Source organism: Dermacentor andersoni, chromosome 7 (assembly GCF_023375885.2).
Source record: "Dermacentor andersoni chromosome 7, qqDerAnde1_hic_scaffold, whole genome shotgun sequence".
Taxonomy (NCBI): Eukaryota; Metazoa; Arthropoda; class Arachnida; order Ixodida; family Ixodidae; genus Dermacentor; species Dermacentor andersoni.
Window position 1 is genome coordinate 42817616 of NC_092820.1, and position 144179 is coordinate 42961794.

The 144179-nt window shown below is 46.3% G+C and overlaps 1 protein-coding gene across 1 annotated transcript; it reads right to left on the reverse strand.

The window, feature by feature from the left end:
* Positions 1 to 2459: 2459 nt before the first annotated feature.
* On the reverse strand, positions 2460 to 98828 carry LOC126535294 (4-pyridoxate dehydrogenase-like). The gene is made up of 11 exons (XM_050182182.3): positions 98605 to 98828; positions 94788 to 94990; positions 70008 to 70197; positions 32023 to 32154; positions 30653 to 30780; positions 25012 to 25179; positions 24300 to 24444; positions 18870 to 19027; positions 16939 to 17116; positions 15092 to 15308; positions 2460 to 3236 (listed from the first exon to the last, which is right to left on the reverse strand). Exons 1-11 carry the CDS (start codon positions 98753 to 98755, stop codon positions 3101 to 3103), a joined length of 1806 nt encoding a protein of 601 aa, XP_050038139.1. The 5' UTR covers positions 98756 to 98828; the 3' UTR covers positions 2460 to 3100.
* Between the last annotated feature and the right edge of the window lie 45351 nt (positions 98829 to 144179).

Genomic DNA, 144179 nt, shown 5'->3' on the forward strand with positions numbered 1-144179 from the left:
TGAGGACATCGTCCTGAACAGTGCTCATGAATTTTATAGCCAAATATGTTCAGGCTGTTAAACAGCGCTAATGTGCAACAACAGAAAACGCTGTTCACGCTCCTGTCAGCTTTCTGTTTTATTTTTAAAGTGTTTTTTATTTGCGTCGTCTTAGGACAGTATTTGGCTTCCATGGAGCAGGGCACATAGTGGCCTGCTTCCTCTATATGAAACTGCATTGCATGTCGCAATGTATATTAAGTCGCACTGCATTGCAATGCGATATCTCTTTTCAAATGCTTTGAATGAACGATATCAGCACTCTTTCTGGATTTACTGGCTACATAAGCGCAAATACTTTATTTTATAAACTGTATGAAGCGTACTTTTTAACTATGCAGGACTCCCTGACGAAATTATCGTGATGTTCTATGTCAAATCATGTCAAGTCAAGTTTATTTCCAACAACACCGAGTTGGAGGTCCTTAGGCGAAAAGATGTCACAGACATCTTGTAAGTGTCCAAGGACCCATTAAACAGCAGCAGGCAGTTAGCAAAAATAATCGCCTGAAACTCTGTACAAGCATGTGGCAAAATTTAGACATGAGAAAGAATTCGGGCAACGCAACCCTTTTAGTGTACAATATAACCGCACATAATACACGTGTCACAGAATCTTTATGAACACTTGCGCAAAGACAACAAAAATAATTTTACACATAAAATGTAGTATCCATCAAGACAACAAAAGAAAGATTTTGGTGTTGGAGCGGTTCCTTCACGTTTAAAAGCAAAGTTCGCACATGCATCTTGAGTTTACATTAAGGCAGTTCGAAATTCATGCAAGTTAATAATTTCTTGAGTATTGCTGGTATGTGGTATTGAAAAAGACATTCTCGGTAGCTTGTCCGGGAAAAAGGAAATGGTATAGATCGATTTCCGAGAGTGTATAGCGGGCGCTGTCAAATGAATGCTGATAAAGCTTGTCTGTCTTTGTATGAAGCAGGAAGAAAGAGGGTTAACCGAGGGGCTCAATTTTTATTAGTCATATCAGAAGTTATATTAGTCATATCATATCAGTATTTGTTGGATCCTTTTGTATGCAGCAGTCATTTATATGTGTAAAGATGGCTTGCTCTAGTAAAAACGTGATTTACACACAGCTGACGAGTACGTAGTTCGCGAGGGTGTCCATAAAAATTTTTAAGTATTTTAAGAACCCTTTTCTTCAGTACCTCGAGTATGTTTAGGTTTTGAGCAGACGTTTCCGCCCATACCAGCGCGCAGTAAGACAAACAAGAATAGAAGTGGGCGTAATATATAGCCTTGATTAGCCATAATAGTACTAGATTTGATAACCTGTACAGGTTATCATATACCATATACCCATTTTGCAATGGGTAAATGGTTCACCTGGAATATGCCAAGCACAAGCAGCATAGCGTTAGAACGTGCGTCCTTTCGCAATAAAACAAGGACCATAATGCTATTTCTTTGTCACCTGCGTGGCAGACGAAGCCAACTTTCTCGTCTGCATCCCAGGCCTGCAAGCTTGAGCGCACGTCAAAGAAAAGCCGATGGTGGCACAAAAAATTCAAAAATAATTTTCCGCATTTAAAAAATCCCACTTTTCTGTAACTCCTCACGCGAATAGCAGATATGTAGAGCTATCTAATGATATATCACACACTTCTTAAAGCCGAACACCAAAGCTACCTTATTTTACTTTGAGCACGAAGCTTTTTGCAAAACGTTGGAATATCAGTTCTTTTTTTGTTCAGGCGACCTGCTGAACCTTCAAAGCGTGAAATATTTTTCGCCTATACTATGTCATCCTAGCTACCATTCTGTGTTTAATTTGTGGCTTCTGGGTTTTTCTGCGTTCGGAGAAAAAAATTCAAACCTTGCAATTTTACTGGCGTTTGCCAGTGCCAAAAGCACTCTGGCAGTGTTAAATTCTTGGAATATTGGCTATTTTGGCAGTCACCTCACCTCATTACCTGCCGTGCACGCAATCTGAACTTCAGGGTCATACAAAGCGCCTTTAAAAAAACATTCTCATTGGTGCATTCTGGCTCTGCTGGGCAAGAACAATAATTCTCGCCAATATTCTAGACATATTTTGAGAATAAAAATAAATGGGGATAATCAGTTCCTGAACAAACATCTGTTCATTTTTCCAAGCATACCTGTGTCGGTCGAAAAGAACGATGGTTGAATTGGCGTGGCTTGGCCCAAATGGCACAATATGCAAGGAGTAGCACACACTTAACGTGGATCCGATGGCCTACTAGATTACCATTCCCTTCGATCTCGAGGCAAATAGCGTAGTATAGTATTCTATACACCGTAGTTCTTATATACAGGCTCATGAGGAGTAAAAATCTCGAGCAAGCCCAGACCACATGCCGAATCAAGCATGCTCACGCTGTAACGACGCGCTCCAGCGAGAGGGCGCCACTGAAGTTTCTCGAGGCTAATACATTTATGCGCTTTTTTTATTCCTCCAAGCACAACCTTGTGGTGGTCAATCAGTTTTCACAAACAGTCGTCCACTCGTATCACAGGGGCAATCACAAGTCCAGAGAAATATGAAGGCAAGAAAAGCAAATGCAAATTATCTGTTCTAGCTTGTTCAACAGCCTTTTTAATTTAAGCTGTGCTCTAAATTAACGTGAAACTTGATTTCCCTAAATATCAGAAGTGAAAGTCAAAGAAATGTAAGTAACAGAAACGACAACTTTGCTGTCAGTGTGAGTCAAATAAAAAACGAGGGAGTTCATCAAGCTTACCGTAAATTTGTGCCTCATAGTTTGAAAATAAACTTGTGGTTTCCCGCACTAAGCATGGCGTGGGTTTTCACTTGGCATCGTTATTTTTTGTATACTTAGGAGTTATGCTGAATATCAAGTCAATCGGCTCTTTTTTTCTTTTCCTTCGAGAGACCTTGTAATCATTGGAAGACCAAAACTTTTGAAGGATTCAAATTACTGTCTTGAGGTAGCACAGTGGGAGGGGGAGGGGAATTCAGCGATCAGCTTTGACGAGGCAGCGTGACCTTTGACGCCGGGTGTTTTTACCACGCTCACGGTGGTGTACTGGACGTTTTTAAGAGCTTGATTTATGGATTGTCCTCGCGAATGATGTCTGCGGCTTTTTCCGCAATCATGTACACTGCTGCATTAAGGTTTGCTGACACTATGTCAGGCATCACAGACGCGTCCACCACTCGCAGTCGCTTCACACCTCCACGAACCCTGCGGGAAAAAACATTAAAAACACGTGAGGAAAAACCCAAGTCTCAGGCTGTGCTAATTGATCACTCATTGGAACAGATAATGAGCGCGAGGCAAATACTAAAAAGAAAGAAAGAACAGCACTCATCCTGTCGTTTCTTTGTGCATCACCATTCGCCCATGCTGTTATTAGCTTTACGGAAGGATAAAACAAGAGGAAGGAAGAAAAAGATCGCGAGACGCTGGCTGCTGCGTGTTGTTGCTGGTCCGCCATCTTTAACTACACTGACTCTGCTTGTGTGTATACTGTAAGTACAGTCTTTCTATACTCCCAACATCCCCGTAACATATTGGTAGTAGGTGCTGGGTACTACACCCGGCAACGGAGATCCGCAGTGGACGTCGCATCGCTGTCCCCACCATGAATGACGGTGAGCGCGCGGGATCAACGTCGTTGCCCCCTCCAACGTCACCGTCGCCAGCTACATCGCTGTCTCCTTCGGTTGTGGTTGTGCAAACTAAGGATCCTGGAACTTTCTGCCGGACCGATGGCGTCGACATTGAAACGTGGGTAGCTGTGTACGAACGTGTGAGTGGAATCAATAGATGGGACCCTACAATTATGCTAGCTAACATGTTCTACCTAAGGAGTACGGCAAAGGTGTCGCACGAAAACCACGAAGAGGAGCTAATCAGCTGGGACGAATGCAAAAAAAAAAAAGTTGACAGAGTTGTTTGGCAAACCAGCCGGCCGTAGAATTGCCGCCAGACTTCCCAATACCGCCGCAACGTCGACGTGTGAAGATCAACCTGCACAACAGCACGCGTCGCCATCTGAGGACCTGGTGCGAATTGTTCGACGTGCACTGGATGCGATAGCGTCGTCCGCTTTCTGTTCACTGTAGCCCTGACGCTAACCCTTTTTCAGTTCCCCTCGTACAAGCCATCGCTCGCAAGGAACTTGAAAACATTAGTTTACATTCTGTCTGTGCTGTCGCCTACCACAGAGTCAACGAACGCCCTTCTACTATTTTGGCTCCGCCTCGATGCTTCTCTCCGCGTTATCGTATCCCGACTGAGCAGAGAACTGCGGACGACCAGTCGATATGTTTCACCTGTTGCCGCACCTGGGCCGCATACTCACGCAGCTCGTGGCCCTCAACACCTCGCACGCCGACTAAGCTCAGCGTTTCGATGGCGATGCTCGCAATGTTTTGCCCACCGCCGAGTCTAACAGCGCCGGCAAATCTGCTAGGAATACGTGGTACAACCGCTGACCATCGCCGCGCGGGCACCAATCTCGCTCACCGCAAACACGTCGTCTATCTTTCCGTTCTCCGCAGCCACGTCGCCTTGTGTCCCCTGTGGCTTTTGGCCACACCCTTTCGGAAAACTAAGAAATGCAGCCCTCGGAGGTGATGCTGCATTACCTACTACTGCAGCAAATCTGTGTCCTCAAAGAGAAATGTAATTGGCATTAAAATAGACGTTGTAGCTGTCCAAGCACTTGTCGACATTGGAGCCCACATATATGTGATGAGTGCTAGCCTACGTAGATGTTAAAAGAAAGTCCTCACCCCAGAAGCTGCCCGAGTGCTTCGTGTGGCCGACGGTGCCGTGCTGGTTGTTCTTGGAATGCGTACTGCGCGTTTAAGTATAGCCGGTCGGCCTGCTTCTGTTCCCTTTGCTGTGATTGACGACTACCCTCACGACGTTATCTTTCGATTGGGCTCGTTATCCGATCATTCTGCTCCCATCGACTGCGCAACCGGCATTCTTCAGGTAGAACTCTGATATCAAAGCTCTCTGCAAATAAAATTGACTCCGTAACCCTATCATGGATTCATAATTTCCTTTCTAATCGCGAACAGTTCACTGTTGCTAACTTTCCATCTGCCCTGTTTGACGTCACTTCCTGTGTAACTCAAAGCAGTGTACTCGAACCTCTTCTCTGTTTAATTTACATAAACGACTTCCGGAAGAATATATCCTCTTCTGTACGATTTTTTGCTGATGACTGCACTGTATACCATTCGATTAACCGTTCCGCTGACCACGCGGCACTCCAAAATTATCTTGCACACATCAGTTATTAGTGTGCTACGTGGCTCATGTCCCTAAACGCGTCTAAGTGGAAAGTAGTTTCCTTTTCTCAAAAAACTGTTAACTCCCACTTTTCTTATCATTTGGATTCTAACACACTTGATCACATCACAAAATATAAGTACTTAGGAGTGCTCCTTACGCACAATCTTTCATGGACTAATCACATCACCTCCATTTCACCTAACGCCTCCGGATCATTAGAATTTCTGCGCGGCAACCTTGGAACTGCGCCTTCACCACTAAGAAAACTAGCTTACATAACTATTGTACGGCCACAAATTGAGTACGCCTCTTGTATATGCTCTGCTCATCAAAAATACCTCATCAAACTCCTGGAGAGCATCCAGAATAGAGCGAGCCGTTTCATTTCAAAAAATTATAGTAATCAGTCAAGTATAACCCAAATAAAAGTCGATCTTTCGTTGGAACCGCACTCGCCGTGATATTGCACTTCTACTATTATATCATAGATTCATTCATACAGTTGGCCTAACCTTATCAAACCTTTAAAAAAAGCATCCTCGACGTCACAAAGACTCAACATTAACTTCAGCTACGTCCGAATTTATGTCAACACACACGCTTTTAATTTTTTAGCTTTGCTCTGTGCGGTCCGTTTATGGAACGCTCTACCAGATAACATAGCGTGCCAATCTAAAAACAGTGCATTTCGCAATCTTCTAATCGATCAATATGCCGTTCCAACCGTCTAACACGTCTTGCCTTCTTCTGATTTCTTTCCTGCATTCTTCTACAAGTCAATAAAAGAATTTCACTGATCCAAATTTTTACTATACTTGCTACTGTATAATGCAAAAACGTTTATAATGTTATTATGATACTATGTGTTTGTATTTGCCTTTTATTGTTATTGCCCTACATATTGTATTTGCGCATGTTGTAATAATTTTCCATGTTCCGTGAATATTCCATTCATTATACTGATCTTCCTTTTTTCCCGATTCCATACACATATGTTACCCTATCCCCCCCCCCCCCCCCCCCTAACATATTGCATTCTCGAAGACTTGTAAGGTACATGTAAGGTAGTTATTTATTTTAATGATTAATTAACTGCCTCGATTCGCCGATGCTCCGAGCACCGCGCCACCACACTTGTGCTCGCTTCATGATGCGCGTCTGTCACCCGAGGCAGTTACTTACGTCACTTTGACCAGAGGTTCCTGACGGTGAATATGTGCTTCGCCCCATCGTCAACCTGCTTCTAAACAGGTGCGTTGCTGTTCAGCATATGCTGGTCACGGTTACTAATGACGACGTCGTTCTACCGCTTCTGGATTTCAACCAGTGGCTTCTAGTGATTCGGCCGGCATGTTCTTGGCCAGCGTTTCTAATAGTTCCGAATTTGACATTGAGAGTGTGAATGCCGAGAATGGTTTATTAGCGCCAATTGCATCTGACAGCTCTTGTTCCTTAACGGGTGACTTCGCGAAAATGATTGCACTGACCTAATCTCTGCACAGGCCACGGACATACGTCTCCTGCTCGAATCGTACAGTGACATCTTTGATTTCGGCGACAGACCTTTAGGCCAAGCATCTGTTGTTAACCACCGTATAAAACTGGAGACACGAATCCTATTTTCGGCGTCCCCATAGTGTATCGCATGCTGAACGTAGAGTTATCAGCCAGAAGTGAACGAAATGCTGCGCAAAGGGGTCAACGAACCATAAGCCAGTGCTACGGCTTCGCCTCTCGTTCTTGTGAAAAAAAAAAAAAAAGATGGTACCCGGTGTTTTTGCGTCGATTATCGCCACTTAAACAAGATCACGCAAAAAGACGTCTACCCACTACTACGCGTTGATGACGCCTTGAACTTTCTGCACGGAGCTAAATACTTCTCGTACATCGATCTTCGATCCAGCCGCTAGAAGATTTCAGTTTATGAAATGGACCGCGAGAAGATGGCCTTCATCACGCCGGATGGCTCATATCAGTTCAAAGTCATGTCATTTCGCCTATGCAATGCTCCTGCTATATGTGAACGTATGATGGACTCTTTTCTGCGTGGCGACAAAAGGACCACCTGTCTCTGTTACCTTGATGACGTTATCGTTTTTTTTCTCCCACGCTCGGCAGCCACCTTACCGACTTGCTGCCATGCTCGCGGTCTTCCGAAAAGCTGGCCTCCAACTTAACTCCACGATGTGTCAATTCGGGCACCGTCATATTACCGTGTTGGGATACCTCGTTGACACATCCAGTGCCCAACCAGATCCGGAAAAAGTTCGTGGAGTACGCAGTTTCCCTGTGCCACGTGCTGCTTCTGACGTGCGCTGCTTCGTCGGCCTGTGTTCTTACTTTCGCCGTTTTGTCAAAAACTTCGCCAACGTTCCTCGGCCTTTGACGGATTTTTTAAAGAACATCCCATTCTCAAGGGGCCCGGAGGAAACTCATGCGTTCGCCGCTCTCGTCGGATTTGTAACCACCCTTCCATACTTGTCCACTTTGATCCATCTGCACCGAGTGAAGTCTACGCCTACGCAAGCGCTCATGGCATCGGCGCTGTTCTCGCCCAACAACAGAATGGTACCCAGTGCGTCATAGCTTAAGCCAGCTGCCTGCTGTCACCTGCTGAGAGAAAGTAATCCATCACCAAGTGGGAGTGCTTGGCTTTATGTGGGCTGTCGCCAAGTTCCGGCCATATTTGTACGGCCGCACTTTTTCGGTCGTTACAGACAACCACGTACGCTGCTGGCTGCCATCCCTCCGGGACCCCACAGGACGGCTTGGTCGCTGGGCTTTGCGGCTCCAGTAATTTTCATTTACTGTCAATTACAAGACTGGACGCCTCCACAAGGACTCTGACTGCCTGTCTCGTCACCCCGTGGATCCCCCTGATCCTTCTGCGCACGATCCGGTGACCTGCGTGATGGCTTTTACTGACATGACCGACATGCGCGCTGAACAATAACGTGACGAATCCTTACAGTCCATCATCGTCGGAATGCAACCTGGCAGCACCGACGACACGTGCTGCATGTTCGTGCTGCATGACGGCATCCTCTGTCGCCGCAATATCAACCTTGAGGTCCATTAATTCCTCCTTGTCCTTCCTCGTCATCTGCGATCCGTCGTTCTCGAACAGCTTCACGATGCACCGACGGCGAGACACCTCGGAATTTTGCGGACATACGACCGCGTACGACGCCGGTTCTTCTGCCCGGGTTTCTACCGCACCGTGCGTCCTTGTGTCGCAACTTGCGAATTGTGTCAGCGCCCGGAAAAACCTCCCCTGTGACTTGTCGGACGACTCCATCCAATTGAAGTTCCGTCTGAACCGTTCTTCAGCGTAGGTCTTGACCAGCTTGGCCCTTTTCCGACGACGACTAGAGGGAATAAGTGGATCGCCGTCCCTACTGAGTACGCGACTGGCCACGCATTCACAAAGGCATTGCAGACTAGTTGCGCAACAGACGTCACCGATTTTCTCCTCCACGACGTCATTCTCCACCACGGTGCACTTCGACAGTGACTTAGAGACCGTGGCCACTGGTTCTTGCCTCAAGTTGTTGACGACATCCTCCGCTCTTGTGTCTCTGAGCACAAGCTGTCCACCGCCTACCACCCACAAACGGACGTTCTTAAGGAACGTCTAAACTGGACACTCACAGAGATGCTGTCGATGTACGTCTCCAACACTCACCGCGACGGGGACGCCACGCTGACCTTCGTGACATTCGAGTATAACTCGTCCCGACATGACACCGCGGGATATTCATCCTTTTATGTTTTGTAGGGTCGCAACCCGACATTGCCGTTTGACACCATCCTCCCTTCTGTGCCACGTGTCGCAACTGAGTACGTTCGTGAAGCTATCGATCGCGTTCACATGGCGCGTCAAGTGGCCCGATCTCGATTCTTAGACTCGCAACATATGCAAAAAGAGCGTTATGACCGGTGCCATCGCGATGTTAAGTTAGCCCCAAGTGCTTGGGTGCTCCTCTGGCTACCATGTCATCGGGTCGGCCTCTCCCAGAAGCTTTTCGCTGGCTACACAGGGCCTTATGAAGTCCTACGACAAGTTAACGACGTCAATTATGAGATTTCGCCGTTACAGTTTGGTCCATCCTCAAGTCCGACGCCTGTTGACATCGTGCACGCTTCGCGGATGAAGCCATACATCGCTGGCCATTCTTCGTCTACCATGCACCGAGACCGCGCTTCTGCACCTGAGTGTCCTATTACCGAAGGATGAAGGAAGAGGAAGGAAGAAGATCGCGAGATGCGGGCTGCTGTGGTGTTGTTGCTGGTTGTTGCTGTTACTATGCTGCTCTGCTTATGCATATATTGTAAATACAGTCTTTCTATACTCCCAACATGTGCGTAACAATATATTAGTATAGGCCATGACGGTACCGCTATGTTGGTCGGTGTTATGGCATAAGTCGGACGGAGAGAGGGAGAGAGAAGTTTAATGATACGAAATTCAGAGAGGTCGGCCTGAGGTATATTTCTCTAGCCAGCTACTCGGCGTTGGGGGAAGGGGAAGAGGGAAAGAAAGAGGAAAGAAAGAGGCGCATGATGGGTGGCGATGACGAGTGAAGGAGGATGTAAAACACATGGCAAGCAATTTGGCATGCTCAAAGCCTACACTCCAGGCCCTTACTTTTTAAAAAGTTCAGTAACGTCTGCATGGCCTTGAAACTCAATCGGGCGTCTGGCTATGGGTCTCAAATAACGTCTTCCGACAGCGGTGGGCTGTCGATACGCGTAAGCTCATTGTTCACCTTTTAACGCTTTTCCACGTACTTAGGACAGTCACAAAGCACATGACCTGCGTTCACATTGCGCAACTCACAGTCTGAAGACTCAGTGCGCCGCAGGAGGTGCAAGTATCCGCGCGTAAACGCTACCCCCATCCTTAGTGTGTGCAGAAGACTGGCACAGCTGCGTGGAATTTTCGGTGGTAGCCTAAATTTCATGGTAGGGTGCAGTCTCTGGAGTCATCTGTGCCGATTATCCGGATTGTCCCAGTGCTTTTCTGTCGATTTTCGGATGACACTGGAGAGGAGGCAGTTGGCGCCTGCTCTTGAAAAAGGAATTGCAAGCAGTTACTCTGGTTCTTCGAGTGCTTTCTTCGCTTCGGCATAGGCCAGTTCGTTGCCGTGTATACCGCGGTGACTGGGAATCCACTGAAATGTGTTGTGGTCGCCGTTTTCTTGCACCAAAGTGTGAGAGCTCGGCAGTTTGAAGAGCCAACACTCAGTAAGCGCTTTCTTTCAACACCACTCTAAGTTGTTGCAGAGCCGATTTTGCGTCACTGAAGACTCTCCATACTTGAGGAGGCTGTCGCGATATGTATTGAACGGCCTCTCTGATTGTCATTAGTTCCATAGAAGTTGTGGTTGTCTTGTGAGACAGACGAAACCGTCAAGTGACTTGATACGCAGGCACGACGAAAGCCGCACCGGACGCATACGACGAGACTGATCCGTCTGTATACACATTCACCGAGGAGCCCTCGGGTAATGGCCATAATACGGGTACGCCTATACCTACCGTCAACCCCAGACATTTAACACTTGAATATATGTCGAAATCAGTTATTAGCTATCGGAATGCACTATCAACAGCCGCGCATCAAAGACAATTCTTCAGGTGGTAGACGTCCCAAATTGGTAAACCACAAAGAAATTTAGGCCGGGTCGGGAGTGTAAACATGTCACCGTGGTTCGAGTTTTCTACATTAAAAACTACTGTGTATTTAATATGAAATTTCATGTGCTGAACAAAATGCTCGAGAACCTAATTTTGTGGAGTTTTTTTTTTTTTTTTTTCGCCGCCGCCATGTATGTCTTGTATTTGTTTTCCAAATTTTAACAAGTGCCGGTTTAAATGTAGCCTTTCTCGGGGACTAATAAGAGGATGGCCATATTAGTTGACTTTTCCGCGTAATATGTCTCTCTCTACCAGTGGTTTCGGCAGCCACAGGCAAGCCAAAGAACATCGCTCGTAGTTGATATTTATTTTTGGACAAAAGAATAAGCAGATCCTTTATTATTTTACTTTTGTGTAATTGTAATGCTTAGCACTATAGACTAAAATCTTCGCCATAATCTGGTCAGTACTTCTCTCTAAAGAGCACAGAAAATTCTGGAAACTTGAATACGTAATTAAAACAATTACCGCAGAACTCATTCCATGATGGCTGTGGATGATAGTCCGATTAGCATTCCACCAATGTATCGAGGCACCGTATTTCTGATGTTATATTTATTTAATATCTTCAGTGGTTATTTCTATACTTTCGTCGCTTCAGCTACATGCCACATACTTCGGTATCGCGCGATTTGCTGCAGCGCTAGCTCACCAAGGTCGCCAATGAGCATGCCAGCATGACGAAAACTGTATGATGCCAACGCAGTGACAAGAATGGAGCGATAAAGACGGAATCACATCGAAAATAGAACAAAGGCGGTGTGATGGAGGCAACGTGACGACGATGGCATGACAACTGTATGAGAAAATGTGATGACGACTTGTCAAAAAACAATTGCGTGACAATGGCTGTATAGCTTGTGGTGTTCGCGGATTCAAGAAAGCGGCGAACGATAAGAAGGCTGCGTAGTACTTTACGGGGCGGACGCTAGAATGCTGTCCGGCTGCGATCATGCAGCTGCTCACTTTTTGTAGAGCCCTTGCTGACGTCACTTGGCGTGTTGCTTATCACGCCGGTAATAAAACTGCGGCGGCTCGTATCATAACTAAGCCTGTATCCGGATGATGGCAAGAGGAGAGTTCGATGACGACAAAGCTGAAGTGGCGACGATGGTTCGACCATTACGGCATGAAGATAATGGTACGACAACGCATGTATGATAGTGACTGTTTAACGACGACGGCATGGCAACGATAACATGACAACTGCGGAACAATCACGCTTGAATGACGGCAGCATAGCACGTTAGAATGGTGAAGAACGATTGACGTCGATATAATAACAAAAGTGGCATCACAATGACGGCCTGATGACAATGAGATGAGGTTACTGAAGTGATGGCGATGGTGAAACGACAGTGAGATAACAATCGTGTGAGGTCGAATGCGCGACGATGAGGTCATGGCGAGAGTCAGCTGACGAAATTAGAATGCGACGATGGAACAATCACGACGGCGTCACGGCAAAGGTGCTATAACGAATGCGTGACGAGAACTGTATGACAAATATACAACGACGACGACGGCAGGAAAACGATATGGAGACTGCGGGATGAGGCCGAGTGCATTATCACAATGGCAAGAAGACGAGTGAATCTTGAAGCATGTATGAAGACGATGGCGTGACGACTGCTTATAACTAGAGTCAGATGGCGGATCTGGAGTAACCACGTTCAAATAGCCACGGCGGTATCGTGACGGCGATGCTACAACAAGTATATGACGACTGTACGACGACAATGGCGTGACGATGGCAGCATGACGAGGGTCGCGAGACGAAGCTGGAATGACAACGAGGCAACAACCACGACGGCACAACGACCATGACGACATACCTAGTCGCCCAAGCTATTAGGCAACAAGGACCACTGAGTCGGCGTGTAGGCGTGACGATGACGACAGAACGACCATAACGGAAGCACGACCACAAGCACAACCCTAGTGGCCCAAGGTAGCTGCCAACTTGAGCCCGTAAGAGCACAGACAGACAGACAGACAGACAGACAGACAGACAGACAGACAGACAGACAGACAGACAGACAGACAGACAGACAGACAGACAGACAGACAGACAGACAGACAGACAGACAGACAGACAGACAGACAGACAGACAGACAGACAGACAGACAGACAGACAGACAGACAGACAGACAGACAGACAGACAGACAGACAGACAGACAGACAGACAGACAGACAGACAGACAGACAGACAGACAGACAGACAGACAGACAGACAGACAGACAGACAGACAGACAGACAGACAGACAGACAGACAGACAGACAGACAGACAGACAGACAGACAGACAGACAGACAGACAGACAGACAGACAGACAGACAGACAGACAGACAGACAGACAGACAGACAGACAGACAGACAGACAGACAGACAGACAGACAGACAGACAGACAGACAGACAGACAGACAGACAGACAGACAGACAGACAGACAGACAGACAGACAGACAGACAGACAGACAGACAGACAGACAGACAGACAGACAGACAGACAGACAGACAGACAGACAGACAGACAGACAGACAGACAGACAGACAGACAGACAGACAGACAGACAGACAGACAGACAGACAGACAGACAGACAGACAGACAGACAGACAGACAGACAGACAGACAGACAGACAGACAGACAGACAGACAGACAGACAGACAGACAGACAGACAGACAGACAGACAGACAGACAGACAGACAGACAGACAGACAGACAGACAGACAGACAGACAGACAGACAGACAGACAGACAGACAGACAGACAGACAGACAGACAGACAGACAGACAGACAGACAGACAGACAGACAGACAGACAGATAGATAGATAGATAGATAGATAGATAGATAGATAGATAGATAGATAGATTCAAAACAGCTACAATAGGCAAATACTGCTAATAGCACTACAATCAGTTTTGTGTTTTCGCCTTGACAGCTAGGGTTAAAAAGGTGCAAGCAAAATTTGCACAATTTTTTGCTTTCTTTCAATCATTCACAAGGGCTTTCTTTAGGTTTGTTTTTCTTTACATCGATACAACCACAGCAAAGTATTGTGGCGCAAAAAAGAACGGCCACGTAAAAACACACATCCAATGCAGGTGCAATACGTCTGCGCTGTCGATGTGCGTTTATTTGGACTTAATTTGTTATGTCATAATGCCTATAACGGTATGTATAGCAACTAGCTCAAGCAAAAGCTCCTGCATCACTAATCTGCCTGTTAACCCTGCCTGTACGAGGCAGGTGAAACGCATCCCGCACAAAACGCCCGGTTTTATGTCACTTGCATTCAGGATAATATCCTGTGCTGCCGTTAGACCACTGCCCACTTCACATGCGTTTTGGCATGTTAGGATAGGCAACGTAGAGAAATAGAAGGATAAACTTGAGCGAATATTAACGAGCTTACCAAACAAACGAAGTACGCGACGGAACGCCATTACTGAAGAAATTTGCACTGACAACAAAGAATGAATGTGCTGAATAAATTTTTGCTGCTTATTAGCGAAGAGCGACATACACTGACCAAAATACCTTAGAAGGTATGTAAAGAGGAGCCACATCTTTTTACATGCCAGGGAGCTTGGCTCTTGATGCTAATGTTAAATGGATTAAAGCGCTCGTTTACATTGGAAGCTGCACTGCCTTTATCCTGAGGCGGTGTATAATATTGTGGAGCTACAAAAAAATACATATATCAATTTACAGTACCATTACTCATAAGCAATAAATAATCAGTGATAGCAAAATAGGGACCATGCTGAATAAACCTCGACAACGTTTCATAGAACACTGAGCCTATAACGAAATAGCCATGTCGTGTAAACACACGACATGGCACACGACAGTGACCCTTAGGTATTCTTGTCCCACGCGTGTAAGCTAAGCAGAGCAGCACTTTGCTTATAGTTCTTAGAATCATAGCTGAACCAGGATGATCACAAGTATTAAAAGGTAATAATATGCTGCGGAACCAGCGTAAAATCACTTCTTACGCGCACATTCTCAGCGTGTGCCGCAATTCCCAGAGACGCGCCTGACCCGCGAATTGCTGCACATGGTCGCGCACTAACCTGAGACGGGGATCGACGACGGCATTGGGACCCGAGCCCATCGGATTGGTGCAGCACTGGTGCCACCCGGTGTGCGACAGGTGCCTCGCCATGCATTTCAGGTAGTCCCTGCTCCACGTGGTGTAACTTTTGCACGGCGGGAAGGGGATGCCCCAAAGCTTCGTGCCCAGATCGGCGAAGGGCTTTGTGCTCAGGATTCGTATGCACTGGAGCATTGCTGAAATTGGTAAGCCAGATCAGCTCTTCGACAACACTCTGCAGCAAAAAAAATTTTACAGCCGACATATCGCAAGTAAGCAGCTTCATGATACAGTTCCGCAAACACTACCAGTCCACGTTCTTTTGAGATGCTCATTTCTCTACTCCCCACCAGGTGGCATATTAGCTATAATGCATTCTTTATAACAGTAGTACACATATGTAGTGTGCGAAGATGCCCTTGAGCCGTAATACCAATGTGAGGTGCGATGCACACATAAACTCGGTTAAGTGGCAGCGGTGAGCAGAAGAATATTGCCACAAATATTCAAATATTCACGGAATTCACCACATACATCTTCAGCCGAACCCTTTTAACGAAGATAGGCAAAAAATTTGAGTGTTCGGGAAATCAAGCAGCCAAAATGCACATGATAAAAATAAAACTGAAAAAGAAATATATGAAACGTTAGCATGCAATGTAAAACTTAATTTCACAAAATGCTTCTTAGTATATTCGTGCCATGGTTCAAACTTTAAGCTAACCTTTAATTTTATGCCTAACTAAACAAAAACTCGTTATTCTCCGGCAAATATACAGATCTTCGCAATAAAAATATTTACCTTCTGCGCAATTTCTCTACTATGCCCTATGTCCACAAGGCTCGGTGCTAACAAAGGATACGGGCAGTTGTTTCTGATGCTTCTATGCATCAGCATGACTGCTTAAAAATTAAGCAATTACAAGATTGAACCTGATCGGGAAAGCGTTCTTAGTTTAGCAGTGTAATCAAAGAATTAGATAAATGAATTTGCTCTTTAATTGAGTATAACTGGCCCTTAAATAAAGAAGTTGAGGCCGAAAGGCGGGCGCACTGCAGTGACTGAAATGCCTACGGAGTGTGCTGAACTAAATTAGACCTTCATTATCAAAAACAGTTTCCAAAACAATAAACTGACCCAGTTTATGCGTTTTACATTATAAGCCTTGCAGCAAAAGGTTGATATAATGCTCAGTGCACATATGCTGTCGTGCTGGCAGTCTGAAGTAGCAAATTCTTCTCAGCACAAGAGAGCGTACTTGGGAGCATCGTTAACGATGACTTAAGAATTTCTTAATCATTTTAAATTTCGGGTGATTTTGTTTCTACTAAACAATTGATTTGCATGGTTTAATTTATAATTTTCACTTCACAAATATTGGCAGGCGACTAACCTGCAGAAAGTACGGTTTTGACTGTGTTGCCACACAAATTAGGTAACATATCAGAAAGATTATTTACTCATTAGAAAGTGTACACATCACTAACGAGCCGTAACATGCATTACATATAACTAAAATCCGATATCCTTAGTACACTCTAGCGAAGCTAGAAGTCAACCTCCCAAAGCGCTAATCATATGGTTAAAAATCAGTACACAGTTGGTTTTCACTTCAAGTTCCATGAAACAGAAGCGTTCGTTAAGTGAAAATGGTCAAATGACTTTTTTTCTCAATAGTTCTGACAAATTTTCCACGTTGTGGAATTAGAGAAGTCAGTCATTCACGCTCTGAATGTCTCATAGTAAATTACAGAAAATATCGCCAGTGTTAGTTCCAAGAAAAAAATGCATCACAGGTATTGTAAAGAAATCCCAAGAGCACCCACCTTCAGCGGCGATTTCGATGTCGGCTGGGTGCGAGTAGTACCGAGGGTCAAGAATTGGAGGATCGCGGTAGTTATTGCTGCGCAGCTTTATAACACCTCGGCTCTTGAGACGGTTAAGGAGAGGAGCCAGCTGAAAAGCATTACGCCCACGGTACGGCTTGTAGTATTCGTCATATATCTACGAAGATAAGAAAAAAAATGCGGGTTAGCGATAACGCTTTCTGAGTGGCACAATATATGCAACTCTTAGTAAGACATCAAAAGATGTGGACAATACGAAAAGCGTAAGAATCGATAGCAGAGAGGCGCATTTTCAGCCACCGATAATAAGACACCATTTATGCCGAACTACAAGTGTGCTTTTGTCAGGAGAGACTGATTGCCACGTACATCTAAATTGATTGGCTAGGAACACATGCAAGCGACTTTCGTGAAGCAGACACATCCCGTTGCCGAGGCAGTCTCTATCGGCCTCTTCAATCATTAAAGAATAATGGCCATTAGTTTTCACGTCGTTGCTCTCTTCTCGATATGCACGGACGAGATATTTTAGGCCACGTCGTAAAATTTTGCTTCTGAGCATGACTGCATTTTCACTAAGCTAGATACGATATATTGGAGGCCGTAGTAAGCATCGCCATTTGTTGTGCAATTCATTAATAGCTATTTGGAACGCTAAACTTAAGCTATTAAGCTATTAATAGCTATTTGGAACGCTAAGCTTAAGGCTTTCCCAGCCATAACATTTCCAGCAATGATATGTGTTTCATGATCTTACTTGCGTGTGCTACGAGATTCCTGTTTACTACCCATTCACATGGCGTCTTTCCAAATCCATTCTTACCTTATTCGAATACCCTCTTGCTTATTCAAACAAGGTCGTGAGTTTACGTTTCTGTCACACAGACTTTGAGCGCTATGAGTTTGCCGCTGAACAATGGATGTATCATGCTGTGCGGCTTGTTACTTCTATCTTCATATTATTTCATGAAAGCCTATTGTTCAGAACACTACGTACGAGCTAAGAGTTCTTTGGAGTACTCTTTACGGGTGCATTTGTCAGTACACAATGTATAAAACTTCAAGGCATCTGTAAAAAAACCAATGCAGATTTCCAGTCCTTCTGCCCCAGCGTCTGCAGCGGATGCTTATTATCTGCTACGGCTGTGTCCATAAACAAATGTCGCATGAAAGAAAGCGCTCAGAGGTGAATGAATACGGATAAGCCAGCCCACAGAGTACGAATGGTTCACCACGTATGGACAAAAAGTTCCACAGTCTATTTGTGCTGTTTTTGGCATATTATGTCATTTGATTACTACAATTGGGCAAGCATTTATAGTCACCTTCATTTCTTGTTGCGCTTAGTATCATTACATTGACATTTTATTTAAGCACGAAGAAGATAAAAGCAACAAATTAGCACAATGGCTAGAGCATCCAGTTCAATATTAACCATTGCCGAAATACTGAAGCTTTCATTTCAAGTGGCAGCAGTTAGCAGAGCCTTTTCTTTCAGTTCCTCATAAGCCGAACATGAAGCTCAGCATAAGGTTGCCTTACTATGACACGATGTAACAATATCGCACTGACAGACGCTGACAATACAACGATTTGCGAACGCGGACGGATGAGCACGGCGAACGCAGTTTTAGGCCAATAACCACTTTCTCAATACGAAAAGAAATGCTAATCGAGCAGTACACCTCTATTATAGCTGATAGTCATGAAGCACCCGTTAAGAATATCCTCTGTCCTGCAGTGCCCACTGATTGTGAACAAGCTTCACGGTTATCAGTGCTAATCGTACCACCCGCTGCGTCCTCACTTTTCCCAAAGTTTGCTCGAGAGATTTAGCTCACACTTTCATTCGTTTTGCCCCCAGAGCCCGCGCGACGCAAGTAAGGCACCACAAGAAGTCAGGCACTTACTTCCCGGCGGAGTCCCAAGTCCAACAAGAAGCGCTCAGCCTCAATGTTCGCAGCGGAAACGCTGTTCAAGACGACCTCAATGTCCGGGTAGTCGTAGGGGGCAAACGATGTGTTCACGAATCCAACAGCCTCCATAGCCGCAGGGAGTGTTAGAGCACCTGCACTTTACAATATGCGTTAGACGCGCTAAAGAGAACGCCAGCAATGCACATCGACACGCATACTTGTTTATCCTTATCCGGTGATGGCATTTCGACGACTAACAAACGTTAAAGATGATCACTGAGCACGAGACGTGCCTATATGTATCGGCAGTTTCTCGAATGGTATTGATGGTTCTCTCTGTTCCCTATGTTGTCGCCGAGCATTGTGTTGTAGCACTACTGGCCTCAACGCGATCGCCTTAGGAAAGAAGACGAGGCCAGGCAATTCAACGAGCGGCGCGGGAGCTTAGTCGGCTGGGAACCTAGGAAATAAAGGTTAATTTAATTTACTTTGAGCTCGAGGGGTGGAATAACGTCTCCTCTTTCTCTCATGTGCTCTAAAATTGGTGACCACGGGCTCCTGGATTCAGGCGCAACTTGTGCCTTAAAGCCCCTGATAAAAACTTGTGCCTAGTAATAACGCACCACACATATAGGAATAACAGCCATGCCGAACACCGGCAGCGAGCGCCAGCAAGCCGCGATTAGCCTGGAGGCCGCTGAGCCCTCTTATACCGCTGCGGTTGTTTCGAGCGTCGTCCACCTGCTGGAATTTCGGAAGCGGAGCCCAACGGCGTGGTTCACCCAAGCAGAGGCCCGCTTCGAGCTCGCTGATAACGTCACATACCCGCAAGTACCTCCTTGCGGTCGAGGCGCTTCCTGCGGCCGACCTTCTTTCGTTCGCGCACACCCTCCCCCCGTCGCCTTATGATGCAATCGAGCCCGCTCTACTAGATCGCACAGCTACGCTGGAGCGCTCACGAATACAATCGCTACTACTCTCATTCGAACAGCTTGGCAATCAGCGCCGATGCCAGTTACTGCGCCGAATGCTTAACCTTCTCGCACCCATGCACTTCCACTAAGGTCAACGCCCTCGTACTTGAGTTATTGAGGCGAAGCTTTCTTTGCATTACTCGTGTCGGCGTCGATGTTGCCGCAAAAAATCCCAAGCCTCGCGAAAGTAAAACTTTTTGTCAGGCTGCGTGTTCGAACCACCGACCTCCCGGTAGCGAGACCAAAACGCTAACCGATTCTGCCACTGTCGGTGCATCGTAAGCGCCCTTTAAAGCGGGATTTTACATGCATGAAGAACTAGACGCAGCGCAAGACGCTAACTAATCCCAGGCGTCCCTTCAGGACATAGTAGAGAAAGGGTGTGATCATAGAGAAACATACTAATGCTATGGTGTTATCGAGTGTTCGTGCGCCCAGCGCTTGCCGTTACCCGCCAGTTCCGGCCCCTAGCTGCCAGGAGAACATATCGCAAAAGTGAATAATGCATTGCTTGTCGCGATTGCGAAGTAAACAATGCAAGGGGGAGGAAGGCTGCCGCTGCGCTAATTGTTTGTTATAGGAGAGGTAATAAAAACATATGAAAAGCACTTAAAACCAAACTTCAACCAAATTTTCGACCGCCTAAAGAAGCCTAGCTTCAGATAGTGTAGATGTAAAGCAATCTCTAATCAATATTAAACGCTATAATTTGAAGTAAACGCCTCGCAATAAGCTCACATCAATATAATATTTTTGGTATATAAACTAAAGGAGAGCGGCTCCACGGCATGATATTAGAGAGTAGGCGCCACCTGCGCCCATCGAAAGTCACCGAGTTGGTTTGCTGAGATCGGCGTCATAATTGCTATGCACCGTATGCACGCGTTGTCGGCTTGGGTGTCAAGCGCACTAACAAGAAAACTGCACGATTAGCAGGCCTAAAGCTTTGCCAAGGTTGCTTGAATAGTACGTATAATTCATCTATAACAAATTTATTCACAGGGAAGTTTTGTTGCTGTTAGTCTTTAAGGTACGAGTGTTATTCATTGCATTGAAATGGTTGCAGGTTTTGAATTTCGCGCTTTGCACGTTCAAAGCCCCACTCACACAACTTGTTTAGGACTATCCAAAGTGTGAAGTTTATGCGTGGAAGAAGATGATAAAGCACCGTTGCTTTGGTTGTTCTCATTTCAATGCTCTGCATGTCCCTACCCCCTCCCCCTTCACACACACTCAAACTCGACAAAAATAAAGAACTGCGCCTTTAAGGAAAGATTACATCCTGGTCCCAGCCAAAGTCACTCTGTGTTGTTTTATAGTTGCTTACGTGTATTCTGCGCGAAAATGGACTACAAGTAGCGATGCCGCCTTGAAGTTGAAGCACCGGTTCACAAGGACATCATTTTTCTGAACGCCTACTCGGATTTAGCTAACATTTATTGGTAAAGACAAATTCCAGAGAAGCATTCTTTCGAAATTTCCCCAAACCACCATAGCCCAAACCTGAGAGAATACATTGAAATGCGTGCCGTCACTATAACGTCCTATCACTCAAAGAAGGGCGTGAAATTGCAGCAAAGGATGTATCTGCCCTTACTTTAAACAGTAATAATCAAGCTTCTTTATGAAAGATGAATGCGAATATTGTTTTGGAAGAATGGTTTGCCAGGCTAAACTATTTTAGCGTCTCTTTATTCCGTTCTACGATTCCGAAGCGACCGTCATGTGGATCAACATAGTTAAGCTACATTGCCACAAAGTCATTCGACACGAGCCAAGAAGGTCTGTGAGGGAATTACGAGCACGCGCAATCGCGAGAGGCGCGCATTATTCAACCTCCCCCCCCCTTCATCCATTTCTCTTGCCGCGCGCCTGTAGCACCCCAACAGCCAGAAGGAGTGACGCGGTTGATTCATCTCTGACAGAATAGAAAACTTTCTCCGAAAGAGATTTTGTCGTACGACAAAAAGTTCTGGCAGAAGACATCCGACGATTCCGACGCTCACACGCCAGGCACCCGTGGCACTCCATCGTCTGCCCATGCCTATGCAGGCCTGCGTTGATGCTCCAATACCGTGATTAGTCACCGAACCTAACCCATGACACAAGTGACACGGGTGAGAGCATTCATAGAGCTCCAACTGCTATGAAGGTGTCCTGGTCTATCCACCACGCGAAAAAATTGCCTTGCGTGGCTACACAGCTCTGTCGTTTGTATGGAACGAAACTACTATACCCTTCGACGAAAGACAACCGGCAGCTTTCGCATCTGAGCGGGGTCCTTCCGAAGTGAGGCTACCCTACGGATGAGAGAGGCCTACGGGCGACATCTACGAAGCCCTTTTATGCGAAGCATATTACTAGAGCTCAACCCAGCTCCTCAGGCGCGGCGGTGTCGCCTTCAATGACTTTTAGTGACCCCATGCCATACCACGGGACGCCGTGACGTCACGACAGAGGAGAAACGGGGCTCCAACTCGCGCCGTCGCCTTCAAGGCTGACCACGTGACACCATGACGTCACGACAGAGGAGAAACGGGGCTCCAACTCGCGCCGTCGCTCGCGGCGTCGCGGCGGTATATAAGCAGCTGCGCTTGTTTCTAGGTGGCTTTGGCTCAACTCTTGCAAGATGGGCTGGGTGGGAATCGAACCAGGGTTTCCGGAGTGTGAGACGGAGACGCTACCACTGAGCCACGAGTACGATGCTTCAAAGCGGTACAAAAGCGCCTCTAGTGAATGCGGTGTTGCCTTAGAAACGAACTGTTTCTAAGGCTCAGGCGTGCGTCGCTTGCTCAGGCGCACATTTCGTTGCCGCGCCGAACACTGCGTTGCTCGACGCTCACCGCGTCCAATGCGGGGCGCGTAGTCGCTGCATTCTTTCTCTATGGTCGCTGTGCCGTAGCCCATTGTCTTACACCCCTTGGCGGGTCGACGGGAACGCTGTCGCGTTCCACTCTTGAAGGCGAAGCAGAGTAACGCATGAGTTGTTTCTTCGTCTAGCCGAACCAAATATAGCCAAGCAACAGCAGTTCACCAGGCTAAACAGTGGTTCAACAACTAAAATAAAGGCTAGTATGCTTCGCATCCTGGGCTTAACCTTAGCTAAGCCACAGCCATTTTTTGGCATGGCCGACGACACTACGGGGCATGACTGGTGGGGAGAAACGCTTGCACATGTTCTTTGTGATCGCCCTCTATATTTGTGCGGTGACGATGGCTCGTGAGTGCGCTAGCTCGCGTTTATCGCAGACCATGGTCAGAACACACCACTTTGTAGAGGCGACATTATAGGCCACCATAGCAGACAGCAAATTAGGAAAATAGCTACTCTTTGAACGCAGCAATGTCGCACAGACGTCTTTAGCCACAATTGGTGTTTATTATGTTGAACACCATGATGTGCTGCGATTGTGACTGGCTACGATTGTGTGAAAGGATGGCCAGTTGTTGGGCGAGTTGGCACGGTAGCATATTTTTGGTTTGTAGCCCGAAGGGACACAGACGAAGACTATAGGAAGGCAGGAGGAGCGCTAACTCTCGACTAATTCTTTATTGAATCCATCAGCATATATATAAGTGGTTGAAAAAACCGTAGCAGACCAACATGACATGGTCTAAAGACTACTTGTTAACAGATAAGCATATAAGAAGTTAGGAAAGCAAAAAGAAACAATATAGGGCACTACTTGAGACTTGCGCACGTGCCCAGAGATATTGAAATTATGTAACAGTAATGTTGATGCCAGGCTAAAACAAATCTCTCCAAATATTTTAATGGGAAATGCCTCAATTAATTCGCGTGTAGTTTGGCATTTTGTCTTGAAAGGACTTCTCTGCCCTCAAACAAAGGTTTCCAACCGACAGTAGAAAAATGCGACGCTAGATGTGAAATATTAGGGTTGTTAAGTGATCGTTTATGTTCTTTTAGCCTGATATTGAGGCACCTGCCACTGTGTTCAATATTCGCCTACCCACACATGAGTGGCATCTGATAAACAATACCATTGGTACAAGGTAAAACAAAAGGGGACACAAGCCTAACGCCGCAATATTTTTTTCTTCTTCAGCCCGCCTGCTCAAGTTTCCTATGAATGATATTACACATCAGTGGCAATTTGCCGGGGGCCGTCAGCGCTCGTCTTGTCTTCTTCTAGTCTTCGTCTGTGTTCCTTCGCACTACAAACCAAGAATACGTGATTGTGTACCTGTGCTCTGGGTGTCTCTCAATTTACTTCTTCTGATACATCTCATTTCGCCGCCCCTCAATATAGCTTAGCAAATCTGTTTTCCTGTTCGGGATAACCTATCCGCAGCCTTGCTTATTTATTTACTTTCTCTCTTCTATGTATGACCACAATCAGAATTTTCGGTATTGGCTGGTGAAAGGTCCTGCAAGCAAGATGCCGTGCTAAAGGATCGCTATACTATTGAATCGCCATCCTGACGCTACCTGTTTTTGTGCGAGCGTACTCTCTCACTACTTCCATGTCTTGTGGCTTCAGTCCGGCGTCGACGTGCATCGTGGCAGCCATTCCACCCATGAACAAGTGGTCCTGGAGATTCTCGCCTACTGGAAGGTCCGCAACCACCGGAATCTGAAATTCAGTAGAGCATGGCTGCTGGAAGCGGAAGAACAACAGCACACAAATCCAGGATGCTTCGAATAACACGCTGTTCTGCAACACACAAAAAAATGACGCGGGAAAGGACTTCCCAACTAGACATAACCATATAGAAGGGATATATGGCTCTGAAGATAAAATTAAATTCTGGTCTTTTACGTGCCAAAACCAGGATACGATTACGAAGCGCGCCGTAGTGGGGGACTACGAATAAATTTTCACCCCCTCGGGTTCTTTAACGTACACCCAATGCCCAGTGCACGGGCCTTTTTGCATTTCGCCTCCTTCAGAAAGCCGCCACCGTGGAATGGCTCTGTAACATTTTGCCACAAGCGCCGTGATGTGACAAGCAGAAAGACCTTCATGCATGCACATTTTCGCATTCCGCCCGCGTTGAAATGTGGCAGCCGCGGCTTGGATTTTATCCTGTGACATTATGCTCAGAAGCAGAGAGCCATGTGATTGATCCACGGCTTCGTGTCAGAGCAATTGTGAAGGTTGCAACAAATGTTTCGTCATGCGGAAAGAATACAAGCTTACGCCGAGCTTTTCGAGATCTCTCGCGGGTCCTACTCCAGAAAGGAGGAGGAGCTGAGTTGAGCCGATGACGCCTGCCGACAGAATCACCTCCCGCCTTGCTCGTGCTTTTCGTAGGATGCCACCCTTCACGAAGTGGACTCCGACAGCTCTCTTGTTCTGGAAAATAACCTAAATAATAAGCAAAAGAACGTAAGTATAAGTGTTGGCGATGAGCGTCCCTTGTTGAATAAAAAGAAGGAGAAATGAATAAACGTGACCAGCTTTTGATGGGGTGCTTGTACAAAGCGTATTTATTTGGCAAATGAGCAAGTAAAACTGCAAGCTGTTGCGGCTGGCTTTCCGGTTGGCATGGGTCGCTATTGAATATTCAGCCATTTATTTAGTGATTCAGCTCAATAGCCATTCATTCGCTGACCCCGAGCAATGCAATGCCAGGAAACGCCGGTAAAAACGTTGAATTCGAGTTGAGCTTAAGAGGACGCTTTAGCTCGGGCTCAACCCCGATGCCGCTTATTCGAACACTTGTAAAACGCAGAATTGCTTTTCTGAAGAAAAAATCCCTGGACCAATTATGATGAATTTTTTTCTTCATTTGAGATATAGAGAAAAAGTCTAGGGACATGCTGAGCAAAAATTTTGATTCTTTGATTAATTTTTGCAATCACTCTTTAATGTGCTTATAAAGAATGGGAGCAAGAAACTTGCATATTCGTACTTCTACATCAAAAACAGGTATCACCATTCTGTAAAATGCATCTCTTAGAGCAATTTGTTACAGCAATTTGAGCATCTGTCAGAGCAACGTTTTCAAGGGTTTGCAACGCTTGCAAAGTCATACTCACATGAAAAATGTATAAGGTACACTAGTTTAGAATACACAAGTATTATCCGCTTTATATGTACGATTAGGTGCAATTTACAGAATTGTTATATAATTTTTATCGGTGAGTTATACACTTGTGAACTTGATAGTTTCGTCCTGACAATTAGGGACGTTTTTATCAATTTTTATAAACAAATAGACAGCCTAAATACAAAGATCTGCTTCCAAAAGTCCCTAGATTCTTACTTTCTTTTTACATACAGGATACCTCAGCCAATTTGGTGTCGTAGATGCCGAGAAAAACGATTTCTCATTTTCCATGCATTTAGATAGAAGCCTCCGAGCTAAAGTTTCCTAGCTCTCCAGACGATGTTTTTAATTTGGGGGAGGGGGGTTCTTATCTACATACACAGGAAAGCAGAAATCGTTAAGATCGTTTTTTCTCGCCTAGCACTGCGCTAAATTTGACTAGGTATGCTGCATTTAAAGAAAAGAAGGGCAAAATATTTATATACAGGTATATAAAAGATTCAATTTAATATAAGGTTAGGCAGCGCACTCTTTCCACGACGCATCAACCACCAGTTATCGGCACTCTTTCCGTATCAACCTCAAGACACCGCGCTGTTGTGGGCCGGTTGCGCAAGATAAAGCACAAGCTGTGCTACTAATTCCTGTAGAGCCTGATTCAGGACGCTGCTTCTTGATGCGGACGGACGGTTAGTCAAGTGATTTTTAATTTTACAGGGGCATCATTTATCACCCGAAAAGCAAAAGAAATCCAAGGTTCTCCAGTAAGGCGAAGCATCGATTGCGATAAAAAATTAGTGGACCGCTACCCCAAGCCAGGATAGTAGTTCTATTGGCAGTATAAACTTAACAATCATTAACAAGCATGTTGCGAAGTGCACACAAGCAAAGATGAACCAATCTAGCTCGATGACCGCGGAAACTCGCTGTCAGAGCACTAGCGTGAGGAAACGCGGTAGCAGCAGCCAGCGAAGTAACATTCGTGCTGTCTATCGCTTCAACGAAAGGTTAGCGCAGACAGCACACAGCGCGCACAAAACTACGAGCCGTCGACGCACCTTAGACTCTACCCCCAACCCCCTGCTTGTGCCTGGCAACGTTGGGTGCCTCGAGTACGACGGGAGACTGCGCGCTTCCTGCCCCCTTTCGTCTCTTTCAAATTGAGCAGCGATCGTCGGCTTCCCTCACACGCTTTCACTGGCACATGCAGCGTAGGGCGTGCGGCGACGATGTCATACGCCTCGGACTTCATATGAAACTTCATGAGGACGTCGACGGCGGAAGTGCGCTTCGAGTGTTTACATAGTTGCTATCGCAATGAAATGGCAAAACTCACTTTCGCCAGAACTTCGCCAGCTTTAAAGGGGCCCTTTACTACCCCTTGGGCTTGGTGGAATAACATAGTCAGCGCGTAGCATACGCTGCTGTGAACATCTCAGCCAAGTTTTGCTGCCGTACGCTGTGCGTAGAGCTCGCAAGCGGATCGCGAAATCACCTTTCGCTCAAACGCTCTCTTTTCTACAGAAGGCCCTGTGTTCACTCTCTTCTACACGCAGTATTTCGTCCTTCCCTTAGATGGCTGCAATTGGCCCATGGCTGACATCAAGCTGCGGTCGGCTACATGACGTAGATACCGCTGCTGCCGCGAGCTGGCGCCACGACTCCACTGGCTAAGCGCACTGTGGCTCGCTGACGACAACCGCGTTTGGCGCGTCGCAGGCCCCAAAGGCGGATGTCGTGGCGTCTACGTTAACATCCAAAATGAAATATGAACTGCGCGGCACGGTGACATTTAGAAGGCGGAGCGTTGTGGGCACGCCCCTCTGCACCGTCGCTTTCTCACTGTAAGGCATTGAAGAAGGAACGGGAGCACAGCGGACGCTGTGTTTGCTTGCCAATAACTCCACTTCTGCTGAACGCATTCAAGAACTTTTTGCGGCAAAGTATTTCTGAAATAGACTATTTTACCTTGAAATGTCTTTCTCCATTCTGGTAAAAAGTGGTTCAGAGCGCTTTTAATTCCCTTTCAATTTTCTTCAAGTCCTTATTTTCACGGCACGGCATTCAGAGCAGTAACTCAAAGAATAACTAAATGCAATTAAGCTTTAGACTCAATGGCATCAACAAAAAATTATGCGTGTCTACTCTATTTCACTGTCAACGACATTAACTTGGTGATCTTTGGGTAGAATGGCCCTTCTATTTTAGAAATACGGTGCATGATAGCTGGGAAACCCTGTACATGGCTCCTAAATGCGCCACTAATATGCGAGTGGAACATTTTTATAACCCTCGCAAACAATGTAACAAATCTGTAAAATATATCACTTACTATATCAAATTTGCCAGCTTTAGATGTTCCCAGGGATGCAGTTTGCCGAACTTCAATATGTATCCCTGTTGTAGAGCTGCAGATTTGTAAACTTCGTGCATGTTATTTTTCAGCTTGCCTATTATCATCAAATTTAGTAAAGCATCCCCGCTCTAAATCAAGATGCGGCTTCAGCAATCACTACAATTTAACTTTGCCTTTCAAATGCGACATATTTCATTAAAATTGGCTAAGGGGTATCTCAGACGAACATTTCTGCGTTTTACATACGTTTTATTAGGCAGAATAGCAGTCAGTCCCGATTTCTTAAGAGGAATTTAAGGTGTACCTAAATCTAAGTACACGGGTGTTTTCGTATTTCGCCCCCATCGAAATGCGGCCGCCGTGGTCGCCCGCGACCTCATGCTTAGAGGCCGAACGCCATAGCCACTAAGCAACCACGGCGAGTTACAATAGGATTGCCGATATTCCAGTTTATGTTAGGAGAAAATTTTTGAACTGGTGAGGTCAAGTGTTAAGTATGGCAGGTAACCGGTGGCCGATTAGAGTTACGGAATTGATGTCAACGGAATTGATGTCAACGGAATAGAAGTGCTCGAGGACAGCAGAAAGTTAGGTAGGCTGATGAAAATAGGAAATTTTCAAGTGCAAGTACGAATCATTTATTGCAGGACAGGGGTAATTGAAAATCGCTGGGAGGGGCGTTTGCCCCGCATTGGACATATGAATAGGCTGATGACGATGAGGATGACGGTGAGGACGATGCCGTAGATAATTTCTATAAAATGACTTACTTAAAATTTATTTATGGGGTTTTGCGTGCCAAAACCACTTTCTGATTATGAGGCACGCCGTAGTGGAGGAGGAGGAGGAGGAAAGAACCTTATTGTGTGCCCTGCGAGTTGGTGGGGAGGGCCAAAGGCCCCGCCTAGGTGACGGCCAGGAGTTCTTGGGTCCTGGCGGCATCCTCGGCCCGCTGGACGGCCCATAGTTGATCATCGAGGGCGGGGCTGAGCAGCGCGGCTTCCCAGCGCGTGCGAAGGCTGCTGCTAGAGGCCGCGTTTTCTTTATTGTTATTTATCCCTCGGCGTTCCCATATCATATGCTCCCGAGTGGCTCTGGATTCACATGTTTTGCATTTGTCCGTAGGATATACATCCGGATATATTATGTGCGAGAGCGCAGGATTCGGATACGTCCTTGTTTGTGAATGCCGCCATGCGACAGACTGCTTTTTTGTCAATTTTGCGTGAGGTCGCGGGAATATGCGCCTCTGTAACCTATAATGTTTCGTAATGTCATTATATGTTGTCATTCTGTCCTCCCACTCCCACTCATTTACCGCACCGTCACGTCCGGAGGGGGTCGGGGCGTCACTTGCGACTGCGGCTCGGTCCGTAAGCCCTCGAGCCGCGTCGTGTGCCGCCTCGTTGTTGCCGTCCTCCGCGAGGGTGTGAGCTGGTGTACAGGTGATGTATATCTTTCTTTTGTAATTTTGGCCTCCTGCAAGAAGAATTCGTAGTGCCTCCGGGGAGATTCGGCCGTTGGCAAAGTTTCTTATTGCCGTCTGAGAGTCGCTGACTATCACGGTTGCGTTAGTCTGAGCTGCTGCGAGTGCTATGGCTACTTCTTCAACTATCTCGTTACTTGTGGTGCGTATCGTCGCGCACGTCTTTCACCGTTTCTCCCTATCGATTACGGCTGCCGTAAACCCCCGTCTGCGACTGTATCGAGCCGCGTCTACGAACACTGCGTCCTTGTCGCTGCCGAATTTCTTCTGTATTTGCTTCGCTCTGTTCTTTCTTCTGTCCTTATTGTGTTCTGGGTGCATGTTCTTTGGTAAGGGAGGTATTACCAATCTTTCCTTCGTATCTCTCGGGATGTCCACCTTGACACCATGCTGTGTGTGGTAACGTATGTCTAATCTCTCTAGGATGTGTCTGCCTGCTCTAGTCTTAGAGAGGCGTTCATATTGTGCCGTACGTTGCGCTTCAATGAGCTCGTCTATAGTGTTGTGTAGGCCTAATTGCAGCAACTTGTCCGTGCTGGTGCTGATCGGTAGTCCTATGGCTAGTTTGTATATTTTCCGAATGAGGCATTCTACTCCGGAAATTTAGACCACCTGAGGTTCTTTAACGTGCACCTAAATCTAAGTACACTGGTGTTTTCGCATTTCGCCCCCATCGAAATGCGGCCGCCGTGGCCGGGATTCCATCCCGCGACCTCCTGAATAGCAGCCCAACACCATACCCACTAAGCAACCACAGCGAGTATATATATAAAATGATCATTTTTAAGTCCACGAATGCAAACGTCAGTCTCTCTTCTATTAGAAAGTGGTCGCTCACTGCGTTAGAATACCAGACATTGGTCTTTAAGTGCTAGGAGCGCTGTTTCAAGAATATTTTCCGATCGATGTGTAGATGAACAATTTTGCGTCTGAGAAAAAATCTCACTTTAGTGGCCCGACTTTGGAGGAACAAATGCAAGTTCTTGGAGCGCTTCTTGTAGATTGGTCTGATGTAGCTCTTGGCGGCACTGAAACGTCTTCCTTCGAAACTTGTAGTTTGAGTGCGTGAGAAACCTGCAGAGTGAAAATACCAAGACAAAGTCATAAATATGTATTTCAAATTTTTATTCCAACGCTGTATCAACCTCTGAATTTTTCCCAATGCTGTGCAACAGAAAGCAAATAAAGCAGACATTCGCTTTCTAACGTTTCCCGTTTTTGGTCAGTGTGAATAGCGCGTGGTCTTCCAGTGTATAACTTCAAGTAATCATACGCCATCTGATAATAAATACGTCTTTTAGAGCGCTGCTCTTAGGCGTTCGTTCCTGCGTTTAGCGTCCGCGGCCTCCCTTGCCGTAACTGAACGAACGAGCACAGCGAAGGATGAAAAAGCGAACGCGGAGCGCAGCAGGAAATGAAAGGCTGTGATAGCTAAAGGAGCGCAAGGAAGTTTTGTAATTTCACCAGTCCTCGAAGCAAAGCCGGGCAGTAATGTCGTCATGTTATTTTTTAAGAGACTTTAGGCTAGCAACAGTTTCAAAATATTTGTGACCGACCTGCGCGACCAGATATCCGGGCTATCCCCCTACATATGTCACACAGTAGGTGAAGGAGATCTTTTGGGAAAAACGCAGACACATCGTGTTCTACGGTTTGGTGATGCAGTATGATTTAGAAGTAGTGTTTGTCTCTGTAAACCAAACACGAAGATAAGCCTTCAGCACTTTTTAAACCGCCTGTAGTTTCGCAATTATGAAAATCGCCATAAAGCCCATTTACATACCGATTATATCAAACTTCTTCAGTAATTAATTACACAGTGGGGCTCATCGTAAAATAAAATTTTCATCTCTTCAAGTTGTCTAACTGTTACTGCGACATTGTGGTACCTGCCAAAACCAGGTTTTATTGGTGCAGCTGGAATGACCGCTATTATGTTTTATATAGGGCTGTAGAGGCTACACAAGTTTTCACGGCGAAGTTTGACTACAGCACAGAAATATAAAGTACGGAAGTGCTTGACTGTCTATATCGGCCTCGGCGACCGCAATTCGCTGCGCACAAAATGCTAGAACACCTGTGTACTTACATTTACATGCCCGTTAAAGAACTCGAGGTGGTCAAGATTATTCCGGAATCCTCCACTATAGCGTGCCTCATAATCAGATGTTGGTTTTGGCATGTAAAGCCCCATAAGTTATTTTCAATTTTTAAATCAAGGACTCAATAAAGCTTTTTGTTTTCCTTACTGGGGTGTTACGCGAAAGCCTGCCATGTGCGTGTCACAACCAAGCGCGCAGATGGTGTTGTGCTTACCTGCCTGCTCCGGGCCGTTGTAGTCGATCAAGTTATAGCCGAGTACTCGCCCCGCTTCCAGGAAAGTGGAAACAAGTTGTGTCTGCGTGACGGTAAATGTTACCGGCACTTTCCCGCTGTTCCCCCGATATCCTGAAAAGGTGAAGGTGTCAGCATCATTATAGACCCCCTAGTTTAAGGCAAATGCCGCAAGCTAACTTTGAAAAGCACACTGGCGTTCCCGTAAGCAATAATCATTTAATATTTGTGTTCGGCAGGTTCACGGCCCGAAAATTTATTGCAGTAATTTGGTGTTCTTTTCGGTACTTTCCAAATGAACACAATATCAGCAGCCATGAGATCAAAATACTTGCGCTAAATTCAGTGGGCTACAAGAAAAATTACGATCCCATTCTTGAATAGCAATTCGTCATGCTGCTTGCTCATCTGATCTATTACGATAGTAAACCCCGTATTCAGAAATCCATCTTAACTTGAAGCCCTTGCTTGACTTGATAGAAACGACGCCTGATGCGAACGCGCCCAAGACGCTCATCGCGTTTCCTTTGGTGCGCTCACGACAGGTGTCATTTAAGTCAAGCGTGGGCTTGAAGTTACGATGCATTTCTGAATATGGGGCTAAGTGTCACCTTCACTGGGGACAAACAGAAGTGTTGTGCGCTTAACAAGGCACACGCACGCATTCTCGTAGCACTAAAGTTCGTGCTCTAGACATTGCCGGACTTTCTTATCCAGTTCGGCGCAAAACTGGACCTAATGATGCTTCTGCTTGCTGCGACTTTCATGAAGCGCAGCACTGGATTAGGGGAGGGGGGGGGGGGGGCTAAGGCGGCCGCAGCCCAAGGCCTCACCTCGGACAGTAGGAGAAGGGAGCCCATTTATTCTAACCTGCTTAGTATATGGAACCATGGGCATCGGAACTTCGAGCTACGTGTATGAAGCGAGAAAACCAGAACGAGCAGACGGGGCCCCCCGCCTAATCTAACAGCATGCGTTTAGCCTGATCATTTGGGGAGAGCTTGTCGAGCTGCTCAAACAGGAATCCCCCGCCACCCCGGTGGGGCCCTCTTTCTTACGAATCGAGGTGCGTTTGCTTAAAAGAGTTTTCGTGGTTTCCTCTCAGTCCGTCTCTGCAGTGCTGTCTGGAGAGGAGGGGCAAGGGGGAAACACCTCAAACATGTAATGTGGGATGAGGACCCAAATCTCCCTAGCACCTCGTCACCACCGCGCCACTCTTCACCTCTCAAATAGTTCCGCCGCTTTCCTTCTCATAGAAAGGATGTGCTGCAATACCCAACAATGCCTCCCATTCGACTTTTCTTTACCGTGATGGTAATTTGGGCGGGGCAGGATGAGTCCGATAGCAGATGATGATGAGTCTGATGGCAGAGTCTAGGCAGGAAAGGAAAGAAGACGTCACACGTGATTTTGTCCGCGTGCCGTGGGGCATGGAATGTTCACTGTTCGGGCTAGGGTTGTGGGAGAGTGAAAGGAGAAGTTGGAGAGCTGGACACAAAGGCCTGTCTGCAGGGCCCATTCCTCCCTAGTGGCTGCGCACCGTCGCGCGCGCTCGACGCAAAAAGTAGGTCACACTGGCCGCCAAAACTTTTCAGAAAGAAGTAGAAAAAGATGACGAGAGGCGACGGAGGAAGCGCAACTTCGCCCGCGCTAGGAGTCGCCCTCTCCCTTTCGTTCTTGCGCTCGGCGTCGACGGGGCGAAAGAAAATTGAGAACCTCCCAGAACAGACGATTGCTCCTAACCAATAGGAAGACGAGACCGGAACGGGAGGAGGAGTGAGTTTGTACGGAGAAGGAGGGAATTTGTACAATGAACTCCATGCGTATGTGAAAGCCTGCTTTGGCGCTAGAAAGAGAGACGCGGCGCGCGTCTATAAAAGGACGTTGATCGCGGGCTGCCATTCCGCCCCGAGTCGCCGGTTAAGCTTGCATAAGCCCGCCCGCTGAGGAGCTCCCGGGGGACGCACCACTCTCGGCTAGCCACGGACCATCCAGGCAGCGTGTGCCAGTCATCGCGACGGCCACCGTTGGACACCTGCGGTCGCGTCGGACTGATGAAGTGCCCGGTGAACGATTAGCATCCATCCATGCGAAAATGTTCGGTCGGAAGCATCAAAGTGGTGCCTCTAAACAAAAGGCAAAGTTAGGAAGAGAAGAGCGTGGAAAGAAGCTACCAAAGATTACAAAGTACCTACTGAATGCACCTTCCCCGTAGCAATATGATCGCTCTACCCAGAGTCCATATCATACGCCCAATAGTACCGACTGTGCTTCTACGGAGGACTTGCGAACTCCATCACCACGGTTTCCTGGCAAGAAGCAAGGTTGGACTCCTCTTGGGTGTCTGGATCCTGTGAAAACGGTGCCAACCTCGGTCGTCCATATTTCTGAGCAACGGACGCCAGCCGAGCCCTGTCCTCTTCATGAGTCAGCAACGTCTATGCTACTCGGCCTGGCCCCTGCAATAGAGCTCCAAGTGTCCGGTCCGCCACGCCCGATTTCCTGCTCATCAACAGGTGCCAAACCTCCCCGATGAGCCACCTTCTACTGACGAGACCAGGAAACAACACTCCAAGAACCGACTCACTTGTTTCCTGTTAGTTTGGCTTCAAATAATCATGTTCCTGCCCACACAGTGTGCCTCGAGGGGACGAATGAGACGGCTTCTCGTTGCGGCAACAGAGAAGCACAGACACCCCTGAAGAAAGAGGTACGTTGAGAGATTCTCTGAAATGACGCAATTTCGCCACGAGTCACAGCACACACACTCACTACGTGGTCTTGGGAGGCGAGATTCTCCGAACTATACCGGGGAAGCCAACTGGCGACCCTCGACAAGGCCCGGCGAGCCGCGATCGCCAGTGGAGCCCTGTCGGAGGGAACCACCCAGGAATAAAGTGCGCAACGATTTCAGCAATAATAAAGTACCTCCTCCTCCTCCTCCTCCTCCTCCTCCTCCTCCTCCTCCTCCTCCTCCTCCTCCGAAGTGTCCCTGCTAAGTGGCCGGACGTTATTAGTGACAGCTTTCGGAGTGTATTTCTTGAGAAAGGGCCATTGTATATTCAAAATCGAGCAGAAAATTTTCCGCGTTCCGAAAATCAATACAAAACTCAGAAACGCTATATGTCACCTCATCTTTTCGTGCGAAAGGCTGCAAACGCGAAGGCGTACCAGCAACACTGGTTAATGTACTCAGAGTCCAAAGGTTCCGTTTACTGTTTCATGTGCAAACAATTTTCGATTTCAAGCAACCCCAGTGCTTTCACCACGCACGGTTATCTGATTGGAAAAGGGCAGAAGAAAAGTTTTGCGCACATGAAAATAGCGTCGAGCACCGGAACTACGTGACAGCATGGCTCGCCCGCTCTAAATCGAGCAGCTCCATTGACAAGGAGCTGGTTAAGCATGCTGTAACTGAGACCGCTCACTGGACAGAGGTGTTGAAGCGCGTAGTCGCTGTAGTTAAATTTCTAGCTGAGCGCAACCTAGCGTTTAGGGATAGTGAGGAGATTTTTGGTTCACCGAGAAATGGCAATTATATGGGATTTGTTGAGGCCATTGCCAAGTTTGATCCCTTTCTAGAGGAGCACATCAAATGCTACGGGAACAAAGGAAAAGGTCACCCATCGTATCTGTGAAATACCATTTGTGATGAATTTATCGAGCACATGGCAAAGGCTGTCAAGGAACGTCTCGTTGACGAAGTGAAACGCGCAAAATACTTCTCTTTAATTGTTGATTCGACTGCAGACCTTACTCACGTTGATCAGCTGTCGGTTATTTACGATACTATTTAAATGGGAAAGTGTACGAACGCTTTCTTCGATTTGTTCCAATTGAATCGCATACCGGCTTGTACCTTTTCGATACCGTGATGTCCCTTTTGTCGACCAAGGCATCTCGATTGATGATTGCAGGGGCCAAGCTTATGATAATGCGAGTAATATGTCAGGAAAATACAAAGGACTGCAAGCTCAAATCAAACACCTGAACGAATTGGTAGTCTACGTCCCGTGTGCTGGTCATTCACTGAACTTAGTTGGCGCGTGCAGCGTTGACAGTTGCCTTGAGGCAGTCAAATTTTTTATTGTAATTCAGAGACTGTATAGGTTCTTTGCTGCCTCACCTAAGCGATGGAGGTATCTTTTGAACAGCATGGGCGGAACCGGCCAGCAGCTTATTTTGAAAAGTCTCTCTGAGATCAGGTGGTCAAGACACGCTGAATCGTGTAAGGCCATTCTGAAAACTTTCAATGCAGTCTTGTGCTGCCTTGAAGCTATATCAAAGAACGAGGAAGAAAGCGGTGACACTAGGAACGAAGCGCACTCTCTCTTCCAGAAAATGGCAAAACTAGAGACTGCATTCATGGCGATTTTCTGGAGTGAAATCTTGGAGCGCTTTGACAAAACGAGCGTAGCACTTCAGAAACCAGGGCTAGACATTTCAACTGCTGTAGACGTTCTGAGCTCTCTAGAAGGCGTTGTTAATTCTTTGCGACCTCTCTTTGATACCTTCGATGAGAGAGCACGCACGCTAAGTACCAATTAATGTTATCAGGATGAGGCCAAACGCATCGTTTTGAGTAAGCACCCGGACGGTAACAGCGATAGTGCACTACAAGGTAGAAAAAAGTTTATCGTAGAGACCTACAATGTTGTACTTGACAGTCTAGGCTCTGCTTTGCGAGCGCGAAAGGATGCCTACACTGAACTCTGCGAAAGGTTCGGAGTCTTACAATTGCTGACAGAAGTTGGGAGCGAGGCCTCTCTGGCACATCAGGCTGAAAAGTTGGTGAAAACCTACAAAAGTGATTTGGAGCCAGCATTTTCCGCTGAAATCGTTCAGTTTGCGAAATTTCTGCACAACTCTGTGTGCCAGGACACGAGTCCCCTGGGAATATTGAAGTTGCTGCACGAAAGAAAGCTAATTGATTTGTTTCCGGACCTTTCTATTGATTTGCGAATGTGCTTAAGCATGCCCATGGCAAACTGTGAGACCGAACGATCGTTTTCCAAGTTGTAGCTGATAAAAAATCGACTTCGTTCGAGACTCCTTGACGACAAGCTGAACTCGCTTGCTATCATGTCCATTGAAAGTGACCTCCTCCGCGATCTATCCTTCGAACGGACTCTATTTATATTGGCCAAAGCGAAGGCGCCCAAAGATGCCATTTTAGAAAAGGACTGTTTGCGCTACACATGGATAGTTCCAGTAAGTTCGTCGTGTCGCCTCCCAGCCTCCACGTTGCCAATGAAATGCTGAGCAGTGTAATTCAATATATGCAAATCTTCGTTGTTCGTCTCTTGTTTGTTCTTCTTGTGATATTTAGCGTGCTTATAAAGAACTGTATTTTTGTTGTTTTTGATAGTGCAACGTTTATTTGGTGTCGTCCTTGCTTGTCTTACCTTTAACGAAAATATTTTCAAATAATGTTTTGTAATTACAGTTGGTAATTTTCATCTGTATTATAGTGCATTTTTATGGTGTTTGTATTGCCTTAAGTACTGTATGTATCTATTGCATATTTATAGAGTAACGTGTATAATGATAACTGCAGGCTGATGCATGAATTTTAATAAACAATGTTTTGGATACAACCATGCGTCTCATCAACGGATTAAGCTTAGTGATGCAAACAGAGCCTAGCTTCGGAAGGATCCACATCTGAGCTGTGTTGTCTTTTCTACGTTCTTGTTCGTCTTGAGTGCTTTTTTTTAAGCCTTGCTTTTGCTGAAAACTGAATGCAGATTAATCACAAAGTGAACATATGTGTTGGTGTTTACAACAACGCGGGTTTCAAGGTAGTTTTATTCTTTTCCATATAATAATAACAATAATAATAATCCCGTTGATCGCACTTCGTTCTTTTTAATTTGGTGGAATTAAAACGAAACATGGCATATTTCCAGTAGCGTAGCAGGCAACAGGGGGGGCGGGGGGGGGGGGGGGGTTAGTATAGGGAAAGGGTGCCCGTGCGCATTAGTCCAGGGCCCCCATTTTTCTTAATCCGGCCCTGATGAAGCGTAACGTCGCTCAGCACAGGTTTCGTGTTGTTGTTTTTATTTCAGAACAATGACGCATACAGAGCCACGTATGCTAACAAACTCAAGTATACGTTCATGGGTGCACCAGAATTGGAGTATGCAGCGCGATCATAACTGGAAGTGTGAGCATAGCGATGGTAGTTGCATGCTACACAATGTTTAAAGGGACACTAAAAGCAAATAGTAAGTCGACGTCGAAAGTTTAAATACCATTCCAAAAACCTCGTAGTGCTTGTTTCGTGCCACGAATACACTTATTTTACGAGAAAATTGCATCTGAAGGGTCCGAGTACCTCTTTCGAAATTCAAATCTTCCACCACCCAACCAGGGGAATGGTGACGTTGCATACGCCATCACCCCCCTTTGCATCCATCGGTGACTAAAACGGCGCCCGAGAGAGGGTGGTACCGAGCCAAGGCAGAGCGGTGGATTCGCCGCTGCAGCTGCTTTTTGGCCAAGTGGCGTAGACCATTCGGGCATCCCGCGACACCACATGGAAGTTGAATTTTCTGATACTGGGAGTTCGCGCGAGTTTCGCGAGCCAGCAAAACCAGCGCAGCCCTACGTGATAACAAAACTACTGAAACCCGAAAGGGTGAGCGGAGCAGAGTTGAGCGAAAATGAAACCTTTCGACCACCCGCGTCGTTGTGAAGGGTAATTTCAATTAGTTCTTTTTCGAAAAATGATCTACAACCACACAAGTAGCATTTTATTTCAACATAATACAATACGAGTTTGTTTTTTGCAACTAGTAGTTCAGTACTAGTGACGGAATTTAACTGAGCAGTGCTTTCGTCATCGACCAAGTGTTTGAATGTCCCGAGGGAGTCTCTAATCATGTCCTGCATTTCGCTCGATTGCTCGATTATTAAGGCTTTGTTTGCGTTAATATTGACGCCTTAGAGATTCTCGGGCACTAATCTATCACTTTAGCTTGACATGGTAATTGCCTTTAGTGTCCCTTTAACAGACGACGAAGGATGAGGAAGAAGAGTGACAAAAAAATCACCGCCCAGGAACTGAGCACAAACGGTTAACCAGCGAAGCTGGAACGTGCGGCCCCGGTGTTTATCATTCAGTTAATCCCGATGGTTCATTAAACAACGGCTTGGTAGGCTGCCGGAGCATCAGTTCGCCGTTGCTGCTTGCGCTCAGCTGCACGAGCTCCAGCATCAGCACCACACGGACGAACTCGTTCCCGGTTCTTCTCGCGGCGTTGTTGATTAAAAGCTGCCTACTCCTGAGGAGTACGTATGACGCATAGCCTACCCATATCGGAGCCGGAAATGAACTGCTGCGCGCGCGCTCGGCTGCGACGGAGTAGGACGACGTTACTACTGGCGCAGCCAATCGCGCGCCTCTCTTTCTCTTTTCATTGTCAGCATGGAGTTGTACCGGAGTGGTTTTCGGCGTACAGGCGACAGACGGAGGGACGGACAGACGAATCGGCTATCAATATACAGCTTCACTGTAACAATACACACAGACAAGCACAGCAGAAAAGCAGCAGCACGCCAGCTATAAATATTTCGGAGACTCAGACCTGAACCTTGCGGAGTTACCCGAAGTATCTTAACAGCGCACAATGCCAAAGCAGAACACCACCACAATCCGTATTAACCAAAACAGACTTTACGCTAGATGGCTTCGTAAGAACAAATGTCAATTGATCGCAACATCGGCCGTAAGATTTGCTAAAATGGTGTGTTTGTGACTCGCCAACGTGTTCTCTGGACAGCGTTACAGAGGATTTTAAATATGTTGCTGTACGCTGTACGCTGCAACTTTCGACGAGTCATGTATAAATAGCCGACGCGCGTGATCCGCAGATCAGACTTCGACAATCGAGGCACGTGCCCGTCACTATCTTTCTGATTGTAAATTGTCTCGGAGGGGTGGGGAGTACAGGTTCGCCCAATAAAGAGTTGGTTTGTGACTGGCCATTGTGGCACAGACTATTTGTTCAGCGTCACGACGGCCGTGCTGCTCCAGTATAGAGTGACTTGTGTCTCGAGCTCTGACTTTCTAGGCACATGGACAAGCGCCGCCTCGGCATTGCGTGCAAGGAAGACGCTCCTATATTTTTTCTAAAAGCTACAGGAATACACAGTACAGCGTGAATCGCTTTGCGGGTACATACGTGCCTTTGTGTCAGTTTTCTGCCTTATGTTTTTTTATAATTACTGCGGCATCAGTTAACTTATTTCCGAGCATCTGGCGAAGTGCACAAGGCTGCCAGGCACGCCAAAATTTGCAGCTGCTCACTTAAGTCACCATTTATTCCTTAAATATGTGACCTCAGCTCAACAAGTGTTCCGGTGGCATATTTTGTCAGTAGTTACGCCTCATAACAGACCAGTACTTGTTGCTGGCTTTGCAATATAACATAGTTTTCTTTTCACGCTGACCGCAATGAGCATATAGGGCTTAGTGGTTAAGCATATATATCGCAGGCCATTAGACAACAAAGGCTGTGCCTTACCTCAATGCTTTTAAAGACTAGAGCATTTTAACGCTGACCGCACATGCGCCAATACCCATTGATTCCTTAATGCCTGCGAAACTAGGTCTCCAAGTATTACAGGATCTAAGTGAGGCGCCGTAGTGTAAGCTATGCGATGGCAGAAACAAATTTCCGCAAATAATTTTTGGGAAAATAGTCAGAAATCGGCAAGTATAGTCACCATGGCGCAATTCCTGAACTCCCAGTGAAAATGTACAGTAGCGCCTATTGGCAGGCACCTTCTTACAGCTTACTCTTAGAGGTGCAGACTATGTATTAACCTGGTAATTAATACTCACGGAAATTACATAGTACATGCCATGCAGCAAAACACTAACAACAGATATTTGTGCTTTTACAAACAGTTCAGTTTATTTCACATTTAATCTGTGAGCACAATTATTTCTCTAATATATGAACAAAATCACATAATATTCTACACAGAGCTCGCACAGAAATGTTTCGGGGCTGAAATCGTCAAAAACCAAGACTAGAAGTGCTATATAGTCATATAAGCACAGGCAATGGGGGGGGGGGGGGGGGAGAGCAGCCGGCTCTGATGTGCGACCCAGCTAGACAATATCCGTCAAGGGCGTCGCCGGCAACAACTTCAGTTTTTACAAATAGACACTGCCACTTCAAAAATTACTGCCCAACTAATCTTACGATGTCTACCCATATTTATGTGGTTAGCATTCGAGCCATGCAATGTCACATATTTCTGAAGACATATATTTAACATGTGTAGCTGTCATTGTGAGATGTCGTTGCTTCGCCTATGAAAGCGCCATACTCCGATATCATTACTCTTTGCTATGGCACCCGCTGACCAAGCTCACCGATGAACATGGCGGCATGAAGACGGCTGTTTGACGCCAACGCAGTGATGACGATGTAATTACATCAATGCGACGACAATGGCGGTATAATGACGTCAGCATAACGACGATGACCTCATGACGACGGTATGAGGACAGCCTGAATACGAAGCTTTAATGACGACGATGGAACCGCCGCGATCGCATCACAAAGATGGTATGACAACAAATGCATGACGACGACGAGGCAATAACAACGGTGGCATGGCGGCGGTATGACGAGAATGGGTTTACAACGAGTAAATAAAGACAATGGCGTGATATCGTTTGTACGAAAACCCACCCCTTATGTAGTGCCCCCTCGGGGGTCTTTAAGGAAACAAAAATGAACGAATAAATCAATAAAAATGGTGTGACGACGACTGCATCACAAGCACGTGTGACGACGAAAGCTTGACGACGACGAGGTCACGAGAGTCAGATAACAAAGATGGAGTGACGATGATGGAACGACCACGGCGGCATCACGCAGTAGGTTTGACAACAAATGCATGATAGCAGCTGTATGGCGACGAAGCAATGACGACGATGACATGCCACTGGTGGCACAGTCACGACTGAATGGCAGAAGCTTATTAATGATAGCATGGCGAATAAGTATGGACGTCAACATCACGAGGAAGGTGGCATAACGACGATGGCAATACGACTATAGGGTAATGTTACTGATGTGATGACGATGGTTAAACGACAGCCTAAGGCGACGACATGACGACAGTGGTATGACGATGGCAGTGGCATGACGACGACTGTGTGACGACGATGCCACGAAGAGAGCCGCATGACGTCAACGGCACGACATAAAATGCATAACAACGACCCAATAATCGCGATGCCGTGACAACGGTTTGACTACAAGTGTATAACGACGATGGCGTGACGATGACTTTATCGCGACGATGACATGACGAAGACGGTATGACGAGAGCCAAATGACGAAGCTGAAATTACGATGATGGAATGACTACGATGACATCGCGACGGCGGTGTGACAGCGAATATATGACGGCTCCTTGACGGCGATAACGCGACAACAATGGCATTACATTGGCCGGATGACAAGGCTGAAATAGCGACAATGCAACACCGCGGCGGCATCACGAGGGCAATGTGACAACGATTACTTAACGACTGTTTGCCGACGATGGCGGGATGGCGACGGTAACACGAGAGTTTAATGGCACAGCTGTAGTAACTACGATGCAACAGCCGTGACGGCGTCAAGACCGTGATATTACACCGAATGCCTGCCGACTGGTTGACGATGATGGCGTGACGACGACGGCATGACCAACGTCGAATGACACAGCTAGAATGACGACGAACCAACAAACATGATGACGTCACGACCACGAGCACTTACATAGTGGCCCAAGCTGGTGGTATTCACGCTTATCACGTTTCACGTTGATTGTGTTTGGGCTGCTGAGCACAAGGTCCCGGTATCGAATCTCAGCCACGGCGGCCGCATTTAGATGGGAGCGAAATGCGAAAACACTTGTGTACCTAGATTTATGTGCACGTTCAAGAACCCCATGTTGCCCAATTTCTGGAGTCTCTCACTACGGCGTGCCTCATAAGCAGATCGTGGTCTACGCACGTGGAACCCCATAATCTATTTTTTTTTAACGTGAGCCACTAGGCCCTCGTAAGAGGACAGACGGACGGACGGACGGACGGACGGACGGACGGACGGACGGACGGACGGACGGACGGACGGACCGACGGATGGACGGACAGACGGATGGACGGACAGACGGACGGACTGAAGTAGGCAAATAATGCTAATCCCGTTAAAACTCAATGTTAACATACTCACACGCTTGAAGTAATGTGTCCACCCTCAGCACCTATCAAAGATGCCTGCGCGACTGTTGCAGCGCGAGAAAATTAGCACATGTACCGGCTTGGTCAAACGCTGACCTGATTAATACACGAATGACTACATATTAGTCATCCCTTGTCAGTTTGTGTAACACTAATCCTTAGTTCGCTAAATCTTACATCTACTTTATTTCAATATTGTATTTTTGCAGTGATTAAGAATTGCTCTTTCATCGCAGTTTAAATTACTTATGCAACTTTTCAGAGGAGGCGTTTTCATATTGCTGCGTCTTATTAGATTCGTCGGACGATTCGACCACTGTTAACCAGATGTAGGAGTTCTCGGACGATCTCGCCGCTGCCACCATTTGAAGGAGTTGAAGGTCGTAGAGAGGAACTTGTGAGGAACAAGGGGAACAGGGTTTATTTACATTATTTACAGTTTAAACAAGACATACAGCGACAGTCTAGCGTGGCTCCCAAATGGGGCCCGCAAGACGAAGCATACGACAATCAAACACACAGCTCACGAGTACATTTCGAGCACAGAGCACGACCACGAGCACACACTAGCAGCCGACAACAGCCGCTTATAACCTCTCCTTTCGACGTCATCGTTCTACGTCATCGTAGAAAGTCCTCGTGGTCGCCTTTGAGGGAAGGGAGTAGGGGTTTTACACACACACATGCCGCACATGTTTCAGTGCTCTCTCCGAGGCCAGGCGACCTTTGCAGCGAAGTCGTCGTGGTTTCTATTGTCCCGCGTCCCCGTAGTCAGGTGGTCACGCCCGACCCCAGCCAGTGCCTCCAAATTCCAGAGCGGACCTCACACAGCGGCCTCCGCCGCTGCACATTGTCTGGTGTCTCGAAAAGTGCATGGTGAATTAACGCCGCCGTAGTCAAGTCCTCCAAAGGACGTTCACGGTTGGTTAGCGCTGTCCTCGCTGGTTCTCTGAAGGGCGCCACCACCCCGGATCGATCGACGCACCTGCAGCGGGCTGAAATAGCTGCAGGCCGATCCTAACAGTCTGCAGTGCGGCAACAAGCCCGACAAGAAGATATCAGCATTGAAAGGAAACACAGCGAACAAAGTAACTATAGCGGGGTAATATACAGCCCGTTCTCTTCCAATGAGATTCCGCATGATTACCGTTCAAGCCTCCTTAAGAACTTGCGAATCTCTGTCAGAAAAGTACGCATTATCAAAATGCGCGCCGCTTATCACCCAAGGCAGCAAAGGAGTACGTCGGCCCCGCGACAGCTTCGAGAGAGGGTGAGAGTGCGTACGCCACGGACAACCGATACGATCAACGGAGATTAGCAACTTGTACGAGAAGTTTACAGTCTCGAAAGAGAGAGGGTATGTACAGAAAAACGCCCTCAGTCCTCGACACACGGCGAGCAAAGGAGAGGAGGATGACAGCCCTAGCGTACGCCCACGGATAGGTCACCATCCTCTTTGAATTCGTCCCAGTGGTCGCGGCCATAAATGCGAGAACTGCCTAGAAAAGGCTCAGGCTTGTTTCTGGCGGAGCACGACTCCGCCAGAAAGTTCCAGAGATGCCAGCGGAGACGATAAAAGCGACGTGCGGGAATCTGAGATCATACCGCGCCAGTGAAAAGATGTGACGCGTAGGCCGACCGTCAAAGAAAGGGATTCCCCCAACCAGTCAATCTTCAGGATCCTCGGGCGTCTGCATTTCCAGAGCTCCCTTCTTCGAGACTTGCCTCGAGTTATACCGAGGACATCTGGTTCAAGACCAGCACGGATGAATGCGAGTGGATACTTGTTACTCCTATTCATTCTGTACTGTACATTTCGAACTCTTAATGCTTGTCGTTAGTTATTTTCCAGAGTTTTAACACCCATCTTTATTGGATTGTGATGTGTCTAGCCGAAGTGTGCATGCCTGTACCTAACCGCATTATTTGAAAAATACATTTTGTTGAGTTTTGACAACTTTGTGCTCTGACTCGGTCTTTCGACCACAACCCGCGCTCGCAGGTGTACCTGAAGGCCTCCTATTATTTGTCCCAGCTTTCGTGGGGTTATCTTGGGAAGCTGATAAGTCGGCTTTGGGGTCCGGTCCGCCGTTCGCGCCTCGTTCGCGAGGTGTGTGACAATCACCTCTACGATGTGCAGGGTCGTCCACTCTTGGGGTGAACACGGCTCAGGGTGGCCGCACTCCGCGTAGAGCGAGTGCGTCGTCCGGTGCAGCCTCACCTCGAAGCGAAGCGGCGCCGGCGCACAGGGACCCAGGCGCGGTGCTTAGCGTCTTCTGCGACAGCGCGCGAGCGCGCCGCTGCTGCTTTGTTGTGACGTACACCTCACTAAACTCAGGCGACCGAGCGCCCGACATGGCGTGGAGTGAAAGCGCGCTTCATTCAGTCCAGCATTTTCCGACTGGTCTTGTCTACAGCTTGCGAACAGCCTGCTTCGGCAATATGCATCAACAGAAACAAGCTTCTCAGCACGTAAACGTCTTACCCGTTATTATTATTTTTATGGCGCGCTATTTATTAGCCAGGGGCCATTTTATTTTACTGCCGCAGCTGTTGGTGCAATGGGTCGGGAGAAACCAAAGTGGTGCAGTTTTCATGATTGGGGTCATGACGTGATGCGATTAGCGCGCCGTTTCGCGCATCTCTTCATGCTATAACGAATTTGGATAATGAATTCAACAAAATGAACAGCCGCCATAAATTTCTTCGAAAATTAATGAGCGATTGTTCAATCGTGCGTACATATTTCATCATGTTTGTCATCGATTCTAAAGAGGAGGCGTTTTCATATTGCCACGTCTGACTCCGTCGCGATGTTTGTAATCAATTCTACCATTAAGAATGCTTTAAAGACAGTACTTCCGCAAACCTACCGTCAGCAACTAAGGGGTTACATCAACTTCTCTGCGGCTCACTTACTGCCATCTTAATGTCGCTCGTAGGTTTTCGTAGATTGCTTTGGGTGATGGAGGAAACTGCTCTCTCCGGCATAGGAACTGATTTGGAAGTAATATTATGCTCCATTTTGATACTTCTAGATCCAATAAACATACAACTCATGTTTGTTGTCATACTTTATGTAAGATCGCCGTAGCAGTGCCGCTCTTTTGGCGCAACTTATTTAGAGTGATCATCGGTGAACTCTTTGATAACATTGAAAAGCTGGTGTAAAATAGTTGGCGCATATATTCTTTCGTTCTTGTGTGTGTTTATGTCCCTGGGGCAGTGCACGCACCATTCGAACGCTGCGTGAACTGGCTTCAAGTATACAAACAAAAACTTCACGCTACTTATTTTAAATAAGCTTATCAATTTATCAAAGATTTGATCGATGCTTTTTCTAAACGAGAATGCGAACTACTCCCAAATCTATTGCTATGCCGGAGAGAGCAGTTTCCTACATCACCTAAAGCCATCCACGAGCAACAACAAGCGACACTGACATGGCAATAATAGGGGCACGGTGCAAGGGCTACCACTGCTTAGTTCCTGGAGGTAGATTAGTCGAAGTACTTTCTTTTTAGGGCTTCATAATGGTAGAAACAATGACAATCATGATGAAATATGTACGCACGATTGAACAATCGCTCATTAATTTACGAAGAAATTTATGGCGGGTGTTGTTCATTTTGTTGAGTTCCTTATCCAAATTCGTTACAGCATCAAGAGATGCGCGAAACGACGCGCTAATCGCATCACGTCATGACCCCAATCATGAAAAAGTGCGCCACTTGGGTTTCTCCCGACCCATCGAACCAACAGCTGCGGCAGTAAAATAAGATGGCCCCAGGTAAATAAATAGCGCGCCATAAAAATAATAATAACGGGTAAGATGTTTACGTGCTGAGAAGCTTGCTTCTGTTCGTGCATGTTGCCCAAGCAGCCTGTTCGCAAGCTGTAGACAAGACGAGCCGGAAAATGGTCCATTGAGTGAAGCGCGCTTTTCCTCCACGCCATGTCGGGCGCTCGGTCGCCTGAGTTTAGTGAGGTATGCGTCACAACAAAGCAAGAGTGGCACGCTCGCATGCTGTCGCAGAAGACGCTAAGCACCCCGCTTGGGTCCCTGTGCGCCGGCGCCGCTTCGCTTCGAGGTGAGGCTGCACCGGACGACGCACTCGCTCTCCGCGGAGTGCGGCCACACTGAGCCGTGTTCACCCCAAGAGTGGACGACCCTGTGTACAATATGCATTTATTTGTGAACCAAATCCATTTTCTTTTAGAACACATGGCCAAGGTTGCATACCCCACGAGTGGTATTTGTGCAGGCACAATTATCACGTCTAAATATTATGGAAATAATTCATTCGATAGGTCCACGTTGTCACTCAAAGTTGAATTTCCAGACATTTTTCCCAATACCGCTATATTTCTCGTCACAAACACATTTGAATGCTCTTTCACAAGAGTATTTGGCTAATTTACCAATAAACTCAATAGGGAATGATGCTTCGTCGTGTGAAGAGAAGGCAGGCGTGGGAATCTACTCTGACCATCTTTCGAATGGTGTTTTTCACTTTGCCTGCCACATTAAACATTAATTTTTCAGGCCGAACTGCTGGCAGCAGTTCTTGCTTTTTGAAAGCCAGCCCTCTATGCTACAAGATTTGTTGTCGTTACAGATTCCCTTTCTGTTTGCAGCGTGCTTAACGCCTCTGCAAATTCGGCCCCCTCGAAGACATTTCTGCTTTAGTTTCGCCCCACTTGTGTTTTAAATTTTATACAGGCCGTTTTCTTTGACTGAAGACAGAAAAAGTTTCTCATTCGAAAAATGTACTAACGGTATGCTTCTAAATTAATATTGGAACCGACAATGGGGCCCTAATAGACAATTCAAAGTATCATTCATGAGGCTGCGTTGCCGTATTCGACCCCTTAATTTTTGCTTGCACAGACGTGGTCTGGTGGTATCTTCTTTGTGCAACCTCTGTAAGGCGCAGGAATACATCGATCACATTTTGCTATCGTGTCGGTAGTTTTCTATTCAACGAAAACAACGTTTGTATATTCCGCTTCGTAATCTAGGGCTGCCTTTATGCAGTGCTGTTTTACTATCACTTGGAACATTGGTATTAGGATACAGCGACAGGAACGTTTGCCGAGTTATTTACCAAAGCCGCTGGGACCCAAACAGATTACCTTGTTATTATTTCCCATTTTCCATGATTGACTGACTTCTCATTCAATGATTTAAGAATACGAAACTTCAAATGGAAAAACACAAACTCAGAATAACAATGTTATTATTATAATTTTTGAAAATTTAAGTCAGTCATTCTTCACATCTATCTCTTATTTAGATATTTTTAACATTAAGTTTACCTGCCTATGCAAGGCTGACTACCTTATTATACACTATTGTATTTCATTTATTATCGGTTTCTTTCTTTTTTACCATTATTCATATACGTTCTCCTGCTTTTCATCACATTAGCCTCGGTTTGTGGCCTATCCCCCACAGTAGGTTTGTGTCATTAAATGAGGCATCACCATCATCAATTCATTCTTGTTGATGTTCCTAGTGGCTAGTGCTTTTGTCCCACGAGTTTCGGAGGCCGCGCCATTGGTGAAGGAGGTGGGTACCATGACCTGATTCTCGAGAATCCTACTAGGATGTGCACACGCAGTCCAGAAAATCAACCTCACATCGTTACTCCGGTTCACGGATTCAGCCGCCGCCTGCTAGGCCTGAGCCCCAAATTCACCACCGTTCAAGCTCGGACCAGCGTAGAAATTCCTACATCGGCGAATCTCCCCCCTTCACAGATGGAGACAAGCCTTCCACAGGTGACTTTTCAAAATCCTCATGTTCTGTACATCTTTCGTGGCGATGCATTTGACGACTTTAGTGAGGGACTTGAGCATTATGACAGGCTTGCTAAAGTCAACGACTCGAGCGCAAAACAAAAGCTTGCAGGCGCTTATTTCGCACTAGAAGACAGCGCTCTCACGTGCTTTCAGAACCTGTAAGCGTGTAAAAGGTGTTTACTTTAGTGCGCCCATTGTATTTACAAAAGCGCTGTGAATTGCAATTGTGGCGACAAAAATTGTCCAATTCAGCGTATTGTAACCTGCTTCAAGCAGAATGGCTTGTGCCTGCTGCAAGCAGACACAGACGGCGGCTGTAATATTTTGCCTAAACGTACTTTTAAAGAAAAAGCGGCCGTTGCCGTTAACAAGAATTTCGCCCCCCAGAAAAGTCCGGACATCCCGCGTGAGGAAAGGTTTTCTTCGTTTTTGCCAAGACAGCAACCTAAAGAACCTGCATGAAAACATAGGAAAAAGCAAAAGTGACTCGCTCGCTGTGTTCTTTAGTGCAAAACGCACAAACCGGATACCCCTTTAAGGACCATTGTTAGTGAACGTGGGACTTAGCAACTCGAGGTTAGCCAATTTTTGTTGAATTGCCTCAAGCAACTCAAAGTCTATGATCCTTCTCTAGTTACTAACTCCGACGATATCGTCAGTTCTTTTTTTTTTTTTCGTGTCAACCACAACATTGGTTTTGGCTTTTCTGTGGATATAGAACAATTATTTTACTGTATTCCGCATCGCTATTTGTATTTTGCCATCACAGCACGCATCGATGCACGTGGTGAACCAGTATTTCAAAACGCAATTGTTCTACCCTCTGACAATTTTTTGGCCTTATTGGAATGATATATTTCAAAAGTACTTTTATTCTTTTTGACAGCCAACTATACTTACAAAATAAGGGCATCTGTATTATTGGTTCGTACCTAGCGCCTCTGCTATGGGACCTATTTCTTTCTGAAATGGACATAACCCTTGATAAGTATTTAATAACACGCATGTGATAAAGTTTTTAGATATATAGACGATTTTTCATTCTTTTGGACAAACAGTGTTCTTCAACTAACAATGATGACATCAGCACGGTTTTAAGCCTTTCTAAATTTCACGGCAATGGCTTATCTTTTACCCACTAGATTTCGGTTGACAACGTGCTGCAGTTTTCAGATTTAAATTTGACGTTTTTAAAACAACATGTTTTACAACAACACCCCGCGCTTTTTGAAAAGGAGCTATTACCATACGATTCCGCCCACTCGAAAATTATAAAACGAGCGATTGCAGCAACATGCCTGGGGTCTGCGCTTAAGAAATCGTGTGATGATAGGATCAAGTTAGTTTTGACGATCAGGTTGAGTGGCTTTTAAAAGCCGGCTACCCTCGCTTGGTGTTGATGTGAGTGCTTTGCTCCAGAAACTGAAAGGCAGCAAAAATCCTAAGGAGGGCGTTGATGTCGAGTGTAACGCTCAAAAAAAGGCACAAGTGGCCCCGTACCTTCACAGGTTTAGCCACAACCTCAAGAAAGCGGCGAACAAGTATGGAGTACCTGTGCTTTTCTCCGCCCTGAACAATCTGGCGTGTCTCTGCCCCCGAATCACGGATGGCGCTACGAACGGCTGTAGAGTACAGCACGGTAAGCGCCACGTGCATTGCTCCACTGGAGTAGCTTATCTGATTCCTCTCAGCTGAGCAAGTGCTACATTGGACATAACTGGGCACTGCGTCAACCACCGAATGAGAGAGCAGGCAAATATTTTTAACATACGATTGCGCACTTGTATGCGCATTGCAGGTCTTGTCTCGACTGTCAAGCACTGTTTTTAATGTCAGGATCCTAGGCAGAAGCAAGAACAAAACCGCACGTGGACCGTTAGAGGCCTACCACATCCAAACCACTGGTCTAGCTTTAGTGAGTCAAACCTCTGTTGCGCTTTATGACTCGAAATTGGAATAGCTAAGAATTTAAGAAACAGTGATAACAATTCCTACGGCTGACTGGCTTTCCTTGCATGTTTTATGCGTTTGCGCATGTGTATGTTTGTGTATATATAGGATGCTCTGCTCTCGGAATTAGCAGTTGTAAGCGTAGAGCCCGTCTTTCCTTTCCTTTTGCATCCCTCTGTTTTCTTTTTTTTTTTGAATTTTTGTGCTAAAATGCATCATGTAAAGCATCATGTTAGCTGCCCAAAGTAGGCATTCCATTGTGGCCAACATGCCTTACCTTACGTTTTTTTTTTTTTCATCTCAGTGCCCCCGCCCCACAAACGAAAAAAAGAAAAAGAAACTATTGCGGCGCAGTGAATTGTCGCATGGTGAAAGTTCGATTTTGCTACTCCTTCTTCTTTTGCGGCAAGTAATGGGCCACGGGACGCTTCAGTTGCCGGATACTCTTATTACATTATTGTTGTAGCAATTAAATGGACACTCCGGGCGCATTCCTGCCGTCGAAGTCGCTCTCATGTTCTGTACAATGTCGAAGGGCGATAACATCGTGACCGCGCGCCGCATGCTGTATGTGCGAGTGGAAGCGTAGTGGAGGAGGGAGGGGGGGGGGGGGGCATGGGTGAGCCAACGATGGTGGTTTAATCTATTTGCGCAAGGGAGAAAAGCGGGGAGGAAGCGCGCCGCCTTCCGTCGCGAGCGATACATCTGTAATCTGTGATTGCGTAACGGGTTTATTTGCCTTCTATGACGCATTATATACAGTGACTGTTTCTTAGACATGTAGATTTGTTGGACACTTATACGTATATTTAAATATCTTGTTGCGAGGTTTTGTGCATCGGTTCAGTGAACTTGGTTTTCAGTGACACTTTTTTGCCTTTTGTCAAGCTCTGTCTTCGCATTCGTATATTCCACTGTGTCTTCGCATTGCTAATGTACTCGTATGTATTGCAGAACTGCTTTTTATATGTGCTCTCGGTTGTGCCTATAATTTCGGTGCCATTGCTCACAACACACGACCGGTTCCAGCAGCTCCTGCGCAATACATTGGAACAAAAGACAGCGTCATCGAGATTTTTTCTTCGCCGTTGCATCTCTACAAAAATGTAAACAAGGTTTTGAATGTCAATTTTTCATAAAAATGTTTGTCCTCAGCTTGTTCATTTCATGGCCTTTACATATTTCACATCATCGTCATGCACTGCTTTGCTAGTGTCGAACTGATACAGTTCTTAGGTTCATGTGATATTTTCTTTATCTATTAACTAGGAAAAAAACAAAGAAGTGTTGATATCAGTTATTTCGGGCACAATGTTTGGGGCATACGAGTATATTCTTTTACGACGAAATAAATATTTTACTTCTCTTGACAGTGCATCTTGTTCAAGAATTCGTTTGCAGTATCTTTGGCAATGGAACTGCAGTTATTATTCATGTATTTCATCCCTCGATAAATTCTGTAAAGAGGAGGCCGAGGTGCACCCCTCACCCCCCCCCCCCCTCCTCCCCGAACTCAATTTCTGGCTACGCCACTGCTCCCAGTGCAAGGTTCCCAACTTTCGAGATGCCGAAAAGACTCGCCAACTACTGCGAAAAGAGAAAATGGCGATGATGAATAATGCCGAAGTTCTTGCCGACGTAAACCTTTTTACTGACGGATATACCGTGACGGCCCTTGTGGCCATCGGCGCCGTTTTGTTGATCAAGAGCTAGTTGACCACCTTAGAAAGGTGAAAACACGATGCGCAGAGGCACACATCAGAAGTGCCAGGGGATAAGCTAACGATACCAGCGGTTAAATGTGCCGCCAGACTGCCCATCGATGATTCCAGCTGCGTTGCCACATTCGTTATCCTCCCCGAGAGCTGCAAAGAAATTATCTTGGAGATGGATTTTTTAGTAGGATTATGGCGCAGTTATAAACATTCCGGAGAATTTGCTAACAGTTTCAGCAAGCTCAGCAGTAGACGGCCACAATGAGGGACAGCGTGAGGGTTTACGACTAACTGACAACGTGACGATGCTACCGTGAACCTGCGGCCTTGCGTATGTCTCTAGCAAGATGCCTCACAATCGGTATGTAATATCCGAACAGATCAGGGTAATATTAAGGCGAAAGTCTCATACATCCATGTCTCATCGGTCAGTCGACCATGAGCGAAAACGCCTTGACGACACGAAAACTACAGAGTGGCTACGAACCCTCGATTTTTGGTGGCAGTCGGACCCATTACCTCTGGTATTAATTAACGCAACGAACCGCCCACCTTTGGTTGGGGTCGAAAACTTGACCTTTCGTATTAATGAAGGTGACGGTAATTAAAATAAAGTTCATTAAGGCATTCGAACCCACTACATTTGGTAGGAGTCGAACACACGACCCTCGGCGTAAATTAGGCGAATTCAGGCACCATTAATTAAGATAGATTCACAGAACTCAATCCCACGACCTTTGGTCAGAGTTAAATCCTAGGCCTTTGCTGGGAGTCTAACTCATGATCTTTGGTGGTAAGTAAAGCAAATTATGTCACAGATAATGAAGATTGACTTAAGACACGCGAGCCCACGACCTTTGGTGGGAGTCGAACCCACGAACTTTGGTGTCAATGAAGGCGCAGTGAATTAAGGCACAATTGATTAAGATATAATTAATTAAGACTTTGGAACCCACGACCATGGGTGGGAGTGCCACCCTCGACCATTGGAATTAAGAGCTACGATTAAGCGGAGTACACTAAGAGAATTAGGAGGGACGACTGAGCCAAGCAGACAAAAATAATTAAGGGGAGTATACATTATACGTCCATCGTTAATGCATGGGCACTTCGGTTTTTGCCTTCAAGTTGTCTTAGGAATAACATAAAATACTATGGGAATCTTCGCTTACACAAGGCGTTTCTATTATAAGGGGCATTCTGGCGATAAATCATGCGCATACAGAAGTGGTCCTTACCATCTTGAGCAATGAACTCCGCCACATCTCGAAGGGCACTGCAATTGCGCACTGTGACGACATACCACAAGTAAATGACTATTTTGGTGTGCAGCATCATTAAATGAATTCAGTTACCATTCCGGACCTGGAAGCTTCGTCTGTCGCCGTTAGCTCACCCTGTTGCCCTCCCAGAGGCAGTGCGTACTGGAACTGATAGACCAGTTTCAGGATTGCTCTTCGTCCTCGTCCAAAGTCAAGCAACATACACTTTCTAAACATCGGATAAATACGCAAGATCTCAGGGGACGAATTCGACAGAACCTCTATTGAGTGGCCCCAAAGAAATGTGAATATATACAAATGCAGGTAAAGAAAATCCTGCAGGATGATGCGATACAGCGTTTGAAGAGTCCTTGAGTGACGCCCGTGGTGTTGATCACGAAAAAAAATTCACCACCCTTTCACTACTGTGAAGAGGGGTGCAAGTGAAGCTCGGGATCCGCGGCTCTTCGTTGTCGTAACGCCTCGGCTTCTCTCTCCCTCACGGTGAGGACGGCCCGGCGACGACGAGCCCTTTCTCGAGTGAGTTTCTGGCGGCGTTCACCAAACGCCGCGTCTCCTTCGGCCGAACGCACGACGCGCGGCCCGCTCCCGCTGCCTTTCCTTCAACGCAGCCTGCTCTTTGGCAGAACGAACCAAACGCGCCCTCCCCATCTAACTGCCGGGCCTGACCTCGTGGGAAACGGCGGGCGCCGAGGCAAGCAAACACGTGATCACACCCTTTCCCTCCTCCGGAGGGTGTGGACGCCTGTGATTGGCTTGCGCCTTGCATGGCGTCTACTGCTTCATGCAAATAAAAGCCCGCTTTAAAGGGAGCCTGTGATAAACCGGCAGGTGGAAGAAGAGGTTAGTTTGGAACGGCCACGTCTGCGATGAGCTCCGCTGGCAAGCGCATCGGCCCTCGGCCGAGAATCACACCCACCGTCAACTACTGATTCCGTTCTCCCTCATCCACCAACTGGCAAAACCGTTCTCCATTCAGTTTTCCTGCATGCTGACCTGGCAGGGCAGCCCCATCAGACCCTGGAATTTCGCGATGCACTCCTATCAGTGCTAAAAGCGACTGATATCCTAGGCGCTGGAAAATACCAGATGAGCCATTTGTGGTTTTTGACTTGTGTTAACAGCATCGCGAAACAGAAACTTGTCGACAAAGGCGAGTTGTCGGTGAAGATCCTCAAGTGCCTTGTCATAGACCCGGAATGTAAGAATATCAAGATGAAGCTTCTTTGGCTTCCCCCACACCTCGAACACAGGCGGATTGTTGAAGCGCTAGAGCCATATGACACAGTGCAGTCTATCACGAGAGAAATGTGGCGGCGTGACGGCATGGAGGGCTGGCAAATGTCTAATTGAGACATGGCGTTTACATTGAAGGATGGAGTTTCTGCCAGTAATCTGTCACATCTATTGAGCATATGCGGGCACCAGTGCCTCATCTTGGTTCCTGGCCGACCACCACTTTGCCTCCCGTGCAACAGAGTCGGGCATATCCGGTGACAACGTAGAACACCGCGCTGCAGTAACTGTCATTGCTACGGTCACCTCTTGCAGATGCATGCATCAGAACCTACGCTGGCAAGCTTCGTGGAAATAGACCAGCTGAGGTTGAGACCATCACTGATCATCTAGTGGACGTGAGGGAAGTTATGGATGCAACTGTTGAAACACTCCCCGAGGCTCATTGACACGAGCAGCTTACGCCTTCATCGGCTGACAATAGCCTTAGCCAGAAGCCTGCTAATGAGGATGAGACTAAGGTGCCTGACGCCGAACCAACTATAATATGGGCAGAATCACCACCAGTTCAAGATCGCCCACCGTCAGTGTAATCCAGATCGATGGGCGACGCCGCTAACAAGCGTCTAGCGCCAGCTCCCAATCCATCGCCCTCAGGAAAGAAGACACGCGTTCCCAAAGTGTGAAAGTTGACAAAACCGCTCCGGAGAACGCTATTCATGCAGATGTATGTTGTGTTAAAGTGTCCCAAAATGTCCGCAGTGCCTCACCTCATCAAGACGGGAGTGGTGCACCTCTCGAGCAGCGTTTAAACGCTGCACCTACATAGGTAATCATGGCGGGCGCTCTTCCCTTCCATTTTGGTACTTTAAATGTCCGTGGCTTACGCAGTAAGCGACGACAAATACAGCTTCTTCATTTGTTACACAATAGAAAATTAGACATTTCTGCTTTTCCAAGAAACAAAGACTGAATCCGATGCAAACACAGAAGTAGCTCTATCTCCATTCCTATCTGACTATAATGTTTTCGTAAGTCATGCAGTAGGCGTTTCCGCGGGTTGTATGTTATTTGTTAGAAAACATTTACAATGTGATTTACTACATTTGTTTGCAGACAGAGACGGGCGCCTAATAAGGTGCGATATTGATATCAGTGGTATGATTTTATATTTGTGTGTGTTTATTCCCCGAACAAGTTACGTGAACCTGAATGTTTATTCTTATCTCTAAAACATCATTTCTGTACTGATCGTGCATTTCTTCTCTTTGGAGACTATAATTCTGTATGTAACGCGCAAGATCATACGTCATTGAAGCTGAGACATGATCCAAGTAGTGATGCGCTGCAACGCGTGATATGCGATTATCAGCTTGTGAATACTGGGGAAAATGAAAAGGCGAGATGTCGCCATACGCATTTCCAAGATACCTCGCATGCAACGCTTAATCGAATTTACGTTTCACTTATCGTGATATCTCTTATTTATGGTAACAGTGTGCACCCTGTATTCTTTAGTGACCATTGCCTATTCTTAGCTTCGTTTGGTAGCGGTCGGCACCGAAGTGGGCGTATGTGCTGGGAGTTGTGGAAGTTTATTAACCATTTACTTTCGCGTGAGTGTTTCTTAAAGCGTGTTACTGCTCTTATAGCTCATCTGTCATGCCACAACGACTTGCCACTCTTTGCTGTGTGGGAATTATTCAAGCAGGAAGTTAACATGATAGATATCAATATTGCTATTTGAAAAAAAGAATAATTACAAAGCATTGTATAGACTTCTGAGTCATTTGAATGAGCTTGATTGTGTACATCCGAGTCAATATATTGATGATATTCATAGGGCCAAGGCAAAATTACAAACTCTGGACAGAGAAAAATATAGAGATGGACTAGTGCGTGCGCCAGAGCAGCGTTTTGTTGGAGAACAGCCTTGCATTAGGTTCCTACGTGATGAGCGCCGACATGCGCTGTCTAAACAAATGCTAGGTATAGAATATGGTGGAATCATTGTTAATGAGCCTACTCTAATAAATAAAGCGTTATTCGAACATTATCAAAAATTATTTTGACACCATAAGCCATTGGATGCAGATGCTGCCAAAAAAATTCTGTTGTTGCTGCCCCAATAAAATCACGATGATTATGATTATACAAATGAAAACATTGATATTGGTACACGCGTATTGTATTTGATTGTTTGAACGAGGCGCGTGGGTGCCATCACTCGAGAAAAGAGGAGGAAGAACGAACTGGGCTCACGCTGTGAATCTAACCGGTCAGCGCTGCAACCACTGTTACAACTATAAGCTGTAAATAGTTGCTCATCTTACTGACTCGTCCTTCGCGAAACATTGTGGTGGAGGTGGAACGTTCCCCGTCCTCGCCACGGCTCCTCGTCGTCCTCGTCTCAGCCATGGCTTCCGATGGAACCACCCATCGCCAGCAACACCTGCGACGCCAACGACAACGTACGTTACGGTTCCTAGTCTCCGTGACCCTGACACATTCTCCGCCCAAAATGACGTTGACGTCGACGACTGGCTCAGCATGTATGTGCGTGGTAGCCAAAGCCAACACTGGCACCATACCATCATGCTTGTCAATGTGATCTTTTACCTGGACGGGAAACCGCGTGTTTGGTTTCGCACCCATGAGATCGAGCTCTCCAGCTGAGACATTTTCAAAGAGCGGCTTCGCGACCTATTTGGCAACTCGTCAGGTCGCCAACAGGCTGCGCGAAAAGAGCTTGCCACCCGTGTCCAGTGGTCGAGCGAATCGCATGTCTCCTACTTACAGGAAGTGCTGGTGCTTTGCCGGAAAGTCGACGAGCACCTGACTGAGGCTGACAAGGTGGGCCATATCCTAAAAGGCATCGCGGACGAAGCCTTCAATTTACTCGTCTATAACGACGTTTCTACCATCGCCGCTATTGTCAAAGAATACCGCCGCTTCTAGGTAGCCAAAAGCCGTCGCGTCGTCCCACATTTTTCCCGGCTCCCAAACACCCCTGCCACGTCCTCTTGCTCCGCTCTTACCGCCACACGACCATTTCAAGAGAACGTCACACGTATCGTTCCCCGTGAGATTGAAGCGGCGATTACGGCCCCCTTCATCCCCGACCCCCTGTCGGTACCATTGAACAAGCAGCCGCCGCTATTTCCGCTATTCGAGCAGTTGTGCCGCAAGAAATTGCAAACCTAGGCATCTCTACCGCCTGCTCTGTCTCCCGACCTGATTCGGTGCCCCTTCCCATGTCCACAACCTGTAATGTCCCGTATTTCCCTCCCAGACCACGCAGTCCTGCTGAATGGCGAACCCCAGACGACAAACCGATCTCCTTCTGTTGCCACCGCGTTGGTCATGTATCCCGCCACTGCCGCACCACGTGGAGCCGCCGTAAGGGAGCTCATTCCTCGCCCATACGCCGACGCTCGCCGTTATTCACCTCGCCGTCTGTACCCTACCCTGACATGCCCCTGACAGCCACTCCTCCGTGCGATCGCCGTCGCCTCAACGCCTTCGCTCCCCGTAATCCAAACCTCGCCGCTTTTTCTCGCCAAACCAACGGACGGAAAGCTAGGCCATGCAGCTATTGGAGGTAGTGCTACATCACGTTCGTCCTGTCCAAATCCTCCGTTGACGCTCCTCACCAACACGAACCTAATTGAAGTAGACGTAGATGGTGTTCCGTTGACGGCATTATTTGATACTGGAGCCCAAGTAACCATAATAAGCGCTAACCTATCTTATTACGCCTGCCATCACTCGATGCGTACGAGTCGCCAATGGCGCCACTGTTGCCGTCAGGGGTATGTGCACTGCTAGCATAGGAATTGCTGGTCGCCAAGTTCCAGTCCTGTTCACTGTGCTGACCAGTTGCCCTCGTGACCTAATCTTCGGGCTCGACTTTCTGAAGACGCGTTCTGCCCTCATCGGCTGTGCCTCGTGCTTCCTCTTCTTTCAGACGTTTGCCCCGAACAACCGAACACCCTCTGCACTTCAGCGCTTGTTCGCTTACTTCCAAAGCCCTAACCTTCGTCGAATTGGCCTCAACGGCTATGTCGTCGCACTTATTCGTGATGTCCTCCTGCACGCGACATCTCTGTACCGCACTCCATCGTAACCCTTGCCGCTAACCGGATGTGTCTCCCCGTTATGAATTTTGGCTTGACGAAGCAAGTGTTACCTCAAGGCATAGCGGAGGCCACGCTACGGTCAGTGACAGACGAACTCGTCACTGCTTTTGCAGCCGACGCGTCTCTAGATCCTCCTCATTACCCGCAGGATGCCTTGAACCTTGACGGCCCATTACGTCCCCCGGTCTCTCCGGACCTCGCACCTGACCAAGCAGCCGCCCTATATCGCCTTTTGCTTTCCTAACGCGACATATTTGACAGTGAAAATCGACCACTTGGTCAGACGTCCCTTGTTAGGCATCGGATAAACACTGGTGATGCTGTTCCCATTCACCGCCAACAGTATCGCGTGTCCACGGCAGAGCAGCAAGTTATTCAGCAGGAAGTAAACAAGATGATCGCCACAGGCATTGTTGAGCCCTCGTCGAGTCCTTGGGCATCGCCGGTCGTGCTCGTCAAAAAGAAAGATGGCACTTGGCGTTTCTGCGTTGACTACCGTCACCTAAACCGCATTACTAAAAAGGACGTTTAGCCTTTACCACGAATCGACGACGCTATTGATTGTATTCACGGTGCCAAATACTGTTCGTACGTCGACATTCGATTTCGTTATTGGCAGATTTCCGTCAGTGAGTAAGACAAAAAAAAACCGCTTTCGTCACTCCAGATGGCCTGTACCAATTCAAAGATATGCCGTTCGTTTTATGCAGTGCCCCCGCAATGTTCGAACGGATGATCGACCCTCTGCTTCAAGGTTTCAAATGGTCAACTTGCCTTTGCTACCTCGACGACGTCCTTTTGTTTTTTCCTATGTTTGAGGCGCACCTTGAGCGCGTCGCAGCTATCCTTGACGTTTTCCGCAAGGCTGGGCTCCAATTAAACTCATCGAAGTGCCACTTCGGGCGCCGGCAGATTACAGTGCTACGCCGTCTCGTCGATGCGTCCGAATTACAACCCGACCCAGAGAAGGTTCGAGCAGTAAAGCTTTTCCTGTCCCGTCTATCAAAGACGTCCAGAGTTTTGTGGGGCTCTGTTCTTATTTCCGACGGTTCGTGAAAGATTTCGCCGCAATCGCTCGGCCACTCACTGAACTCCTTAATAAAGACGTGCCTTTTACGTGGGGTTACCCTCAGGCTGCCGCATTTTCAAGCCTTATCACGATTCTCACCAATCCACCCGTCTTGGCCCACTTTGATTCGTCCGCACCCACAGAAGTCCGAACCGATGCCAGTGGTTATGGGATAGGCGCCGTCTTATCGCAACACCAACACGGACACGACCACCTTATAGCCTACGCTAGCCGACTCCTGACAACTGCAGAGCGAAACTATTCGATTACCGAGCGCGAATGTCTTGCTGTCGTCTGGGATGTTTCAAAGTTCCGCCCATATTTGTATGGCAAGCCCTTCTCAGTAATCACAGACCATCATGCGCTCTGTTGGCTTTCGTCGCTCAAGGATCCTACTGGCCGCCTCGGTCGTTAGGCCCTCCAACTACAAGAACATGCCTACACAGTAACTTACGGGTCGGGACGCCAACACCAGGACGCAGATTGTCTCCCTCGCTACCCAGTCGAAGATGCGACCTCTACATCTGATACTGACACCGCCGCCTGCGTTCTGTCTGTTTTTTCACTGCTCCCTGTCGCCGACGAGCAGCGCCCTGACCCGTCCTTGCGTATCAGCGACCGCCTGGAATCGTTACTTCCCGACAGTTGCCTTCGCTTATTCACACTTCAGGATGGCGTACTCTACTGCCACAACGTTCTCCCCGACGGCCCTGCATTACTCCTTGTGATACCTAAACACCTTCGCTCGGCTGTTCTCCACGAACTTCACGACCTCCCCATTGCCGGTCACCGGCGTGTGTCACGTACCTACGACCAGATCCGCCAACGCTTCTTCTGGCCAAGGCTTGCTCGCTCCGTTCGAAGATACGTAGCTGTGTGTTATAAATGCCAGCGACGCAAGACACCATCGTCGCTCCCTGCTGGGTACCTTCAACCACTCGACATGCCCGCGGAACCATTCGTTCGGGTTGGTTTGGCCTTACATGGCCCTTTTCCTCTTTCTACCTCTGGGAACAGAGGGATTGCTGTGGATTGCGCTACGCGCTACGCCATCACCCGAGCGCCTCCTACAAGCTGCGCCACAGATGTCGCCAATTTTCTCCTACGCGACGTGATTTTATTACACGGAGCTCCGCGACAACTTCTCCCAGACCATGGCCGGACATTCCTATCAAAAGCTATCGCGGACATCCTGCAGTCCTGTGCCACGAGGCACAAGCTATCCATGTCAAACCATCCGCAAACAAATGGCCTCATGGTGCGTCTCAATCGCATCCTCACAGATATGCTCGCGAAATATGTCTGTTCAGATCATACTGACTGGGACCTCGCTCTACCGTTTGTCACATTATAATTCCTCGCGCCAAGACACAGCCGGTTATTCTCCATTTTTCCTTCTGTTCACACGAGAACCAGCACTGCCCCTCGACACAACCCTCCCGGTTCACGCGGCACCGACCAGTGAATATGCACTTGACGCCATCGCCCGCTCTGCCCACGCAAGGGAAATTGCCCGTGACCGCCTTCTGAAATCCCAAGAGAGACAAAGGCGTTTGTACGACCGGCGACACCGGGACGTGCACTTCCCGCCTGGTTCTTTGGTGCTTCTATGGTCTCCGTCGCGTCCGGTCGGCCTGTCAGAAAAACTGCTGTCTCGTTACACAGGCCCATACCGAGTGCTTCGAGCCATGACTCCCGTCACCTACGAAATCGCCCCTGACGCCCCATCTGCTTCCTGGTCCAGTGATAGCGGGCACGTTACACGACTGAAGCAGTATCACCCTTTCAGTGATAACATTTAGACGCTCCGGGACTATGCCACCGGGGGATTATGCTACAGGCGTGTGGTATTTGATTGTTTCAATGAGGTGCGTGGGCGCCATCACTCGAGAAAAGAGAAGAAATAACGAACTGGGCTCGTGCTGTGAATCTAACCTGCCAGCACTGCAACCGCTGTTGTAAATATAACCTGTAAATAGCTGCTCGTATTACTGACTCGTCCTTCGCGTAACAATATTAATAAGAAAACTGCATGCATTGATTTGTTAGCGAAAGGCAAGACGCCCGGCCCGGTTGGCCTTACTACCAATTTTTATCAGTGTTTTCGTTCCCTCTTATCACCATTATTACTTCAGGTATACCGTGAGACCTTGGCAGTAGGGCACCTAACTGCCAAACTGTACGAAGGGCCCACCGTCCTTATAGCGAAAAGCTACGATGAGACTAAATTGCAAAAAGTGGACGGATATCGGTCTATCTCCTTATGCAATGTGGATTATAAAATGTTTGCAAAGGTATTCGTTACCTATTATCTGTGGTTATTAATTAACAGTTTGCAAGTCGTAATAAGATTTGTGGTCGGTTATCATCAAACATGTGGCATCAGGGGCCGGTCCATTGAGACGGACATTCATGTTGCGAGATCGGCGCTAGAGTATGTACAAATACCAAATACAAATACCTTTATTTCAACATCAGGGATGTTCGGGGTGCAACCAAAAATCCTATGACTGGCTTGACAGGGGGGCGCACCCCCGTACATAAAAACCGGCAGCAACAGAGCACGGACAGAACAATAAAAAAAAAGAGTACAGTGCATAGGTAAACATCATATTCAATAAAAATTAGGGAACATCCTCTTGCAATAACAAATAAATGAAGGCGGCAGAATTAACACGAAACGCTCAGGAACGCTAAAGAATGCAAAACGAAGAATAACAATAAGAAAAGAAAAAGGGAGAAAGGGGGCGCAAACTTGCAGTAACAAAAAAAAAACGTATTGTTAGGTTTTCAGTGCTCACTGCGCCAATTAAGAAGAGTTGGAATTATATGTTGGAGCATTTGACGACCGTAATTTGTACGGAAGGATAGCACATACCAGACGTCGTTGTTACGTGTTGGGTAGTAAGTAGGTTTGGGCCGTAAGTTAGCAGTATCATCAAAGAATGCGTCATGATTTTTCCGTTTTCTTTCACATCGTTTACTTAGGAATAAATTATATAGGTCATTAATTGGTGTCACTTTTAATGATGCGAAAATAGGTTGAGTGTGAGCAGTAAACGGGGCATTCGCAATGATACGAATGACCTTTCTTGGATTTTCTGAAACCTATATGTATTTGACCATGTTGTTGTACCCCACACCAGATGACAATATGAAAGGTTAGATAAAAATAGTGCATTATCAACTAAAAGTCTAACACTCACAGGTAGTAGAGGGCGGACTCTGTATAACATGCCTGTGAATTTCGCAAGTTTTTAAATCAGGTTGTCGATGTGTATGTCCCATGAGAGATTACACTGCAGTGTCACACCTAGGCACTTTACTGACTCCGCTATTTCAATGCTTTGAAAACCAAGCGTTAGTGTAGGTAAATGTTCTAGTGGCTTGTTCTTAGATCTAAAAAGTGCAGCTTTAGTTTTGGTAGGGTTAATTTTCAATAAAGGTTCAGTACTCCATTCGACCAATTCGCGCAGAGTTTCATTAGCGTTTAATGTCAAGTTGTTAAGCGTTTTAGCCCTAAAAAATATGCTGACATCATCTGCATACATTATACATTTAGCGCTGTTGTCAATGTTCACACTGTCGTTAATATAGATGTTAAACAGTGCAGGTCCAAGAATACTGCCTTGCGGAACGCCAGAATGAATGGATCTAAAGTGCGATGAAGAATTGTTAATTACAACCCGTTGCTGGCGGTGCTCTAAATATGTTTTAAAAGCTGAAGGAATGTGCCGCGAAATCCATAGTGCTCAAGTTTAAGGAATAATATTTTGTGATTTATGGAGTCGAATGCTTTGGAAAAATCCACGAAAACCCCGAGAGTTAGTTCTTTTTCTTCAAATGACTCTAATATGATTTCCTTCATGGTTAATAATGCTGTTTCTGTTGATTTTCCTGCGACAAAACGAAACTGGGAACCTGATATGACTTTGTGTTTGTTAATAAAGCTTGTAATGCGCACTAGTAAAAGCTTTTCAAAACATTTCGAAAAAACAAGCAAGATCGATATAGGTCGGTAGTTGGAGAAATTATTTTCGTCTCCTCGTTTAAAAATTATGGTAATCTTGGCAACCTGTAGCTTTTCCTGGAAAGTTCCTGAGGAAAATGCCAAGTTTATTATGTATTCTAATATCGGTGCAAGTATGTGCGATGTGTACTTCGCTGGCAATATTTGGAGGTTGTCAATGTCTTTACTTTTACTATTTTTCAGAGACTGTAGGACCGACAGAACTTCGTTAGTTGGGCAGGGATTGAGCAGGTAGTAATGGTACAGCTAGATCTGGCTAAGGCGTTCGACAGGGTGAATCACGCATTCCTGTTTACTGCACTAGAGCATATAAATATCGTATCCCTGCTCCTTGGAGGTGTCAGATTATGCTAAGCTAATGGCTCAACGAGGCTGATAGTGAAGGGCTCTCTCCGATCCGATTCGGCTTCTATTATCAGTAAAACAAGGATGCCCTTTGTCACCGCTTCTGTTCTGCTTGTATTTAAAGCCACAATTTGTATGAGCATTCTCAAAGAACAAAATTACCAAGGGTTTAAATTACCGACTAATGAAGTTCGGGTTCTTGAGTATGCAGACGACATGGCTTTTTTTTGTACAGATAAAAAGAGTGAAAAGAGTGCTCTCGCAATTACAGAAGATTATTGTGCGGCTTCTGGTGCAAGCGTAAAATTTGAAAAAAGCTCAGGGTTTTCGCTTCGATTATGGACCACAATGCCATCAAATTACGCAGGCATTCAATAGAAAAAAGGTCTGCGTTGTTTAGGCGTGCCTCTCTCACAGGATAGGAATAGCAACGCTCATTGGTAGGCAGAAGTTAGCAAAGTTCAACGTAAAGTTAATTCATGGCCAGGCCGGAACTTGTCAATGTTCAATCGTACTGAAGTGTTCAACGTGTTCTTAGCTTCCCGTGTTATGTGTGTACTACAAGTACCGCACAGCTCACGACTTCGCATTCAAGCACTGCATCGCGTATTTGCAACACTTATTTGGAGTTCGATTTGTGAATCGATATGTCGCGACAATTTGTTCCTCCCCCTTGAACGTGGTGGCCTAGGATTGGTCCATCTCTTCGTCAGGCAAATTATTTCTCGCCTGTTTTTCTTTCGAGACAGTGACCATCCGTTCTTTCGTGAAATGATGCAACTCCGTTTAGCTTATTATCCTCCTAATATAGTAGTGTCATCAAATGCCAGAGATGTCCAACAGGCTCCTTGAGGCTATCTCAGGCAGGTTGTTGGAACATTTCTTTTCTTGAAAGTTGGATTCAGCCTCGAGTACGTGTGCACTGCGAGTCCTAAAACAATTTCTGCAGCACTGGGGGACTCCAGTTTCCCAGATTCGTTGTGTCGTGCACCGTATTTAAGCCGACCTTACCAAGATGTACTTAAGCGCATCCGAAAAATGTGCGTACCTCCTGGAGCAAAAACATTTTTCGTTAAATTACATTCGGAAACACTCCCTGTTAAAACTTGGTTGAATTCGAGGGGCTGCTTTGTGGCGTGGTCAACAAACTGTCGACTCTAGCCACGCGCTGAGACCATAGATCGCTGTTCCGCAGATTGTAGGGATGCTGTATTTTTTGGGACATTCTCCAACGAACGCTCAGCAAGGACATTCACATCTCTCCATATTCAATTAGGTTTCTACTGTATAAGGTTACGGGTGGTCCTCCCTATGACATGTTTGTAGTACTTGCTTTATACAGCCTATGGAGATGCAGACTGTGTGATCGCCATGCCGAGAGCCCGTGATCTACAAAATCCTTCTTTCGCGAAAGTGCCGCTTATGTGCGAAGTGTGTACGCAGCGGAAGAACCGCCGCCAGACTATATGCACTTATTGGACGCATGTGTGTGTTTGCCCGAGTTTTCAGTATGCAGTTGTGTCCGTTCTGTAATCTGCGTTCAGTTTTGTTTTATTGTAATAAAAAGAAAAAAAACGACAGTGTCTGAATCGGTTATCGTGGTGGGCTCGCAACCTGGAGGTCGGTGGTTCAAATCTGCAGCCCGACAAGAAAGGTTTATTCGCGCGCCGCTTGAATTTTCTTTCGTATGGCATCACCCACACTGAAAGAAGTGAGGCAATACAAGCTTCGGTTGAAAACAGCAGCTTGCGCTCCTGTATCGACTACCACAAGTTAAATGAGCTAACAAAGACCGAAGTCTACCTGTTACCACGCATAGACGATTAACTGGACAGGTTGCGCCACACACGGTATTTTTCCTCCATGGAACTACGCAGCCGTTATTGGCAGGTAGAAGCCGATGAGAACGATCGTGAGAAAAGCGCCTTCAAGAGGCCCGACGAGCTTTACTAATTTAAGGTGAACCTTTTCGGTTTCTTTGCAGCGTCTGAAGGACACCGTACTTTCAGGTCTATAGTTCCGAACATTCGTGGTGCACCTAGAAGCCATGATCAACTTTTAGGCTACATTTGAAGAGCACATAAGCCGGTTACTGGCTGTTCTTCGAGCCATGTGGCCTGCTGGCCCCTTGCTAAGGCCCGAAAGATGTCATTTTGTCTTTCAGAAGCTCCAATTCCGAGGCCACGTCTTCAGTAATGAGGGTGTCCGGCCTGACACAAACAAAATAGACGCTGTCACAAAGTTCCTCACAGCATCTTCCAAGAGGAAAGTGAGACACTCCTTAGGCCTGTACGCCTGTTACGGGTGGTTTAGAGCGGACATTTCACAAATTTCCTCACCATTGACGCGACTACCCACAAGAAGAGATGTGGGGATAAAGAGAGCAAATGGGCGTCTACCCATTTACGTCACCAATTGCAAAGGCCCTCAATTCTTGCACACTTCTACCAGGACGCCCCTACAGCACTTCATACGGACACGAGCAATTTAGGTCTAGGTGCCATGCTGGTGCAGTGGCAAGAAGGCTCTTAAAAAGGCATAACCTACAGCAGCAGAACCCTCTCGCGCACTGAGGAGAACTGCTTCCCTACGGAGAAGGAATGCCTGGCCGATGTGTGGGCTGTAATTTAATTTCGCCGTTATTTGTACGGGCCCTCATTCACTGTCCTCAGCGATCACCAGTCTTTCTGTTGGCTCACTAGCTTAGAAGACCCATCTGGCCGACTACCGCGCCAGAGCCTCAGGCTTCAGGAGTTCGACATGACCGTCGAGTACAAGTCAGGGAAAAAGCACACTGACGCCAACTGCCTCTCTCGGTCACCGACAGGACGCTCTGTCGCCGAAGATAGGGCACGGACGCTGCATTCTTGCGAGCCATCGAAACATTGGCTATTTCACGGCAGCAGCGCGATGACCTAGAACTGCTTCCACCTATTGATTTCTTGGAACGCCAAGCTAAAGACGTATCGCGATTGTTTGCAAGAGGACTGGCGTCATTTTCTTTGAAGGACAATGTTCTCTATAAGAACTGCTGTCCAACAGGTAGCGCCTGCTTAATGTTCATGCCTGCTTCGTTTCACAATAAAATTCTCAGTGTATCATGATGAGACCACTACAGGTCATCTAGGCCACACGAGAGCTGTCCCGAGTGCGGCGCAAGTATTATTGGCCGGAGCTCCTAGCGGCTGGTAAACATCATGGACGCACTTGTCTTGGCTACCAAAGACGCAAAGTGCCACCCGACAAGCCAGCGGGTCTCCTACATCCTACTGAGGTGCCGGGAACGACATTCGCTAAAGTTGGATTAACTTGGACCATTTCCAACTTCCACTACAGGGAGCAGGTGGACTATTGTCGTCACCGATTGCGTCACCCGCTACGCGGAAACTAAAGCTACCCTGCGGGGCACGGCAGCTGAAGCAGCTCGATTTTTGTCGGAAATGTCGTCCTTAGGCACGGCGCCCTAGCGGTAGTAATTACTGACAGGAGAACTATGTTCATGGCGGAACTTCTAGACGAAGTTTTCAAACTAAACGGGACAGCCCACCGGAACATGATGGCATATCATCCCCAGACGAATGTATTAACGGAGCGTTTGAAAAAGACACTCGCAGGCATGATATACATGCGCGTTTACGTGGAGCATAACTGAGACAAATTATTGCCTTAGGTAGCCTTCGCATATAGCAACGATCTACAGGAAGTGACTCGTATGACACCATTCAGCTTAATACATGGTTTCGAAGCCACGACAATGTTGAATGCAGTGCTGCAGCACGAGTGTGATCACATCCACACATGTGCTAAAAAATTTACTCAACGTACTGAAGATCCCAAACAGCTTGCACGTGTACGCATCCGCCACCAGCAAGACAAGATGCAACGCGGTGCAAGGGTCAGCGCAAATCCATCACCTAGGCACTCGACTAGAGAGCGCCGGTTTCAATACTCATACGGTGTATGGGACTTTCTGAAAGACTGCTAAGTCAACATGTCGGGCCACACATAGTGATGCGATGTCTGAACAACGTGAACTACGAGGCTGCGCCAGATGTATAAACTTGTTCGCGGCGGGGCCAACACTTATCGGAAGTAGTGCGTGTGGTGCCCGTAAAGGCGTAGCTATCCAAGTTACTCACGTTTCAATGTTTTGTTCATACACACGCTCTCGTTAAGCATCGGAACGATGCTTCCGTTGGAAGAGCGGCAAATCACACGTCTGCATTGCGGCAAAAACGATCACGATAATAAAATATACTGGCCTTTAAAGAAAACATAGCCAACGAGATGAATAAGCAATGGCTGCCGCTCGTTCTTAAACAGTCCTTTCTTGTAGCTGCTCCTGCTTACTAGTCATTTTGTCCCTTGACTTTCTGACGCCACGACATCCTACTGTGCTGTCGAAGCTATTTTCCGCATACTACTGCGGATTGCTTTTTACGCAAGCTAACCGACAAACAAATGTTCTACAGCACCTTATCCGTTGGAAAATAAAGCTTATTTTATCTCTCTACCAGTTGATTTTTACAAACAGAACACTTCTACAATAAATATTCGGGGCGATGCCGTTAGATGAATCACTGGTGACTAAAATAATGTTGTCCAACTTATTCGACGATGAAACTGTAAAGTCGCACAATTGGGGCTTTTGCCGAAAGTGAGGTCGGAATATTGCAAACGGCGTGAAATTGAGACGCATTTCGCTACACCTTCGTCAAAAAAAGCGAAGTTCAACCCGATGGTGCCTACCCAGGCTAGCTATTTGCTTACTATTATTATTATTATTATTGTTATTATTATTATCATCATCATAAGGATTGCGTTGTAATCAGAAACAGTGCCAGCGCGTGACGTCTCACGTCGCCGGACTGTACGTGTCATCAGATGCCGAAGCATTCTGGAACTACTGAACAATTTCGACGAGCAAAAGTAATGTATATTTGACTTGAGTTGCACTATGGAGGCATTTTGTACACTGGTCTAATAAATGTTGCTTGACGCTGACAGAAATCGATTTCGCGGTGTGGAAATAAATTTAACAAAACAGATCTTAAGCCCTAATCCTCTGCTGGACGTTCGTATACTCATGGGTAAACAAACAGAGGACATTAAATATGCTGTGCGCCTATAGTGTTACTCACGTCTGTCTGGATTGGGGCCCATATAGTTCTCAGATTTCATAAAGTAAGGAAGCACACTCTTGTAGGACCAGTTGAACGCGCCATGCTGAATCTCCCAGAGGTCAAAGTCTCTTCTGTTGCCACGAACATGCATAAGAAAGTTGGTCGAGCTCGAACCACCTAGCACCTTGCCACGGGCCCAGTTGCACCTCTGTAAATAAAAAAAACGGAGTGATTTAAGAACTACATTCTGCAGTTTTACATATCACAACTCCGATTTGATTTTGCTGCAGAACTGTGTTACCCCGGATTAACTCGGGCTACCTCAGGTTCTTAAACGTGCCACTAAATCTCAATACACGGGCGTTTTGAATTTCATCCCCATCTAGATGCGGCCGCCGCAGCCTGCAGCGAACCCGTGACAATGAGAACCCGTGACATCTGCCACACAATCTAAAGTGCATCGCCACGCTGTGATTCTTCTTTCCACATTCCCGTGGGCGGATGCCCGCTTCAGCCACCTGCACGTAGATGTTGTTGGCCTCCTTCCTCCTTCCTAACAGATAGCGATAGAAGGCAGCGATAGGTAGCATATAGCGATAACAGGTAGCCGATAGCGATAAGAGGTAGCGATGGTTCCCACACCTGTTAATCTGCATTGACACGTTTACCAGATCGCCTGAAGCGAAGCCCCTCCTGGACATAACGGTGTAGTCGATAGCTCGGGCACTCGTCACACCCGGAATTAGCCGCTACGGTGTCCCTTCCACTATTACGACTGACCATGATCGTCAATTGGACACATTTTTCGCCACTCTATGTCGCCTACTCGGCGTTATTCACATCGACTACCTTTTAGCACCAGATGTCCACCTGGAACGTTTGCACCGTCAACTGCAGGCGTCACTCATAGCTTCGACTTTTCCTTTATCATAGATCGGGCGTCTTCCTTTCGTTATGCTTGGAATCCGCACCGTTCTTTGCATAACTCTTCCACCAGTACCATCGAGCTTAAGTATTCTCCATTACCTCTTATCCTCAACTGTTCCCAATCCAGGCCTGTGAATACCCCCTGTAAACAAGCTGTGAATAGCATTGGAGAGATCTTATCTCCCTGCCTGACGCCCTTTTTATTGGGATTTTGTTGTTTTCTTTATTGAGGACTACGGCGGCTGTGGAGCCGCTATAGATATCTTTCAGTATTTTACATACGACTCGTTTACACCCTGATTCGGTAATGCCTGTCTGACTACTTAGGTTTCGACTGAATAAAACGCTTTCTCGTAATCAATGAAAGCTAAATATAACGGTTGGTTAAATTCCATACATTTCTCTATCACCTGATTAATAGTGTGATTATGGTCTATTGATGAGTAGCCTTTATGAAATCCTGCCTAGTCCTTTGGTTGACAGAAGTGTTTCTGATTCTATTGAAGGTTACCTTAAGAAATATATTGTAGGCAATGGACAGTAAGCTGATCGATCTATTTTTTTTCAAGTATTTGGCGTCCCCTTTCTTATGGATTAAGAATATGTTGGCCTTCTTCAAAGAATCCGTTACACTCGAAGTCATGAGGCACTGCGTATAGAGGGTGGCCAGTTTTGCTAGAACAATCTGCCCACCATTCTTCAACAAATCTGGTGTTACCTGATCCTCCCCAGCTGCCTTCTCCCTTTGCATAGGTCCCACCAAGGCTTTCCTTACTTCTTCGGGCGTTAGTTCTGAGATGTCAAATTCCTCTAGGCTATTCCCTCTTCCATTATCGTCGTGGGTGCCACTGGTACTGTATAAATCTCTATAGAACACGTGAATTCCCTTCTCAGCTGCAAGTCAATCTCAGGGACTGCAATCGCAGCACGAGTGCCCAATTCGTACCTACAAAACACGTGCATTATTAGAGGAGTACCGAAGTGGTACACTGACGAGGAACTGTTGCTATACTTAAAACCACAAGGTGTTTACCATGCAAGGAGAGTCACGCGACGCGTCCAAATTTCCCAATCCGATTGGGAGTCCAGGCGAACCAGCTCCGTGGTTCTTGCGTTCGCTCCAAATACAGACCGTCCAGAGAAGATCAACTTGGGCTTCACAAGACACGAGACCATTGACTGCGTTGAGACGCCACCTCGGTGCTTCAAGTGTCAGCGCTATGGACGTGTGGCCAAGTACTGCCGTGGTGAACAGCGGAGTAAGAGATGTGGAGGGCCGCACGATTTCAAAACATGCACGTGCAGTGAGAACTTTCTATGTGCAAACTGTAGTGGTGGTCATCCAGCTAGTTATAGCAAGTGTCCTACGCGGGCAGCGGCAATAGAGCGTAAGAAAACGTTTATCTTGGGTCCAACAGGAAACGATGAGAAAAATACGACGAAGGAAAAGACAGAAAGTCACAGAGAGTCAGACGAAACCAAATGGAGCTCAAAGAGTGAAACTGATTTTCCAAGCTTGAAGCCTTCTCCAGCAATCCAGGACACAGCGGTGCCATCGCGCAGCGGACCGGCTAAAGCAGTCAAATCAATGAACAGAGGCCCCGTAGACGAGAAGACTGCTGAACTACCGGAACAGCGAAGTTATGTGTCTGTACTGCAACGACCCCAATCGCGTTGCGATGAAGAAACACCACAGGAGGACTGTCCGCAGGTGCTACGTGCTCTCTTCAAGGCCTTGCGATCACACATAGAGAAGATGACAGCCAGCTCGATGAAGGAAATGCTCGAAGTAGTCCTGGCTCTCGAGTGAGTGATTCTAAGCTCTGCCTCTTTTTAAAGCACCTAGCAATATGGATGCGATCAGGACACAATGTTCACCATCTCGTCCACAGGTGCCACTTATTATGCAATGGAACTGTGCGGGTCAGTGCCAATATTGGCCCTGACCGAGGCTGGTCTTCCAAGTTCCAGATCAATTGCTGGTTATGTCGCACATGGAGACCAAAGTATTCCGACAATTCCGAGCGGAAGCGCCATGCTATATGTGAGACGTGAAATACCACATTACGTTCTACCAGTTCAAGACCTTTGCAGCAGCGCTTTGGAAGTCACTGCTGTACAAGTGCGGCTGGGAAACCGAAGCCTCAGCTGTGGCCTCCGTGTATGTGAGCTCGAGCTTGAAGGTCTCGATGGGAGAAATTATAAGAGACCTCTGCAGCCGCTGCCCAGCTCCGAGGATTATATGTGGGGACTTCAACGCGCACCATACTCTCTGGGGCGACAAGGCGACTGATGCACGTGGAAAGCAAATTGTTAGTGCTTTAAACACCGAGGGACTCAGCGTGGCCAATGACAAACAGTCAACGTTTTTTCGACCACCGGGCTCTTACAGTGTCATTGACTTGACGTTACACTCAACGGACATCGTCGCATCGTCAACGACTAGTAAAGATAGAATGGGCAGTGATCATTTTCCTGTCTTCGTTAACATTGCTGGATATAGAACCAACGGCCGAAGATCCTGTCGTGTGAAGCATTGGGATACGCACAGGGACGGCCTAAGCGAATCATCTGGAGACCTGTTGGCGGACATGCTACGTAGCAAGAGATTGGCTACCGCTGAGCTGAAGCTACCCGACTACTTCCCCGCTCCGGATCTAAAGCTTAAAAATCTATGCGCTGCCCGTAGAAGAGCGGAACGGAGGCTGATGAGGACGAAGGGCGACCCACCAATGAAGACTATATATAACAGGATTAACGCAGTGATTAGACGTTATACAAGAAAACTAAGAAGAGATCAATGGGCATCATTTTGTGCAAGCCTATCGGTCTTCACGCCAGTTCCAAGGATATGGTGGGTCGTTAATAACCTTGCTGGAAACTTTCGACCAAACAAGCCATTTGAAGCCCTAGTATTGAAGTTAGGCAAGACACTCGCTTGTCTTGCGAATGCCTCCGCTGAAATATACTCTTCCGGCAGGTCAGCCGGCATAACCAACCCGCCTCCGCCGCTATCGTCGTCTCTAATGGATGCTCCTTTCACACTCAGAGAGCTGGAACTAGCTATGAGCAGCCTCCGACGCGGCTGTGCGGTGGGACCTGACCTTATCAGTAATCAGATGCTGACTAACCTACCGGTTGAGAGACGGCGTGATTTGCTGGCATTTTTTAACCAAGTCTGGGCCAATGGGGCTATATCACATTTACGGAAGGTAGCATGGGTGGTACCGGTTCTGAAGCCTGGAAAGAATCCTGCAGCTCTGGACTCATACAGACCGGTATCACTGACCTCGTGTGCAGCGAAGCTAATGGAGAAGATGGCGTGCACAAGACTCACTTGGTATGTCGAGCAGGGTCGAAAACTACCATCGTGCATGACTGGGTTTCGGCAGCGTCTAAGCGCTCAAGACAATGTGCTGGACCTGCTAAGCCACATAAACATTACAGTGCGGATGGCCTGTCGACACTTGCTGTTTTATGGATGTTTCTAAGGCTTACGACTACGTGTCTCAAAGAGCCATCATCAGCCGGTTACAAGTTATAGGCGTCAAGAGTCATCTCTTCCACTTCATACATACGTTCCTCAATGATCGTCGCATCAGAGTTCGTCTTGGCAACACTTTGAGCGATGAAATACGTATATTTCGCGGTGTGCCACAGGGGAGTGTTTTATCTCCCTTATTATTTAACATTGCCATGAGTAGCCTCCCAAGAGTACTAAGCCATCGAACACCAGTGGAGATATCTATATATGCCGATGGTATCTGCATATGGGTCTCCGGCTACCAGCATCGCCGCCTCGCACGAATAGCCCAGGGAGCAGTAAAAGCCATTCAGGGCCACTTGGCAGCGATTGGATTATCACTATCAGCAGAGAAATCATCATTCGTACTATTTCCTGGAGTGAAAATAAAATCTACACGCTTGACGCTGAATTTGGACGGATACCAGATTCGACAAGTCACCAACGTCTGATTTCTGGGCGTTACCTTAGACCACAGGCTACTCTGGCGCCGCGGTGTTGACCACGTTGTGGCGTCATCGTCACCCAGGCTACATGTGCTCAAGCGAGTCGCTGGCATACGCTGGGGCAACCACCCGACGTCGATGCTACGGCTACATACAGCGTTGGTTACCAGTCGAATCCTGTATCAGCTACCTCTGATGTCACCCTCAGACAGCCAATACGAGCGCTTAGAAGCCATCCACAGAAAAGGTATCCGACTTTGCCTTGGAGTCCCTCAGCCAGCGTCAAACAAGAAAGTGCTATACGAAGCTGAGTCACGCCCTCTACGACTTCATGCTTCCCAGGCTCTGATGATCCAGCTACTACGATTGAGTGAGTCTACGCCCGGTAGAGCCATCTTACGACGTATAGGTAACAGGCCGCGCTCATTTATGCAGCATTGAACACGCTTCGCGTATTAGGATTGCGCTGCTCGAGACAGAGGGAAAGGATAGAACCACTCTGGACATTCGAGGACATCACATGCAACTTAAGTGTACCACGATTGCAATCAAAGAGCTGCATTCCATCTGCAGAAGCCAAGTCATTAGTCCTGGAACACCTGAACACGACTTACCCGAATCACCTACAAGTATACACAGATGGCTCTGTCAAGGCAGACGAAGACCGCTGCGCAGCTGCATTCTGTATTCCCTCTCTAAATATACGTGGTCTGGCCGTCTGGACTGATAGCCTCGTCGACAGTTGTGGAAGGCGTAGCAATAGCTTCTGCTCTGCGCAAATTAAAGACTTTGCCTCCACAGAATGTGGTTGTCCTTACGGACTCAAAGGCCGCACTACAAGTATACCGTGGTTTGCCATCCCTCAAGTTCCCACGCAAATCACTAGCCATCGTGAAAGAACTCAACAACAAAGGCTTCACAGTAAAGTTTCAGTGGATTCCCTCCCACATCGGTATCTCAGGAAACGAAACAGCTGATGCGCTTGCATACGCGGCGCTCTATTATCCTCCCAAAATCAAGGCTCCAAAGAGTAATCAAGTGCAAAAATCTGACATTCGAAATCACTTTGCGTCGCTTTGGGCTCCACTGCATATGTCCCGCGTAACCAAGAGATTGCACCGAGAGGAAGCCTCACTTCTATATCGAATAAGGACAGGATCTGCTATTACACCGGCCTGGTTATTTATAACGGGGCGAATCAATTCTCCGAACTGTACGGCATGCAACGAGACAGGAGACATTGAGCACTTTTTGTGGTCCTGCCAGCAATTCCAAGCTGAAAGAGACACTCTCCTGAAGAATCTGCAAAACAAGGACCTTCCGCATGCGCGCCTGCAACACCTTATATTTCCCGAGGGATCAGTTATAGCCCGCAAAGAAACTTCACGTCTCCTCATCGAATTCTTAAGAGAGACTGGTTTGATGGACACATGGTGAAACCCTTTAGCGGTATTGTGCGAGACGCTCGGGCGGAGCAATTGCCGGCCTTGTTCGCCAGGCTAAACCCACCACCACCACCATCTATAGAACACGTCAGCCACTTGAAGTATCTCCTCCATATTAGTAATGACATGGCCGGCTTTGTCTCTTAACGCATACGTCTGATCCTTGCGTATTCCTAGTTTCTTCTTCACTGCTTTTAGGCTTCCTCCGTTCCTGAGAGCATGTTCAATTCTATCCATATTATCCTTCCTTATGTCAGCTGTGTTACGCTTGTTGGTTAACTTGGAAATTTCTGCCAGTTCTGTTCAAGCTGTATGGTTAGAGGCTTTTATACATTGGCGTTTCTTAATCAAATCCTTTGTCTCCTGCGATAGCTTACTGGTTTCCTGTCTAACGGCGTTACCACCGACTTCTATTACACGCTACTTAATGATGCCCACAATATTGTCGTTCATTGCTTCAACACTAAGGTCCTCTTCCTGAGTCAAAGCCGAATACATGTTCCGTAGCTTGATCTGGAATTCCTCTATTTTCCCTCTTACCGCTAGCTCATTGATCGACTTCTTATGTACCAGTTGCTTCCGTTCCCTCCTCAGGTCTAGGCTAATTCGAGTTCTCACCATCCTATGGTCACTGCAGCGCACCTTGCCGAGCACGTCCACATCTTGTATGATACCAGGGTCAGCGCAGAGTGTGAAGTCTATTTCGTTAGTAGTCTCGCCACTCGGACTCCTCCACGTCCACTTTCGGCCATCCCGCTTTCGGAAGAAAGTATTCATTATCCGCATATTATTCCGTTCTGCAAACTGTACTAATAACTCTCCCCTGCTATTCCTAGACCCTATGCCATATTCCCCCACTGACTTGTCTCCAGCCTGCCTTTTGCCTACTATAGCACTGAAGTCACCCATCAGTTTGGTGTATTTTATTTTGACTTTACCCATCACCGATTCGACGTCTTCATCATGACGACGTCTTCATCATGACTGGATGTCGGGGCGTAAACCTGTATGACCTTTAATGTTTACCTCTTATTAAGTTTCACAACAAGACCTGCCAACCTCTCGGTAATGCTATAGAATAGACTGCTAGTCTTCCTTGTTCTCCTATAGACTACTAGTTCTCGTCTCTCCGCTAAGCCCCGGTAGCACAGGACGTGCCCGCTTTTTAGCACTGTATATGCTTCTTTTGTCCTCCTAACCTCACTGAGCCATATTATATTCAATTTACTGCCTGCTAATTCCTCCACTAGCACTTCTTGACTAGCCTGACTAGATAACATTCTAGCGTTAAACATTGCCAGGTTCAGATTCCAATGGCAGCCTGTCTGCACCCAGAGACTCTTGGCGCTCTCTGCTGCGTCACAGGTCTGACCGCCACCGTGGTCAGTTGCTTCAATTACCTCTACCTTAATTAACCCTACAAATCCTGGGTTCGACTCCACGAAAAGTCGAGTGTTCGACTGGTTCGAGTGCCTCAAGTCGCATTTACACCAATGGGCGAGGGTTCAACTCCCACCAAATGTCGTGGGTACGAGTGCCTCAATTAACTATATTCTAATTAACTCTGCCTTAATTAGGCCGTAAGTCGTGGATCTGACTCCAAGCAAAAGTCTGAGATTAGGCTGGTTCGAGTGCCTTAACACCAAAGGACGAGGGTTCGGCTCGTACAAAACGTCGTGGGTTCAAGTGCGCTAATTCACTCTATCTTAATTAACATGCGTTACGAAGTCTGAAAGCACCCGTGTGCTTAGATTTCGGTGCACGTTATAGAAACCCAGGTGATACACATTTCCAGGCCACAACCACGGCGGCGTGCCGCCTAATCGGATCATGGTTTTGGCACGTAAAACCCTAAATAATTTTTTTAATGTGCTGTATTCACCTCGCTTTTATTACTACCAAACGTAGCGAGTTCGACTCCAACAAAGGTCTAGGGTTCGACTGGCTGAAGTGCCTTAATTAACTCGGCCTTAATTATCGCAAAAGAACGAGGGTGCGACACCCACCCAATGTCGAGGATTCTACTAATGTCAAAGGTCGTGGGTTCGACTAGGCGTTGCCAATGGCAATGACAATGATGCTTGGAGATATTACTGGTTCGCCCATACTCCCAAGTGGGCTCGGCTCCCACCAAAGGGCGTGGGTTCGAGAGGCTAACTATCTTTGGCTTAATTACATGGGCCCTACTTCGCTTTGCCTTAATTAACACCACAGATAGTGCTTACGCTGCTTTTTCGCTTCGGCCTCACGCTTTATTATAAAGAAACTGATGGCGTAATTCACTCTAATTAGCACCACAGGTCGTGCGTTCGATTACCATCAAAAGTTGAGGGTTTCACTCCCTATGCATGGTAGTGCCATAACGCCGGACGGCGTAACGCCAGACATGGGATTTTTCGTCCCCAAGAGCAGTCTAAGAGTTTAAAACAACCTAAAATGCGTCTTACGGTTCCAGGGATAAAAAAGAAGACCGACCTGCCTACCTTGCCCTTGAAGCAAGCAGCTATGGATTGTTTAAGCACATTCTACTTTGACCGAGTCCACATATATACGGATGGCTATTCCACTCACACCAGCTCCAACGGCGCAGTGGTTATACCATCACGATCAATAAGCATCCAATACAAGATTTCTCACTTGACAACATCGACCGGGTCGGAGCTTGTTGCCCTCCGAGGTGCTATTGATTATATTAACAAACAACCCGCTCATCGGTGGGCCTTACAGTGTCTTCTGTCATCTCTTCGTCGCGGGTCCGCTGCACAACTATCGTCGGTTATACGAGAAATGCACCATCGAAAGCACACGACGTCGTGTTTCAGTGCCTGCCAGGCCATTGCGGTATCTTCGGCAACGACCTGGCTGACGAAGCTGCTATGAAAGTACACGAAGGAGCAACCCTTGTTCCTGTACTTATCGGACCAGAACCGGTAACGCACTCCCTCACCAGAGCAGGATTGGCTACCCTGGTGCACTACTTGGCCACAACCTCCTATATGAATACAACAATCAAACCCCGGCCCTCAGTCCGCAGCGGCTGTGAAGCAAATGACCGCGGCAGCGGTCAGACCTGTGACGAAGCGGAGGGTGCTCGAATACCTGGGTCCGAACATCTCGCTATTGGAATCTGAACCTGGCAACGTTTAACGCTAGAACGTTATCTAGTGAGGTGAGTCTAGAAATGCTATTGGGGGAATTAGAGGACAGCAAATGGGATATAACAGAGCTCAGTAAAGTTAGGAGGACAAAAGAAGCATATACAGGGCTAAAAAGCGGGCACGTCCAGTGCTACCGGGGCTTAGCGGAGAGACGAGAACTAGGAGTCGGATTCCTGATTATTAAGGATATAGCTGGTAACATTCCATAGCAATAACGAGAGAGTGGCAGGTCTCGTTGTGAAACTTAATAAGGGGTACAAATTGAAGGTCGTACAGGTCTACGCCCCTACATCCAGTCATGACGACCAGGAAATCGAAAAATTCTATGAAGACGTGGAATTGGCTATGCCTAAAGTCAAAACAAAATACACCATACTGATGGGCGACTTCAATCATCATCATCATCAGCCTAGTTACGCCCACTGCAGGGCAAAGGCCTCTCCCATACTTCTCCAACTACCCCAGTCATGTACTAATTGTGGCCATGTTGTCCCTGCAAACGTCTTAATGTCAACCGCCCACCTAACTTTCTGCCGCCCCCTACTACGCTTCCCTAGCCTTGGAATCCAGTCCGTAACCCTTAATGACCATCGGTTATCTTCCCTCCTCATTACATGTCCGGCCCATGCCCATTTCTTTTTCTTGATTTCAACTAAGATGTCATTTACCCGCGTTTGTTCCCTCACCCAATCTGCTCTTTTCTTATCCCTTAACGTTACACCTATCATTCTTCCTTCCATAGCTAGTTGCGTCGTCCTCAATTTCAGCAGAAACCTTTTCGTAAGCCTCCAGGTTTCTGCCCCGTAGGTGAGTACTGGTAAGACACAGCTGTTATACACTTTCCTCTTGAGGGATAGTGGCAACCTGCTGTTCAAGATTTGAGAATGCCTGCCAAACGCACCCCAGCCCATTCTTATTCTTCTGGTTATTTCAGCCTCATGATCCGGATCCGTGGTCACTACCTGCCCTAAGTAGATGTATTTCCTTACCACTTCCAGTGCCTCGCTACCTATCGTAAACTGCTGTTCTCTTCCGAGACTGTTAAACATTACTTTAGTTTTCAGTAGATTAATTTTCAGACCCACCCTTCTGCTTTGCCTCTCCAGGGCAGTGAGCATGCATTGCAATTGGTCTCCTGAGTTACTAAGCAAGGCAATATCATCAGCGAATCGAAAGTTGCTAAGGTATTCTCCATCAACTTTTATCGCCGATTCTTCCCACTCCAGGTCTCTGAATACCTCCTGTAAACATGCTGTGAATAGCATTGGAGATATCGTATGTCCCTGTCTGACGCCTTTCTTTATTGGGATTTTGTTGCTTTCTTTGTGGAGGATTACGGTGGCTGTGGAACCGCTATAGATATCTTCCAGTATCCTTACATATGGCTCATCTACACCCTGATTCCGTAGTGCCTTCATGACTGCTGAGGTTTCGACTGAATAAAATGCTTTTTCGTAATCAATGAAGGCTATATATAAGGGTTGGTTACATTCCGCACATTTCTCTATCACCTGATTGATAGTGTGAATATGGTCTATTGTTGAGTAGCCTTTACGGAATCCTGCCTGATCCTTTGGTTGACAGAAGTCTATGGTATTCCTGATTCTATTTGCGATTACCTTAGTAAATACTTTGTAGGCAACGGACAGTAAGCTGATCTGTCTATAATTTTTCAAGTCTTTGGCATCCCCTTTCTTATGGATTAGGATTATGTTAGCGTTCTTCCAAGATTCCGGTACGTTCGAGGTCATGAGGCATTGTGTATATAGGGCGGCCAATCTTTCTAGGACAGTGTTCCCACCATCCTTCAACAAATCTGCTGTTACCTGTTCCTCCCCAGCTGCCTTCCCCCTTTGCATAGCTCCCAAGGCGTTCTTTACCTCTTCCGGTGTTACTTGTGGGATTTCAAGTTCCTCTAGACTATTCTCTCTCACCTTATCGTCGTGGGTGTTACTGGTACAGTATAAATCTCTATAAAACTCTTCAGCCGCTTGAACTATCTCATCCATATTGTCACGTGGTGGTGACGTTCAAGAACACAGTAGCAATACTGCGAACGACAAAACAAACTTTTATTGGGCGCACCTGTGCCCACAAAACCAGGCTACACTTATAGCACAACGATAGCGGCGAACACTGTCGGCGATCGTCTAAAATCTGATCAGCGGGTCAAGCGCGTCGGCTTTTATAGAGCAGTCGTCGAATGTTCCAGACTAATCGTTTGGACCCGCGTGCCTTCCACAAAGTTCTACACCATTCGCGTTACGTGATGAAATCAGATAACACAAGGTTCGGCGACAACAGACAGCCGGGTAGAAGCATCGATAACTTTCCAGAAACGTCGGATACATGCAGGCGCGTCCGTCGCTGTGCGATTACAGTTGTTAAGCGGCGAAACGTGGTCGCCCGATAAAGATAAGTACACGTGTCAATACCCCCCTCTTAAAAAGCATCGACCCGATGCTGCAAACAAACGAAGTTAATAAACAAAAGCACTCGTAGGAAAGAAAAGAACAAAAATGACGAAGTTCGTCAGCGTCCGTAAAAGGGTTTAAGGCGCACCACGTGGACCACTTCAGATCGTGCGCGAAGCCACATTCTGTGCACATTCTGAATTATTATGACATTTTCGAGGCCGGAAATCACAACCGTAAAGGCGCAGGTGTCAGTGTAAGCTGGATCTTTCAGCAAACCTTTCACCAGGGATAACGACTGCTTATACCTAAAGTTTCGCCGCCCCACCTTTGACTAGGTGTGGCGATGAAATTAGGAAATTCGCGGGCGCTAGTTGGAATCGGTTAGCGTAGGACAGGGGTAATTGCCGTTCACAGGGCGAGGCCTTCGTCCTACAGTGGACATATAATGGGCTGCAGCTGCTGCTGCTGCTGATGATGATGATGATGGCCAATTCCATACTTCAGAACACTGTATAAACATCAGTCATTAATATATAACCTACCTGAATTAGTAAAGGCAAGGCCCAGAAGACCAGGATTCAAGAAGAACGCAAACGACAGGACCGGCGCCGGTCCTGTCGTTTGTGTTCTTGAGTCCTGGTCTTTACTAATTCAAGCATGAACTAACTAGCCCAAGTAAGAGTTTTACTTGAGAATATAACCTAGCATTCGCTTTGTACAAATACGAGCACATTGAGAATTTCAGTAGGGAAGAACTCAGCTCATACTTTCTTCACTTGTAACACATCTGATGTGATTATTATTTCGCCTTTGTGTATCTTTACAAATATATATTGTACAAAGTGTTTAGTTTTCTCAGCAAATGTTAATCTACAATCATTCTCAGGCTGCATTGCCTAGCTGGTGTTAGATTGCCTTGTATATCTAGTATTGCTATGGTAGCGTTGTGTGAAATTCATTGTGCTGAAACTATTTAAAGTGCTGGTAACTCGCCATGATGGAAATTAGGTTGCAGTATTTTAGTTCATGAAGAATTCCGCTATTGCCGGAATTAGATGCAACTTATTGTATACGTGCACATACTGTTTTTGTACTACTGCCTGGTCTAATGGTTTGGGTCATGTCAAGCTACGTATGTAGCTTTTAGCACAAAATGACCATCCGACATGTAAACTGGAGAATAAAATTGATATCATTTGATTTGAAGTTGAATAGCAGCAAAGAAAATTGCTGTCAGGGCTCAAATCGCACTTGGACCAAGCGCGCACATTGTCACAGCCGACATAACAGCACTAAGCAGCTCTCGCAGGGGTTTATCCACGGTGAGGACGCCGGTACATCTTCGGAGCAACCGATGCAGGACTTGGGCACCTTTGAACCCCCTATACTAGCCACGCCAATGACGGGCCAGACAGAGCCTGCTGTTATTACGTTTTTAGGAAGCATTGTACCCAGGAAAGTCCTTTATCATCGAGCCATGTTGCCATGTTTGCCCCACCAATCCAAAGCCCAGTTGTTTTCCTTATGTCCAAGATTGGTCATCGTGCTGACAACTGCCCCACCAAATCAATCGTTACCACATGTCCGGAGTGAACGAAACAACTCAAGCAAGCAGTAGCAGAGCACCAATACTTTCCCCACTGCCTGCACTGCGGTGGAGATCATAGGACCAAATACCCCAACTGCCAAATCAGGAGAAATAAAGACCATAAGAAGATGGAACGAGACTACTTACAAAGCATCAAACTGCGCAACCAGCAATAGCCTCCACTTGGTTCTACTGCATCAAACACCGCAACCTCAACCGATTACCATCACGAGTACCCTGCATTATTATCGCACAGGCAGCACCTGTAAACAACGCAGACACAACAGCCGCCAAAGAAGGAAGAAAACATGCGACCTAACGCACTGATGCAAGCTATACAACTTATACATCCACCAATGTCCGCCTACAACCTTGGTCCCATCTTCAAGCACGCTAAAAAAGATGAGAAGACGAGAATTACACCATGGGATACATTACTGCAACCGACACACCATGGAGATAACAGGCGAATACGAAAATGGGAAGCTTGTTGGAAGACAACATAAACAAATTTCAGTGCACAGTTCTCAACACTCTGGGAGTAACAGCTAGCACTGGGACGCTCACTAAAGCTCCTACTATGCCGTACCTTGCGTTGCACAAAGGTCAATATGCTACGAGTTGGGAGAACAGCAACGAAAACCTAACTAGCGACCCCGACATAATAAACATTCCTATACACATGAAATTTCGAAAGCGCCGCGCTACAGTCACCCTCTCAAATTGGGACAAATTTCGTAAACTGAGGCAGAATATCGCTCACACTGGACCCGACTTAAGCACATGAGGTAAATGCCCCATTAGAGTTAAAACAGTAGTTACAGACATGCATATAACTTCAGCACCGGCAGACCGGCCCTGCGCGTACCTCACACGCGTCTGAAAAAAAAATCCTAAAAAACTTTTGAGAACCTTATCCAAGTAACCGCATAACAACCAGCTTCGTACAATAATGGATGTCACAACAATTCAAGCCATCAATCATGCCCGGGCGCTCGAACAGACAGAACGAAACCATATTTGAAATAGCATCCAGAATACCTCACACAGAAAAACAGAAGCGGCATCTATTGCGTGCGCCGTTCAGCACAAAGAAACGAGTCAGATAAACGCCAGCACATAAGGTATAAATATAACATTCGAAGAATTTCAAACCCTTGACGTACCTAGGGCACATCAGTCACTGTACACAGACTACACAGCCCCCCCTCCCCAGACGACAACATAGACAGCGACTTGACTACGGCAGAACTTAACATAGCGTTGTAACAAAACAATAGGGCGACGGTGCCGGGGACTGGCGGCATAAAATATACACTCAATAAAGGGAAATCAGACATCCACCCGTTCGTAGCAATCGCGACAAAGGAAACCCATACGCGTTCCTCGAAAGAAAAGCCTCAGAGTTGAAGAAAAATTCGTCCTGGTCCGGGACTCGAACGCGGGACCACCACCTTTCCGGGGCAGCCGCTCTACCGTCTTAGCTAACCTGGCGGCTAGCAGATGGCAGGGCGAAGTCGAATTTGTCGACAACACGAAGCAAAGGCAAGTGTTTGACGTAGTAGTTCTGCGCAAAGCCGCAAGGTGGAGCGAAATAATTAATAAAGGGAAAATCAGACATCCACCAGTTCGTAGCAGTTCGGTGCAGGACGAATTTTTCTTCAACTCTGAGGCTTTTCTTTCGAGGAACCCGTATGGGTTTCCTTTGTAGCAATTGCTACCAACGAGTGGATGTCTGACTTTCCCTTTATTAATTATTTCTATCCACCTTGCGGCTTTCCGCAGAACTACTACTTCAAACACTTGCCTTTGCTTCGTGTTGTCGACAAATTCGACTTTGCCCTGTCATCTGCTAGCCGCCTGATTAGCTCAGATGGTAGAGCGGCTGCCCCGGAAAGGCGGTGGTCCCGGGTTCAAGTCCCGGACCAGGACGAATTTTTCTTCAACTGTGAGGCTTTTCTTTCAAGGAACCCGTATGGGTTTCCTTTTGTAGGAATTGCTACGAACGGGTGAATGTCTAATTTTTCCCTTTATTAATTATTTCTCTCCACCTTGCGGCTTTCCGCAGAACTGCTACGTCAAATATACTCTCGTGCACAATCTGCTCGACGGAGACGAAGAAACGCTGCTCTGGCACAGACACTAGCAACAGAACACGTGCGCCCTCCCAAACGAATGAAGAACAACACACGTCACCATGATCCCGAAACCAGGAAAAAAAGCCACGCCTTGCAACCTTAGACCTATATACTTAATATAGTATGTGGACAAATAATAGAACTGCTTGCAATGAGCAGACTAGAAGTACACCAGAAGAACGCGGAACGTTTTGCGCACCAGCTCATAGGCTGCCGCAAGAACACCTTCACGCGGGACTTCTTTTACACAATACAAAACACGCTTCTGCATCCAAACACAGTACAGATCCAAGCATATTGAGAATTTCAGTAGGAAAGAACTCCGCTCATACTTTGTTCATTTGTAACACATCCGATGTGATTATTGTTTTGCCTTTGTGTGTCTTTACGAATATATACTGTACAACGCCTTTAGTTTTCTCAGCAAATATTAATCTACAATCATTCTCACACTATGTTGCCTAGCTGGTGTAAGGTTGCCTTGTATATCTAGTATTGCTATGGTAATGTTGCGTGAAATTCATTGTGCTGAAACATGGCTCAATACGTATAAAAAGCATTTGATAATGTTACACACGATCACATACTCAAATGGATTCGCGACACTGTATGCGGTGCCAACATGTGCAATTACATACGCAGCTTCCACAAACCTAGGACAGCACGCTTCAAGGCCGTGCAGTATTTTTACTTCCCCATCAGTATTTCCCGTGGAACACCACAAAGATTAATTATATCTCACCACCTTCTTGAACCTCTGCACGACATCACGTGCGTCACTTGCCACTTTTTTCCCTCAAGGCACCTAGCGGTTTGCAACGGTGTGTTAGGCTTTGTCGCATTCACGATCGGATAATATTCTCTTTTGCGTCTGTTGTAGCTGCTAGCACTGTATATAAACTGTATTGTCCCGCTTTCCTGATCGGCCCAACTCTGACAAGGCTTAACTCTTCGTGGCCAAAGTACCAATTTGATCGTCACTTTAACACCGACTGCATGACGTAGACATAGGATAAGCACGGAGTAAGATGTACAGGAGAGCCGAATAATCAGATAATAGTGCTGCCTTTTTCACGCGGCGAGGGGCACTTCCTCCACTTGTTGCACAGGCAACGACTCTCCATGTTACTTTGCGCCACCCGCTAGATATGACGAGTTTCTTTCGCTGACTGCGGCATATAAGTGAGCATAAATGTTTGCCGTCTGCTTGAGCACAAGCAGCAGAGGTGCACATTTTGACGCTCACTTGCCACGATCATCCATTCCCTTTCACTTGCCATCCTTTCACTCGCCTTTCATCATCCTTTTACTTGCCACGATCATCCACGATCATCCAAACTTTAAAGCATTCGGAATAAAAATTCTCGCTCGACAACTCCGAAACAAATTTGAATGTATTTGCAGTCAAAGCTGGCTACATTTCAATGCGCGCAAACTATTCACATGAATTCCTTACTATCAACACGACTATAGGACTATTTACAGTACATACTTAAAAAGTTACAAAATGTTCGTAAGAAGAGAGCCAGGACAACTAGACTGTGTCGACTTTCCGTCGTCTTCGGAACTGTTCGCGTTCTCTTCTTACTGCACCGTATCACGCCCGGCGGAAAAATCACCGTCCCGGTGCTTCAAACTCGATCATCAGGAAGAGAACGGTAAGTCTTTCACCGTGCAACCCAAACGACGTCAGGGGATGTTATGCCAGATGGCATGGTAGAGCTTAGGGGCAGTATGTCATAAGTGACATTGGTCAGTTGACGTAAGATGTGGTAAGGGCCTTTGTAGCATGGAAAGAATAGCTCCGAGCGGCCCACTCGGCGGCAAGAGGACAAAAGTAGCACTAGGGAACCTGGTGCAAATTCTTCATCATGATGCCAGCCATTGAAAACGCGCTTTTGGTTTTCTTATAATGCAACAGGTGAGTACGGGCCAGCTACCGCGTATGATCAGCATGATCAATGGTACCACGGGCATAATCACGGATCGAAGCACTAATCACGGGAAATATCTAAACGCAATGCACGGTCGCGACCGAACAAATAGCAAAACGGAGAATAACCGACAGCTAGGAGGCGTTAAGAATTATAAGCGAACATTACGTAGGGTAACGCAACGTGCCAGTCACGGCGGTTTGGCAAAACGTGCTTAGACAGCCTATCGGGTATGGTTCGTGTTAGGCCGCGTGATTGTTTTGTATACTTTCGCAGTGTCGTGACTCCTCATAAGTTATCTGTACTGGAAAAGGTCTACTCCCCCTACGCTTCTGGGCGGCAACCACTTTGGTTTTCTTTGTGGTTTTGATGGGTCACAAGGCCCGTATGGTGTCGGGTGACGATTCATGGTGCGTGCAATGGAGGTGCGATGCGGAATAGGACAACGTATTTGGAGAAAGCGGTCTTGTAAGCACCGAGTTTCGATTCCGCCGATGGTCATCATTTTGCCGCTGAGACAAACTTTAAGTTGCTATGCGGCACCCGGTTTTGTGGCACCGGCTCCTCAGTTCTTTGCTGGCTAGAGACGCCCTGAAAGTTTAGATTGGCCTGCTAATATTGACCACGTGTTACATCTACGGGGCGAAGGTCCACACCCCTACGTGTCCGGGCAGCAGCCGCGGGATTGTCTTTTTCGTTTTTGAGCTCTGAAAAGAGCCCGCGTGGTGTCGAACGACGACTCACAGTGCGCGCCGTAGAGGTGCGTTACACATGCGAATAACGCATTGGGAGAACTTCGCGTTGCAGGCACCGAGTTTGGATGCAGCTGACGGCCGTCATTTTTCCACGCAGACAAAGCTTGAGTGGATCTGCGGCAGCCAGTATTGTGGCACCAGCTTGTGAGTTATTTGCTGGCTAGAGACGCCGCCAACTTTTAATATGGTCTGGTAATAAATGGTGCGCTTTTCATTGATGCCGTCACCGACTACATGGAAACTGGAAACGATAGCGTAGTTGTAGAAATAAAGAAAGCAGTTTTGTTTTCCAGTACAATTGTTCTTGCGGGTAAACCCGACCCTTCGGGTTGTGGCCCACCAAACATTTACCTCTCATTGCAAATTGCATCCGTGAGACGGGCCAACCGCCGTACCGCCATTTTCCTTTGTGTAATTGAGCTACATTATTCCGGACAATATCCTCTCCCTCAGCATGGGTTGAAATCAGGATTACTAATAGGTCAAAGAAGCTCCGTACAACGTAGACCAAAAGGAGTCTAGCCTGTAATCATATTTACTGATCGATCAGTAAGGCGCCGCACAGTAGTTTGGGCTCTGGCAGTGATTGAGACAGTCGAAGAGCGAGACACTGATTTCTCTATCGTTCAAGTTGTAAGTCATTTGCATTACCTGTAGTACATTTACATGTAAATATTTAGCTATAACCATTCGTTATCAATCCGGTATACATCGCTTTCTGTCTGCGTCTGATCGTCGCTGCTTATCACCACACTAGAGACTTCATACCTTGCTAGTGAAGCAGCGCACTGACACGGACACAGTGAAGACACACAAGAAAAGACGACACTCGCTGCACTCGCAACTATTTTATTTCTGAACACATACTTCATATTTATATAGCTGTGGTGTGATTATACACCTGCAAGGTATGATTACTCACCAACCAGCCCAACTTTCCACATTACTGAGGGTCTTCACGTCTCTCGAAGAAGCAAGAAGCAGAACTGTCATCCAAAACGTTACTTTCCAGTTCAGTCGCTCAGGTGAGCATTGATCTGAGGATGGTAGGATGTAGTAAGCGTGTGCTTGGGAGATAAATAATGCAAGAAGTCGGGAATGGCTTGAGAGATTAAGGTAAGGCCATAGATTGTGCGTAGCTGTCGTGGGGCACAGTGCAATAAATGATGTCAAAGAAGAGGAAATCCACCACGTAAGTTGCTCAGCTGGCCGGAAACGCTCGTGCAACGCATCCGTAGCGCATCCCGTAATCAGTGGCCACAGCGATACACCTCTTGCTGCACCTAGACGATCTAAATTAGAAGATCTAAACCCGCTCCGAAGAATAACTCCGTTGTAACGCCGAGAAGTTCAAGGTACCCGGCAGGAAGCGTCACTGATTTTTCCGGTGTTTGCATGGCTCGCAAGCAGCAACGTATCGCTGTACAGTGCGAGTGACGTCGGGCCAGTTGAAGCGACAGCGGACACGGTCAGAAGTGTGAGCAACACGAAGATGTCCTGCAGTTGACGCGTTGTGAAGGTCATGGAAAACTGCTGAGCGAAGGTGCCGAGGGACACCAGAAGGATGGGAAAGATCATCGAGGTGAAAATTATGGTGGTACAAGAATCCGTCTAGGAGGACGAACCACCGTCATGAGGCGTCAGTAGGCACAGATTCGACTCGCTCAATGAGGGCCCGCAAAGTGGCATCACGGCGTTGCTCTTCAGTCATATCAAAAATTGAGAGATGCAGAGAACGCAGACGGAAGCATCCGTGTCGTCGACGTAGGGCGTGTGTAGTGGGTAATCGGTGATCGAACAACGATCGGCGTCGATATGCTGGGGGCCAGACTTTTAGACCACTGAATGGGAATACTCTTTCAATCGTAAAGCCCATGGTCAAAGCCTCCCTTGGGGGGGGGGGGAGGGGGGCGAGGCGGTCGGGGATTTGGGGATGAAAGCCAACAGAGAGCGTGATGGCGGTGAGCATAAAAAATTACCGCTCGTGCAGGTATGGATTGAATTTCGCAACTGCCTGGATAATAGCCAAACATTCTCGCTCGGTAACGTAATATTTTCATTCCGAAAGTGACAAAAGACGGCTGATGTGCGCAATAACGCAATCACGACAATGCTATAAATGTGTCAAGAGAGCACCAACTCTGCAGCTCCTTACATCGGTAAGCACCCCTGTAAGGGCTAAAGCATCGAATTTCCAAGAATATAGTTTAGTGGTGAGTCAGATCGTCATACAAGAGAGCACGGCGGCTTCAGAGGAGCCACATGAAAAAGGTACATCTCTTTGGAAGATGTCTGTGAGAGGCACAATCTACGGTAGAGGTGCCAAATCTAAGTAAAGGCAAATACTCATGAAGCTGCGGACATCTTTTGGTGACGGCCTCTCAGGAAAGTTCTTGACGGCGTGAATTGTTCGTGTACGTCATCGTATTCCAGAAGCGTCGACCAGATAATGTCCAAGCACAGTTATCTATTGCTGGCCAATGTAGCATTTATTCGAGTTGAACTGCAAGCCATCCTTGCGGAAAACACCAATAAAGACTGAGAGGCACTGAGATTGTACGCTGAACATAGGCCAAACACTATTACCGCATCCACGTAGCCAAGACAAGTTGACCACTTAAACCCTAAAACTAGAATCCATCATGCCCTCAAAGGTGGCCGGAGCGTTACATAAGCCAGCAGGCCTAATCCTAACTTCGTAAATTTGATAGGTGTTATAGAGGTTCTTTTTTCATTATCTAGATCATCCACACCAATTTTTCAGTGCCTAGACCGAACATCGATAAAGGAGAAGTACTGAGTGCCATAGAGGGAATCAAGGGTGCCATCTATATGAGGAAACGGCTAGACACCCTTCATTGTCATGAAATTCAAGTGGTGATAGCCAACACAGAATCTTTACATATCATCTTCTTTTTCACTAATATATATAGGTGACGCCCAGGGACTTTAAGATGGCCAAATAAAGTCTTTAGCTAGCATCTTGTCTACTTCTACATTGATGACTTCGTGATCTGATCCTGAATCTTGGCAGGGTCGTCGATGCAATGGCTGACCATCTCCGGTGCATATACTATGTTTGACAAATTATGTCTGGCCCAAGAACCAGTCATTTAAGTAAAAAATGTCTCCAAGAAAGCGGCACGTTACAAAGAGCTTTAGCTTGGCCAAGCAGGTGGTACAGGGCATTCATTTTCCTTATGTCCACGCCAAAAAGAAATGCCTGATTTGAAATGTTAACACGAGCCGTCGATGGCAAAAGTCCCAACGCAGCGGTTTGCTAAAGCACTGAAGTTGGGCAGGAATATTCCTTCTGAAAAAACGCACTTGGAAAGGCAGAAATATATCGCGGAAAAGCACATACGGTTGTGAGTAACAGCCAGTATGGTATAAGGCACGGTGACGTAGTGCGTGAAAACAAAGGCCGTGATATGGACAGCAATGTAATCACCATCTTTACCTGGCGACGAAGGTGATGGTTCGATGTGCGTCAGCACCTGTTGTGGCGCATGAACAAAATCACTCGGAGTTAGGCGAATCTCCGGCGAAGCATAGTGATCGAAGAGTACAGGCAGGTCAAGGCAGACTCTACGTGAGCAACAACTTATGAAGGCAGAACAATCAGACTGAAACTGTATGTCAAGTACCAGACTATGAGGCAGTGGGCAAGCACCTTGAAAAGGACGTCCGTATGGCGACTGGCAATATTAACCGTGCAGTAGAGAGAGAGAGAATGAAGAGGAAAGGCAGGGAGGTTAACGGCAGCCCATGCCAAATGGGCTGCCGTCAGTGATGTGTATGACCTGAGTGATGGCAGGTTGGGGATATTCTTTAAATGACGGAGCAGGTTGGTACTCATAATATAGATGAATGCCTCCGTATCGATAATTGCCACATAGTAGTACAGATGTACCATCGACATGAAAGTCAAGAAGCTATTGCCTTGTTCATAGCGCCAGTGATGGATCTTGCAGTGAATCTGACATTGAGTACCACCTCTTGGTGCTGCACTATCTAGTTTTCCGGTTGGGTGGGTCCTAGGTATGTCAGCGAAGTAGAGCATAGTTGCGACGAATGTGGCTGACGTCGTTGTGGCGAAAACGAGCGAGCGCAGCAGTGATCAGCAGTAGAGGCGTCAGAAGCATCGTGGAAGTGGCGGGCCGAAGCGCCTTAGGGTTAGTTGACGAGATTCTAGGAGGTATTACAGGAGGTATTTTGGGATAGGAACGTCAACGACAGCGGCAATGACGGGGAACATGACCAATTTGGCCTCAGCTAAAACATATCGGCTTGTCGTCATGTGTATGACATTCAGAGGCATTCCAATTATGGGACCTAAAGGGCATGCTTCGATAGGGTGGGGTCATAGAAAGAGCCACACCGACATCAGGGCCATAAAGAGAGCATGCAGTGGGGCCAAGCTAACGACTTCCTGGCGAATCCCATACTAGATTAGAGATATCGCTGCGTCTGCAGGGTTCTGCTGCGGTGAAGCAGGAAGCGTAGCTTTGAGTTCGCGACGAACAGCAACAGCCACAATATCGCATGAGAGTTATAGGTCGTCTTGGTCACTGCGGAAGATATGGCAGCTGCATTCGGAAGGCGGGAAAACTGACGGCCGACATAGCAGTCATTCGCTACCTCGCATGGGCGGCATTTCTTTATGATGTTATCGACAGCTCCGATGTTTTTCAAAACCAGTATGTCGAATGCGCCATCCACAATGCCTTTGAGGACATGTTATCTACGTCGGCCTATGCCATAAGCATGTTGACTTTATGGCGAAGTATCCACCAAGTACATGCAAATAAAGTTATTCTATTCTATTCTAAGTGTGGAGGACGTCTTGGATTTGGGAGATTTACGACTCGGGAGCAGTTTGGACGTGGGTAGGAAGCTGCTTTTTGGTGGCTAGATATCTGCCAGATGGACTTTCAAACACCTTGTAGAGCTTCTGTTTGAACAGCTTCCAGCAAGTGAGCTCCTCCTGATTTATTTTAAACCTAACACACGGCATTTCGTGCAGGTAGGAAATGACATTGTCTAGCAATATTGTCAGGGCCCATCTGTTCACTTTGCTGACATGTTCGTACGTGCTACGCCATGCTTATACAGAACGAGATGGTATCTTATAAAAGCAAATCATTTAGAGTACGCATTTGGGCTGGTTTGTTCACGATTACGAAAAGTAAAAACAGCGCTAAACAACAGGACGAGGAGAGGGACACAGACAACAGCGCTGTTGTCTGTGTCCCCCTCCAGGTCCTGTTGTTTAGCGCTGTTTTTACTGCTCGCAAGTCATTTAAGTTTGCAACAGTTCTCAAACAGCCGGGCTATGCACAGAGCATTTTTATGATCACACTGACACGCATTTTTGTTTTTTCCTTGTCGTTTTCTTGACCTCTGCCAGGTGGGTCCCTTTCGACCAGGTAAGAGCCGTGGACCTTGCTGTTTGTTATTCAAATATTGTCCTTGGTGAATCATTGCTAGCAGCCTGCAGTAGATGAAAAGGGAAGAAGCATCGGACAAGGAGAGCAGCGGAGGCAGAGAGCACACGGACATTCTGCACGCTCAGACGGCAAACAGACTCACTGTATATTTAAGAATTCAAAGCAAACGCATTGGCAAGTACCGGAATCCCTGTATATATTGGATACCTATAATTACTCCGAGGTATTCGTACGATTATATAACAGTTAATCGCGCATGATGTCATACTGCGTGTTTCTCAGGCTTATAACAGTAAAGCAGCTACGTAGAACCCAACAGACCGCATGCCGCAAACTCGCGTGCAACGTTTGGAGTAGAAATCATGCCGTCGCCTTCCCATCGTCGTCGTCGAAGTCGTGGACATACTGCTGTCGTGAGATACACGCTGCCATTACACACGCAAGTGATCGATTTACATAAACACGTCGGTCCAACTCAGTAACGTCATGCGGAACCCCAAATGATGCTGGATAGCCAGCTACGTTCCAAATGCTTCCCCTAACATAGTTTCCTACAGTAAGTGGGATACGCATACTTTTTACTTAATTATTTCTTTACATTATATCTCACCTGTTGCTCAAAAGGAGCACCGAGTACTGTGTGTAGGAGGGAAGGGGGGTAAAGTGGTAGAAATCACCAGTTTTTTGCGATAGCATCAACAACAGTGCAAAAACAACATAGGAGTGAAACAAACAATAAGCTGGTAGGTACAAAGAAGCTAAACGAAGCCAGCACGATATAATTTTTAAGGACGCAGGCGATGGCCCAACATTTCGCAGACGGTAGTGGGACCAGACATGGTGACGATACTGCTGGATTGGGACGTATGGTTATGCGTTTTCTCCGAATGGTATATGTCTAGAAACTGAGAACTTGGATTCAATGCAACAGATGTGGACCTCACGTTGACAGTAAGCTTGTGCACGATGGAGTCCTGTGTGCTTGGTACACCGCAAGAATGACTCGTGCTTACTCACATTGTCATCCATCCCGAGGCAAGCGTACTTCTGCGGCTCTGTCCGGTAATCCCAATCGAAGGGACCGTGAAAGTGTAACATTGAGAGCAGTGGAATTTCCGTGGCTGCATTCTCGACACCGCCTGCCTCAATGAGCAGCACCGTTCGCGAGCCATCAGCTGAAAGCCGGTTGGCCAGCACGCATCCAGCGGTTCCACCACCGACTGCAAGTGTGAAAGAAGTAGCAAAGCTATAGAGCCCATGGAACTTATAGTGGGGCCCATGCGCACAAACACTTGAATTGCCCCACAGTCTTGTACTCAACTTTCCAAATAAGTCTGATAAGGCACATAACGAAGGGTTGAGTTTAATTAAATAATCACGAAACGATGTTAAACGGAAGAGCACGGTGCAGGAGCAGTCATATCGAGAAACCATGAGTCCGATTATGAAAGTTCAAACTCACAGTTTATTTAAAACACCGCATAGCAGAACACCTAGTTAGACTAAGGGACAAGAGAAGAAAGCGAATCACGAAAGAGCGCGAACGACTTGATAATCCAGATCAAAGAGAGCGAAAACGTGGTCTCACAAAGACAAAAAAAAAATCCGCCGACAATTACGATGCTCTTTAATGCGAATTTCGAGCGCCGCTGTTTAGGTGTTTTGACATAGCAGTGTGTTGTGGCAAATAGTTTGATTCTGAACACCAGTAGCCTCGCGGCGGCACCGCTGAGCCTCTGCTTGCGCAGCTCGTTTAGAAGCAGCGGCAGATGAAGCATTTGGACCTGCTGCGTTGATCATAACAGTTTTAGAATGGCGTTTGCGACCAAACGTAAACGCATTACGTACTGCCCGTGAGCAATATGAGCGGGAATACATGGAGTGCTTGTCACACAGCCTCGAAACATGCTTTGCGCGATACGCGGCGGCCACTGTCGGAAATAAAGTGGAAAGGGACACGCTGTTCTAATAAACGTTGACACTCCAACCATGAGTCTCTATATTAAGCGCAAAACTTCACATCGCCAGCGCATATTGATAACACTGTTTGATATTGTGGTTACTGGTGGCTTTGTGCACCGAAGCATGGCCTATGGTGTAGATTCATTTCTTGAATCCAACTCTTACTTCACTTCATCTCAGCATGGATTTCGCAAGAACTGCTCCTGCGAAACACAACTAAAATCGTTTATACATAACATTTCTTCCTCTTTAGACAAAGGCCAAGTCATTGACTGTATCTTTCTAGATTTTGCAAAAGCGTTTGACAAGGTGTCTCATCACTTACTGCTTCTTAAACTTAGTACTTTTAATATTGCCCCAATATTCTGAAATGGATAGAATCTTTTCTCAACAACCGTACCCAGTTTGTAACAGCTAACGATCCCGCATCCCCGCACTGCACCGTGAAGTCAGGTGCTCCTCAAGGCTCCTTCTTGGGCCCGTTATTATTCCTAATTTATATAAACGGCTTACCTGCCGTAGTTAATAGTTCTATTAAACTTTTTGCCGACGATTGCGTTCTATACCGGGAAATAACTAATCAGCATGATAACTTTATGCTTCAGAAAGATCTAGATAACATTTCAAGGTGGTGCTCACACTGGCTGATGTTCTTAAATCCGACTAAATGCAAAATTATGTCTGTCTCACGTCGCTCGAACTCACCAACTCCTTACGGCAATATCATCAATAAAACCAACCTTGAGCACGTGACTTCCTCTAAATATCTTGGAATCCAGCTAAACAGTAATCTTTCGTAGCATGCGCACATCGAATATATCACGAACAATGCAAACAGATCTCTTGGCTACATTCGCAGCAATTTTTCAAAAGCCCCACCCCATTTGAAGTTACTGCTCTACAAAACACTAATTAGACCGAAGCTAGAGTACGCGTCATCTGTCTGGGACCCTGGTCAAAAAACACTAGCAGATACCATTGAGCGAATAATAACTCTGAAGGGGCAATCTATCTTATGTGTTTTCGCGCTGTAAAATACTTCCAAGGCACTGTTCTTATAATTGCCTGTGGTTTTGGCAGGCCTCGGCAGGTTTAAATAGTTTCAAAGTTTTTCCCGTCACTTTTGCACTTCCCCAAGAAAACACGCTCAAGAACGTTAAAAAGGGATAACATAGCTTCGGCCGCGTTTTCATCATACAAGATTACGGGTGAGACAGCGAAGCCTCCTTCTCTGTCAGAAGTTAGCCCACGCAAAGTGTACGCTTTCAAATGAGACGATATCCGAGGAATGGGCTGAAACACGGAGCCCACTTCATACTTGATCACAACGTCTGCACCACTGTTGATGCAGCGTTCAGTTTCACAAAATTCTTTGAGTGCCAAACGTGCGTGGTTTATAGAATTTCGCTCTGCCGTTGAAAGGTATATATCGGGCAAACCTGTCGCTGCCTAAATGGACGCTTAAAGGAGCACTGCAATAATGTCGAAACCGGGGACAACGGCCTTGTCACCATGCGCTGCAAAAAAAAAAAAAAAAAAATGAACCTGTACTCCCAAACTGCATAGCGGCGCCGTTATAGCCCAGAATTGTAATAAATGGGCTAGGCTTATTGTATAGGCAAAGTTGATACGTGATGAAGTAGGAAAATGTGTCAGTGTAGCGTCCCTGACGTTGACAGAAATGGAACTTTGGTTTTGGACGTCTAACTAGTTGAGTGCGCTTCTCAAGTGTCGCGTTTTTAAGTGTATGTAAGTGTCCGCTGGATTTTTGAATAAACAAGTTGAAGGTTGCGCTATGTGTGCGTCGTCTTCACAGATTGTTCGCGTCCTCTGAGCGCATTTGCATCATCGTCACGCTAAACCAACTCGCCAGACTAGGTGTACTAACTGACTTCATTTCTAATTTACCTATCTACTGCTGGCTCCGAGCGTATTGTGACGTAGAAGTGAAGGCGAAGAACAGAGTAGGAATTATGCTTCAGCAGAACTGTTTGTTGGCTTAGTTAGTACTGGGTAAAATACATACTTTTGTCGCAAGTTAGAACACATACAAAAGGAAAACACAGATATATATTCCTTTTATGTACCTTCCCTTTGTGTGTCTTTTAACTTGCGGCAAAAAAAACATGTCTTTTATAGTCGCAAAAACTCGGTATCAGAAAAAGCACTCTTCAATATGCGAACTTGTGACGCTAAGAGCAAGGGACATTCAAACCACAACGATAGCGCAGAGCACCAGCCAACGATCGTCAAAAATTTTATCTGCCCGTAAAGCGCGTCGGCTTTTATAGAAGACTCATTGATAGTCCCTGGTGCTTGTAAACCTTCCAGAAAGCGCAACACTATTCGTGTTGCGGATACAATGAGATCGCACAAGGCTCAGCGAGAACATACACAGCAGCTAGAAACAACGACAACATTCCAGTAGGTTCCAAATCATGCAGGCTCGTCTTGCGCTGAGCGATAGCTTTATTCTGTTTGCAGGTGAAATGCGGTCCCCGGGAAAAGGATAAACGAGTACAGGTGTCATTATAATGCGAGATCGCTTGAAACATCCCCCAGCTAAGCTCTCGTAGACGGGCACTTTTTGGCGATAAAAAGAAAAACATGCACGGAAAGGTTGATTCGCATAGTTTAACTTCTCAAAGGAAGTGAGAGACTACCAAAGACGCCTTGGTACGAGTTATTTCTTATCACCTGGAGATCTCAAATGCGAGCTGGAAGTGCGGTACGCGAGCGCGTTTTGCATTTCTAATTCAGCCGACCCGGACAGGAGTCAAACCGACCTCGTGCTCGGAAGAACGCCTTAACTACCGCGCCAGGTAAGCGCGGTGATCAACCTCATCAGCTGCGCAAACACTTCGTGACTTACCTATGATGTAATCGTATTCCTTGTAAAGCGTACGGGCATTATAGCTGGAAATCTTAGGGCAGTAGTCAAGATGCAGCATGGCGAGCACAGAAGCAATCAAAAGCACCGGCCATTTCGGAGCAAGGAATGCCATGTACGGTGCTTGCGCCATGGCTCTTCACGCGGATTCAAGATCGCTGCCAGCGCGACGGACTGAACTGAGCTCGAAGTGCAACGGCACACATGGCCGGTAATACCGCAAGAGGAGACATTGTTCGCGATGGCCGGTGAAGAAAAACAAAGAAATGCAGAATGACAGCAGAGTGAAAGACACGTAAGCATTGTTACCGATTTTCTACTGAAGGCTTCAAAGCATCTCAGGCCGTATTCATTGTGCGGGGAGGCTGAAATCTTGCTACTTCAATAAGTTGTTTATTTCTCAGTAAATGTCGATAGTGGACGTCCTTCAACACCGGTGCCAGCTCCGAAGAGGATCGCGCACTTTCTTTTTTCGTGAACATTTCTTTGTCACCATTGCATTTTATTTCTATTATCTTTTGTATGATGAAAGGAAGAAACGAACTTATTTGCCTGTTTGCATTCAGGAAAGGAGCAAAAGCAGGCTTTTGTTCTTTAACCATTCAGCACGAAGGCCGTACGCGGCACACAAATCACACAGATATGCCGTAACTATAGCGAATGTCACGATACAGAAGACACATAAAAAACACCGGTACCGAAGTTTCACAGAATACACCTAAATGAAATTTTGTTACAAGATACCATGCAACTTAAGAAATAAGTAAAGCGGAAACAAGACTGCCACTTCATCGTATGACTTCATTCAGACAAACTCACAATTACTTGCGACCAGAAACACACATGTGTTTCATATGAACCCTCCATAATTTCATGAACACAATCATGTGGGCGATATTGTAACGAAGGCACCTGGTAACTGACTAGTTGTTTTCCATAAATCGTTTTTATTTGTGGCCTTCGCATACTCTATGGATAAAAGCCGTAGAGCAAATTACCGGATACATTCAAGAACTGCGGCTTGTATTGTTTAATGTATTGTATCAAGTTGTAGTATGGCACTTGGTTAGTTTTAGCACGGGATATTATAGGAAAATATCATTCGTTTTTGAAATCTTGACCTGGACACGGATATCCCTCTAGTGTACGTAAGACTCTTTATGATCACAGAGGGTTTTTCCCGAAAAGTAATGTCAGTGATTATATTGTTAAGCGCCTATACGTTTTTGGACGACGAGGACGAAGGCGACGGCTAATAGCCTGGTTGCTCCTACTCGGCGAGTTCTTGAATAATTTTAGTCACTACGGTTGTCCTCTAGGTAGTGATAAACTTTTTCGAAAGGGGCAAGGGTAAAGGGGGACATGGCTGAGGGTTCGGGCTCAAGTGAGGCCCTGGGGGTGCTTGGACTTTTTCGCCCAGTCCACTAGTTCAAGCTGTCGGTCGACGTCCCTGGAACTGAGCCAGGCTGTCCAGTCAGCCTCGCTGCTGACGGAGGGATGAGAGAACGGGAACGAGGTGCATTCCCACATTATGTGCGTGAGTGTTCCTGTTTCTGAACAGAGCCTACGTTGGTCGCTTTCCTTGCTCCCTGTGATTTTGTTAATGTATTTTGGGTATGGGTATGTGTTTGTCTGAAGTCGCCGAAACGCGACCGCTTGCGTTTTATCGAGTTCCTTGGCCGGTGGTTGGAGCACGCGACGCCTCAAGCGATACCGATGGGCTATTTCATAATAAGTCTCGCAGGGTTCCTCGTGTCCCTCCTCCTCATTCACGACGTCCGCATCCGCGGACGAGGCTCGGCGCACGAGATCTCGAGCCAAACTGTGAGCCGACGCGTTGCCGGGCACAGCTGCGTGAGCGGGGGTCCACGCGAGGGTTTTCAAGCCGCTTAGGGGCGTCGTGTGAGGACATGGTACGCCTGTTTGGAAATTCTACCACGGACGAAATCGCTGATGGCCTGCTTGCTGTCGCTGATGACGGTATTGGCTTCCGCATGCATGGCCATGGCAATCGCGGTTTCCTCCGCTTCCACCACTCGGCCAGCCGTGATTGTTGTATGTTCTATCAATCCTCCGTTGAGATCCGCTACCACCGCGGTCATGAGGTCGCCTCGAGGGTGTCTGGCTGCGTCTGTGTAGACCACTCCATCTTGCGAGCCGTAGCGTCGCCAAATGGCTTCACTACGGGCCTGCCGACAGCCCTGATGGAACTCGGGGTCCATGTTGCGGGGTAGAAATGGGCCTTACATATGCCCCCTGACCTTTCGCGGAATCGTCATGTACTCTTTAACCTCGGGGATAGCCTCGAGACTCAGCTTCGATCTAAACAGTAGACTGCTCGATCTAAACAGCAGGCCTTCGATCTAAACAGTAGACTGCTCGATCTAAACAGCAGGCCTTCGATCTAAACAGTAGACTGCTCGCGGCTGCAGGATCCCCAGCAGGCGAGTGATCCCCTTCAAGCGGCCAAGCCAGCTTGATACACGGAACCAGCTTGGAGGTAGGAGGGGGCGCAATCTGCTCCACTCCATGCAGCCCTAATCAAGGCCACGAAAAACAAGGAGGCAGCGGGGCCGTTTACGTCTTCGCAATGTGATGAACATTTGAAGAAGAGACCCCGACATAATGAGGTTAACACAAGCCTATCGACATACGATGTTGCCGATGACATAGACCAGGCAAGTTCTACGGCTACCGCGTACAAGAAAGAACAACCTGCTGGAATTCCGCTTATCTTCCAGCTAATGCAACCTGAGTGTGCGCTGTGGAAAGTAACCCCAAACATACTAGCATCATCGATCGTGTCGACAGCACCAGAAAAAGTCCTCAGTCATTACCTCAATAAGGATGACCGCCTCACGGTGAGTGTCGTCCCTCAACCACCGCTAATTGCCTGCTCACTCTCACAACGTTAGCAGGGGCGACCGCGCAGGCTCGCGTCCCATCTTCGTGCTGGGACACTTACGGACATATTCAAGGAGTCCCTGTTGATTATTCTGACAGAGTTGCAGGAATACCTCTCGGGACAAGGCGTCCTGTCAGCTCGTAGGCTAGTTTGGTACATCCCTAATGAGGAAAGAACCACTAGAGAACCACGTCGAAGATCAGTGATTCTAAAATTCACCAAGGATTCTCCCATGCCAAAACGAGTGCTACTTGGATTCTGCAGCTATCCTGTGACTGAGTACATGGGATCTGCAATGTAATGCTACAAGTGCCAAAAGCATGGTCATATTGCAAAATACTGCAAAGGCACTATCCACTGCAGGGTATCTGCTGGACCCTACTCACACAAAGATTGCGCTTCTCGGGCTCAACCACTATGTGCTAACTGCGGTCTGCCTCATTCGGCATCGTATGGACTATGTCCGAGGAAAAGGACAGCTACACTTGCGCAGGCAGTCGAACAACTACTAGGAAAACCCCTATCGCGGCGAGAGCCCCAACCGAATCCAGAGCTGGTATTTATGAGCCTGACGTCTGTTGGCCACAATGCGTCCCACCGCGGAGCGACATCGAAAAAAAAAAGCCGTGTCGATTCTGAAAAACCACAGCGTGGACAAATGCCAAAGAAGACCTATGCTTCATCTGTTCTGGAACCGCGAGAACATACCAAGTCACTGCACAAGACCTCACAATACCTAACATCTAATCAACCTATCACCACACTCGGGAACATCAGGGAAGTTCATGTACATGCTTTGCCCTCGACAAGTGAAATTATTATCGCAAATTTGTTTGTACCTATGCTATTCGACGCAATCAAAGCTCTTCTTCGCGCTGATCTTGCGGTTAGTAAGCTCCCTGAGGTTGAGGCTGTCATGGCTCTTGAGCCCCTAGTGACAGCATCTTATCACGTCGAACAGCATTTCTTCATTGAACCAACAATGATTTGTTCGGGTGCTTCAAGGCCAGTGATTACCACAAACAGTCATATAAAGTTGTGTACTATTTTTCGATAGAATGCCCGAGGTCTGCGTTCAAAGCTCTCTTATTTTCAGAACCTTGTACGTACTTACAAATTTCCTTTTGTGGTGACATCCGAGTGTCGTATAGACCGGATTGCTCGGATAAGTGATTGTCATTTCCGACATTAGCAGCAGACGAATGGCATCAGCCGGCTACTGATTGGCTTCCGCAACGGCGCTCCTGTAGCGGAGACTATTGTCTCCCCACGTGACACGAATGAGTGCATTTGTGCATAGACAAGCATTGGCAAGCAGACGTTTTCTCTAATAGCTGCCTACTTGGAGCCAGGGGTAGTATTTGATGTGCCAAGACTGAAAAATACGATCTCAACAGCAGCTGGCCCCCACATTATCCGTGGCAATTTTAACGCCCACAAGATCATTTGGGGCAGTAGGCGCACCTGTGGGCGAGGGTATAGGCTGGCTAATTTACTCGTGGACCATCTCATAGGACCATTGAACGATGGTAGTATTACTTACCTGAAGGGGCCACGAGTCAACAGCTGCATCGACGTATTCTTTGTTTCAAGGTCTTTTGTTCAAAGGTTTAGGTCGTGCACTCACTTCGAGACAAGGGGCAGTGACCACTACCCATTTCTAATATCGGCTTCTGGCTTGCAAATGCCTTCACTAAACGTGAAAATGAAATTCACAAACTTTGATGCTTTTAGAGACACCTCTTGCCGAGTAATTACAGCTGCAACTCGAGACAGTGAACTTGTACCAGCAATAGCACATTGCCTGAAGAAAACACCGCGTACTACATTCCAGTACTTTGAGATGCCTGCTAATCATGACGAGTATGAGCACCTTCGCGCTATGCGAAGACATGCGAAGGAAAAAGCACTGCGCACCAAGGATCTCAATGGTCTGCGTGCTACTCGACGAGCACAGCTTCGAATAAGACGATATGTCACGAAATTGTGTCGGCAACGGTGTACACATTTTTGCGCGACGCTGGATGTACGCAGACTCGTGGCTATTATCTGGCGTGTCATCAGAAGATTGCGGACGCCAGCCCAGCATTTATACGCTTTCATCGCACTCTCATTACACGAAGGACTAACCATGATACAAGCTCCATAATAATACTGTAGGCTTATATCTGGATCTGGGAATCGCGGTACATGCAGCGTGCCTTCGGCTGACAGACAACCTCCATGAACATCTAAGGATTCAGAGGATCTCCCCTTCACCACAGAAGGGCTTTCGGCGGCTATACCTGATACAAGCAAAAGGTCTTTTCCCGGCCTAGACGAAGTCAGCTATCAAGCCATAGCGCACTTTACCTGCCAGTGCCGTCTCCAACTGCTGGAAATGTACAGTACTTCGTGGACAAGAGCTAAAGTGCCTAGTGAATTGAATGTCGCTAAAATTGCACCTGTCATCAAGCCTGGGAAACAGCCGACCAGCTACGCATCTTTCCGACCTATCACCCGGCTGAGCTGGGTTGCGAAACTAATGGAAAAAATGATTCATGAGCAAATTCCTTGATTTCTTGAAACGCGAGGCATCTATCCCAAAGAAATGAATGGCTTTCAGCAAAATACATCAGCACTGGACTATATAATATCACTGATATCTTCCGTAGAAAAACATCTAAATACTGGACATATTCCAACCGTCATATTCCTTGACATCAAATCCGCCGTCGGCTCTGTTTTACGTCACTCAGTTCATGAAGTCCTTGAAGCCGTAGGCCTTCGAGGACGCGTTTATACACGGCTATCCAACTATATCGAAGGACGGCAGGTTCGTAAGGTAACTCCAAGAGCACTGCCATCTCGCTACGCTGTTGAAAAATGACTGCCACAAGGGGCAGTCCTTAGCCATTTACTATTCAACATCACTCTCGTTCACCTGAGAAAGAGTCTGCCAACCGGGGTACATATTACTCTGTACGCTGATGACATGTGTATGTGGAGTGCGTCACGATCTCGTCGAGTAACTCAACAGCGACTACAGCGAGCGCTTTTCTACATGTCACCGTATTCTACATCGCGGGTGCTACATCTATCACCAAAGAACGTTGCTACAGCCTTCACTCGCCAGCGCACGGATGGCTATCCACTAATACTTGGGGGTCTGACCCTTCCCTACAAACGGACACATCGATTTCTCGGTATCTTGATCTATTGTAACCTCTCCTGGACACCGGAAGGGAAAATGTTACGGGAAAGAATCTCCGGCACATCCCAAATTATTAGTTTTCTTACTGGACCTCCCCAATAATATCTGCATTTAACTTATGGCCCTCAGTCCCCTGCAGCTGCGGAGCACCTGTCCAGGGCGGTGGTCAGACCTGTAACGCAGCAAGGGGGTGCTAAGAATCTCTAGGTCCGGGCAGGCCGCCAATGGAAACTGACCCTCTCAACCTTTAATTGCCGAACTCTGTCGAGTGAGGCTAGCTTAGCAGCTATGAGACATTGTTTGGGATATCATAGGCCTTAGCGAGATTAGAAGAGCTGGTGAGGCTTATACGTTGTTGAAGAACAGCCATGTTCTCTGCTATAGAGGTCTTCCTGATAAGAAGCAATACGGAGTAGGATTCTTAATCCATAAGGGCATACCGGGCAACATTGACGAATTTTACAGCAATAATGAGAGGGTAGCCGTAGTCGTAATCGAACTTAATAAGAAGTATAGGTTAAAGGTAGTACAAGCCTACGCTCCAACATCCAGCCACGACGATGAGGAGGCAGATCACTTTTATGAAGATGTTGAATTAGCGATGAGAGAAGCGCAAACTCGGTATACAGTAGCAATGGGTGACTTCAATGCAAAAGAGGGGACGGGGGAGGGGGGGGGTAAGCAGGCTTCTGAACAAGCAATTGGCAACTACAGCGTCCATTCTAGGAGCGCTAGAGGAAAGATGCTGGTAGAATTCGCAGAAAGGAATAAGCTTCGAATAATGAACAAGTTTTTCAGGAAGCGTAACAACAGAAAGTACACCTGGAAAAGCCCTAAAGGTGAAACAAGAAACGAAACTGACTTCATACTTTCTGCTGACCCCAGCATAATACAGGATGTATAAGGGATGGGTAGGGTAAAGTACAGTGATCATAGGTCAGTGAGGGCTAGGATTCACGTCAATTAGTAGAGAGAGAGAAGAGAAAGAGCAAAATTGGTCAAGGAGCAGGCCAACCTAGAGGCAGTAAGGGTAAAAGCAGGCAAACTCAGGCTGGTACTTGCAAACAAATATGCAGCCTTGGAACAGAGAGATGATTACATAGAGCTAATGAATGAAACCGTAACTAAGCCGGCTTCAAAGGCAGCAATTGAAGTGAGAGGCAAGGCACCAAGGCAACCGATAGGCAAGCTCTCCCAAGTAACGAAGGACCTAATAAAGAAATGACAAAGAACGAAAGTGTCCAACTCAAGAGATAAGATAGAATTCGAGAAGCTGTAAAAACTGATCAACAAGGCGAAAATAAGTGATATTCGAAATTTTAACTTGAGAAAGAGCCGGAAATCAGTGAGAAAGAAACTTGGCATAGGACAAACCAAGATGCATGCACTGAAAGATGAGCAGGGTAATATCATCAGCAATCTCGAAGATATAGTAAAACTAGCGGAAGAATTCTATACTGACCTGTACAGTACCCAGAGGAGTCAGGATACCTCCATTAGAAAGAGTAATGAACAGGATACAGAAACTCCTCCAAGAACTAGCGATGAGGCCAGAAGGGCCTCGCAAGACATGAAAAGAGAAAGAGCGGCCTGAGAAGATGGAATAACAGCCAATTTAATCAAACGTGGAGGAGACATAATGCTTGAAAAACTGGCGGCTCTCTATACGACATGTCTATCAACTGCAAGGATCCCAGAAAACTGGAAGAATACAAACATTATACTAATCCAAAAAAAGGAGACTTTAAAGAACTGAAAAATTATAGGCCTATTAGTTTGCTCCCAGTATTATATAAAATGTTTACCGAAATAATCTCCAATAGGATAAGGCCAACACTGGACTTTAGTCAACCAAGGGAACAGGCGGGCTTCAAGAAGGGATTCTCTACAATGGATCACATCCATGTCAGTAATCAGGCTATCGAGAAATCCGTAAAGTACAATAGGCCTCTCTATATGGCTTTCATAGAGGCGTTGCGTAATCAAGGAGTACAGACCGTTGACTTACATACCTTGGGGAAATATCTACAGAAATTCCATAGCCACCTTCATTCTACACAAGAAAAGTAGGAAGATACCTATAAAGAAAGGAGTCCGACAAGGATACACTATCTTTCCAATGCTATTACCTGCGTGCTTGTAAGAAATATTCAAGCTATTAAACTGGGGAGGCTTAGGAGTAAGGATCGACGGCGAATACCTCAGCAACCCTCGGTTTGCCGATGACATTTATTGAGCAACACTGCGGATGAGTTACAATAGATGATTGAGTACCTTAACAGAGAGAGCGTAAGAGTGGGGCTGAACATTATTATGAAGTAGACAAAGATAATGATGAATAACCGGGCAAGGGAGCAAGCATTCAGGATCGCCAGTCAGCCTGTAGTGTCTGTGAAGAAGTGCGTTTACTTAGGTCAACTAATCACAGGGAACCCTGACAATGAGAAGGAAATTCACAGAATAAAAACGAGTTAAATCGCATACGGCAGACAGTGTTGACATGAAGCTCTTGACTTGAAGCGTACCGTTATCATTGTAAAGGAAGGTATACAATCAGTGCATTTCACCGGTGATGACATAAGGGGCAGAGACTTGGAGACTGACAAAGAAGCCTGAGAATAAGTTAACGACTGCGCAAAGAGCGATGGACCGAAGAATTCTAGGCATAACTTTAAGAGACAGAAAGAGAGCGGTTTGGATCAGAGAGTAAACGGGTATAGACGATATTCTAATTGACATGAAGAGAAAGAAGTGGCGCTGGGCAGGAATGTAATGCGTCGAGTAGATAACCGTTGGACCATTAGGGTGACAGAATGGGTACCAAGAGAAGGGAAGTGCAGTAGAGGACGACAGAAAACTAGGTGGCGCGACGAAATTGGGGAGTTTGCGGTTGCTAGTTGGAATCGGCTGGCGCACGACAGGGGTTATTGGAGATTGCGGGGGAGGCCTTCGTCCTGCGGTGGGCATAAAACAGGCTGCTGCTGATAATGATGATTACTCGACCCCGGTGGGGTAGGGACAGCCGGTCGATGGTGATGGTTTGTAATGCTTATGTTGATAGCCTCCAGCGCTATAGCCTTCCTTTCCTGCAACGACTGTCCTTAACTATTCAGAAAAGCTTGGAAGCGGCACGTAACAATAGCCTGCGTCTTGGTCTCGGTCTTCCGAAGGGGTCTTCTTGTATAAGGACAGTAGCCGAGGCCAACTGTTCGTCTTGACCTGCTACGAATTCAGGAAGCCACACGCATGCAATAAGGCACGTGGTCCAAAACGAATCATTTCTTCAGTTATAACAAAATGCAAACAGTTCCGGAATCGGGCAAGCTGTTGGCGGAATTCGACTCCCTATCCCCAGACAGGCACCACAGATCATGCCACTACAGTTCCCTCCGTGGATGCAGTCTCCTTTACACATTCGAAAGTACATCCCTTGAGTAGAGTCCAACAGGCACGCACCCAGAAGGGGGGGGGGGGGCGGCGAGGTGTCCCGCCTCTCCCCCTCCGAAATTAAGTGGCTTGGTAGAGCGGTAAACGAGCGATCCAAAAGAACTGTGATTGTTTCAAAAATATTCAGTTCTCTGTAATTCTTCCAGAGCTAATTAAAAAAAAACGCTACTAGAAATCTTTATTTTGCACTTTCGCTTGTTAACTTGTTCTTGGCAAGGTTCTTCCTGCCCATCTTTCATGCGCGAGTCCATTTGATGCGGTTCTTTGCCAAGTAAAAAAGAGGTGCACCTCACAGTTGTACCTGTGAGATGCACGTTATTTCAATTCTCTTTTGCGGTTTTACGCGTATTTATGGCGAATGGTGGGCATTATTCACATTTATAAAACTAAAAGTACCCTCCCCCTCATTTGCATAGAACAGTTACTTTGGGTAGCCCCTCCCCGCCTCCAAAAAAAAATCCTGCGTACGTGCCTGGAGTCCAAGAAAAAGATGCCTCAAGCCGCTATTTTACAGACGGAACTGGCCTGCGTGAGCGAGAAGTACTCCACTACGAAGCACATATTTACTCACGGCTCTTCTACGCAACATAGTTCTTTCTGCGGCATTTTCGTCCCTTCCACAAGCCAGACATGTTCACGGCCTTTAGAGCATGTAATGTCATCGACATTGTCTGCGCTGCACGCACTAAAACAAGCGCTAAAATACGTACTGCGGCAGCTTCAACAACAATGAACAATCTTCACAGACTCGAAGGTAGCATTGCAAAGCCTTTGCATGAAAAACACTAAATCAAGCAATTACATTTTCGCCGAGGACATACCATACCTACACCACTTGGCACATGACGCTGGGCATGTGATTGCATTTCAGCGGCTTCGAGGATATTGTGGTATAATAGGTAATGAAAAGGCGGATGAGACAACCGACAAAAGACATAATCGCATAAAATTTCTAAAAGTGTTTTTCACTGAAAGTGAAGCTGCAGCTTTGGCGAAGTGATATGTACACAGGGAACGGCGTAGAAGATGGTCTTCACCTTAAGGCTATTACAAGTTTTTATTCAACATCAACCCAGAGCTCCTATCAAGGCTACCACGTAAAACCCTTGCTTGGGCTAGTTGGTTCATGCTTGAAGTAGTAAAGGCAAGGCGCAGAAGACCAGGACTCGAGAAGAAGAACACAAACGACAGGACCGGCGCCGGTCCTATCGCTTGTGTTCTTCTTATCGAGTCCTGGTCTTCTGCGCCTTGCCTTTACTGCTTCAAGGCTACCACAATATCTAACACGACATTTGGCGACCCTCTTATCACCGGCTTCGACTGAACGTTGCATACACAAACAATATTCCCCGCAATGACCAGACCACAAATTCATTTTGTGACAACTGTGGCGCGGTAGAATGTCTAGCGCAAGTTTTGCTCGAGTGTCCGGCGTACAGAGACGAGCGACATCAATATAAGATTAACATGGAAAAGCTCGACCAAGGCCGCTTGACACTGACACGGATGCTAGGTCCCTGCCTTGCTGCAGCATCGGCCATCTCATTACCGTTGAGCCCACAGTGTCCCGGGATCCATTGGAACACTATGCGGTGGTGTTTTTCTAGACCATGTGCTCGTGGTGTGCCCTGAGTATGCGCGAGAAAGACTGATATTGGCAGATACATTGAGACATTTACACAATGGACCACTGTCGGAGGACCTCTTGCTAGGCGCGTGGCCACAGAGTTGGCAGACGACAGAGACAATGCGTGCACTTTCACGTTTCCTAGGTGACACGGGCCTGGACTCACGCCTGTGATACCAGTTGTGTAATGTGTCATTCACCTCGTTCCTCCCATTATCATCCCCCATTGTGACCCTTTTTCTTCCCCTCTTCCCCTTCCCTTACGTAGAGTAGCAGGCCAGATGCTCCATTATCCGGCCGACCTCTCTACATTTCCAATCATTAAAATACTTCTTCTCTGGGTCCCTGGCCTTGCCCATCAAAACAGCACAAAGCCCTGAATTTCTTGTTCTTGTATATTGAGTTAATTGCTTTACTGTCTAAACTATGACTCGCGCACGTCGTCTCATCAATACTGGGGTTTTATTTTATTTTGTATTTACCGTTCACTTGCATCACATCGAAAACTTACTCTACTGCTGATGTCACACGACCTGCATTTTCTTTTCTTTTGTTTTCCTTTCTTCTTCTGCCCTACTTTCTCTAGAGCCTTCCTTCTGCTTCGTCCCATTTCCTTCAGAGTAGCATGTAGTCGAAAATACGCTCGCTAAACACTCTGCGTTTTCAATAAAGAGCTTTTTCTGTATACATACGTTGCAGCGCGCTAGGACTGGATGGGATTGGTGGAGGGGAAATTAGCTTACGCACGCGCAGTGGCTCTATTGTCTGCGACCATTTGCAAAGTAGGATGAGGATTTTACGTGAAACTGGTTTTCATTTCCCATGCATGCCGCAAGGCAGCGCTTGTTGCATCAAAGGATTGGTATCAAGTTTTGTGTGATGCTCGGCAAATCGGCAGTGGCACAAGACATTTTTAGACGGTCGTGAAGGGGTCAGCGATGAAGCCCTCACTGACGGCCATCAACGACCATCGCTGACGAAAATTTGGTGCATGTGAGAGATCCTTTGTGATCGGACCGTCGTTTGAACGTCCGTTTAATCGAACGCACAGCGAACATTGCTAAAAGTACCGTTCACGAGATTTTCGCGAATAATTTGCAGATGCAGAAAGTGTGCGCGAAGATTGTGCCCAAAGTATTAACGGACACCCAAATGTAGCGCCGAGTTTAAACGTGCCAGGAATTTTGGGACTGGTGTGAAAGTGATCTCCACTTTTTAGACAATGTCGTCACAGCTGGCCAGTCTTGCGTGTTGGAATACAACCCCGAAACAAAAAGGCAGCGTACCGTGTCACACACCTCGGCGTCCCCTTGCCCCAAGAAGGCCAGAATGAGCAAGTCAAAGGTCAAGGCCATGCTAACTTTTTTCTTTGACATCATGGGCTCGTCCACCAAGAGTTTTTACCACATGGCACAACCATTAAGGCCAAATTCTACGAAGAAGTTCTCAAGAGACTCAAACAAAAGGTCCATCGCGCCCGGCCTGACATCGCGGGAAATGGAAACTTCACCGTCACAACGCGCCAGCCGACGCTGCCTTCCTTGTGACCCGCTTCCTGGTCGATTCAAAGTGTCAACGGTTCACCAGCCACCCTAGAGTCCTAACATGGCTCCCCCATATTTTTTTTTATGTTTCTGCGCTTGAACACTCACATGAAAGAGCATCATTTCGAGATACTTCCCCAAGTCAAAGAGGCTTGCACTAAGGATCTAAAGGACATCCCGGAGGATGCCTACCGTGACGCCTTCGATGCCTCGAAATTTTGCTGGAAGCGATGTATCGTCGCAGGAGGAGCCTATTGAAACGTGTACTTGTTTCATCATCTAACAAATGCTATCGCTCAGAGCAGGATGCACCTGCATGTATCGGAAGTTTCTGGAATGTTATTGATAGTTCTATTCGCTGTCTGTTGACATGGAAACTTACGTAATCTGACTGCATGTACGCGCGACGCGAATGGTGTAGAACTTTCTGGAAGACACGCGGGCACCAGCGATTACTCTGGAACCTTCAATGACTGATGTAAAACGCCGACACGCTTGACCCGCTGATCAGATTTTCGGCGATCGCCTGCCGTGTTCGCCGATAGTGCTGTGCTTTAAATGTAACTTGCTTTTGTGGGCGCAAGTTCGCCCAATAAAGAGTTAGTTTCGACGTTCACTATTTTACCGGTGTATTATTCACCGTCACTACCATGGGACACAATTATCAAACATTTTTATTCGTTGTACCGATCTGATCAATGTATTTTTCATTTCACTTAATGAGATTACTTTTGGACATACCCTACTTATATTTATCATAGCTGTTTCGAAGTGATGCCTCAAATTATTGTACAATAGAGTAATCGAAAAAGATTGGGTGCCAGCCACAGGGGAATAAGTCCACTAAGTTTATGTAGCGTATCCCACATACCTTGAGCAAAACGTCAAAAATAATCAGATGCCACGTAGCTGGTCAGAACCAAGGTAATGTTGTTTGCCGTTGCTTGGAGATACTCAGATAATTTTTCCATTTGTCCTAAGCACATCATTATTCCAAATTAATCACTTTCTCAAACATTATGATTAGGTGAATAGTGTCAATCAGAAAGTTGTACAGCAACATGAAAAACTTCCAATAAAGCTTTCTGTTCCTCCACACATGCTACATAAGAGTGTTTTTTCCGAGCGTGAAAGGAGCCCGCGATTGTACGTAAAATTGATGCGGGAGTGGCCGCTCGAGGCTTTACGCGTATTCTTTGCTTCTTTCACGCTCTGAAAAATAGTTTTGTGTAGCACGTATCGAGCGACAGGAAGCGCTGTCGAGAGTTTTTCATGCTCCTCTAGAATTTTACAAAACGTATGCTAGTTGTGTAAAACACATACAACACATATGCCTAGTTGTGTGAAAAGTTTGTCTATGAGCGTGTTCCAAGTCGAATAGTCTTGAACCCACCCTCCCATAACTGTTTGCCATCTTTCCTGCTCTGTCATTCCACCTTCACAGACACTCGCCGCCGTAGCCCGGTGGCTATGACGTTGCGCGGCTGAGCGCGAGGTTGCGAGTTCAAACCCAGCCGCAGCGAATACATTCCAATGGAGGTGGAGTCCAAAAACGCTTATGTATCGTGCATTGTGTGAACTAACGTAGAGAACATCAGCTGGGTAAAATAATGCTGGAGCCCCCTGCTACGGCGTTATCAGCTGGTAGTTTTCGCACGTAAAACTCCACAATCTTGTTTAATGTTGCCTTCGCAGCGAATAACTCTATTGCCATTTTGCAATTTTAAGCAGGAGAAGATCTATAATTTGTACTCGAAGCGTTCATTTGTAGCTTATTGTGCGTCAATGAGCACAACCGCTACTTCAGGTAATTTTTACTTCTCATTTCGAGCTCTTTATAGTTGAAGCTTTAAAGAACGTGCTAATATCGCCTACATTGCCTAGCTTATTAAGTAGACTCAAGAACCTGGTGCAGGTCCGTAATGTCAACAAGACATTCAAGAATTCATAATTGTGGAAAACCAATCGTAATTATCGTGTAAGATGACACATCTCTGCTTATATAGCATACTAATTTATCACTACAACAGTAGTCTATAATAATGACACGTGTACTTATCTTTATCGGGCGACCACGTTTGGCCGCCTAACAAATGTTATCGCGCAGCGCAGGACGCGCCTGCACGTAAAAGAAGTTTCTGGAGTGTTATCGAGGGTTTCGTCCACTGTCTTTCACCGCACTTGTGTAATCTGATTGCATGTATGCGCGACGCGAATAGTGTAGAACTTTGTGGAAGACACGCGGGTCCCATCGGTTAATCTGGAACATTCGACGACTGATCTATAAAAGCCGACGCGCTTGACCCGCTGATCAGATTTTCGACGATCAACGACTGTGTACGCCGCTCTCGTTGTGCTATAAGTGTAGCCTGTTTTGTGGGCACAGGTTCGCCCAATAAAATCTAGTTTTGCCTTACACAGTATTGCCACTGTGTTCTTAACGTCACCATCACGTGACAATATGCAGAATGATACTTCTTCGCCGTACTGTTTTGGCAAGAGGCACCACACAGAGTTTACGCATAGAAACATCATAGTATAGATTCTACCCTTCATCCGATCTTTGCTCGACCCTCTATAGACGGTATGAGGTACCCTTTCAAAGGATAATAGCTGTTCAGTCATGCCTGACTCAGATCATTTACCCGCTCCGGTGACATCATAATTCAGTACACGCTCAGCCTGCAAAACCACACTGTACTTCGTCCCTGTGCCTCCGCGTTCCAAAACGTAGTTCCCTGGAAACGCCAATATTGAAAGAAATCTTCTCCACCTTGACGTCCGGAATTTCCCTAATTGGCTAGTGCATCTGTACAAATTATGTTTCAGCTAGAGAGTGGCGTATTTACCACAGCACTTCTTAGGTTCCCATTGACTACTTCTAAGGTATTGTCTGGTGACGGTATCGGGTGCGTCCGGTGGACACGGGAACGTAGGAATGGTTCCGTAAACCGTGGCTTGAGTACGCTCTATAGTCACGGTTTACGGGGCAACTTGACTTGCGGACGTCATCTGTGCTGGCGATTATCGCTCCACGTCCGCCGGGTTCTGCGCTCATTTTTCGGCAGAAGCCTCTTTCCCAGCGTAGATATTCGACGCGATGCGCACAAGGCACTTTAAACGCGAATAACGCTCGTTTAGATAAACGAAAAAAAATTTGTGTGGACCACCTGATCAGTGTTGGTGACCAGCTGTTCGTTATTTTGTAAGGCGGACGTTATTCAATGTGCGTATAACGCAGTGTAGCATTAGGGTTGTTCGGCAGTTCAAGTCGAGTCGAAAATATCACAAGCTCGTGACTGCAACACAGCTGTTCGTCGATGCAGGTTTCAGTCCTCGTGGAATGTGGCATATTCTTTTCATTATGATTCTCTAGAAAATGCCATGTGCTACAATGCGCACAAACATACATACATACATACATACATACATACATACATACATACATACATACATACATACATACATACATACATACATACATACATACATACATACATACATACATACAAACGTATATACGTACGTACTATCGGCCAAAAAAGTAAACGGACCACGGCTTAGGTGGCCGGAGCGGCTGCGGGGCCACGCCGGGGCGCTGCTGTCTCGCTCCGCTTAGTGTTCCCGTATATGCTCCCGCAGGGAGCAGAGTTGCGCATAGGTCCGCCGCCGTGATCCAGCTCTGCAGCGAAGCCACTCCTCGCGCGCGCAGGAGCCAAATGCCGCGTGGTGTTCCGCCTTTTTCTCTAGTGGTCGCGAGCTACAAGCGCCAATTGTTCGCAGGCGCTTAGCAAAGGGCACTTCTTAATACAGGCTACGCTCGAACGAGTCATTCGTGCAGCCGGAGGGGGTGGGCTTCCAACCAACCGAAACTTTGTATGTACCTATGTAAACACGCATATACAAACACACACACGAACGTACAAATAGGGGGGTAGGACCGCCTTCGATTCCCCAAAATAATATACTCCCGTTGCTCGACCAGCTCCAAAGTTCGCTCGCAAACGCGCAGTACGTTGCCACAAAAAGCGATGCAATGATTTTCAGCATGCATATGAAGTTCATGGTCAGAAAGCAAGAAATGTTTTAAAGAGTGTTTAAAACTTCACACACGTAATGTGGACACTTAGCGCATTTTGGCTGCCGAAACCAGCCGATTAATGACCGTCGCCAAGAGAGCTATCGTGCCTGCAGTTATGTCAGTGACCGTTAACAGAGCGCCATTTATCGCTAACCATCGTTCACAACAGCTGCACGTTTTCGTACATGCGGCGCAGACATAGATTTAAGCGCATTTCAAATGTTGACATGCGCACATTTTAAGCAAAGCTTACTTTAATTTACTATTACTATTTAGTAGTACTTACTATTTAGTAGTGCTTACTATTTAGTAGCAGCAAATCTGCAAGTAGACAAAGATTCTAGATGCAAGAGCTTCTAGCTGCTCCTCTGAACGCACGATCGACGGTCCACTGATTGCAATGGCGATGGTACTGACGGAAACGACGAGTTCGCATGAGTCGGTGATGCACCCGTAAAGTTGGCTTCGCAGCGGCGCGGATCATTTGACGTCATTTTTCGCGCTCGGCCAATAGCGGTGCGAGCGGCGCCGGAAAAGTTATGCGCAACTCTGCTCCCTGCGGGAGCATATACAGGAACACTAACTGATACTAAAATCCCCCATAGTCTTAATGTAGAGAAAGGCTTTGATCCAGCGGACTACGCCAGCGATAGGCTGATCGGTGACACGTGACCTTGCTCCGCCCCTTTGCCGCCATGAAAGTTCCTGCGCACCGGGCGAAGTGCGCGCGTTTCGCCTATTGTGCTGTGCACATTGCTGCGATAATTTCGTTCCGGGAGGGCCGAAATGCCATGTTGCTGTGCGGTTGGGTGCCGAAACCGGATGAAGGATGGCACGAAGTTATTCTGCATCCCGCGCGGCAACCAGGAGCTAACCAGAAGAAAAGTATGGTTGCATAGAATTGGCCAGAAGGACTGAACCGTCGGTAACTGCACGACTATGCGAGGAAAGTAACGTGGAGCGATAAGAAGTTGCGAGAGAAAGTATACATGTGTGTGTGCAGTGCTGCGATAGTATTTCATTCGCGCATATGAATGTTGACGGCCAAAATTTGTGGAGATTATTGATTTTATTGTATTATGCGCCCGTTGACTTAGCAAGTGCAGTATGACCTAACATGCAAGTAATTAGTGGGGAACAAGCGCATTAACTCGCTAACAATTATCCGCTTTGCGTTACGTGCGACAAAAAATCCCAAATTTCAGCTGCGAGTACTTTTACACTTTCCTGTATTTGTGCGCGCATTGTTAACTGCACTTTACAATATGTACAAAAAGTAATTTTCAACTTTGCATATCCTGATCCTATTTGGCTCATTACATATGTGAATAAATATATTCCTAAGTGTCTGAATTACTCTGCTTTTGAAAACAAACACTGCATAGCCACTGCTATTGGCCATCAAATAATCAAGTATAATACAATATATCAAAGTACATTACATACACCTGCGAGCTCGTTCCTTCCAAGTTTCCCTTACACTCGAAGATTTTTCAGTAATGGGCGATGCCATTTTACTGATGAAAAACACACAACTGCAAATTAACAAATGGAAAACGCCAGAAGCGATACGCGGATCGCCAGCAAAACCCAGTGCAGTAATAGCTAGGCCAATCCGCGTGCGTTTCGTATAAGGGCCCTCAATTCTTACGAGGTTTTAGGGGTGCACGGATAAGAAAACGCATAAACACAACAATGCGCGTCATGATTCAAGTTTACGTGCCGACGTCGCACGGTTCACGAGAACAGTCAACCGCTTTCGCACACGCGCACACACTTCGCTCGATGTCGGTTTGCCGCGAGATTAGATCGCGCTGGTAGCCCGAACACGATCGAGGAGGCTCGCTGACACGATCCATACCGCCGCTTGAGAATGCCACGACAGTTTCACTGGCTCGTAGCCCTGAACCACAAAGCGCAGCAGTCGTCGTGTAATCGCTACACGACAGACACACTCAGCAGCAAGAAGACTGTTGGCGCACTCATTTCCACGCACACACAGGATCTTGTTTAGTTGCCGTGGGGGTAAGATGGCAACATGTACTTACTGTGTCCGGATATGTCTGAATGCTGACGTGGATTCTCTTGAGAAAATCCTTGTCTAATAATACTGTAATCTGTGTACCAGGATACAAGTATAATAGTGAAATAACTTGAACCGGGGTTGCCGGTTTCGATTACCAATGGCAGTGCTCGACACTTTTGTTATGCCTTTAGGGTTCCTTGTGCTTCTCGGGACAAGGCATCCCAATATAAAATTAAATTGTTGACACACATTTTTCGCAATGTTCAATTGTCTCACACCAGTGTCACTTTTAGTAGTCATGTAATGTTTTAATAGTCCCAAAGTACACATGATTACATCCAAGATTTTCGAATAAGTTGGCACAGTTATTCTTTTTGTAGGCATGATAGAAAAACCACTCTGTCAACGTTATGCATATTAACCTGCCAGGACAACCTTAGCGAGCTTAAGGAACGCCGAACTTTGGCGATTCCCGGCGAATATAATGCTTTTGTTTTAGAGCAAGCGATACAAAACAGTTTTGACAGTGTCCTTTCAAGCGGTCGTTCCACGATGAAGAGAAGTATGTTCAGTCTTTTTCTTTCTTTTTGCTTGAAATGCTGTAGCTATGAGACGTGTACTAATAATCTACGAAAGCGTCCTACGATCGTTATGCAGAGTCAGGTCTACCTGATCCTTATTTGCAAGCGTCACACAATTTATGCTATGCCCCTACTAAACGATATGCATCGATGCTTTGCAGACAACGACTTTTAACTTCCTCTTGAACAGGCACCGCAGCCCCCCATGGCCATACGGAGGCCTCCAGTGTGCCAGATACCTTAAGATATTCACCAAGTCGCTGAGAGCAATCGACTTATGCGAGAACCTCGGGTATAGGAAGGCATATGTTTGCATACTACGTACAAAGCGACGTCTTTTCAACGACGCATTTCTTCCTTACGTGCGCGCAGATACAAAAACAATTTCCAATACATGCGCTTTCATGCATAATATTGCAGTTCAAGTACGGTTCTCGAGAAAAGGAGAAATCGACCTCAGCGCTATGCAAACACGCAGGAGGCAGTTTGTTCTACCTAGTAGTTCTGTGCAGTGCTCTGAATAGTGACGTTTCAGACGGCGTGTGTTTTGAGAGGCGTAGTCACGAGGGTGCCTCAAAAGTTTGTCTTGTCCTCGCAAAGTTATTTTGTTACCTATCTAACAGGCCAGAAGCCTAATTGAACATATTTTCAATGTATCCATGCTAGTGCTGCTGTATCGAAGCTGATACAACTGTCTCTTTAGCTTTTCTTACCGTATTTAAGCGGAATACTTGGTCCGCAATCTGGCCGTCGACATTTATGTAAGCAGTAGCAGTGGAAGTAAGAATTTGGGGATAACTGAAACGCGAAAAGGGCGTTTCGAAATGTTTTGCTGTAGAATGTTTCAAACGTTCATGATGTCGCCGACATTGCGAACTCATTGATAACATCCGGTGCTTACAGAATAGGATCACATGCGCCTGTGCATTTTGGTTTGGCGTATCCACTGAAATAAACTTATCTAAAGAAAACTTGCGGGGGGGAGGAGACATTCGCCAGCAATGGAGAAAAAAAAATCGGTGTTCGAACTGCATAGAACGTTGTCGTTCTACGTAGGCTGTATACTCAGCCAATATACAGCCCATGCGAAACCTCCACCATGTCTCGCTATAGCTTCTTCCTATTTGTGTGTGTGTAGATAGGCCTGTCTGCGTGCTTGTGCGTACGCGTGCTGACATGGTACCGTAAGTAGCTTTGCACTTATTTAAAGTGGTTCGGTATACGCTCAGGGTGAGTCGCATAGCATCAGTGTCTGTGTATGTAGTCTTTCCACGTACGAGCATGACGAAGGAAATGCCACTGTACCACATACAGCTAAAATACTGGCATTGATATCTTATACTACACTTTTTCAATACGTTTGAATTCATCTCTGACGTGCATTTCTTTGCCATACGAAAAACTGAAAGACGTAAGTATATCGCGATATGGAGACGTAACGACTATCGGTAGCTGAAGGCACCTTCAATAAAGGAAAAAAAACTTATTTTAAAAGATCTGGTTAAACATGCCTCAGGTAAAAGCTTTCTAGCTTACTAGTCTGCTTAGCGGGAACATGAGATGGGAGAAACAGACATGCAAGGTGTTTAGAACGGGATCGCGATGGATTTTTGATTGGACGGGCGCATTGACCACAATATCTGATCCCATGTTGCTCAGGAACTCAAGCAGTGCACAGAAGCCTTTTCTCGCCTATACAGTGTCCGGCCAAGAACCCAGTATGATGCCTTTCGATATAATCTTGTTCACGACTTGCGCCTGCAAAATTCTGCCAGTGGCAGTGATATAGGGCAAGTAACTTGTATGTAGCCCAATATCTCGGGTAACTCACACAGACCCGAGGGGTGTGATCAATCATGGAATATCGCGCGTACCTCATCATGAATTGTGATGCCTAGTCACAGACTGCGATGTTGTTGAGCGGAATAAGGGCTCGAAGGAAATATGTGGACCGGACAGATGCTCTCAAGGAGCGTCTGTCCTGTCCGCATTGTTTCTTTATTACAATATCGATGACGTCAAAGAACTCCCCCGGAAATTTATTCCCAGGCTGCTGTGTGTTCAGGAAACACACCTCAAGCATGCGCAAAAAAGAATTCTCCAATAATATGTTGTTTCTCGTAAATACCACGATGACAGTGTCGTATCATCCAGTTCTGGGGCTATCATAGTCGACAGAGGTGCCGCCTGCGGGGAACTATCAGCTTTATATGCATGCCTCGCAATTATCAAATTCGTAAAACCAAATATTAAAATTATATAGGTGAGCTCTCGGAGCCATATACAGTTGTCGGAGATTTAAAAGCAGATAAGTTTGTGGGGAGACTCCCTTTTCGATGGAAGAGGGCGTTTAATAGGATATTTCCTCTTTTCATCTCATACATGCTTATTAAATAAGGAGCCGACGTATTCGAAAAAAAAAGGAAAAAAAAAACTACGGCTAAAAGGAAACTAAAAAGACAAAAAAAACTACGGCTAAAAGGAAACTAAAAAGACCGTCGCCTGCGCTCTTTGCCCTTGCTAAATACACAAGTTGGGAGACTGGACGATCAGGCAGACTTTCTGGGTGAACATTTTGAATATATCTCAAGTGCATCGCACTAAACCGAACACCTCTTGAAGTCCAAAGAACGCACAGAGCGACAGCCCCTAGAAGGCAAATGTGCCCGAAACGAGGCACACAATCGACGATTTCATCTCGCCGAACATGCGGCATCTCTCAGCTATTGCAAGAACTCCGCATCAAGTGGCGATCCTATAGTGTACAAAATGATTAGGCCCCTACACGCTGAAACTCTAAAAACACTCTTCAGTATTTTCAATGCCATGTGGGCAGCTGGCTACATTGCATTCTCTTGGAAGGAAAGTATTATCAGCCCCATACTAAAAAAGGCAGATACCTATCATTAGCAACTACTTATAGGCCGATAGCATTGACAAGCTGTACTTGCAAACGATTCGAAAAAAAAGTTGCACCGGCGCTTGATCTGTATTATGGAAAGCAACAAAATCCAAGACCCCCTCCTATGGGATTTCAGGGGAGGTACGTCCACATCAGACCCCCTTGTTCGCATTGAGTCACGTAACTAAGATGTTTTAATACAGAAGTAGCTCTTACTCTCAGTATTTTTAGCCCTAGAGAAGGCTTACGATACGACATGACGCTTCTCCAAGATCGTTTTGCGATTGGTGTCCGTAGCAACATGTTACACACAATCGAAAGTTACCACTCTGATTGCACATTCCGCGCAAGAGTGGGTAACGCTTTGTCTTGACTCTTCACCAATGAGATTAGTTGGGCACGACGTGGCGCGCTTAATAGCATCTATTTAATGTAAAAAATGAATGTTCTGCATACGTTCATTTCACGCACAATGTTTTATTCTGCTTATTTATCTTCATCTGCGTTTTATCTGCTGGCGACCAGTGTAGCTTGGAATATAAATATTGTACAAACGGGCGAATGAAAATGGGGTTAAAAGAAGCACACAGAAAGGTACTCGAGTACTCTTCTCAAGATGGAGGGGTCTAACACCAATGTAAAGTACTGGGCTCAAGAGAGATGAACTCTCGGTAAGCAACGAGCATAAATCCTTAGGAATCATTCTAAGCTCGAAGCTTACGTTTATTCCCCCATATAAAATACCTGTGGACAAAATGTCTTAAAACGATCAACCTTTTAAAGCTTTTGTCACGCCCAACATCTTGTAGTGATCGAAAATTCCTCCTGAACATGTACAGGAGTCTCGTAAGCTCTCGCCTTGACTATAGTGCTTGAATATATCCATCACTCTGCAACGCCAAGCGAGTTAAATGTAGTCTCCAGTCACCTTTTTTAAGTATTGGCCATGCGACTGGTGCTTTCAGGATAAGCCCCGTAGAAACCTCTACGCAGAACCAAATGACTGTTCACTCCCTCTGCAGAGGTCACATTCCAGCTTCACGTATTATCTGAAAGCAAATTCGAATCTTCAACATCCTTGTTACGCTACTGTAAAACGATGAATCCTGTGCCAACCTTTTTAATAATTGGCCTAGAGTGAGGTAGCCCTCCTCATTGCATGTGCGGAACGTCAGTGAAGAAATGTGTGTCCCACTTCTAGAATACCATCTCGTGCTTCCAGCGAAGCCGTCACCGCCATGGCAGTGGTAGCTCGTCGAATGTCACATATCATTTGTTGAAGTCACTAAGCGTGCTCCTGAGATACATATTCGAATGTACTTCATTGAGTTTTCCTTTCTTTTCGTACTGCTTCCACGAGTTCCACGCCGATGCATCAAAATCACATGCCGGCGTCTCCTGTGCTGCAGTGTCGGTCCGTTCTCTTAGGAGTTCAGCATTCGGCGCAAATAAGTATCTTTACAGCTGAAGCACGTGCGCTATTATTGGCTGTGAAGCAAATCAAACAACTATATCTAGAAAATCCAAATATATTTACAGACTCTCTAAGCGTTTTCAAGGTTTTAGTGTCGCTAAAAAAAGCATAAAAACCTGTAATTATTGGTCTATATATATTTCTACGGACTGTTTATGCGTGTAATAAACATGTCATGACTTTCTGGGTGCCTCGGCACGGCTGGGCACAGAGGAATCGAAGGTGGCGTGCTCGCCCGTGAAATCGCCACATCCACAGCAATAAAAGATTTCAAGTCTTTCATAGCGGTCTCCGTCATAAATTTGAAACCTTTGATTCAGAGAAAAAAATTAAGAGATTATTGGCAGTGCTTGTGGGACTTCTAAATTTTGAATAAACGTCGTCTAATTAGGCCACAGTTAAGCATTTCCCCATCAATAATAATATGTCGAAAAACCAATGTCCTGTTCTGTCGACTAAGAACAGGGCGTACATACGGTACACATTACTTCTCGTCGACTGGGGATGAACGTTTTACATGTGGTAGATGGGGTGAAAGGGTGAACATCAGCGACGCCCTTGTGGAGTGTCGGGAAGCAGAAATCGAGAGGAAAAAACCAAATTTCCTTAGGATATCGTCTGCGTATACCATTACACCCACCAGTTTCTCGGCTCACATCTATTATTCGACAACAAATGTGTTTAAATTCTTTTAAGTGACACTCCTACACTGCGCATTATCAGACGAGAAGTTACGCAGCGCAGCCTCTTATAGTGGATCCACACGACGGACTAAATCCGTCTTTTCCACGACGGACGGCGCATCACGTGACTACGCGTCACGGATTCATGCCGTCCGCGCGTCGTCCGCGAACCCCGCGGACGGAAAATGCCGAGCTATTTTTCCCAACCGGACTTTTTTTTTTTTGGGGGGGGGGGGGGCGAATGCTGCGGATTTAGCCTAGCATGCTCTACACTCTGGCAACAAGCACGGCTTTGGGATCTTTCTGAAACAGCTTCATTGCCGTTGACACCATTCGTGCCTGTTTGCGCGCGCGATTCCCACAAGGCCAATTTCAGTGAACTCGAGCGACGAGGCAACTTTCTTCTTGCCTATCGTGGAGCAGTTCCTCGCGTTGTGGGACATGACTATCACCAATCACGCGGACGCGAGAGCGAAAGAGACGATTTGGCAGCGCATCGCCAGCGAAATGGAGCAACAGCTCTCGGTACACGTGGTTTTGCATACCGAGATGCTTGTTGCCGATATATAGTTCTTTTGCCAACAAGACCTATTTCGATGAAACAAGTACTCGTCATCATCCAATTCGTACAAAACAACAGCCATTGTGGCCAACCGTCGTTTCCTTTCGATCTCCATCTTCATTCAGAGTAAAAAAAAAAAAAACGTATGACAAAGTCTTCATTACACCAATGGCGGCGTCTAGAGTGAGTAGAAACATGCAAATATGTTTAACTTAGGGCCACTGAGATCCGCCCGGGCCGCCACAACATTTTCGAGGCCATGTTCAGCTAATACAGCCACTCTAAGCATACATGCCGAAAATCTGAGTATGGCTTCGGAAACGGTGCACACTCATCACGAATACCTTGCTGTCGAAGCTTCTGGACACAAATTTAAACCAAATACAAGCCTCAGTTCGAAATTTGCGGGCCACACAGTGGACGACGACGACTTGGCAGGTTCGAGGAGCACGGCAGTCCCTTCGAGCGTTGACACCATCGTTATTTTTCCGGCGCGGTTGTCTGCTCACTCCGTCCGTCGTCTGGATGCGCTTCGCAGCCGGACGGGCGGCGGAATAAGGGTCCGCGGAGCAGATTTTCGCGGAGCCGTCCATCGTGTGGATCCACCATTAACAGAGTGTGCTCTGCGTTAATTGCATCTAATGTAGTACGTCTCTCCAGGGCCTTGCATTCAAGGACCCCGATGTAGCATTAGTGTACCAATTCTTAGTACATCACGTTTTCAAACTACATGTTTTATGTTGATATTGCTCCTAAGCACTCATTTGCACTATTTTACTACGTATGTATTTAACACATCACAGCGACTGTTTTTACGCCCCTTTACGACCACGTCACATCCACCTTTCGTAGTTGATCGCTTTATTGCTAACTAATTAGCGCTGACTCGACGTTCCATGCCCATAGTTGGCCTTTGCGCCACAAAACATCACATTCATCATCACAAGTAAAAGCTGTATGCCAATGGTCGCAAAGAACGTCCGCGCAGAAGGCCTTTTTCTCGCTACTTAGATTCCTGCAGTCTACAGTACTTGAAAGCAGTCTTTAGGAACGCCGCCTCCCACCTCACCTCATTAAAGTGTACGCAGTTTGGTCTTGCTTGTCTCTCTTTCTCTCTTTATCCCCCTTCCGCCCTCTTTCTCATTTTGTCCCCCTACTATTTCTCCCGGTGCAAGGTAGCCAACTGAAACTACCTCTGGTTAACCTTTCTGCCTTTCTATTTATCAGTTCTCTCTCTCGGTGCTACTGCCAGAATTATCGATGCTGCTTGCTTTGATTGTATCAAACCTCACCAGTTGCGGGCGTCAACTTCTTATTGCACCCCTGTCTTTGGCCGGGCAAAGACAATGTTGTTATATATATATATATATATATATATATATATATATATATATATATATATATATATTCTAGTCGGCGTGTATTCTCGTACAGAATAGCAAATTAAACAAATGATATGGCCGTCGAATCACTACCGATTTCGTTGTGTGGCGATACACTATAAAATTGCGCAGATAGCAATACTCGCGGGCAACTTTTCTTGGCTATGAAGCGAAAGCTACGGGGACGGAGCTTCTGCACATGACTGTATTCGTCCGCAATGTAGTCCGGGCGTGCTCGGCATGGGTTTCAGTTTCGCCAACGTCGCGCAACCTTTTACTTTAGTCAAGGCAGATACAATTAACTCGGCGTGAATCAATGTTTATTCGCATACCGAGTTTTGAACAGCGAGCATCGCAGCCTGAGTCGGAGCTCCGAAGCAGCCGCACGGCGTCGATTAGGACTTGGACGCGCAACCGACGCTGGCGTCGGTAGAGCCGGCACAGGAGTCAGCACGCTCACTCGTTTGTACATGCCGATGATTGCAATTCCCATATGGGTTCGCTTGGTTTCCGCGCAGACGCTGCATAACCTTTTTTACGTGCTTCAACAGTCTTTTGTTGCTAAAGTAGGCCACCAGCCTCTCAGGGGAGTTGATTAACGGTACAGCAAGCGACAAACACTCACCAGAAGACACTGGCGGTATTTTGCATTTGATGAATGCGCGAAACGTGCGACACTTTCGGATGTGCGAATACTCGAAGCAGCAAACTGGAAATACAATAAAATACAAATAGCTGACTGGTGAATGTTAAGTATCAGTTCAAATTAGGGGCTGCAAAAAACAAAAAAAAGTATTGTTTTCCATTTCCAACGTAAGAAAACGAGAGCAAACCTGCAGGCCTACTTCCAGCAGCGGTGAAAGAGGCGCGCTTAGTATCTGTAGCCTTCGCTTCATAGCCAAGAAAAGTTGTCCGCAAGTATATGTCAAAGCTTTCTTCGTGTCTTCGCAACGGGACCAGGGAGTTATCAACGTAGTCCTTTAGTTAGTGAATTCGGTGCTTCTGGTTTATGTGCAAATGATGTCCGCCCGAATTGAAAGTTAATCTGCCGTTACGTCATCAGAGTAAATTTTGTAGGCGTTTTAAAAAATGAATGCGTTTGAAATAAAAAGAAACGCTCTATATTTAGAGCGTGAACACAACGCGATTTAAGAGGGCTTATTTCGCTTTGTCACCTTTACGGCTCCAACATGAAGTCCGTTGCTGCGCGCGCAGCGGTGACCTGCTGCTGAATCACCGAGCAATGTGGTGCGGCGGGACCAGGCCTCAATACGGAAATGCAGCGCAATCACCAATGAGGTCGGCACTATTTACTGTGGCAATCTTTTTAAAACGCAGCAGGTGTATGTTTTAATGCCCAAGTATTTGAATTCCTTGCATAGGCGAATACCAATGTTGAACAGCTCACTGCAGGAAGGGCAGATGTGTCAGATCAAGCGTAGTGTCATTATTGAGGGCAATCTAGACCTTGTTATGACAGACAACTACAGTGTAAACTACTCTGACCACACTGAAACGAAACGTCAACGCTGAGTTCTTATATAAATAACTTTTGCTTGACTTATGCCCGCATGTAAATGCTGAAAAAATGAAAAGTAAAAGCAGTAAGTTGTAAAAGAAGCAAGAAAGCAAGATATGCAGCAGCAGCGGTACAGGTAATAATTTCATACGTCCATGATCTAAAGAGTCGGAATCAGTAAAAAAAAAATACGAGCTCATTGACTGCCAGCAGTATAGACACCGTGCTCACGCACAAATGACCGCACGTTAAAGGACACCAGGTGTTCCGAATTATTCCGGAGTGCCCCACTACGGCGTGCCTCACAATCAGATCGGGGTTCTGGCACGTTAAACACCATAATTTATTGTTTTTACGCACAAATTGCTGAGCGACGACACCTCTTTAGTGCCTATATTTTCGCAAGTATATAGCTTGTGCACCGATTCTCGCCGACGCGTTCAGTGGCGTTTACTGCGCTGATAGCCTGCCGTGGATTCGCGCTTTGAACTCGCTCAAACCTTTGATCTCATTATAGACCGTAAGGTATTGCTTTATTTCAGGCCCTTCTTTCGCAAGTTAACGATAAAGTACAGGTAAGAGAACGGCGCGCGTTTGCCAAAGCATCTGTCATTATAAATGTTTATGTTCGACATACACCCGCATTATCGTTTCTATTGAACATTGTGTAACCCAGTATGCGCAGTATGACGGACAATTGAATTTTGATGCAAGGCAGCGTGTTGAAGCGCAATCGTTTATTATAAAATTTCCAGATAAACATTTGTAGGGGGCCAATGGTTCTTTGAATGGCCCAACTATATAACTCAATGGTGCTTTCGGAGATTACAGGGTCATAACAAGGTAACGGAGACATTCCACGAGACCGCAAGTGGAAGGACGCTAAGCTTTATTTACTCGCGTGCACTCTACGGGTGCAGATTTCTCGCAGCTCCCAAGGTTCACTACACGGGATATGCTTGAACGGTGAACGCGCATTCTTCGGTGCTTTAAACCCTCTGTGTATCTTTTACGATGTGCTCATCTTCTCTGGAGTGAGTGCATCTTCGTGTAGAGGCACGAAAGCCCTCCTCGAAACATCCGTGAAACCGCTCTGACTGAGGTTGAACCTCTCGTTGCCTGAGGAATGCGATTTGTTCAGGTATCTAGGATAATCTCGCTTATTACAGCTAGACAGTGCATTAGGACGGGGAATGCTACACAGTCTTTAGTGCATTTCTTTTCGCTAGGCCCAGTGTTTCTTTCTTTTTTTATTTTATAAAAGTTCGTTGAGGCTTCACCTTTCCTGTGCACTGATATGGTATTCAGTCCGCTGTGATTTGCTTACTCAGATTGTTTGCGGTGCATAGAAAACTAATATGTGGATATAGTTCACATGCTATTGTATTTCGCGTAACTCAAATTAGCATGGAAATTTAAAATAACACATTGTATAACTGGTTACAGCGAAGAACTGGTCGATGCGTCTAAATCAATGAAGCCCCTCGCTGGAACCCTTCGGGCACCTAAGGCACGACAAGAATCCTGTAAGCTTGCCGGCAGTCTTCAGACCCAGTACGCCACGGAAACACTGTAAAAAGTAGTCAAAAGCCCTAGCTGTGTTCAAGGATTATCGAGCACAACTTATTGAAAACAGCATTCAAAACTGTTTTAATATAAAGCAGCGCGATTATTTTCTGCAGTGCCTGTCGCGAAGACAATATCATGCGAAAGCTTAGCTAGAGATTTGAAGACGCTAGAGCACCTGCCACTACCGCCAGGGTCAGCCTTCTGGTACTGGGATCGTGGGTATACCATGTCTCGCTGGTCGCGATAAACCGGAGTGCCAATGCTCCATGTAACGCTGCATGCTCCATGTGACGGCTCCACATGTAAAGCGAGTTGAAAATAACTAAGGTTACTTACCTTGCATGGAATTGGCGTTAACTACACTACAAAATGCTTGAACTCATGTGTCATCTATCCTAGGCAAGAAAAGGGAAAAGAAAGAACAGTGTAGTGATATTTTGATTCCCATAACTCTAGTTACGGCGTGCCTCAGTTGTTCCAAGAACAACGTAGTGCCTGTTCATCCTCAAATTGGAAACGAGTGTATTTCTCACAGCTTTGCTTTTGTTTAATTGACTTGTTCAACTAAACAGCAGGGATTTAGTTGAGAGGGACGCTGTCGTAGTTACACTTCGACATATCACGTCACATACGTACTGCCCCCCGCTAGCCGAGTACGGACGCATTTAACCATTTACTTAGCTTTCAACCCATTGACCGCTGGTTCAATTTCTCACGACACATATCCTACGTTTCATAATAAAATTACGCAGATCCAACGCACGTCTCCGAATCTACGTGAAGCGGAGCTTTCGTCCGGCGGAAATGAAATGCTTTGCCGATTTCAATCATGCGTGCTTAGCGTAAACAGAACTGCCGTTCGCACATGGAATCTAGCAAATCCGTGCTACGTGTTTGGACAACTCGCATACTGCCTTGTATTTCTTACTTTATTATTTATTTTGAACGCACCGGCCGCTTCTTGCCAAATCTCCCATTTTAAATTTATGTGCCGCGGTATGAAAAGCAGCGTCTTCAACAGCACTCGGCGATCATATCAAAGAGGTAATGGGCGTTGGTAAAAGTACACGCGCTACTAAGGCCTATGCGTTAGGAGAGTAAGCACAGAAAGGTAAGAAATTTTTTATTTTTTAAATAATTGTGCTCTTGATGGCGTATATATGTTTGCCATGAGTATTAAGGTATATTTTGGTTTCTCGTTCCGTAATTCCGTAGAACGCAAGGCCGGAAGCCCGGACACGTATAAGCTTAGTAAGGATGGTAGTGCTGTCCTGCGGGCGAGCTAGTCAGCAGGAGAGGAGCAGCGACAGCAGCAACCACCAACCCAGAAGGCACGGTCAGGAATGTACGGTTAGGGTTAGCGAGGAAGGTTCGCGTTGAAAGTTATTTTGAATTCACGCGTGCAAATGAACGTGTTGAGCCCATTTACTGTTCAGCAAGTGCTGTTTCTACTTGAAAAGCAGTAAACGAGCTCTATTATAGAATAACATCCATATTTTTATCCCTAAAGCGGCTAGCAGGACCGGCGATCGAATACAACAAAGATCTTAATGAAAAAGAAGCTCATGCTATGTTTTTTTTTTATCCGGCTTTGGTCATTTCAAAGCCTAGATTCATGTACCAACATTACAATCTAATCCGTGCTTCCTTATGCCTTCCTTAGTCTAGTTATGTTAGCGTGCTTTGTGTTTACTTTAGTGCACCTATGTGATTGCACTTTCTGTTGCTGTGTTTTCGTGTTGACTTTCAGTTTTACTGTGACATTAATGTACTTATGTGACTGGACTTCGTGTTATTATAATTTTGTTATTCTTTATTACACTATTTTAATCTCTATGTGAAAAGAAGTAGGTGACGCCAATTAGAGGCGACATATCTTAAGTACCATATAATAAAAAAAGGGAGAAAGGAGGCTCATTCCTATACAGTACATTGCGCGCACCTACATAGCCAGGGAGACGTACAACTGCGTGGCCACATTTCCAGTAACAAAAATATGTGTACGCTGCGTACGCAAGCACACGCACAAACACACACGCACAGACAGACAAAGCACAAAAACGAAAACAATAAAGAGATACGAAGCCGTGAGCTAGCGTACGAGTTTTTATTGGCCACTTGCGTTCTCCTAAGGTCCCGTGCTACATCGGCGCCGCCGGTCGAAAGGACGTTCCATATCCGCTGCCTTGACCGTGATTGGCGCTCGCTAACACTACGCAGGGCAAATCTTTTACAAATGCACAAGTGAAATAAAATGGACCGAAGGGAAGCGGCATTGGTAGCCTACTTTGTTGAGAACACCGCACACGTAATGTGGAAGATGTGAGTTCGGCTCCCACGGGCGACCAGGCGCCTTCCGTACACTCTGTATCTTATTTATATATGTTCACATTTCAGTTAAGCATAAGAGGTCATGCTTCCTATGCTTTCTTTTTTAGCTTCATTATCTGTTCTCTTAATATGGTTGCCACCAAATCATTGTATAGAGATACGTTTGTGAAATGGTGACCGATGTGATAAGGGCAGAGCTGTCGTTTTTACCGCTTGATGACGAGACACTCTAGGTTTTTAGGAATGAATATATTTAATCCATGTTTTACAGCAAGGCATTCAGATGTGTGACCTCCTGTTACCAGCGAGATCATTGAAGCAATGTAGATTGCGTTGCACCAGAGAACGAAGGCATATGAGCAATGCTTAAGGACACTTTGCATATAATAATTATATGCAAAAAATAAAGTGTTCTGGTGGATCTCACAAGTGCATGTACGACGAGCACATTTAGAATAGTAAACCTTTAGGCGTTGTTTTACTTTAGGCCTTTAGATAAATGCCTAGGCTGCTTTGCTAAAGTATAAATTTTGGTGACTATACAGTTTTGTGCGTTCCTAGATGGTGTCGATGAAGAAATTATTGTGAGCTCGGGGAAATGTGCTGTGCAAATATAAAGGCAATATCTGCCCTATAGAAAGTACGTACATTGGACACACGTGTATCACATGTGTATTTCGTTTTTTAGGCACTCAGCACATAGGAAAAAGTCAGATTGAAGCAGATACTACTGCTTCAAGAACTACACTGATGAGAGCTCGTTGACGTTGCAGCAGCATATAGGCGCAAGCAAAAATGTACTACTGAACCCTCTCGTACCGAAATGCGATCTTTACAAAAGTACCCGTGGATTCAGGCTTCTATACGAGAAGTTGCTCGTTTCGAGAACGCGGGCGGCTTTTCATGATACACGCAGGAAGTGCGGCGCGGCGCAACCATCACGCGTGGCCGCTTTCGAAAAAAGTTTCTCGACGATGCAATCCGCGAGGGGCCAGCGCAGGCATCCCCCGAATCCGAAGCAAGTTTATCGGCCGCACAGGAGGAGTGTCCTGTACGCTCGATCCCCTCGAAGCGGCTCGCTTTTTTTTCTACTTTTCCGGCTGCGCGGATCAAGAGGTTTCTGGAACTGATACTTTTCCCGTGAGCTCCGGAGACTGGCAGCCAAGCGTAGGTCGACAGTTCTTTTTTTTTTTCTTCGCATTTCCCGCATTACTGCACCACATCGAAACATGCTCTGCCCGCATCCCTTCGGCGGATGCGGGCTCGTAGGTGCTGCCTCGGCCACACACTGCTTCGGTCTTATTTGTTTTCATATCGGTTCGGTCTGTTCAACAAATCGTTGGCCTTTCGGATGGTTTGTTTTCCTCTCGCAGTGGTTCACTTGCTTGCAGCTTCCAGGTAAGCTCGGGCTGGTCGCAATTAACGCAAGTGCCACGGTGCTATGCATCTCATTGCTGCAAGACGCCTACCGTTTGCACGCGCTCAGTGGACGTACAGCTTCAAGAGGTGTAGAGCCAAAGAGGTTCGGTCGTTACCTCGGTAGAATATATGAACTGGAACTCGGTTCGAAAGAAGCTTACGCCTCCGGCTAGAGCTCCTTTTGATACAACGGCGTCATTTAGTCATCTTGCTTTGTTTCTTTAGATGACTGTAGTGACAAATTAAGATTTCCATATTCGTCTGTATGTTGGCTGTCTCGGTAACATTACATTTCAAGCGAGAAATGAATTGTTGACCGTGACTAACTGCAGTTGTTAACATACCGATGTTAAAACGTATGGCAGCTATATGTAAACCATTTACGTAAGGGACTTCTGCATTGACGCATTCTTCATGCAAAACGTGAATAGTCTGCTGTCACAACGTACTTAGAATATTGATGAAAGAAATGCGTCAGAATGTTAAAGCCAGTAGAAACCTCAGATCAAGGTGTTGTGAGGTATTGCAAGCTAATTCGCAATGAAATTCTGAGGCAGCCGTCCTCGCATGCTTTAACTGGATTGTCACCTTTATCTATAATGCCTTCAGAGAGTGCTTGTTACTTTCCTGTGCTGCATATTCTACCTAAAAAGCTCTGCGAAATACAGTTACGTTGACAACCAGCCAGCTCGCGCACACTGAAGCAAATACGGAAAGCCAGCAAGAACGTTTACCTTGAAGTCTCATCATAGATTACTTTCTTGCACTGAATTTTGCAATGAATGCGCGTAGTTTCAATAATGAAATAAAAACTCACATATTATTACCTAAGGGCACAGGTACCCTTTGCGCGATCTCATTCATTCTATGAAGTGGCGTGTCAACTAACAAGATGTCCAACCTTTTATTCTGTTTATTCGTACAATTACATTTCCCGTTCTGAATATTAAAATACCCTACAAAACGTTTGAAGAAAATATAATCTTTTTCAGCGCCTGCAACATAAAATCAAAGAAAGCTGTACATTTTTCAAAGAATGCATGACGTGTTGATTCGCAACCTTTGAGCCCTGGTGGGGTCATTTCAGATCACACCCACAACTTTCGTAAAAATTCTCAAATATAATTTTCGTTCTTTTTGTCTCACTCTTCTGGTAGCATAAAACCGCCATTGGGAATGCTGATCGACGAGTGGGTGCGTGAATTCTTGGTTGATGTTACTGCTACAGTATAAAGTCGGATGGGAACAGCGTTTGTAGAGTCTGCATATTTGGTCCCGTTGTTTTGTAAGCAGGTATTGTCAATAACTATTAAGAAATGTAGAATTTCTCTGGTGATGAAACTCTACGACCTATTCCTTTACGATTTGGGCCAACGCCGAAGGTATTGCAATTGGTAAACGTGGGTCTGATCTCTAGGGCTGTGCGATGTCTCATAGCGTCTTGAAGTTGTTACTGCCACAAAGAAACGATGTTAGTTACCGGTTTCGCCTCTCGCATTTACAATGAAATTGATGTTATGCCATGTGATGCATTAGCCAACCGTCTCAAAGAGCCTGCCTCCGCAAGAAAATGAGAATAGTGAAGTGGGCATACGCCGAAGTCATGAATGCGTATGTGGCATCAATTTGGCTTTTTGCAGCCCTGCTGGCATATGCTATGTCAAATTTCTGTTTTGCTTGTATTAAAAGCTGCTTTGTATGCATTTTATCAAAGGAAGAACACAAATTTTCGGACGTTGACAATGCCGCCAAATGTCACTCACTGAATGAAGGAATTATGACGCCTTACGGGCCAAAACCCCAATTCTAATTGACATTAAGGGAAGAAATAGCGATGGGCAGGTCATGTAATGCGCGCGTTAGATAACCGTTCAACCACTAGGGTTACAGAAATGGTACCTAGAGAAGGCAAGCGCAGTAGAAAGCGGCAGAATACTAGGTGGTTTGATGAAATTAGGAAATTTGCGGGTGCTAGTTGGGATCGGTTGGCACAGGACAGGGGTAATTGGAGATCGCAGGGAGAGACCTTCGTTCTACTGTGGACATAAAATAGGATGATGATCATTATGACAATGATGATGATGATGATGATGATGAGCAAAAAACCACGATTTGATTAAGACGCACGCCACAGGGGGAACTCCAGATTAATTTTGACCACGTGGAGATTAACGTGCGCCCAATGCACGGGACACGATTGTTTTCGAGCACAGCTCTTAAGCGCCCGTTCCTGCGGCAAGCGTCGGCGGTGTCGGTGGCGTAATCGAGCGAACGAGCACAGCAAAAAATGAAAGAGCGAACGCGGAGCGTGAGATGCCAGAAGCGAGCTAAAACGCCGTTATAAGAACGAAACCATTTTATATAGGCCACCCCATAAGCCATTGCAGCATAGGGCGACGAAGGTCAATGTCAACAGAACTGCAGAGGGGTTTAGCCTGAATAAGTTATCGTTGTGGTGCAAGTGGTCTTGCGATGGAAAATGAGCGGTGGTAGGGACCAACAGTGAACGTGTGTCTGTACGTCCTGCCTCTCTCATTCTCGGTCTGTCTACACCGTCTTATCTTTCTGCGTCCCCCTCTCCCAGAGCAAGGTAGAAAGCCGGATGTCTCCTACCAGTGTGTGTGTGTGTGTGTGTGTGTGTTTGTGTGTGTGCGTGCGTGTTCGTGCGTGCATGTGTGTGCGTGCGCGCGCGCGCGTCTGTGTATGTGTGTGTGTGCGTGTGCGTGTGCGTGTGTGTGTGTGTGTGTGTGTGTGTGTGTGTGTGTGTGTGTGTGTGTGTGTGTGTGTGTGTGTGTGTGTGTGTGTGTGTGTGTGTGTGTGTGTTTGTGTGTCGCAACACAAATCTCTAAATATGAAAATAATGGTACAGCAACAATATTCCCGTATTCTTTTGTTTTACATTTTCAAATATTCGCGCGTTGCAAGTGGTACTTTGCACAGACCTCTTATTTCGTCAAAATGCACCGGGCGCGACGACGGTTTGCTTCATGCTGTGTTCGCTGTTATTAGGTTTTAACAAGAGGAACCAATGGGGTCATAAAAACTTACATAGAATACTAGATAATGCAATGCACGGAAGATGCAACAATAAAAAGATATGAAGCCGTGAGGTAGCATACGAGTTTTTATTGGCCACTTGCGTTCTCCTAAGGTCACGTGCTACATCGGCGCCTGCGGTCGAAAGGACTTTCCATATCGCTGCCTTGGCCGTGAATGGCACTCGCTAAGACTACGCAGGGCACATCTTTTACGAATGCACAAGTCAAATAAAATGAACGGAAGGGAAGCCGCATTGGTAGCCTACTTTGTTAACAACACTGCAGACGTAATGGGGAAGACGGGAGCTCAGCTCCCACGGGCGACGCCTTTCGTACACTCTTTCCACGCCTTTCGCCTTCCATGCCTTTCCACGCCTTTCCCACGCCTTTCGTACACTCTCATTCTTTTTTTATTATGGTTACATTTCAGTTAAACATAACAGTTCATGCTTTCTATGCTTTCTTTTTAGCCTCATTATCTGTTCTCTTAATATGGTTGCAACGAAATCGTTGCAGATAGATACGTTTGTGAAATGGTGACCGATGTTTAAGGGCAGAGCTGTCGTATTTACCGCAATATGACGAGGCATTCTACGTTTTTAGGAATTCATAAAATTAACCCATCTTTTACAGCAAAGCATTCAGATGTGTGACCTCCTGTTGCCAGCGAGATCATTGATGCAATGTAGATTCGTTGCACCAGAGAACGAAGGCATATGAGAGACTTTAAGGGCACATCGCCTGTAATAATTATATGCATACAATAAAGTGTTCTGGTGGATTTCACAAGTGAATGTACGGCGAGTACATTTAGAAATGGAAACCTTTAGGTGCCTTTTCATTTTAGGCTTTTAGATAAATGCCTAGTGTGCTTTGCTAAAATATAAATTTTGGTGACTAGTGAATTTTGTGTGTTCCCTCGATAGTGTCGATGCAGAAATTATTGTGAGCTCGCGGACAGACAGACAGACAACGAACTTTATTTAAAATAATCCTGAGGAGCTACTGTCAGGACCTCCTAACGGGAGGCCATTGTAGCCGCTGGCCGCGCCCACGTAAAGGACAGAACGCCGTGACGCTCCGCTCTTTCCTGGACCCTCTGGATAGCCTGGGCTTGCTTTCGGAGTACCGTGCTTCTGATGGCCTCCTCCCATTCGGCCTCGCTGGAGAGGAAGTCGTTAGGCAACGCGGGACATCGCCAGAGCATGTGAGCCATTGAGCAAAAGGTTTCAGTGCAGTCGGGACAACTAGGGTCCACATCCGAGTACATCCTACTGGGGAATCCCCGCGACGGGAAAGATCCCGTCTGCAGCATTCTAAGTGTAGCTGACTGACCTCTACTGAGCTTCGGGTGAGGCAGAGGATAAATTCTCCGACCAAGTTGGTAATGTTTGGTAATTTCATTAAATGTGAGGAGTGGATCGTTCTGCTGAGTCCCTTCCTGCCCCTCCGGAGCCTTCAGACCGTCGCGGCGCGTGAGTTCTCGCGCACGGGAAAACATGCTGTGTAACAATAAAGGCAATATATGCACTACAGAAAGTAGGTACATTGCACACACACGTGTATCACATGTGGATTTAGCTTTTTAGGCACTCAGCAAATACGAAAAGGAACAGAATGAAGGAAATCCCATGCACTGTGGGAAGTCATGTTACGCGAAGCATTTTCCGGGTAGCTGGATTACCCAGGATAGTGTGGTATTACGCAAAGTGTGTTACGAATGGGAACAACATGGATGTGTAAGATGAACGTTTATGTATTTGATGCGAGCATGTGCGTGACTACAGCAACACGACAGCGGTAACGGTTGTGCGACGCCTACGAATCAACACGAGTCAATACGTCAAGCCGATTCATGAGTTCTACATAGCCACTGGATAAGTGTAAGGCCGAGAAACAAACTGCTACGTCTTCAGCGACTAGGCGTTACACAATCGCACCCACATATGTGCACGTCTCGTGGTGTACGTTAAAATGACGGCAATATTTTCACTCCGGCGATGAAACGGGTAAACCGTGCTCGACTTGGGCCGACCATGAAGGCGGTACAACGTCGCGCAGTTTTTACATAGCGTTAGCTGCTCCGATGGAAGTACAAGGGAATGCGCACAGATCCTGGAGGCTATGCAGCATAACACGGTGCCTCAAAGCATGAGCTGCGCCGAAGAAATACCACGAGAAACTGGCACTATACACGTACACACCATACGTCTCGAAGAACTTCTCGGCTTTAGCAAGGGAGGAGTATGCGTGCGATCCTGGCCCAGTGGTGAGCGCGTTGGGCTGCTATGCTCGAAAGAAGTTCGAGACCGCTGTCGATCATACATTCCCTTCTTTTAAAAAGGTCCAAAGTTTGGTGACGCTGGAAATATCTACCTATGTATACATATACCGACTTTACGCAAACTGCCTGGAATTCCGACAAAGAAGCCATCGCTATTAAAAAAAAAAAGAAAGAAAAAAAAAACGATCGGTGACTGTTTACGAAAGGACTTTAATAAGATGAACATTCCAACTCGTTTATTGTGTAAGTGCTTTGCTTTATCAGCAAGTTCCGCAAAGTGGGATTCTCTTAGCGAAAACTGATAAACACTGCCTTATTTGGGTTGAAGCGTAAGAGATTAGTTGACGCGATTGGCTTGTTGTGCACCATCTTATTTTATTTTGAACTTTAATAGCTTTTGTAACTTAGCATTTTTGGTAAGGGAGAGGGAATTTGTATGAGGGGTGCGTTCGTCCCCAATTATGAATGGTGGAACAACGCTTGAGCATCGAACCGCCCAAAGCACCGCTCAAAGTTGTTTTCTTTCTTCCCCTGGCTGACCAGTATGTTGAAGCAATGCTTGTTTCTGCTAAGTATAACATACTAATGTAAAATGAGTTTTTAATGAAAGTAATTCATATTTAACAGAAAAGGCAATATCAAAGGCAGATACCCTACTTTACAGCTAAATTAAGTCTTAGAGTTTTAACGACAGCCCAAAACTCTTCCCTTGGAATCTTACATTTTTGTTCATTCTCATGAGTTTTAATTGAGCTTGTTGTTTTCTGTCATGATAGCAGTGCATATAGTGCAGCCAAGCTGCAACTTCATGTGGGCAAGCTGCATTTTGCATGTAACTCTTACGCATAAATTTTTCGTACTGTTCCAGAGCTTTCTTCTCCGCAGTAGTCGCTTTATTGCTTCTGAGTGATTGCCAGCACAATCAGTACGGCATCGAGACGTGCTGTCGCGCTGGCAGTTACGTGCAGTGAGGCTTCGTCCAGCCAGTCAGAGAAACGTAACTCAATTGCGGGAAGGACGTTGGCAGGAACTATGGAAAGAAACGCTGTAGTTTGCACCGCTGCGTAAATAATATTGTCCGCTAATACGCAGCTCACATCCGCTTGTTGGAGGAAAAGTTGTGTGTTTGTCCTTGGACAACAGCTTTACCAGGTGTCGCTAATAGCGCCAAGAACCTGCATTTTTTCTCGACCTTAATGTATGCATATCAAAGAGAATACGTGCAGGCCCGGGTGCCGTTTTATATCAAGCTGCCCTTTATTTATAACCGTGAGCCTGGTGATATCCAATGAAAGAGTCTAGAAGAGATTGGCGGTGATCGACGTAAGCCTGCTATAAGGAAGTCCATGCGCCGAGTTTCGGTACTACGCGCCTTAGTAGGAAGCCACCAGCTGGTGTTGCTCTAGCGACAATGAATGAGGAAGGCATGGCCGAGGCGTCCTTTTTTTCTGTGTGTGCGTTTGTCTGTATACCCAGCTGTCGGACTCGTAAATGATCCTCAACTTCATTGTTCATTGACACTGCTTGTGTAACCGCTTGGAAACTTATTTTGCCGGGAACCAAGTAACTGGGAGGACATGCCCATGGTGGAACTTTTATGCTCCAGTATTGTCTTCCTAGATAGTATAAAGCGAGGAAAAAATTGGAATGCCATGGTCATACATGCTCCTTCTGTACTGCTTCTATCAGTAGCTGAGCTTTTGGTGCGTAATGTCTTCTGAGGGCGAACATTTTGTCCCAAGCACAGCTTTTCGTTGCCGAGCAGGACACAGCTATAAGTTATAGTACCTGCGCCAGATGGTGTATCACTACAGCTGCTCTATGGCAAGACCATTTGAGCGCGATCGTTGCCGTGTGCTTTGAGACGTCCTACCACGAATGGAAACTCGTGAAGAACTTATTCGGTTGGCGTTTCTTCTATTGTAGCTCAGCTACCGTATGTTGAGGGCCACGCCGCGTCACCTTGCGGGAATTCTCCTCCTACACAGTGGCTTTTCTAGCGTTTCTTGGCCCGCACCAAGCGTGAGGAGAAATTTTGGGCAGTTATTATAAAAAAGAACAAAAACGGAAAATTAAGCAGCTGGAACGGAGTTCTACAATATAAGCACACCAGCTCGTAACTGCGCTAACTTACAGATGTATAGACGGAAAAGACATTTTAAAAGGTGGACGAATGTAGGAAAAGAAGCAAAAAAAAAAAAAAAAGAAACGAACGAACATGGAGCAACGAGAAGCATGCGCGCTGACTTGCAGTATGTTTTCTAGAAACGATGCCACGAACCCGTTGCCACGAACCCGTTCTTTTTAATAGCATTATAAACCACTTAAACAGATACTCACTTCTAAGTCCTCAGCAACATGGATTTCGTACAGGTTTTTCCTGCGTTACCCAGATAACAGAACTAACACATGATATAGCAAGTGCATTAGATAACGGCTGCTCTGTTGATTCAGTTTTTCTCGATTTTGAGAAAGCTTTTGATGTTGTTCCCCACAATTTATTAGTAGAGAAGTTATCATGGTATAATTTAAACACATCAGTTATTGCTTGGATTAAGGAATATTTAAGCTCAAGGCACCAGAAAGTAGTTTTAAACAGCCAACACTCGGATGACATTGAGGTAACGTCAGGAGTACCATAGGGATCCGTCCTGGGCCCTCTACTATTGTTAATTTACATGAATGACATATATCTTGATATTTCATCTCCTATACGCAGATGATTGTGTGTTATATAGAGTTATTCATAATGAAAATGATTGTCTTGCCTTGCAAGAAGACCTGAACAAGGTTACGGATTGGAGCAAAAATTGGGGCATGCGTATAAATTTCCAGAAAACTGTTCACCTGTCTTTTACAAGAAAACGTATTCCTCATCAATTTGAATACAAAATAAGCACTCAACAGGTGTCATCTGTATCCGAGTTCAAATATCTTGGTGTTTTTTTTACCGCCAATCTTTCATGGCACCGACATATTGAATACGTTTCAGGAAAGGCGTGTAGGGTACTAGGTTTCTTGCGACGAAATGCAAAACATTTCCTTCGGAAACTAAGCAACTCCTGTATAATACGAATGTTAGATCTGTCCTCGATTATGCTTGCACTGTATGGGACCTTTGGCTAAAGGTTGACATACAAAAGGTAGAACGAGTGCAAAATTTAGCGGCTCGTTTTGTGTTCCGTAATTACTCTAGGCATTTCAGCGTATCACGTGCGAAAGAGAATCTTGGCTGGGAACTATTAGAGGAAAGAAGAAAATCACTCACATTAAAGTTCTTTCATAACATATTTCATTCTAGAACTGGCATTGAACGCGATAAATACATACTTAGGCCTGATTATGTATCTTTACGTCTAGATCATGTGAATAAGGTAAGAGAAATAAAATGCCAAACCGAAATGCTAAGAATGTCTTTTTTCCCCAGGACGATTTCGAACTGGAACAGGTTACCGCAGGTCTCTGTAACAATTCTGTCTAATGATGCATTTTTTTTCTTCCTTGTTATAACATGTTCTTTTGATGAATGACGTTGTGCTCTAAGGACCAATGCTGTCTGACGATGTATCTTTCTTTTTCTTCTTTAAGATAACATATTCTGAAGTTGTGTTTCACAGGGTGTATATGTTGTGACGTAAATTATTTTGCATTTATTATGAAATGACTTGTACTGTTTGTTGTATAAGCTATTTGACCCCCCCCCCCCCTGTAATGCCACACTGGCGCTGTGGGTTCTGTAATGAATAAATAAAATAACTAAATAAAATAGTAAAACCTACGCTTACGCCTCTCTAACACACGTTCAATAATGAAAGAAGCGAAGGCGAATAACGACCTGAAATTTCGGGTGCACTCACTTGGTTCAAAGAATCACCGCGGGAAATGTCGTACTTAAACGATTCCGGTTTTGGAAAGCGATAGAGAATCTGAGCTCGCGCAAATCGCTTCTATGTAGATATATGCATCGCTTGGGTAGAAACATAAGCGATACATATAGTATCCTATTCGATTCGAAGACATAATCGAATAGGATACTATTTCCTTTATTATTCAAAGGTTTCGAATATAAGAGCGCCACAAAAGACAGTTCGCTCCATCACATGTCATAGTTGTATTGCCGTTGAGTAACTTGCCCGTGAAAGCTTGTGACGGCGTAGTAAACACAGCCCTTACTATAAGTCTCACTTATTGAGGCCAGTAAACAGCTAGTAAAATGAAAAATTTATTAACTACAGGCTTTACTAGCATTCTGCTGCTTCTTTCTTTTTTTTTGGGGGGGGGGGGGGAGGGGGAGGGACTAAGAGTGTAAAACATACTTTCCGCCGAGCACGTGTAGTTGACAGCCCAAAGTTAGTTGAAGCTTACTTCGAAAATCCAAGCTGAAGCTTGTTGGAAAAAAAAAAGCTGCAATAGGTCCAATCTGTTCTTTCTTTCTTTTCCTTTTACTTTTTTTTTTGCAAGCGGGAATATTATAGAGCAGGTGCAACGGCAATAGCTTTGACGGGCACACACGTCTCGAAGGCAACAGCAGATGACTTGCTTTCTGAGATGCAGGTGCCATTGAGAGGTCTTCTTTTAGGCTTAAAGTCATGGTAAGCTGGTAAGTACAGCAACCGTCTGAGCGCGAGGAGGCAACAGTGAACTTTTCTTGCGAGATTTGGTTACGAGATTCGGTCAAACGTGTCGCTCCTGCGGCAGCCGTTCATTTGTGTTGCTTGGCTTACGGCGGTTTATATCTGTGGGAATTGCAATTTCTTGCTCTTTTAATCAAAAATATGAGCTGCTGTATCTACGATGCCGCCCTGTCGCGTGAAGCGAGACGGCCGCTAACACATGCGCTATCGAACTTGCGACTCGAAGTCGAACTCATCTAACTCTCCGATAAGTTATGCGGGCATTCCAAAGTTGTAACAGATGGATTCAAAATTGCTCAACACTACGTTTAATTAGGAAACATTTTTAATGTTTAAATAATGTTTAACTAAATGTTTGTACGTTGCCGGCCGACGGGCATCTCGCTCTTGTCAAAAAACATTGACCGGGTTACTCGTTGCTCGCTGATAGCTACTCGACATGCTGAGAAAATTGCTAGGATAGCTTCGGCTATAAAAAAAAAAATAGCTGTCGCAGAAGGCGCTTTAATATTCACACATGAAGACGAACCTAATTCTTGTGTCCCACAGCTATCTTTTAAGTAATCAGAATCAAGCGTTGGTGTGCAGACTTTTAAACAGTGGCTTTCATGACATTGCTTTACTCGCTCTCGATAAACATTTAATACCAATGGCCGTAAACGAGGATCACAAAACGCGCGTGCGGCTGTAGTAAATCTAACGCATGCGCAATGGCCATGGGGGCACGATCGCCTTACTTGAAATCAAAGTAAAAAAAAAAACAAAAAAAACAGTGCACCGAAACACTACCGTAAGAAAATCGCACGGTAGATGCGACTCGCGATGATTGACATAAGACTTACCCTTCCATGGCGCGTAACCAAATGGGACGCTTTTTTTTTTTTTTCAAACACTTCTCAGACGCTTGCTTCCAGAAGAGAGGTGTGTCGGTGGTGTGAGTGAATTTCTCGCGATTTGTCTCGCGCAACCGTATTTCGCAGCGCTTGCTGTCGTTCTTATAACCGTTTGATATTTACTGAAATCTCACGAGTTGGTGTTCGAAAAAAGTGCTTTCCCGGGTTACCGGCGGTATATAGGCGCATCCGAAAGCGTATGCTAGGGCATTTCCGTTTTTTTCTTTTTATAATTGCAAGAAAGCTTTCTTGTCCTATAAAACTTAAAGTACAAAATCCATCCACGTCAATTGCTGGCATTGCTCGGCGATGGCGAGCGACTGCTTCATCTACGCGTCCGCTCCGTAGACGTGGGCTCATTTATCATGGAAATTGATCGCATGACTGCGACTGGCCAATCGGCGGCGTCGGGGCCAGCAGAGAAGGTTTGCCGTGCTTTCCAAGTTCCAGTGGTTTTACGTTGGCGGTAATTGGCCCCGGAATGTGACAAATAAGCCACGGAAAAAGAAATATTGCGGGAATGCCTACGTGACCTCCACGAAGGGCGCCAGGAGCAAGAACCAGAAATATATATATATATATATATATATATATATATTTTACAGGAAAAGCTGTATCAGCGGAGTAGAGTACTGATAATCAGCCTTTACCTTCAAAACAACGGCATTTCTACGCCTAATATCGTCCTGCGAATGGTGACATGACTCTTATTTTTTTTAGTATTATTTTCTTGTTGAATCACTATAAAGAAATAGCGTTTAAGACAAAATAAATTCGAAAGGAAAAACGCTGGCAGTGCTGAGTTTCGAACCTACGACCCCATGGCAAAGAAGCCTAGTGTCTCACCCACTGGGTTAAGAACACTTTCTTTTTTCCTTTCTTGCACGGAAAACAAAAATGAATATATGTAACAGAGCGAACATCGCTACACGCTCAAAACTCTTGCAAACACACATGCATCCCGCAAGCGTATCCAGTCAGGTGGAAGTTACTGCACGCAGCACTTGCAGAAGGTGAGTGTATATCTGAAGTCAGCGATGGTACAATTTGCCGACTGCGATGGTAGAGGAGTATCGGATGAAGTGTCGTCTACTGCAATGGATGCTACTGAGTGATCCTCGAATGAACAAAGCTGGGCCAAAGACATCCCACGTGGCAGCACTTGTGTCGTCAAGCCAAAGTTGACCACTGGCAGGCAGACGCAATTCGCCGTAATAGATAAAACTGTATGGGGTACTGTGATCCCATGTGTAAGGAGGACGTCTTGCATAGGAGCCGCGATGTAGTGACCGTCGGGGACTGGTGGGGATGACACTAGGTCAACGTAGGTCAGTGCCGAAGGTGGCAAGCGAACGAAGTCGGCGGAACTGAGGCGACTGGGGTGTGGTTCAGCAGGATCCAGAACAGGCAGGTCAAGGCGGAGAGTACTGGCGGAACAATCGATGAGAGCAGAATGTGCGGAA

Excerpts from the sequence above, each read along its gene's own strand:
- LOC126535294 (XM_050182182.3), bottom strand. The coding sequence starts at position 98,755 with ATGGCGCAAGCACCGTACATGGCATTCCTTGCTCCGAAATGGCCGGTG. Across the intron at positions 24,445-25,011 it reads GAGATCTCGAAAAGCTCGGC|ATTCCGGTGGTTGCGGACCT; the intron begins GTAAGCTTGTAT and ends ACTGAATTTCAG. Across the intron at positions 15,309-16,938 it reads CATCGAAATCGCCGCTGAAG|CAATGCTCCAGTGCATACGA; the intron begins GTGGGTGCTCTT and ends TACCAATTTCAG.